At 34.4% G+C, this 144179-nt stretch overlaps 1 protein-coding gene across 2 annotated transcripts; it reads right to left on the reverse strand.

The window, feature by feature from the left end:
* Positions 1-40649: 40649 nt before the first annotated feature.
* Positions 40650-80843, reverse strand: LOC143231676 (uncharacterized). 2 transcript variants are annotated; one of them, XM_076466257.1, is made up of 8 exons: positions 80470-80842; positions 73460-73763; positions 61904-62055; positions 61602-61731; positions 61032-61201; positions 57238-57403; positions 44817-44900; positions 40650-41392 (listed from the first exon to the last, which is right to left on the reverse strand). In XM_076466257.1, the coding sequence occupies exons 1-8, from the start codon at positions 80683-80685 to the stop codon at positions 41082-41084; spliced, it is 1533 nt and encodes a 510-aa protein (XP_076322372.1). In that variant the 5' UTR covers positions 80686-80842; the 3' UTR covers positions 40650-41081. The 2 variants fall into 2 exon arrangements, with proteins under 2 accessions (XP_076322372.1, XP_076322373.1); XM_076466258.1 differs by lacking the exon at positions 44817-44900 and having other exon boundaries at positions 80470-80843.
* Between the last annotated feature and the right edge of the window lie 63336 nt (positions 80844-144179).

Raw genomic sequence — 144179 nt, forward strand, 5'->3', positions numbered from 1 at the left:
TTAGTTGTTTCCAGGTAGTGTAAACAATACAGTTAGTTGTTTCCAGGTAGTGTAAACTATACAGTTAGTTGTTTCCAGGTAGTGTAAACTATACAGTTAGTTGTTTCCAGGTAGTGTAAACTATACAGTTAGTTGTTTCCAGGTAGTGTAAACTATACAGTTAGTTGTTTCCAGGTAGTGTAAACTATACAGTTAGTTGTTTCCAGGTAGTGTAAACTATACAGTTAGTTGTTTCCAGGTAGTGTAAACTATACAGTTAGTTGTTTCCAGGTAGTGTAAACTATACAGTTAGTTGTTTCCAGGTAGTGTAAACTATACAGTTAGTTGTTTCCAGGTAGTGTAAACTATACAGTTAGTTGTTTCCAGGTAGTGTAAACTATACAGTTAGTTGTTTCCAGGTAGTGTAAACTATACAGTTAGTTGTTTCCAGGTAGTGTAAACTATACAGTTAGTTGTTTCCAGGTAGTGTAAACTATACAGTTAGTTGTTTCCAGGTAGTGTAAACTATACAGTTAGTTGTTTCCAGGTAGTGTAAACTATACAGTTAGTTGTTTCCAGGTAGTGTAAACTATACAGTTAGTTGTTTCCAGGTAGTGTAAACTACACAGTTAGTTGTTTCCAGGTAGTGTAAACTATACAGTTAGTTGTTTCCAGGTAGTGTAAACTATACAGTTAGTTGTTTCCAGGTAGTGTAAACTATACAGTTAGTTGTTTCCAGGTAGTGTAAACTATACAGTTAGTTGTTTCAGGTAGTGTAAACTATACAGTTAGTTGTTTCCAGGTAGTGTAAACTATACAGTTAGTTGTTTCCAGGTAGTGTAAACTATACAGTTAGTTGTTTCCAGGTGGTGTAAACTATACAGTTAGTTGTTTCCAGGTAGTGTAAACTATACAGTTAGTTGTTTCCAGGTAGTGTAAACTATACAGTTAGTTGTTTCCAGGTAGTGTAAACTATACAGTTAGTTGTTTCCAGGTAGTGTAAACTATACAGTTAGTTGTTTCCAGGTAGTGTAAACTATACAGTTAGTTGTTTCCAGGTAGTGTAAACTATACAGTTAGTTGTTTCCAGGTAGTGTAAACTATACAGTTAGTTGTTTCCAGGTAGTGTAAACTATACAGTTAGTTGTTTCCAGGTAGTGTAAACTATACAGTTAGTTGTTTCCAGGTAGTGTAAACTATACAGTTAGTTGTTTCCAGGTAGTGTAAACTATACAGTTAGTTGTTTCCAGGTAGTGTAAACTATACAGTTAGTTGTTTCCAGGTGGTGTAAACAACACAGTTAGTTGTTTCCAGGTAGTGTAAACTATACAGTTAGTTGTTTCCAGGTAGTGTAAACTATACAGTTAGTTGTTTCCAGGTAGTGTAAACTATACAGTTAGTTGTTTCCAGGTAGTGTAAACTATACAGTTAGTTGTTTCCAGGTAGTGTAAACTATACAGTTAGTTGTTTCCAGGTAGTGTAAACTATACAGTTAGTTGTTTCCAGGTAGTGTAAACTATACAGTTAGTTGTTTCCAGGTTGTGTAAACTATACAGTTAGTTGTTTCCAGGTAGTGTAAACTATACAGTTAGTTGTTTCCAGGTAGTGTAAACTATACAGTTAGTTGTTTCCAGGTAGTGTAAACTATACAGTTAGTTGTTTCCAGGTAGTGTGAACTATATAGTTAGTTGTTTCCAGGTAGTGTAAACTATACAGTTAGTTGTTTCCAGGTAGTGTAAACTATACAGTTAGTTGTTTCCAGGTAGTGTAAACTATACAGTTAGTTGTTTCCAGGTAGTGTAAACTATACAGTTAGTTGTTTCCAGGTAGTGTAAACTATACAGTTAGTTGTTTCCAGGTAGTGTAAACTATACAGTTAGTTGTTTCCAGGTAGTGTAAACTATACAGTTAGTTGTTTCCAGGTAGTGTAAACTATACAGTTAGTTGTTTCCAGGTAGTGTAAACTATACAGTTAGTTGTTTCCAGGTAGTGTAAACTATACAGTTAGTTGTTTCCAGGTAGTGTAAAAACAACTCATACAGTTAGTTGTTTCCAGGTAGTGTAAACAATACAGTTAGTTGTTTCCAGGTAGTGTAAACTATACAGTTAGTTGTTTCCAGGTAGTGTAAACTATATAGTTAGTTGTTTCCAGGTAGTGTAAACTATACAGTTAGTTGTTTCCAGGTAGTGTAAACTATACAGTTAGTTGTTTCCAGGTAGTGTAAACTATACAGTTAGTTGTTTCCAGGTAGTGTAAACTATACAGTTAGTTGTTTCCAGGTAGTGTAAACTATACAGTTAGTTGTTTCCAGGTAGTGTAAACTATACAGTTAGTTGTTTCCAGGTAGTGTAAACTATACAGTTAGTTGTTTCCAGGTAGTGTAAACTATACAGTTAGTTGTTTCCAGGTAGTGTAAACTATACACAGTTAGTTGTTTCCAGGTAGTGTAAACTATACAGTTAGTTGTTTCCAGGTAGTGTAAACTATACAGTTAGTTGTTTCCAGGTAGTGTAAACTATACAGTTAGTTGTTTCCAGGTAGTGTAAACTATACAGTTAGTTGTTTCCAGGTAGTGTAAACTATACAGTTAGTTGTTTCCAGGTAGTGTAAACTATACAGTTAGTTGTTTCCAGGTAGTGTAAACTATACAGTTAGTTGTTTCCAGGTAGTGTAAACTATACAGTTAGTTGTTTCCAGGTAGTGTAAACTATACAGTTAGTTGTTTCCAGGTAGTGTAAACTATACAGTTAGTTGTTTCCAGGTAGTGTAAACTATACAGTTAGTTGTTTCCAGGTAGTGTAAACTATACAGTTAGTTGTTTCCAGGTAGTGTAAACTATACAGTTAGTTGTTCCAGGTAGTGTAAACTATACAGTTAGTTGTTTCCAGGTAGTGTAAACTATACAGTTAGTTGTTTCCAGGTAGTGTAAACTATACAGTTAGTTGTTTCCAGGTAGTGTAAACTATACAGTTAGTTGTTTCCAGGTAGTGTAAACTATACAGTTAGTTGTTTCCAGGTAGTGTAATCTATACATTTTGTAGTTTCCAGGTAGTGTAATCTATACATTTTATAGTTTCCAGGTAGTGTAAACTACACAGTAAGTTGTTTCCACGTAGTGTAAACTATACAGTTTATTGTTTCCAGGTAGTGTAAACTATACAGTTAATTGTTTCCAGGTGGTGTAAACAACACAGTTAGTTGTTTCCAAGTGGTGTTAACTACACAGTTAGTTGTTTTGAAGTAGTGTTAACAACACAGTTAGTTGTTTCCAGGTAGTGTAAACTATGCACTTAGTTGTTACCTAGTAGTGTAAACCATACAGTTAGTTGTTCTCTGGTAGTGTGAACTATATGGATAGTAGTTTCCAGGTAGTGTAAACTATACAGTTACTTGATTTCAGGTAGTTTAAACTATACAGTTAGTTGTTTCCAAGTAGTGTAAAGAACACAATTAGTTGTTTCCAGGTGGTGTAAAATATACAGTTGGTTGTTTCCAGGTAGTGTGAGCTATATAGTTAGTGGTTTTGCAGGTAGTGTAAACTATACAGTTTGTTTTTACCATGTAGTGTGAGCTTTATATTTAGTTGTTTCCAGGTAGTGTAAACTATACAGTTAGTTGTTTCCAGGTAGTGTAAACTATACAGTTAGTTGTTTCCAGGTAGTGTAAACTATATAGTTAGTTGTTTCCAGGTAGTGTAAACTATACAGTTAGTTGTTTCCAGGTAGTGTAAACTATACAGTTAGTTGTTTCCAGGTGGTGTAAACAATACAGTTAGTTGTTTCCAGGTAGTGTAAACTATACAGTTAGTTGCTCCAGGTAGTGTAAACTATACAGTTAGTTGTTTCCAGGTAGTGTAAACTATACAGTTAGTTGTTTCCAGGTAGTGTAAACTATACAGTTAGTTGTTTCCAGGTAGTGTAAACTATACAGTTAGTTGTTTCCAGGTAGTGTAAACTATACAGTTAGTTGTTTCCAGGTAGTGTAAACTATACAGTTAGTTGTTTCCAGGTAGTGTAAACTATACAGTTAGTTGTTTCCAGGTAGTGTAAACTATACAGTTAGTTGTTTAGTAGTGTGTTTCCAGGTAGTGTAAACTATACAGTTAGTTGTTTCCAGGTAGTGTAAACTATACAGTTAGTTGTTTCCAGGTAGTGTAAACTATACAGTTAGTTGTTTCCAGGTAGTGTAAACCATACAGTTAGTTGTTTCCTGGTAGTGTAAACTATATAGTTAGTTGTTTCCAGGTAGTGTAAACTATACAGTTAGTTGTTTCCAGGTAGTGTAAACTATACAGTTAGTTGTTTCCAGGTAGTGTAAACTATACAGTTAGTTGTTTCCAGGTTGTGTAAACTATACAGTTAGTTGTTTCCAGGTAGTGTAAACTATACAGTTAGTTGTTTCCAGGTAGTGTAAACTATACAGTTAGTTGTTTCCAGGTAGTGTAAACTATACAGTTAGTTGTTTCCAGGTAGTGTAAACTATACAGTTAGTTGTTTCCAGGTAGTGTAAACTATACAGTTAGTTGTTTCCAGGTAGTGTAAACTATACAGTTAGTTGTTTCCAGGTAGTGTAAACTATACAGTTAGTTGTTTCCAGGTAGTGTAAACTATACAGTTAGTTGTTTCCAGGTAGTGTAAACTATACAGTTAGTTGTTTCCAGGTAGTGTAAACTATACAGTTAGTTGTTTCCAGGTAGTGTAAACTATACAGTTAGTTGTTTCCAGGTAGTGTAAACTATACAGTTAGTTGTTTCCAGGTAGTGTAAACTATACAGTTAGTTGTTTCCAGGTAGTGTAAACTATACAGTTAGTTGTTTCCAGGTAGTGTAAACTATACAGTTAGTTGTTTCCAGGTAGTGTAAACTATACAGTTAGTTGTTTCCAGGTAGTGTAAACTATACAGTTAGTTGTTTCCAGGTAGTGTAAACTATACAGTTAGTTGTTTCCAGGTAGTGTAAACTATACAGTTAGTTGTTTCAGGTGGTAGTGTAAACTATACAGTTAGTTGTTTCCAGGTAGTGTAAACTATACAGTTAGTTGTTTCCAGGTAGTGTAAACTATACAGTTAGTTGTTTCCAGGTAGTGTAAACTATACAGTTAGTTGTTTCCAGGTAGTGTAAACTATACAGTTAGTTGTTTCCAGGTAGTGTAAACTATACAGTTAGTTGTTTCCAGGTAGTGTAAACTATACAGTTAGTTGTTTCCAGGTAGTGTAAACTATACAGTTAGTTGTTTCCAGGTAGTGTAAACTATACAGTTAGTTGTTTCCAGGTAGTGTAAACTATACAGTTAGTTGTTTCCAGGTAGTGTAAACTATACAGTTAGTTGTTTCCAGGTGTGTGTAAACTATACAGTTAGTTGTTTCCAGGTAGTGTAAACCATACAGTTAGTTGTTTCCAGGTAGTGTAAACTATACAGTTAGTTGTTTCCAGGTAGTGTAAACTATACAGTTAGTTGTTTCCAGGTAGTGTAAACTATACAGTTAGTTGTTTCCAGGTAGTGTAAACTATACAGTTAGTTGTTTCCAGGTAGTGTAAACTATACAGTTAGTTGTTTCCAGGTAGTGTAAACTATACAGTTAGTTGTTTCCAGGTAGTGTAAACTATACAGTTAGTTGTTTCCAGGTAGTGTAAACTATACAGTTAGTTGTTTCCAGGTAGTGTAAACTATACAGTTAGTTGTTTCCAGGTAGTGTAAACTATACAGTTAGTTGTTTCCAGGTAGTGTAAACTATACAGTTAGTTGTTTCCAGGTAGTGTAAACTATACAGTTAGTTGTTTCCAGGTAGTGTAAACTATACAGTTAGTTGTTTCCAGGTAGTGTAAACTATACAGTTAGTTGTTTCCAGGTAGTGTAAACTATACAGTTAGTTGTTTCCAGGTAGTGTAAACCATACAGTTAGTTGTTTCCAGGTAGTGTAAACTATACAGTTAGTTGTTTCCAGGTAGTGTAAACTATACAGTTAGTTGTTTCCAGGTAGTGTAAACCATACAGTTAGTTGTTTCCAGGTAGTGTAAACTATACAGTTAGTTGTTTCCAGGTAGTGTAAACTATACAGTTAGTTGTTTCCAGGTAGTGTAAACTATACAGTTAGTTGTTTCCAGGTAGTGTAAACTATACAGTTAGTTGTTTCCAGGTAGTGTAAACTATACAGTTAGTTGTTTCCAGGTAGTGTAAACTATACAGTTAGTTGTTTCCAGGTAGTGTAAACTATACAGTTAGTTGTTTCCAGGTAGTGTAAACTATACAGTTAGTTGTTTCCAGGTTGTGTAAACTATACAGTTAGTTGTTTCCAGGTAGTGTAAACTATACAGTTAGTTGTTTCCAGGTAGTGTAAACCATACAGTTAGTTGTTGTTTCCAGGTAGTGTAAACTATACAGTTAGTTGTTTCCAGGTAGTGTAAACTATACAGTTAGTTGTTTCCAGGTAGTGTAAACTATACAGTTAGTTGTTTCCAGGTAGTGTAAACTATACAGTTAGTTGTTTCCAGGTAGTGTAAACTATACAGTTAGTTGTTTCCAGGTAGTGTAAACTATACAGTTAGTTGTTTCCAGGTAGTGTAAACTATACAGTTAGTTGTTTCCAGGTAGTGTAAACTATACAGTTAGTTGTTTCCAGGTAGTGTAAACTATACAGTTAGTTGTTTCCAGGTAGTGTAAACTATACAGTTAGTTGTTTCCAGGTAGTGTAAACTACACAGTTAGTTGTTTTCAGGTGGTGTAAACTATACAGTTAGTTGTTTCCAGGTAGTGTAAACTATATAGTTAGTTGTTTCCAGGTAGTGTAAACTATACAGTTAGTTGTTTCCAGGTAGTGTAAACTATACAGTTAGTTGTTTCCAGGTAGTGTAAACTATACAGTTAGTTGTTTCCAGGTAGTGTAAACTATACAGTTAGTTGTTTCCAGGTAGTGTAAACTATACAGTTAGTTGTTTCCAGGTAGTGTAAACTATACAGTTAGTTGTTTCCAGGTAGTGTAAACTATACAGTTAGTTGTTTTGCAGGTAGTGTAAACTATACAGTTAGTTGTTTCCAGGTAGTGTGAGCTATATAGTTAGTTGTTTCCAGGTAGTGTAAACTATACAGTTAGTTGTTTCCAGGTAGTGTAAACTATACAGTTAGTTGTTTCCAGGTAGTGTAAACTATACAGTTAGTTGTTTCCAGGTAGTGTAAACTATACAGTTAGTTGTTTCCAGGTAGTGTAAACTATACAGTTAGTTGTTTCCAGGTAGTGTAAACTATACAGTTAGTTGTTTCCAGGTAGTGTAAACTATACAGTTAGTTGTTTCCAGGTAGTGTAAACTATACAGTTAGTTGTTTTCCAGGTAGTGTAAACTATACAGTTAGTTGTTTCCAGGTAGTGTAAACTATACAGTTAGTTGTTTCCAGGTAGTGTAAACTATACAGTTAGTTGTTTCCAGGTAGTGTAAACTATACAGTTAGTTGTTTTCAGGTAGTGTAAACTATACAGTTAGTTGTTTCCAGGTAGTGTAAACTATACAGTTAGTTGTTTCCAGGTAGTGTAAACTATACAGTTAGTTGTTTCCAGGTAGTGTAAACTATACAGTTAGTTGTTTCCAGGTAGTGTAAACTATACAGTTAGTTGTTTCCAGGTAGTGTAAACTATACAGTTAGTTGTTTCCAGGTAGTGTAAACTATACAGTTAGTTGTTTCCAGGTAGTGTAAACTATACAGTTAGTTGTTTCCAGGTAGTGTAAACTATACAGTTAGTTGTTTCCAGGTAGTGTAAACTATACAGTTAGTTGTTTCCAGGTAGTGTAAACTATACAGTTAGTTGTTTCCAGGTAGTGTAAACTATACAGTTAGTTGTTTCCAGGTAGTGTAAACTATACAGTTAGTTGTTTCCAGGTAGTGTAAACTATACAGTTAGTTGTTTCCAGGTAGTGTAAACTATACAGTTAGTTGTTTCCAGGTAGTGTAAACTATACAGTTAGTTGTTTCCAGGTAGTGTAAACTATACAGTTAGTTGTTTCCAGGTAGTGTAAACTATACAGTTAGTTGTTTCCAGGTAGTGTAAACTATACAGTTAGTTGTTTCCAGGTAGTGTAAACTATACAGTTAGTTGTTTCCAGGTAGTGTAAACTATACAGTTAGTTGTTTCCAGGTAGTGTAAACTATACAGTTAGTTGTTTCCAGGTAGTGTAAACTATACAGTTAGTTGTTTCCAGGTAGTGTAAACTATACAGTTAGTTGTTTCCAGGTAGTGTAAACTATACAGTTAGTTGTTTCCAGGTAGTGTAAACTATACAGTTAGTTGTTTCCAGGTAGTGTAAACTATACAGTTAGTTGTTTCCAGGTAGTGTAAACTATACAGTTAGTTGTTTCCAGGTAGTGTAAACTATACAGTTAGTTGTTTCCAGGTAGTGTAAACTATACAGTTAGTTGTTTCCAGGTAGTGTAAACTATACAGTTAGTTGTTTCCAGGTAGTGTAAACTATACAGTTAGTTGTTTCCAGGTAGTGTAAACTATACAGTTAGTTGTTTCCAGGTAGTGTAAACTATACAGTTAGTTGTTTCCAGGTAGTGTAAACTATACAGTTAGTTGTTTCCAGGTAGTGTAAACTATACAGTTAGTTGTTTCCAGGTAGTGTAAACTATACAGTTAGTTGTTTCCAGGTAGTGTAAACTATACAGTTAGTTGTTTCCAGGTAGTGTAAACTATACAGTTAGTTGTTTCCAGGTAGTGTAAACTATACAGTTAGTTGTTTCCAGGTAGTGTAAACTATACAGTTAGTTGTTTCCAGGTGGTGTAAACTATACAGTTAGTTGTTGTTTCCAGGTAGTGTAAACTATACAGTTAGTTGTTTCCAGGTAGTGTAAACTATACAGTTAGTTGTTTCCAGGTAGTGTAAACTATACAGTTAGTTGTTTCCAGGTAGTGTAAACTATACAGTTAGTTGTTTCCAGGTAGTGTAAACTATACAGTTAGTTGTTTCCAGGTAGTGTAAACTATACAGTTAGTTGTTTCCAGGTAGTGTAAACTATACAGTTAGTTGTTTCCAGGTAGTGTAAACTATACAGTTAGTTGTTTCCAGGTAGTGTAAACTATACAGTTAGTTGTTTCCAGGTAGTGTAAACTATACAGTTAGTTGTTTCCAGGTAGTGTAAACTATACAGTTAGTTGTTTCCAGGTAGTGTAAACTATACAGTTAGTTGTTTCCAGGTAGTGTAAACCATACAGTTAGTTGTTTACTGGTAGTGTAAACTATACAGTTAGTTGTTTCCAGGTAGTGTAAACTATACAGTTAGTTGTTTCCAGGTAGTGTAAACTATACAGTTAGTTGTTTCCAGGTAGTGTAAACTATACAGTTAGTTGTTTCCAGGTAGTGTAAACTATACAGTTAGTTGTTTCCAGGTAGTGTAAACTATACAGTTAGTTGTTTCCAGGTAGTGTAAACAATACAGTTAGTTGTTTCCAGGTAGTGTAAACTATACAGTTAGTTGTTTCCAGGTAGTGTAAACTATACAGTTAGTTGTTTCCAGGTAGTGTAAACTATACAGTTAGTTGTTTCCAGGTAGTGTAAACTATACAGTTAGTTGTTTCCAGGTAGTGTAAACTATACAGTTAGTTGTTTCCAGGTAGTGTAAACTATACAGTTAGTTGTTTCCAGGTAGTGTAAACTATACAGTTAGTTGTTTCCAGGTAGTGTAAACTATACAGTTAGTTGTTTCCAGGTAGTGTAAACTATACAGTTAGTTGTTTCCAGGTAGTGTAAACTATACAGTTAGTTGTTTCCAGGTAGTGTAAACTATACAGTTAGTTGTTTCCAGGTAGTGTAAACTATACAGTTAGTTGTTTCCAGGTAGTGTAAACTATACAGTTAGTTGTTTCCAGGTAGTGTAAACTATACAGTTAGTTGTTTCCAGGTAGTGTAAACTATACAGTTAGTTGTTTCCAGGTAGTGTAAACTATACAGTTAGTTGTTTCCAGGTAGTGTAAACTATACAGTTAGTTGTTTCCAGGTGGTGTAAACTATACAGTTAGTTGTTTCCAGGTAGTGTAAACTATACAGTTAGTTGTTTCCAGGTAGTGTAAACTATACAGTTAGTTGTTTCCAGGTAGTGTAAACTATACAGTTAGTTGTTTCCAGGTAGTGTAAACTATACAGTTAGTTGTTTCCAGGTGTAAACTATACAGTTAGTTGTTTCAGGTAGTGTAAACTATACAGTTAGTTGTTTCCAGGTAGTGTAAACTATACAGTTAGTTGTTTCCAGGTAGTGTAAACTATACACAGTTAGTTGTTTCCAGGTAGTTGTGTAAACTATACAGTTAGTTGTTTCCAGGTAGTGTAAACTATACAGTTAGTTGTTTCCAGGTAGTGTAAACAATACAGTTAGTTGTTTCCAGGTAGTGTAAACTATACAGTTAGTTGTTTCCAGGTAGTGTAAACTATACAGTTAGTTGTTTCCAGGTAGTGTAAACTATACAGTTAGTTGTTTCCAGGTAGTGTAAACTATACAGTTAGTTGTTTCCAGGTAGTGTAAACTATACAGTTAGTTGTTTCCAGGTAGTGTAAACTATACAGTTAGTTGTTTCCAGGTAGTGTAAACTATATATACAGTTAGTTAGTTTCCAGGTAGTGTAAACTATACAGTTACTTGATTCCAGGTAGTGTAAACTATACAGTTAGTTGTTTCCAAGTAGTGTAAAGAACACAGTTAGTTGTTTCCAGGTAGTGTAAACTATACAGTTAGTTGTTTCCAGGTAGTGTAAACTATACAGTTAGTTGTTTCCAGGTAGTGTAAACTATACAGTTTGTTTTCCAGGTAGTGTAAACTATACAGTTAGTTGTTTCCAGGTAGTGTAAACTATACAGTTAGTTGTTTCCAGGTAGTGTGAACTATAAGTTAGTTTTTACAGGTAGTTGTTTCCAGGTAGTGTAAACTATACAGTTAGTTGTTTCCAGGTAGTGTAAACTATACAGTTAGTTGTTTTCCAGGTAGTGTTATACAGTTAGTGTAGTAAACTATACAGTTAGTTGTTTCCAGGTAGTGTAAACTATACAGTTAGTTGTTTCCAGGTAGTGTAAACTATACAGTTAGTTGTTTCCAGGTAGTGTAAACTATACAGTTAGTTGTTTCCAGGTAGTGTAAACTATACAGTTAGTTGTTTCCAGGTAGTGTGAACTATATAGTTAGTTGTTTCCAGGTAGTGTAAACTATACAGTTAGTTGTTTCCAGGTAGTGTAAACTATACAGTTAGTTGTTTCCAGGTAGTGTAAACTATACAGTTAGTTGTTTCCAGGTAGTGTGAACTATATAGTTAGTTGTTTCCAGGTAGTGTAAACTATACAGTTAGTTGTTTCCAGGTAGTGTAAACTATACAGTTAGTTGTTTCCAGGTAGTGTAAACTATACAGTTAGTTGTTTCCAGGTAGTGTAAACTATACAGTTAGTTGTTTCCAGGTAGTGTAAACTATACAGTTAGTTGTTTCCAGGTAGTGTAAACTATACAGTTAGTTGTAAACTATACAGTTAGTTGTTTCCAGGTAGTGTAAACTATACAGTTAGTTGTTTCCAGGTAGTGTAAACTATACAGTTAGTTGTTTCCAGGTAGTGTAAACTATACAGTTAGTTGTTTCCAGGTAGTGTAAACTATACAGTTAGTTGTTTCCAGGTAGTGTAAACTATACAGTTAGTTGTTTCCAGGTAGTGTAAACTATACAGTTAGTTGTTTCCAGGTAGTGTAAACTATACAGTTAGTTGTTTCCAGGTAGTGTAAACTATACAGTTAGTTGTTTCCAGGTAGTGTGTAAACTATACAGTTAGTTGTTTCCAGGTAGTGTAAACTATACAGTTAGTTGTTTCCAGGTAGTGTAAACTATATAGTTAGTTGTTTCCAGGTAGTGTAAACCATACATACAGTAGTTAGTTGTTTCCAGGTAGTGTAAACTATACAGTTAGTTGTTTCCAGGTAGTGTAAACTATACAGTTAGTTGTTTCCAGGTAGTGTAAACTATACAGTTAGTTGTTTCCAGGTAGTGTAAACTATACAGTTAGTTGTTTCCAGGTAGTGTAAACTATACAGTTAGTTGTTTCCAGGTAGTTTAAACTATACAGTTAGTTGTTTCCAGGTAGTGTAAACTATACAGTTAGTTGTTTTCCAGGTAGTGTAAACAACACAGTTAGTTGTTTTCAGGTAGTGTAAACTATACAGTTAGTTGTTTCCAGGTAGTGTAAACTATACAGTTAGTTGTTTCCAGGTAGTGTAAACTATACAGTTAGTTGTTTCCAGGTAGTGTAAACTACATAGTTAGTTGTTTCCAGGTAGTGTAAACTATACAGTTAGTTGTTTCCAGGTAGTGTAAACTATACAGTTAGTTGTTTCCAGGTAGTGTAAACTATACAGTTAGTTGTTTCCAGGTGGTAGTGTAAACTATACAGTTAGTTGTTTCCAGGTAGTGTAAACTATACAGTTAGTTGTTTCCAGGTAGTGTAAACTATACAGTTAGTTGTTTCCAGGTAGTGTAAACTATACAGTTAGTTGTTTCCAGGTAGTGTAAACTATACAGTTAGTTGTTTCCAGGTAGTGTAAACTATACAGTTAGTTGTTTCCAGGTAGTGTAAACTATACAGTTAGTTGTTTCCAGGTAGTGTAAACTATACAGTTAGTTGTTTCCAGGTAGTGTAAACTATACAGTTAGTTGTTTCCAGGTAGTGTAAACTATACAGTTAGTTGTTTCCAGGTGGTGTAAACTACACAGTTAGTTGTTTCCAGGTAGTGTAAACCATACAGTTAGTTGTTTCCTGGTAGTGTAAACTATACAGTTAGTTGTTTCCAGGTAGTGTAAACTATACAGTTAGTTGTTTCCAGGTAGTGTAAACTATACAGTTAGTTGTTTCCAGGTAGTGTAAACTATACAGTTAGTTGTTTCCAGGTAGTGTAAACTATACAGTTAGTTGTTTCCAGGTAGTGTAAACTATACAGTTAGTTGTTTCCAGGTAGTGTAAACTATACAGTTAGTTGTTTCCAGGTAGTGTAAACTATACAGTTAGTTGTTTCCAGGTAGTGTAAACTATATAGTTAGTTGTTTCCAGGTAGTGTAAACTATACAGTTAGTTGTTTCCAGGTAGTGTTAAACTACACAGTTAGTTGTTTCCAGGTAGTGTAAACAACACAGTTAGTTGTTTCCAGGTAGTGTAAACTATACAGTTAGTTGTTTCCAGGTGGTGTAAACTATACAGTTAGTTGTTTCCAGGTAGTGTAAACTATACAGTTAGTTGTTTCCAGGTAGTGTAAACTATACAGTTAGTTGTTTCCAGGTAGTGTAAACTACACAGTTAGTTGTTTCCAGGTAGTGTAAACTATACAGTTAGTTGTTTCCAGGTAGTGTAAACTATACAGTTAGTTGTTTCCAGGTAGTGTAAACTACACAGTTGTTTCCAGGTGGTGTTAACAACACAGTTAGTTGTTTCCAGGTAGTGTAAACTATACAGTTAGTTGTTTCCAGGTAGTGTAAACTATACAGTTAGTTGTTTCCAGGTAGTGTAAACTATACAGTTAGTTGTTTCCAGGTAGTGTAAACTATACAGTTAGTTGTTTCCTGGTAGTGTAAACTATATAGACAGTTTTTTCCAGGTAATGTTAAGCATACAGTTAGTTGTTTACTGGTAGTGTAAACTATATAGTTAGTTGTTTCCAGGTAGTGTAAACTATATAGTTAGTTGTTTCCAGGTGGTGTAAACAACACAGTTAGTTGTTTCCAAGAGGTGTAAACTACACAGGTAGTTGTTTCCATGAAGTGTTAACTATACAGGTAGTTGTTTCCGGTAGTGTGAACTATATAGTTAGTTGTTTCCAGGTTGTGTAAACTATACAGTTAGTTGTTTCCGGGTAGTAGTGTTAACTATATAGTTAGTTGTTTCCACGTAGTGTAAACAATACAGTTAGTTGTTTCCAGGTGGTGTAAAAGTATACAGTTAGTTGTTTCCAGGTAGTGTGAGCTATACAGTTAGTTGTTTCCAGGTGGTGTAAACTATACAGTTAGTTGTTTCCAGGTAGTGTAATCTATACAGTTAGTTGTTTCCAGGTAGTGTAAACTATACAGTTAGTTGTTTCCAGGTAGTGTAAACAATACAGTTAGTTGTTTCCAGGTAGTGTAAATAATACAGTTAGTTGTTTCCAGGTAGTGTAAGTGTAAACTATACAGTTAGTTGTTTCCAGGTAGTGTAAACTACACAGTTAGTTGTTTCCAGGTAGTGTGAACTATACAGTTAGTTGTTTCCAGGTAGTGTGAACTATACAGTTAGTTGTTTCCAGGTGGTGTAAACAATATAGTTAGTTGTTTCCAGGTAGTGTAAACAACACAGTTAGTTGTTTCCAAGAGGTGTAAACTACACAGGTAGTTGTTTCCATGAAGTGTTAACTATACAGGTAGTTGTTTCCGGGTAGTGTTAACTATATAGTTAGTTGTTTCCTGGTTGTGTAAACTATATAGTTAGTTGTTTCCTGGTAGTGTTAACTATATAGTTAGTTGTTTCCAGGTGGTGTAAACAACACAGTTAGTTGTTTCCAAGAGGTGTAAACTACACAGGTAGTTGTTTCCATGAAGTGTTAACTATACAGGTAGTTGTTTCCGGGTAGTGTGAGCTATATAGTTAGTTGTTTCCTGGTAGTGTGAACTATATAGTTAGTTGTTTCCTGGTAGTGTGATCTATATAGTTAGTTGTTACCTAGTAGTGTGAACTATATAGTTGTTTCCAGGTGGTGTAAACAACACAGTTAGTTGTTTCCAAGAGGTGTAAACTACACAGGTAGTTGTTTCCTAGTAGTGTAAACTATACAGTTAGTTGTTTCCAGGTAATGTAAACTATACAGTTAGTTGTTTCCTGGTAGTGTGAACTATATAGTTAGTTGTTTCCAGGTGGTGTAAACTATCATTTAGTTGTTTCCAGCTTGTGTAAACTATATAATTAGTTGTTTCCAGGTGTTGTAAACTATGCACTTAGTTGTTACCTATTAGTGTTAACTATATAGTTAGTTGTTTCCAGGTGGTGTAAACAACACAGTTAGTTGTTTCCAAGAGGTGTAAACTGCACAGGTAGTTGTTTCCATGAAGTGTTAACTATACAGGTAGTTGTTTCCGGGTAGTGTGAGAACTATACAGTTAGTTGTTTTCAGGTAATGTAAACTATACAGTTATTTGTTTCCTTGTAGTATGAACTATATAGTTAGTTGTTTCCCGGTGGTATAAACAACACAGTGATTTTTTTCCAGGTTGTGTAAACTTTACAGTTAGTTGTTTCCTGGTAGTGTGAACTATATAGTTAGTTGTTTCCAGGTGGTGTAAACTATAGAGTTAGTTGTTTCCAGCTTGTGTGAACTATATAATTAGTTGTTTCTAGGTTGTGTAAACTACACAGTTAGTTATTTTCAAGTAGTGTAAACTACACAGTTAGTTATTTTCAAGTAGTGTTTATAAACACAAGTTCAGACACATCAGTATAGAACAAATAAAGTTTTATTTTTATATTAACACGCTACCAATCACCTGCTATATTTTTTGATTAACGTTAGAGACTCAGAAAATTTATTCTTTTAAAACTGAAAGTGATTATTACATAATGTTATTTTAACATGTGTTATTTTTAACCTTCAAATATGATCAAAGCTTAGCTTCCCATACACTATATTAATTAAACTTGTTAGTTCACGAAAACATCAAACAGATTTCTTATAAATAAACAATACAGGGTTAATTTGACAATTATTATATTTATAGAACCTTTATTTACTGATCAAGTGTTTGTTCTAAAGACTATCAGATACATCGTGAAGTGTAGTTTGAAATATCATGGCATCTTTCATTTATACGTTTTAGATGAAGCATCAGTTAAATACAAATCATCAGTTAACAATCTATTTTTTTAATTTTTTTAATATTTTAATTTGTTTCTAACTTAGCACAAAACTAGACAATGAGTTATCAGTGCAATGCCTGCCACGAGTATGAAAACCAGGTACTAGTATTGTTATGATCTCAAACATATAACAGTGCAACTGTTTAGGTTCTATAATGAAACTCACTTCTTATCACAAGTCAACATTTTGTATTTATAAGTAAAATCTCAGATTTAATTATCACACATAATAAAACATTTGTCATTACACCTTCAAGATACAATAGCATGTTATTTACGATAGCATTTTGGTTTATTAGAAAGTGACTTACAGTTCAATATGATAATACTTCCAGTTTACATTTGTTGTAGAAGGTTATTACTTATGATAAATGAAACATAAAAGTATTTTTTTCAAAGCTATCGAAGTTTCTTTATTTTAGAAACTATTCAAACGTATAATGTACTTGGAATGTTTGTTCTGAACATTACATCTTGACCCTCACATTATTGCTACCCTACAGTTTAAAATTAACCTGTTTCAGCAGATGTTATCTTCAATATATGTAAATAAAGACTTGTAAAGTATTTCTCAAGAATAAATAGACAGTATCATACATTCTCAGACATTGGGGAATATTCAAGTATTTAACCATTTGACTTTATAAATACAACAAATTTCTATGGATAAAAATAAATAGGACACTATTTAAAGTTATTTGAGAACATTCACCGCAATGTATATACTCGTAATATGTGGCTGCAAATGTATTTATTTGTTATTTTTGTACACATATATAAACCAGTCTGAAGGAATTCTCTAACAATTGACGCTTAAGGGTCAAATATTGTGACCGTTACTTTCGCATTTGTTCGTTAGTTACATAACTATTGATTAAAAAAATACTTTTGTTGAATTTGTTTCTATCAGATGGCCAGACAAACCAGGTGTTTTTTTTTCATATCTTTCAATCTTCTTATCGTCAAAACAAAGAAAATATTCATCTTTTGTTTAATATTTTAGAAAACCACCATGTTTACTGGCTAATATTACAGAATACAATTTGCAAGCAAAACGAACTTTATGACCACTGTACATTACCGCTGACAACAAAAAAAGGGTTTTGTACGTCATTGAACTTAACAGTCAAGAAAACAAAATCATACATTCTTATGCTTCAAATAATATTACATAAGCCTAAATGTACATTCACTAAATTCAAGAACTGATAGTACAACAGAAAATTAATTTTTACTTCTAAGTTACTATGTTACTAAGTTCAAAGTTGCACCTCAATCTGCCATGAGTGCAGAGTGAAGTAACTGTATTAAGTTAATATAAGAAGTGTAATAAGAGTTCCGTTAGGGACAAAAATATGTTATGTATATATGATTAACCTCAAATATTTATCTACAGGATAACTGCTTTTTCTCTCTTATTAAATTATGAGTATTATTTTGCTACCAAAGTATCAATAAAGGGATAGAAAATCCCTACACGTGAGACTATTGTATTTGCTAATACAATATTTAAAGACCTTGTACTCAAACTTCCTAAGTCAAAATCATTACCATAGAAAACTTGCAGAACAGAATACTAAAAGGAATTATTTATCTATAACATTTGTTTGAACTGAATATTGGAAAATGTTGCACAATGGTTGCTAGACACAAGAATAACATAAAAAAAAACAGATAAATTAGGCCTACTAATAAAGCAACTTTTATGTGGCCTACAAATAAAGCAACTTCTATGTGATGTAATTTTTAATCAGCAGAATCTTTGATTTTTTTTTACTTACAATATTAATTAAGGTTCTTTAAAATTTCTATGAATATATAGTTTCTGAATATATGGAAATGTAAAGAATTTTCTTTTATTTTGTGTCAAAATTTTTTGCATAAAGCTATACAAACTGTTTTATGCTCACAATCAGCCCTATCTTTTAAATATTATGTTATAAAGTTTTTTTACTCTTAACAAGAAAAAAGTTTGTTAAAATGCTAATTAAATTTACTTACATATTTAATTAAATAAGTAGTTGTATTTAAACTTAAGAAAAATTCCTTTTATGTTGTTACAGGAAATTTTTAACAATTTGTTAACGTTATTACAACATAGTTATCTATTTCCATTGTAACATACGTTATTACTACATAGTTATCTATTACCATTGTGACATACGTCATTACCACATAGTTATCTATTTCCATTGTAACATACGTTATTACCACATAGTTATCTATTTCCATTGTAACATACGTCATTACCACATAGTTATCTATTTCCATTGTAACATACGTTATTACCCATAGTTATCTATTTCCATTGTAACATACGTTATTACCACATAGTTATCTATTTCCATTGTAACATACGTTATTACCCATAGTTATCTATTTCCATTGTAACATACGTTATTACCACATAGTTATCTATTTCCATTGTAACATACGTTATTACCACATAGTTATCTATTTCCATTGTAACATACGTTATTACCACATAGTTATCTATTTCCATTGTAACATACGTTATTACCCATAGTTATCTATTTCCATTGTAACATACGTTATTACCACATAGTTATCTATTTCCATTGTAACATACGTTATTACCCATAGTTATCTATTTCCATTGTAACATACGTTATTACCACATAGTTATCTATTTCCATTGTAACATACGTTATTACCACATAGTTATCTATTTCCATTGTAACATACGTCATTACCACATAGTTATCTATTACCATTGTAACATACGTTATTACCCATAGTTATCTATTTCCATTGTAACATACGTTATTACCCATAGTTATCTATTTCCATTGTAACATACGTTATTACCACATAGTTATCTATTTCCATTGTAACATACGTTATTACCCATAGTTATCTATTTCCATTGTAACATACGTTATTACCACATAGTTATCTATTTCCATTGTAACATACGTTATTACCCATAGTTATCTATTTCCATTGTAACATACGTTATTACCTCATAGTTATCTATTTCCATTGTAACATACGTTATATCCATATAGTTATCTATTTCCACTGTAACAGTAGTAAATAAAGTGTACAGCTTTTATCACTGATATGTTTAACGGTTTTGGAAACAATGTAAACGTAAAAAAACAAATTTCACCTTCAGAATTTAAGAAGATTTAGTTTAAATCTTATGACATATACATTGAAGCTAAAATAAGTCATCAAAAATGACAACTTGTGACAGCGAGGTGACAAATGACTCGTCGTCCTATCCAATGATGAACTCAGAGAAAATCTCTAAGGATGCGTACCTTAACATCTACCAAACAAGCCTCTCTGAGTACTTATACGAAATCTATACAATTTAGTACAGTCACTGTCTTCCAAATATGACACTGAGATTATAAACTGCACTCCTCTGAATGGCTCAGCTGTAAGTTTATAAGGACAAAAGTCGTATTTCGATATCCTTGCTGTGCAAGGTACATATTAACACATTATATAACTTTGTGCTTAACAGTAAGCAAAAATATCTAGATTATGAACGGCTCTTTAAACTGAATAATTATTATCTCGGTTCACGCTTGTTCGATATAGCAGTTATTGAGAACGACATGGTTTTTTGTTGTTGTTGTTTTTTAATTTCACGCAAAGCTACGTTAGCTGTCCCCAATTTTACAGTGTAAGTCTAGAGGTTAGGTAGCTAGCCATCACCGGCTATCATCAAATCTTTGGCTACTCTTTTACCAACAAATAATGGGATTGACAGTCACATTGTAACTCCCCCACGGCTGAAAGGGCAAGCATGTTTATTGTGACGGGTATTCGAACCCGCGACCCGCAGATTACGAGTCGAGTACTTTAACCACGTGGCCATTCTGGCCCCTGAGAGAGACCTCAGTTATCCATACTTTACTTCCACAAATACAAATATTAAATGTGACATTCCACAAACCATGATGACCAACTTACTGCACTCACATCAATACCTTATTATACATTATCTATTCATTAAGAAAACATTACAATAACATTTACCCAGAATTCCAAGGTATGGAATAAATGTGTTTTAATACGTTTGTTTTATATAGAATAAGAATTGTGTGTTTTTCTTTTAAATGAGGTATGCTTATCCGTATTTACCTGAATCCGTCCTTGTATTTAAACTAAAGGACACGAATCTTGCATTGTTCATTACCCAACATAAACTAAAGCAGATACCATAACATGTAATTAATAATTATTAATTTTCTTGACCTACATATAAAGATTAGTAATGTTTTGTACCAGTATTTTAAAGATATAATACGTTTAAAAACATATTATTTTTCACTTGTGATAAATATTACGATAGTTGCAAATCCTATTACTCTCACATAAAATTTGAAAAAAACAAAAACAACCAGTGACACGGCGTGACACATCGTGTAAATTTATTATAACTCAACTGGCTTTTAATTGGTCAACGAGCAATATTTGCACTCGTATGTCATCTTTCGAAAGAGTGCTTCACTTCAAACGCTATTGGATTGACAAAGTAAATAAAATGTTCACCGTAAAGTTGTGGCTTTTCAATGATAATTAAACCTCAGTTTCCCAACATTGATTTCACTTTTGAAAATTATGTATAACATAAAGAAATTTAATTAGTGGTGGCGCCAGGATATTTCCGTGGAGGGGTTTCCTAAAATGCCATCAATATGAAGTATAGATGGTAAATTGTAATAATGTAAATACCAAGGTACATTTCAGAAAGATATTAACATTGTTAAGTAACAATGACGATTGTGTTTTCCATATTTTATGAATACACGTGGGTAACTATATTGGGGGGCTGAGGGGGGCCTTGGCTCATTTGGGGGTTTCAAGCTCCCCCAAGCCACCCCCCGGGGCGCCGTCACTGAATTTAATTTACGAAATGAAACAGTGTGTTTTCATAACACTTTACTATAAAAATGAGTACATCCAGTTACCACTAGTTATAAGATTAGCTTCCATTTTATAATAGTGTATTGTAAAAAAGAACAGAACCTTCAACATTTCCTAACAAAACAATAAGGAAAAAAATGAAGAATACGAAACGTACATGGAATATTGTATTTATTCGTTTCAAAGATTTTCGAACACTATTTTAAGGGAACCATGCATACGCGTCCAGTGGATAAAAAGCCGTGGGTTTATATATTAGTATCAGCTTTTTGACGGTGTATACGAAGGCCAGATGGTGACAAGGGTTGCTAGAATGTTAAAAACTCTAACACAGGCTAACCAACTTCTTACACAACTGATGTTTCAGCTTTTTAGCTTCGCATGCTTCTATTAACAACGATATATTAGCGCTATTCGTTACTATCTAGATTTATAATTCTAATCTCTGTGCTGATTGCTTTATCATAATTTATTGATAATAACTTGTTGTGGGTTTTAGTTAAATAAATGTTTCTTTACTGGTCTAAAATCAATGTCGTGTTCTTATGGTAAGCAATCAAAACATCTGACGGTTATCTTTAAGAATCTAGTTTAACAACATTTAGATAAGATTAACTGGTTCCTCTTTCGTGACTCAGTATAATTATTTATCACTCTAGTCACTAACTTTAACAACAATATTTATTTCAATTCAGGAACCATGACAGTTATGTTTCTAAAATTTAGGTGGAAAGGAAGTGTGTGTAAGAAAGAATCCCTTGATAAGAAAAATGGTTGCTTTTGTTGGACAGTCTGGTCGGTATGAAGGGACTTATAATGTTTGCTGTTACTGATAGTAAGATAATACCAAGAACCTTATATATGTGGATCGTTCCGTATGAGAACTGAACAGTTGTACTGGATGATCAGAGACAACAGTTTATTTAAAACAATATTAAATTAAAAGCTTTTGTTCGTTTATTATTAAGTACAAAGCCAGAGAATAGGTTGTGCGTGCTGTATATGCCACGGGTATTGAACCCCGGTTTTCAGCGTTGTTAAGTTTACATATTTACTGCTTAGCCAATGGGAAGCGTGGAAACGTGAGATTATAAGTTCAGTGCTCCAGGACTGCTCCATCATCACGTGCAATGTTACTAGCCTTTTGTTGACGTTTTAAACTTCGACAACCCGTTCACTTAGAACAATGTTAAGCACGTGAAATCTATTTGGGATATTTCAAAGTAGCTTACAGTTACGAACAAGGAACATAACGCTCCACGTGAACAGTGCACAAGTTAGTCTTAATAGTAGAAAATACATCTAACGAAATGTATGGATATTCCAAAATGGTCTTGTAGTTCTGGTAATTTTAAAAGTATCGACTTTTATATGTTACTGAATTTCCATGGAAGACAAGTTGTAGTCCGTGTCCATGGAAACATTACTCATGTTCTGTGCTGTTTGTATGTTATAAGATAAGTTGTAGTCCGTGTCCATGGAAACATTACTCATGTTCTGTGCTGTTTGTATGTTATAAGATAAGTTGTAGTCCGTGTCCATGGAAACATTACTCATGTTCTGTGCTGTTTGTATGTTATAAGATAAGTTGTAGTCTGTGTCCATGGAAACATTACTCATGTTCTGTGCTGTTTGTATGTTATAAGATAAGTTGTAGTCCGTGTCCATGGAAACATTACTCATGTTCTGTGCTGTTTGTATGTTATAAGATAAGTTGTAGTCTGTGTCCATGGAAACATTACTCATGTTCTGTGCTGTTTGTATGTTATAAGATAAGTTGTAGTCCGTGTCCATGGAAACATTACTCATGTTCTGTGCTGTTTGTATGTTATATATATACATTTGTAAGATAAGTTGTAGTATGTGTCCATGGAAACATTACTCATGTTCTGTGCTGTTTGTATGTTATAAGATAAGTTGTAGTCCGTGTCCATGGAAACATTACTCATGTTCTGTGCTGTTTGTATGTTATATATATACATTTGTAAGAGTAGTAGACACCAACTAACATATTAAGTTGTAGTCCGTGTCCATGGAAACATTACTCATGTTCTGTGCTGTTTGTATGTTATATATATACATTTGTAAGATAAGTTGTAGTCCGTGTCCATGGAAACATTACTCATGTTCTGTGCTGTTTGTATGTTATATATATATATACAGTTGTAGTCCGTGTCCATGGAAACATTACTCATGTTCTGTGCTGTTTGTATGTTATATATATACATTTGTAAGATAAGTTGTAGTCCGTGTCCATGGAAACATTACTCATGTTCTGTGCTGTTTGTATGTTATATATATACGTTTGTAAGAGTAGTAGATACCAACTAACATATTAAGTTGTAGTCTGTGTCCATGGAAACATTACTCATGTTCTGTGCTGTTTGTATGTTATATATATACATTTGTAAGAGTAGTAGATACCAACTAACATATTAATATTTTTGTAATTTCTTAATTGGAATATAATAAACTTTATGATGTTTTATTTTCATCATCTTTTTAATAATGTCTGAATAATAACGTTTAACTAATTAAGTAGTTAAGTGTACAGCTATACACAGTTCACATCAACCCTGTAACAAGCAAGCCACTCAAATTAACGAAAGCACATCAGACATTATAGAAATCCTTTTATCAAAAAAAAAACAAAGATTGAACTCAATATTCGTCTACAGATGTCGCTTTCAAATATTTTATTGTCTTTGTTTGTTTTTGAATTTCGCACAAAGCTACTCGAGGGCTATCTGCGCTAGCCGTCCCTAATTTAGCAGTGTAAAACTAGAGGAAAGGCAGCTAGTCATCACCACCCACCGCCAACTCTTGGGCTACTCTTTTACTAACGAATAGTGGGATTGACCGTAACATTATAATGTCCCCACGGCTGAAAGGGGGAGCATGTTTGGCGCGACGGGGATGCGAACCCGCGACACCCAGATTACGAGTCGCACGCCTTAACCCACCTGGCTATGCCTGGTCCCCATTGTCTTGCCAAAAACATTCCTTCTCCGTTTATACCGACAGACATACGGACAAATTTTATTTTACAGAATGAATACGATTAACGTAACGTTGATGTAGTTTGTTTGATGTTAAGTACAAAGCTGCAGAGTTAAGTAATAAAATAGAATGAGTTAAGACAAAAGCATACATATGTGTATATAATACATGTGTATCGTTTGAGTGAAGACGATTTTGTCTTTATCAGTTGTAATTTTAAAGAAATTATATTTTAAATTCATGTTCATAAATATGTAAAACATTATTCTGATACTTTATGATTAAGTTGATTTAGATTAGACTTGAAATTAACCATCAACATAATTTCACAAAACAGAAAGCTAAAAAACAATCTTACGAAAAGAGACATTAATTTCATTAAAAACCTAAAACAAGACAAAAACATAAAAATTTTAAAAGCAGATAAAGGTAACGCTATAGTCATAATAAACACGAATGAATACATACAAAAAATGAAGAACATCCTATCAGACACGAAAAATTTAAACCAATACACACAAATCCAACATGAGACGCAACAAAACAAATTACTACTACAAATGAAAAAAGCCAACAGAATTTCACAAACACTTTATTCTTACCTACGTAAAACCGACTCACGCACACCGCAAATATACGGCATCCCCAAACCTCATAAACCAGATTGTCCATTACGACCAATAATGTCCACATATGAATCGTTTAATTACAATCTAGGTAAATACATAGCATGGGCATTCTCCAAATATGTAACATCAGCCAGCTTATTATTCTAATACGATAGATTGTATAAATTATGCAACTGACATCAAGATAGTATATACGGATCTTTACTGATTTATAAGACGTAACAGTTTATATTTAATTGAAATGGTACCAGGTCATTTTCTTCTTTTGTTCATAACTATCGATACTGTTATTATATTGTAACTTTTATAACTACTGATTTCTGAGTCTTGTTTCATTGTTTACATTAAATATTAGATACGTTTATAATAAATTTCGCTGAAGGAAAGACGTTACACATAATTAGAAATAGAAGAGTTTAAACAATCAATCAAAGGATTATTGCTAGGATTCTTTTTCTAAAAGGGATTCGAGACGAATCCCTTCTATTATGTCTCGTTTATTTAAACGTGATGTCGAGAAACCCATCTGTAGAGAAAAATATATCTGTAAAAATATATATGTAAAAACGGCTCTAAGTAAAAAATGTTCTCAACCCAAACAAGCCGTTTTACATATATAAGTATAATCATATACCTCAGATTTATTTTTTTCACTTATATTATAAATATCACTAAAAGGACCAACTATCTTCAAATAAAATAACAAAAACCAAGTTTCAATAACCACGTAACTTGGAGTATTCAATACATTTTAACACAATCTGGAGAGTAAACACAGGGAGATATGTTCACAGTTGTCTTCTGGCCTTGCTGGCCCTCGAGATTGGCTGCTGCTCCTTGATCACTGTCAATGTCATTTGGAGCGTGTTTATGAGCTATCTATGTTAGCCTTAACCCAATTTTTTTAGTCTAGCTAATTATTTTCCGTTTTCGACTCCGTAATTAGAATTTCTCGACAGTCGACCACGACGTTTCTGCTCTATCCAACGAAACCATATTTCTTTGCAGTTTATTCTAACTTTCTACCGAAACGCCGTAATTACAGTACAATGTTTATCCATCAAACCTCATGATCGTTCGGCAGCCACTTGCCTTAAATCTGTATACTAATTGAAAATATATAAATAGCTAAAGACAGCTTTAAATAATATCAGACACATATATAACACACGAAGAAGAATTTAATTATAAGGGATTGGTTTTGGTTTGTTTTGAATTTCGCGCAAAGCTACGACAGGGCTATCTGTGCTAGCCGTCCCTAATTTACCAGTGGAAGATTAGAGGGAAGGCAACTAGCCATCATCACCCACAGCCAACTTTTTGACTACTCTTTTACCAACGAATAGTGAGATTGAACGTCACATTATAACGCCCCCGCGGCTGAAAGGGCAAGCAACTTTGGTACGACCAAGATTCGAACCCGCGACCCTCAGATTACGAGCCGAGTGCCTTAACCACTATTTAAATCGAAGCCACCTTGTGCAGCCTTCTCTTTACTTTGTGTTTTAACAATTTTTTAAAATACTCATGTAAACCATAGATTTTTTTTCACATTACGCTTATAAATTGCAACATCTGTTTGCGTAAGACAAGTTTTCGAATCTTTCTCAACATTTAATGTGAGTCGTTACCACGCGTTATTCACTCATCGACTTCAAAGATTAAAAATATTTGAAACGCTTTCGAAACTAAAAACAAAGTATATGCAAATACTTCCTCAAGTGCAACTTGAATCACCAATGAAAAGCGAGCTATTTAAACACTCCAACAATTGTCGAATCACAACATTTTACTGAAATGAAGTGAATATCCCATTAGGAGTTTCTTTCTTTCTTTTTTTTATAAATTCAGAAACTCAGTTTTAGATTTCAAGCAAATAATAATAATGATATTACAGTACCCAACCTTTCAGATAACTGATTTATGGACACGGAAATTTTTTATGGCTCATAAAAGTGCAACTCATCCAGTCTAGGTTCTTCTCTTAAAATGGTGTTTATCGTGTTATGACTTCCATTCGCTGTTTACGATAGTTTCAATAAACTCTGCTACTAGACGTTCAAAGTTTATTTATTTCTTATTATTCTTGTATTTCATTGTTATATTGTATTGTACACCAACTTTTATATGTAATTTTCTTTATATAACTATTCAAAATTGCAACCTAAAGACTTCACCATTTCTTCTTGCTTAACCCCCACCATTTGTTTAATTCAAACATCTTTATACAATGAGCACGTGGATAATTTGTTTAAATAAAATATTTAAATCTGGCCGAGGCTCACTAACTTCTTTGCTTGTTTTACAATCAAGGCAGAGTTTCAGTTTATACGCGGACCAAACTTATTTATTTGTGGGCACAGCGTGAAATAACGACCAATAATATTTCAAAAAGATGAAGTTTACCATTGTTAGGTAATAGAAAAAAAACTATAAAAATCATGAGTTAAGATTAGAATATAGATGTTATTTTTTAATGTTGTCAAACAAGTGAATCAAGATATTTGACAAACAAGTAACGTTGGACTCGAGGTGGATTTAATATTTTGTTAACATGCCGATGTCAAGCTAAAAGACACTTCACCTGAAAATTAGTTTAAAAAAACCAAATTTTACTACACTTTCTTTCTTTTCTCCAAAGTTCTTACTGACTATTTGTTTTGTTTTTCTCTCTCTCTTTTGTTTGCTGGCCCGGCATGGCCAAGCGCTTTAAGGCGTGCGACTCGTAATCTGTGGGTCGTGGGTTCGAATCCCAGTCGTGCCAAACATGCTCGCCGTTTTTGCTGTGGGGGCGTTATAATGTGATGGTCAATCCCACTATTCGTTGGTAAAAGAGTAGCCCAAGAGTTGGCGGTGGGTGGTGATGACTAGCTGCCTTCCCTCTAGTCTTATACTGCTAAATTAGGGACGGCTAGCGCAGATAGCCATCGACTAGCTTTGCACGAAATTCACAAAACGAACAAACTCTTTACGTACATTGATTTTTCCAACTGCTGTAACTTGGTCAAATCTTATAACTGTTTCTGGTAGATTTATTAAAGTATTCTATAACTCACACCTAAATAGCTTTAAGAATAGAATTTTGTATTCTTATCCTTTTGACTGGAATACGATTACCTTAAAAATGTAAACATTAGGTAGAAAAACAAGTAAAAGATCTCGATATAAGATTTTAAAACGTTTTAATGTACTTAGAGGTTTCATTTAACTTTATTATCAATGTAGGTGTCGTAATAGGACATTCGTATTTGTATCTTGATCTCGAGGGGTAATAATTAAATATATTTTTTTATATTATGTTTAGTTAATAAACATAATACACAATTCGTAATATTTAGGTGTATACGGAAAACAATATTTATTTAATAATCTCGAGAATGAAGTTTATAAAAAAACAAATTAATCAACAGATTACTTGACAATGCATTATATGAATAGTGAGTGTTTTTATTTTCTTGCTATTACATAACACACATTAGCCGTATCGGCCATTTAATCCTGGTACGCGGTAAACTATTGTTATTTTTTTGTAATAGAGAATTGAGACTTTCAGACACCTGCCTTAATAATAGTTTATCTAATTTATTCTACTCAACAAATACTATTTAATACGTACAAATAAAACAATAATTGAGATATAAAACATTAAATGGAATATTTAAATCGGGTTAGTTTAGTAAATTTAACAAGCCTGATTTAACCTGCAGTTCTAAACGATAAAAGTTTACTCATGTTAAGGTGTTTTTGTTTGTTTGTTTTGAATTTCGCGTAAAACTACTCTAGAGCTATCTGCGCTAGTCGTCCCTAATTTAGCAGAGTAAGACTAGAGGAAAGGCAGTCATCACCACCCACCGCCAACTCTTGGGCTACTCTTTTACCAACGAATGGTGGGAGTGACCGTTACATTACAACGCCCCAACGGCTGAAAGGGCGAGCGTGTTTCGTGCGACGGGGATTTGAACCCGCGACCTTCAGATTACGAGTCGAACGCCGTAACACACTTGGCCATGCCGGGTCAAAGGTGTATTTAATCCAAGAAGAAACTTTTTTTTTTAATTCATACAAAACGTAACACTTGAAAAAAACTTAAGAAACTAGAACATTCTCGAAGCTATGAAAGAAAAATGCAAAATTAAAGAAAATACAGAAAATTCGAGAAATAGAGAAAGATACAAAAGTAAAGTATTTGCCCGCTTAATTCAAACGACGAAATCATTAGTGGTTGAGCTGTTTGAAACATGGTAAAGCATAACAGAGGTTGGTTAAAGTAATATGTATTATAACATCACCGCAGAGGAGTCTTCTCCTAACACACGCTAACTATGTTATCTATAACATAAAATATGGTACAAGAACGCTCTCTGGTGGTAGTAATTAAAAATGATGTTCATGTCAGTTACTTGAGGAGTTGTACAATAAATCAAAGTCTGCATATACCTTTCAGCAGTCATGATGCCATCACTTGTGTGTAGATGCGTGTCCTCAAACGTCCACAATACCATACCATATTTCACTGTAAATTTTTTTACGTTTCTTGGTGAAACTGTTGTTGACTGATGCAAAAAAATTAAACTTAGATTATTTTTCAAAGAACACCGACGTGTAGTTTTTCTCATTCCACTGTTTGTGCCAATTTCAACTTCCTGGTCGAGCTACCATCTATTAGCAATAGCTCAGTTACAGGCCACTTTGTGCTAGTAGGTTTTTTGTGGTAACAGTAGCACCAGTATTGATAGTAAGGCTGTAGGCAAGGTCTGTGGATTATATCACAAAGAACGTACATTAGACACGTAACATCAACTTTGGTGAGGAATCTATATCCTTGTACTATCTTGCTACAGTTCTTCGCATAAAACAATTTTTTTTTTCCCACACGATTTTCATGTCATATTCTAGTCCTGAGAGCAATTCATGGATTATCGCTTGTTGTATTGGGTGTCACATGATGTATCACATTGTAATTGGTTAAGTGAAAACCAATGAACTAGAATATAACCTATCAATGCTTGATTACACAATGTTGAATTTGATTTTCACGCATGGGTAGCAGATTTTCTTTGGGTATCATGTTATTACATTATTTAGAATGTTGTAATCGTATATAAATTACCTCATAAAACAGTTATAGAGAAACATCCTACATTTATCAGTGTAAGACTAGAAGTAAGGCAGCTAGTCATCATCACCCACCGCCAACTCTTGGGCAACTCTTTTACCAAGGAATAATGGGTAATAAATAGCGATTGACCATAACTTATAACGCCCCCACGACTGAAAGAGCGAACGTGTTTGGTGTGACAGGAATTCGAACCCGCGATCCTCAGATTACTAGTCGAGTACCTTAACCACCTGGCCATGCCAGGCCCAGTTCTAGTGCCAAAACCATTTTAGTTTCGACACGAACTGTCGAGATGCTGAAGTCATTAGATTCTAAAAATACATTTGTTGATTCAAAGCGATTTTGAGATAGTTTCTCCTCTAAGCCTATTTTGTATGGATGCATTATTTTCATTCGAATATCTTTTTGAATCCTATTTTGTAATAATATTACCCGAGTATTTGAATTTATTATACCACTTAAGTATCTCTGTGGTTCACATTTATGTGCACTTTACAACACTATTGACACGCAGTTGTTTAAATTAAACAGTTAAAAAATTAGGAAAAGGTCCTATAACTGTTTATGATATTTCAAACAAATGACACGCCTCGGCATGGCCAGGTGGGTTAAGGCGGTCGACTTGGTAATCTAAGGGTCGTGTGGTTCAAACCCCGATCGCACCAAACATGCTCACCTTTTCAACAGTGGGGGCGTTATAATGTTACGGTCAATTCCACTATTCGTTGGTGGTGATGACTAGCTTTCCTAGTTTTACACCGCATAATTAGGGACGGGCGGCTGGCAGAGATAGCCCTTGAGTAGCTTTGTGCGAAATTTAAAAACAAACAGACAAACAAATGACTTTCGCTGAACGTTTTTTTAAGGCTCAGGCGTGTTTCAAATGTGGGGTAACAGAAATCGAATAAACAAATTATTCCGTTCTCAAGTCTTGCACACTTAGCAGGCGAAATTGAAAAGATAGCGCGTTCGTTGTCCTTCATTTTCTACTGAACTCAACGAGTCTTGCGATATTCAAGGTTAATCTTTCATTGTACGGATATATTTTTTATATATATGTATAATATAAGTTATGACTGTCGGCCATTTGGCTTAACAATATACTGTTTCAAACATAGTTATTACCAAACTTATGGTTAGCTGTGTGCTCGCAAGAGAGCTTGGCACGGAGCCAACCTGCCTCGCGCTTTATTCGTAAAAACCTTGGTCGGTGAACGTTTATCTGGTCTTACAAAGCATTAATAAATACCTGAACCAAATCTAGCCTAACCGCTTCAACGTTGTCATTTTATACAGATGATACGGTGATACAATTGGAATAGGTGATTACTGTTTCCTATATATATCGTGAACCCTAACTACGTTGTATTTAAATGGAATAATCGCGAACATTTGAAAATTAAAGACGTTGAATAATTTATTTTTAAACTGTCACATAAAACCATGACAGAAACAGTTTGGTGTCAGACAAACAAGAAGTTAGGGTGTATATTACCTGTTGTTGTATAAAATATGCTTGATATTAAATTACTAAAAGGTAGCACAGGTTTTGTGTTTTACCAAAAATTATATGGAAATTACTAGTTTTCTACTGAGTTCACTTGATGTTAAATATACCACACATTAATGTGTTACAACAGAAAAAACAAACTATGCAGTAAGACCTGTGACAAGTGTGCGAAACAAATTCTATACTAAGTTAGACAGCTTCATCAGATTTATAATTTATTTTATTACCAGTGTTTATTGGGAAAGTCCTACACTTAGCGACATTACTTTATCAGATTTAACGTTATCTGATTATCACAGACTTTCTCAGAGAACTTCGATATTTAGATTGCTTCATCGGTTCTATAAATATCGACTTATCACGGACTTTATAAAACAAGTTCGATATGTGATCAGATTACTTCATCTGCTTTACAAATATTCCACTTATCACGGACTTTATTAGGAAAATCCTAAGCTCGACTGGATTACTCCATCAGATTTATCACGAACTTTATTGTGCTGTGTAATTATTTTCGAAATCTACGTGTTACTGTAAGATAAGACAGATAAGAAAGGAAATGCTTAGCATCACATAGAAATAACAGTACAGAGTGATTGTGAATTTGTTTGTGGTAGGGTTCAAAGTGTTCAAATCATTATTTCGTCTGCTTTTAACGAAAATACATTTTGTTTAAATAAAATAATTATGAGACACAAAATACATTCTCGAGGTTTCTTTTTCAAATTTACTTCTGGTCTAAATAATGGTCTAATGATTCTTACTCAAATGTTTAACTTACTTTTACCTTACATTCAATTCATTCTCTTACCTTTATTAGTAGATCGTTTACGATTATCATTCGAAATCAAAACACGTACAAATGACTTATCTAGCTTTCGTGATATAAAAAAGAATTATTAAAGTTAATAAAACAAAGAAAGTATCTTAGCTTAGACGTCCGTGCAATTTATTACGCAGAGAGAAAGTTAAATGTATCATTACGTTTAATCTCGAAGGCTCTAGACAACAGTGAAAACCCATTACAGATCTTGAAAATTCCTTTTATTTCGAGCTTTAAAATATTTTCACTCGGGTATTCATGGACAGAGAGTACAAAAATGTCCTAAAGGAATTCTGATATTATCGGTTTTAAGAAACAATACTCGTTTTGAGTTGAAATAATTTCAAATAGCGTTTGTTCACAAGATTATGACAAGTAATTTATGGTTAAAGACGTTGACATCAATACCCAGGACCGGATTTTTTATTAGGCACAGTGCCTTGGGCCTACGAAAACTATGGGCCCATGAAAAGTTTCCTTAAAAGTTAATATTTGGTTTAACTAATATTGCTGATAAGCCCTACGAACAGAAAGTGCCTAGGACGTACGGTGTTATGATCCGGCTCTGTTGATACCTATAGGGTTCAGAATCTTAAAAAAACAAAACAACACAAAATTATTAATGTGTTAGTTATGTAGACAGCTTAATACAACCAGTTTAAACTATAGAACTTTGAATACACTACATTATAAACATGTAAATAAGTAAAACTGCAACTCACGTGACGACCATAGCCGATATAACGTGGCAGTGGAACAGCATGTATCAAAATTATATTTTGACTTTGTTTGGGATCCGTAGACTGCGTGATGATGCTGGAAATACATTCACGAAAGAAGATATGAACCCATTAAGATAAAAAGTAATATTTCCATATGGAGGATTTAATATTGCGAAGTTAGAGACATCCTTTACGTGTCATGACGCTGGAAAGGAAAGGCAAATGGGTTATACTGGGGTACCATAACCATCCAGATAGAAACCTGCAACAAGTCGTACCCAACTAGTGTATTGTTGTGTGCGTCATGCAGATGATGTTTGCTACTGATCTTATGCTTACCTGTTACAAAATGTCATATTTTGGTTATTACTGCTTTGGTACATATCACTTCAATTTAATGTCTTAAGACAATTATAACTGCAATCACGCTTTGCTGATTTGTAAAAGGCGTAAACACCATAACAACTGTTGTTTTATTAATTGGCTCATATAAATAGAGTTGTTTGTTTGTTGTATCTCAGCCAATCTGCAGAGCTCTTGATTGTGTGAAAAGCGTCAGGACAACAGAGATGACGAATATATTGTTGTTAAAATGTTATCATTATACATTATTTGAAAATTCCTAAAGCAGTTGATAAATAATTTAGTTTTCAAAATACAATAGACCTTCAACTAATGTCTTAAAACAAGTACAGTTAACTTACACTCAATCATTTACTGCCTACCTCTAAGAGTTTTTACGCACGAGCATATGGACATATTCCACATAACAATTACATAATAATTAAAATTAATAATATTTTAACATGAAGTATTTGATGACCTTTCATATCATCTGTGAAGGTCATTCAGCCATTATTAATAATAAATGTCAATTTTATTAAGGACGCTTTAAATATTTTAACTCACTACATCTCGTGATAGTATAATCTTACCAACCTGTCACCAATATTGGATGTTTAATACGAAATCAATGACAGGTAGAGTCGACCACTCCTTTGAAATAGCTTTTCCCAGTATACCTTTAGTATCTCGATCCATCCAAACAGGATTTAAATTCGCCGAATGTGGAGACCGCTCCATCCGGTCAATCCGTTTAACTTATTAGTCGAACGTACTTCCATATTGCAGCATAAGAGCTTGGGGTGTGGTTCTATAACGTACTAAACCCATCAAAAACGACGAAACTTGTACTACAACCATCACCCCACAGTATGCCCTAATCTAACATTTCATCGCTAAATATAATCAATAAATATCGTGAAATCAAACTTGACGAATAAAGTGGCAGAAAAGTACACTATACGCAATATATGTTGGTAAATGTTGGTTGTGTGAACCAATCAAAATGAAATAAGCTCGTGGCGTATTCTGAAAATAATTATTGGAAAAAAAAAACAGTTAGATTAATAAATTCTAACCTACAGAAAAGCTAGTGTGTTTTGGTACCACCCTTTGAGACAGCGGTAAGTTTACCTGACTTACAATGCTATATTCGGTGATTCAATTTTTCCGATGAACTCAGGTGATAGCCCGATGTGGCTTTCTTGTAACACAAACACACACGTCTTTTGGTAACACTACGTATTAACAATGGCTTCTACGCAATGTTGCTTAGAAACAAAAGTAAAACCTAATATTGTTGATAGTCTATATACTGAAAATATAAAATCAAATGTATAAACCACAAAACCGGAAGGTCCGGCATGGTCAGGTGGGTTAAGGCGTTCAACTCGTAATCTGAGGGTCGAGGGTTCGAATCTCCATCTTACCCAAACATGCTTGCCCTTTTAGCCGTGGAGACGTTATAATGTTTCAGTCAATCCCACTATTAGTTAATAAAAGAGTAACTCAAGATTTGGGGGTGGGTGGCCTTCTCTCTAATATTATGCTGCTTAATTAGAGACAGCCAGCGCAGATAGCTCTTGAGTAGTTTTGCACGTAATTCAAAACAAACAAACAAAACCAGAAAATATATTTGTTCTTAATTTTGAGTCTCTGTTGACTAAAGAGGTTTGTTTTTTCTCAATAAAAACATTGTTGATGTCACAGAAAAGTGTTTAATTTGTAAATAATTAAGTTTAAAATTGAGACCATATTTTTACTTTCATTATCAATTTCATACACTTGTTTTTGACTAGGTGATCCCACACTAAATTTTTACTTTAGGCTTATGTTACCAACACTCTCTTCACTTATAAGGTTTCGCGGCATCCCTCTCAAAGTTCCTTCACATCCACGTCACTAAACTTGTAATGGATACACAGTAGTCGAACTATTCTTTCCGGATAAATACATTTTAGCTTTTATGACTCCTTCTATTTCGCGAAATCAAGAAAAATCAAGCTCGTGACGTGACGTAACACGCTCGCTTTTGTATAGGTTAAGGCAACATTAATCATAAAATTCCACTGGCCGGCTATAAAAGTCGATACTACCAGTGCTTACTATTGTTTCTACCGCACTAGAGTTACAACCAAATGTGTCAATTTCTCTAACAATGTATGGTTGGATCTATAATTATTCTTTCTATTAATTAATACACGTCTGTTATTTGGTGATAGCAGACGATGAAATGATAATTCAAATACTACTATTGTGAATGTGTTAACAGTCTGTTTGTGGCTAGTCTTCCAAAATTCTTTTCTTTTTGTTCATGACTAAGTTTTTGAAGTTGCTTACTGTTTATTAACAGCTGGTCTTGTGAAGCTGGTATCTGTATGTTCATGGCTAGTCTTCTGAAGTTCTTTCCTGCCTGTTCATGGCTAGTCTTACCAAGTTAATTTCTGTCTGTTCATGTCTAATTTTGACTATCTGGTTTCTGTCTGTTCGTGGCTAATTTTGTGAAACGGGTTTCTGTCTGTTCATAACTCGCCCAATGAAGACCGTTTCTCACTATTCATTTGAAGTTATTTTCTGTCTGTTCATGGATAGACAAGTCAAGTTATTCTCTGTCTATTCATGAACATCCATGTGAAGTTACTTTCTGTCTATTCATGTCAAGCTTGTTTTTGTCTGGTTATAGCTATTATTGTGAAGATAATTTCTGGCTGTACTTGGGTAAAGATGTGAAGTTATCTCTCTCATGACTATTCACATGAAGCTGGTTTCTCTCCAGTCATGACTAGTCAAGTAAAGTTATTTTATGTTCTGTTCCCTAACATGTCGTCAAATTTCATCTCCAAACATTTGATTCAGTTTTAGGGCAGCTAGAATCATCAGATAAAGGTAGCTTACCCGGCTATAGAAGGTCGTCCACGTTTTTCAGTTGTCTAGTCAAATCTATCTCTTTTTTGTTATTTGCTAGAAGCTGTTATTTAGCAGGTTAACTCTGCTCGATGGTTCTTTATAACAGTGAACTATCTAAATGTCTTCCTTGATTCTAGCCATATGTCATGAATAACTTGAAGTACTTAAAACTCAATTGTTCATTACGAAATGATAAATGATACAGGATTGCGTGAGCCAATATGTATATATATATTCGTATAATGTATTTGTTTATATATATGTACAGTTCATTACGTACAACTGATTATTTGCATTTTGTATCACATTAATAATTATTGGTTAATTCTTACATAGCGGTGAAGAAACGGGCTAATCTTTGGTATCTTATAACAATGGTTTTGACTTGTAATTATTATAATGTTACGACTTCCTATCCTATCATCCTTTCTTTTATAAAGTTTATGTTTGTTCTGATTGGTTTCTACATCACAGTTTTTGATGTTAAGATAAGCTGACAACGGCAGTTTTTGGTTTTAGAAACTTAGCCCACTGTATTCTTAACTTGTCAGATAATATAACGAGATACACCGACTCCATTACATCTGACGCGTCAATGGAAAACAGGCACATGCTTATTTGATAACTTGCGTTTTTCGTAATTGTGTTGACAAATTTCAGTAGTTGATTTTGATTTGACTTACGCTCGCCCCCCGCTAGTACAGCGGAATGTCTACGGATTTGCAACGCTAAAATCAGGGGTTCGATTCCCTTCGGTGGGCTCAGCAGATAGCCCAATGTGGCTTTGCTAGAAGAAAACACAAACACAAGACTTATGCTTAGTGTATTAATAAAACGTACAGCATTGTTTTATATAAATATTCATAACTAATTCATTAGTTCTACGTCAGTACTATTCTGCGTTACATAGCTCTATGGCAAACCTAAATATAAGACTTTACATTTATTTAATTTCTAAAAACAAAGATGACACTTTAATTAATTTTAATGGATTTAAGAGGAAAAGTGAAACACAAAGAAAATTATGTTGTGTTTTTTCTTTGATATCAAAGACAACTGTATACAAACACAACTTTACTTTATATAACGTGTCAACAGTTTCACTCTTTTATTATGTTCCAATTTTTGTGTTGATTAAACGAAAATAAAAATCATTAATTGTACCTGGAAGTAGAATTATTTCAGTTTCATAGACTTACTTAAACGGTCTGGATCAATCATAGGGTTAGGGAAATTCCATACAAATGTATGCATAAAATAATAATAACATTGTCATAAACTTGAATCAAAAAGTAGTTGTTGTGTTATACAAAAAGTAGTTGTTGTGTAATACAGAAAGTAGTTGTTATGTTGTACAGAAAGCAGTTGTTGTGTTATACAAATAGTAGTTGTTGTGTAATACAGAAAGTAGTTGTTGTGTTGTACAGAAAGTAGTTGTTGTGTTATACAAATAGTAGTTGTTGTGTAATACAGAAAGTAGTTGTTGTGTTATACAAATAGTAGTTGTTGTGTTGTACAGAAAGTAGTTGTTGTGTTATTCAAATAGTAGTTGTTGTGTAATACAGAAAGTAGTTGTTGTGTTATACAAATAGTAGTTGTTGTGTTATACAAATAGTAGTTGTTGTGTAATACAGAAAGTAGTTGTTGTGTTGTACAGAAAGTAGTTGTTGTGTTATACAAATAGTAGTTGTTGTGTAATACAGAAAGTAGTTGTTGTGTTATACAAATAGTAGTTGTTGTGTTGTACAGAAAGTAGTTGTTGTGTTATACAAATAGTAGTTGTTGTGTAATAGAGAAAGTAGTTGTTGTGTTATATAGAAAGTAGTTGTTGTGTTATATAGAAAGTAGTTGTTGTGTTATACAAATAGTAATTGTTGTGTAATACAGAAAGTAGTTGTTGTGTTATATAGAAAGTAGTTGTTGTGTTATACAAATAGTAGTTGTTGTGTTGTACAAATAGTAGTTGTTGTGTTATATAAATAGCAGTTGTTGTGTTATACAAATAGTAGTTGTCGTATTACACAAAAAGAAGTTATTGTGTTATACAAAAAGTAGTCGTGTTATAGAAAAAGTAGTTGTTGTGTTACACAAATAGTAGTTATTGTGTTATACAGAAATTAGTTGTTGTTATACAAATAGTAGTTGTTGTGTTATACAGAAAGTAGTTGTTGTTTTATACAGAAAGTAGTTGTTGTGTTATATAGAAAGCAGTTGTTGTGTTATATAGAAAGCAGTTGTTGTGTTATATAAATAGTGGTTGTTGTGTTATACAAATAGTAGTTGTCGTATTATACAAAAAGAAGTTATTGTGTTATACAAAAAAGTAGTTGTGTTATACAAAAAGTAGTTGTTGTGTTACACAAATAGTAGTTATTGTGTTATACAGAAATTAGTTGTTGTGTTATACAAATAGTAGTTGTTGTGTTATACAGAAAGTAGTTGTGTTATACAAAAAGTAGTTGTTGTGTTACACAAATAGTAGTTATTATGTTATACAAATAGTAGTTGTTGTGTTATATAAATAGTAGTTGTTGTGTTATACAAACTGTAGTTGTTGTGTTACACAAATAGTAGTTATTATGTTATACAAATAGTAGTTGTTGTGTTATATAAATAGTAGTTGTTGTGTTATACAAAAGTAGTTGTTGTGTTATACAAAAAGCAATCACATACATCATAGCAGTTTTTCTCTACAAACATTTTGACTTCTAGATGTGGTTTGTGTTAGTTCATATTGCGACGGATTTACTATTATATATTTATTTTAATATGTTTCATATAAATATATATATTTAAAAGTACGTGTAATTTATAGTGTTAATTGTGTATTGGCAAATTCCTGCCTATTCACTAAATCTATAGAAGATTCTCGGTCGTAAGAATCAAGAATCTGTGTTCTATAAAAGAACTAACGTATTAATATTTTATAGAATCTCGCCTGATTGTTATAAACCAACACGCTTCCCCAAAAGGTAGTATACATTGATGGTTTACTACAATTGGTACACTCTGAACCTCGGAAGCTAAAACTATGATTAACGCTTATTAATGAGGAAACTACAGATGTTATACCAGGAACATTTATAGATTTTAAGCATTTCAAAACGTTTAACTTCAACACATTAGCATTGGACTTTAGTATTTTTACGAAGATATTGTACAACTTTAAACGCGAAAAAACTCACTTGAGATAAGTGAAGAGGTAGCTAGTTCCCATTAGGTGAATTGTACCGATATCAACTCGAAATTAATTCTCTCATTGTGAATCCTCGATAGGATATCAAGGAAGTTTTGGATCAGATATAAGACTCAATACTGTTTATAAGTTTGTGAAAATGTTGTATATAAATCATTATTTGTAATAGCTATTTGCATTAATTGTTATTATAAATTCTGTTATGTGCGTATATTAAAATACATGTGTGTTAAGAAAGCAAACTTTATTTATCAATCTTATTGGTAAATATGACAAATTTGATACGTCTCTACATATAATTAACTCGTAAATTAAAATTACAATCTGAGGGTCGCGGGTTCGCATCCCCGTCGCGCCAAACATGCTCGCCCTTTCAGCCGTGGGGGCGTTATAAAGTTACGGTCAATCCCACTATTCGTTGGTAAAAAAGTAGCCCAAGAGCTGGCGGTGGGTGGTGATGACTGGCTGCTTTCCCTTTAGTCTTACACTGCTAAATTAGGTACGGCTAGCACAGATAGCCCTTGAGTAGCTTTGTACGAAATTCAAAAAAACAAACAAACAATTAAAATTACAATTTAAATCGTTTCAGGCTGTTTCAAATCATAATAGGTAACAGTATTTATAGAATAAAGGTTGTTGAATATTATTAATTTTGTGTGGACACGTTGAACCGTATTATCATTTCGATTTCGTATTTTAATTTGTTCTGATAAAAGACAACCTCACACATTTCCTGGAAAACGATTTATTTATCATACAAATTCATTATTTAATACAAAATGAAAAATCAGCTTTATGAAATGCATTGATAACCCCTGCCCTTTGTACAAAAGCTTTATTTTATGTATAACGTAGTTCTTGACTAGACTGATAACAAGGTTCATGAAATTGTTATTTTAACTTAATTAGTTTTTTAAAGTTTCGTGAAACAAGCTTATAACGTTCTTACCTAAACCTTTAGTCTGTTTCCCTGTTCAAACACACTGAGGAGCAACATGAATATTACTTGTGTATAAATCGAAACATGTGGTGAAAACAAACAAACATAGTTTCTTGTTTTATGAAATATTTGAAAATGGCTCCAGTAACAACCCACATATTTCCATTCTGTTATTATAATATACTAGAATGATCATTTTAGAATACCGTTTCTCTCTAAAGCTGGTTTTGATTTTTTTTTAGAGTTCACACTTTAGAATGTACTAATTTTCACAGATACGCTATCACTTCACAGAAGTAATACAAGTCACAACATATTTAACATTCGAGAGCTAGCGCAAACAAAGTACAGTTTCGTACAGAAATCACGAACAAACCGATCCAACAAAGGAACAAACAATTTGCGTCTTCTCAGCCCCAGTTATAGTTCCATTAATATCGAGTCTATGGTCGATTTGAGGAACTATTTAATTTTTATTAAGGACGGATATGATTGTCACAACAACTACTGCAACTTTCAGTTCGCAGAAGTTATCTTTTACAACAGCGGGGAATCTCAACTCCATATAACACAAATTTTGAGCAAATATTCTAATTTAAAACCGACGGTCTACTCTTATATAGAACCTTAAAGGGCGTGAAGTGGTGGCTGTCTACTCTTCTATAGAACCTTAAAGGGCGTGAAGTGGTGGCTGTCTACTCTTCTATAGAACCTTAAAGGGCGTGAAGTAGTGGTACTCTTCTATAAAACCTTAAAGGGCGTGAAGTGGTGGCCGTCTACTCTTCTATAGAACCTTAAAGGGCGTGAAGTGGTGGCTGTCTACTCTTCTATAAAACCTTAAAGGGCGTGAAGTGGTGGCTGTCTACTCTTCTATAAAACCTTAAAGGGCGTGAAGTGGTGGCTGTCTACTCTTCTATAAAACCTTAAAGGGCGTGAAGTGGTGGCTGTCTACTCTTCTATAAAACCTTAAAGGGCGTGAAGTGGTGGCTGTCTACTCTTCTATAAAACCTTAAAGGGCGTGAAGTGATGGCTGTCTACTCTTCTATAAAACCTTAAAGGGCGTGAAGTGGTGGCTGTCTACTCTTCATTAAAACCTTAAAGGGCGTGAAGTGGTGGCTATCTACTCTTCTATAAAACCTTAAAGGGCGTGAAGTGGTGGCTATTTGCTTTGCGGTATTGCTTCATCATCTGGTCCAAAATGCCATATAATAGTGGAGATCGAACATTTCTTGTCTCCACAACTGAACTGTAACCTTTAATGTCAGTTGGCGATGACAGTTTGTTTGAAACTGATTCTGTATTTCCTTCTCTTCTATTTTTTTTCATCATGTCAATCCCATTATATTTTTCGTAGCAGTTTTGACAAGATCCGTGATTGAGCATATTGGCAGAAACGGGGAATGTTTTAGCACACTGGGAGCATCGTTCCTGGATCTCACCTGAAACGAATAAATTTGATAAATTATCTGAAAATGAATTAAACATGCGATTCAGTGTAGGATATATGTTTATAATAATCTCAGTTACCGATAGTTGACCAACGGTCTTATTTTTTATCACGTATTTTTAACGTTCTGAATACGATGTTCGTTGAGCTGAGTGCGAAAATTAGTTACCCGAGTTTTTCATTATGATCCTGAAATTATGGTTCGAGTCCCGTTGTCTCTCAGAAAAGAGTTGGCAACACGTGATATGATAGTCTACTGATTCGAGATCATGGAAGACTACGTCCAGATGATTATTTGTACAGGTTTGCAGAATTAATGTATAAAACAAACAAACTACATTCATGGGTATTTCAAGGAGAATCTAGTTTGAGTTTTGTGTTCCGTGCACTAATGTAATATTATTGTGTTTAGGGTTGTGCAATCTCAGCACCATATTCGTATTCAAGGAAGCCAGGTCATTTTGTTTAACCGCGAATTCAATGACTTTTGTTTATTATATAACCTGATCTGCGGGCTAGTTGAATATATAGATCACTTAAAGTTTTTCATAATTTGTTTTTCTTTATCATCAGGTGTTATATACACCTTGTGAAAGGAAATTTTTGGAAAATACTTAGTATGAAACAAAACGGTTGGACTTTGCAAGAGAAGAGAAGCGCCATATTTATGAAGTGAAGAAAAGTTTCGTTAACTTTCTAGACGAGTTCAAGTGAGTACTTCCAGTTAGTGTTGCAGGTCGGTCAAAAAAAAGTAACATTACTATGCATTAGATTCATTTTAAAAAGAAATAAAATATAATACAAAACTTAAAAGGCCTTTTTTGGTCTAATAATGTAATGTTTTTCTTTGAAATTAGTCTTAACTGAATATTTTTTTTTCGTATTCCTGGTCTTTAACCTAATGTGTCTCATACACGGTGTGCTATTCAGACTCTAAATCTAGCGTTCTTGCATTAAAATGAGTCCAAGGTTGGGGTAGCTTGTCAGTTTCTAATTCTACAACACGTTAATAGTATATAAAAAATTAAATTTTCTTCCAGCTCCAGAGAAGCCACATGATGACATATCAACAAGCCATCTAATCTCAAAGAGGCCTCGAGTTGTGCCAGTCTGTGCAAGCTAACATGTCCTTGCTCCACTTTTCCTCGAGACTTTCGTTCCTCAAACACTTCCATCAGAATAGGCAGGCAGGATTTCAAATACACTTACCTTAATCTCACTAAAACCCAAAAAAAAAAAAAAAAAAAAAAATTGTTTTGTTTGTTTGTTTGTTTTTGAATTTCGCACAAAGCTACTCGAGGGCTATCTGTGCTAGCCGTCCCTAATTTAGCAGTGTAAGACTAGAGAGAAGGCAGCTAGTCATCACCACCCACCGCCAACTCTTGGGCAACTCTTTTACCAACGAATAGTGGGATTGACCGTCAAATTATAACGCCCCCACGGCTGAAAGGGCGAGCATGTTTGGCGCGACGGGGATGCGAACCGGAGACCCTCAGATTACGAGTCGCACGCCTTAACACTCTTGGCCATGCCGGACCCAAAAAAACATGGCGTCGTGTTAAGATAGCGTGGGTGGACTCATGAATAATTAAATACCAAAATTGATAGCACTAACTAGACAGCTAGAATAAGTTTTAAGTTTCCGAAATATTAGTAAGAAGCTGAGGTGTGAACGCTACCAGATAATTACTAACACTATTAAAATACCACATCATAAACGAGTATTCGCGCCCTTCCCTTCTCTCTAATAAGCATGCGCAAAACTTTTCTAATATCCCGCCAAACCATTATTTCTTGTTTGTTTTTTTAGTTTCGAGCAAAGCTACACAAGGGCTATATGCGCTAGCCGTCCCTAATTTAGTAGTGTAAGACCAGAGGGAAAGCAGTTAGTCATCACCACCCAATGTCAACTGTTACTCTTTAACCAACGAATAGTGGGATTAACCTTCACTTATAACGCCCCCACGGCTGAAAGAGCGAGCATGCTTGATGCGAGGGGGATTCTAACCCTCGACCCTCAGATTACGAGTCGAACACTTTAACCCACCTGGCCATGCTGGGCCTAGCCATTACTTAACTTGATAGAGTTTGCTGCACTCGTTGTAACGGATCTCAATAAATAATGTGAATACTAATGCTAATATACTTGTCCTATTATATCGTATGACTTAAAACTTAGGCTACACTGAAGCACACAGTATGTTTAGGTAGAATCTAATACTTTTATGCTGTGTCCACCGCAGGTATCCAAAGCCTTCAAAATACTTACCTATATTCAAAATTAATGAAAATAAAATATGAGAAAGAAAAAACAGAGGCCTGAATACGGAACAGGCCCGGTATGGCCAGGTGGTTAAGGTACGCGACTTGTAATCTTAGGGTCGCGGATTTGGATCTCCGTCACACCAAACATGCTCGCCCTTTTAGCCGTGGGGGCGTTATAATGTTACGGTCAATTCCACTATTCGTTGGGAAAAGAGTAGCCCAAGAGGTGCGGTGGGTGGTGCTGACTATCTGCTTTCCTTCTAGTCTTACACTGCTAAATTAGGGGCAGCTAGCTAGTTTTGCGCGAAATTCAAAACAAATAAACAATCAATCTGAGATAAACAGGACATGTACCTATAAGTTTAAACATGATATGCTTCACGCCTTAAGTGGAAAACTTAATAAAATTCAAGGAGGGCATCGCCATCTATCGTATTAATGGATATTTACTTTTGTGCCGTATTGGTTGTTTGTTTGTTTTTAACTTCGAGCAAATCTATATGAGGGCTACCTAACAGACATACCGCTGACTCATTGCACCCTCCAGTGACTCAGAAGTATGCCCGCGGACTTACAACGCTAAAAATCAGGTTTCTATACTTGTGGTAGGCAAAGTACAGACAACTCATCGTGTAAATTTGTACTTAATTCAAAAAAACAACGACCATCCATCGCGTGTGTGTTTTCTTATAGCAAAGCCACATGGGACTATCTGCTGAGCTGATCGAGGGGAATCGAAGCCCTGATTTTAGCGTTGTAAATCCGGAGACTTACCGCTGTACCAGCGGGGGTCACCATCCATCGCTTACTCTTTTATAATACCCTCATGGCTGAAAGGACGAGCATGTTTTAGTGTAACAGAGATTCGAAACCGCGCCCCTCACCTTGCGAATCGAGCACAGTAAACATCTGACCATGCCGAGTCGTTTATCTTATAAATTACACAAACAGGTATTTATGTTGAACTATTTTTATAAGCATTTTACAAAATTTCAACAGTAATTTCTATCTTTAATTACATAACTCCAACCATAGAGTTAGCTGGATTAGCGATAGTCCAGAGTTATTAAAGTTATAGGACGTATAATCCAATATAATAAAACGCGTTTTATCCTCTATTAGTTTAGACTTTTAAGTTTGATAATACGAACCTTCGTGTGTCTTAAGATGGGCTCTCAGGTTACAGGCTAGAGCAAATTTCTTTTGACAGTACTCGCATATATGAGGTTTATCTCCTGCAATCAAACAACCAGTCAATACATAGAAACACGAATACGGTAAAATTAGCATCATATGAAGCCTAAAAACACATTTTTTACACCTTGAAAAATCTAATCAGCCTTAACATAAATCCGCAATTTGAGGTCTGAACTATTAAAAGAAAAACAAATTATTTAGCTATGTTAACGTAGTGAATCAGAGAAAGTAGCTCTCAGTAGAGATACACCTTCGTCACGCAATGTTGATCACATTTCGTTCACAAAAAAAAAAAAAAATGTGTCCGTACATTGCCGTTATCAATGGACACGGATAGTTCTTGGCAGGACAGCGGAACGTAATATCCTACTTATATCCGCCAAGTTTCGTGAGAATTTTAACTGAGTTATAGAGGGAAAAAATAGTGTGCAAAAATCAGTCTCCATGTTAACAGGTAGGGATTTTTCATGACCTTGACCTTTGACCTTTAATGCCGAAAAATTAATCGCTTCTACTTTAGATCATAATACAAATATATAGTGAATTTCGTTCAAATTCATTTAACGATTTTTTTTTTCAAAGTTCTGCTTACCAACACGCACATGGAGTGAAAATATGTGTTGACTTCGACATAGACAATAAGCGGTGAAAATTTTACAAATATAACAGTATATTTTTATTACGGGTTTCACACTCTTTCTTCAACTAAAAAGGGAAGCAGTTATCCTGGGGTGTAGTTATGTTAGATATTTAAACAGAAACAGACAGTTAACTTTTCACACTGTGTAACAGGAGGTGATTATTCCTTGATGTACGTACTATATATAACATGTTGGTTCCTCAAATAGCTTTGTTATTAGTACAAATGTGTCACACGTCATCAAAATAAAATTCCACTGCATAAATTTTGTACAAGGACTAACACTAGAAAACACTAAATTATTTTAATTCTGTTGTTATGATCTGTTTGTTTGTTATGAATTCCACGCAAAGCCACACAAGAACTACCTGCGCGAGCCGTCCCTAATTTACTAGTGTAAGACTAGAAGGAAGGCGACTAGTCATTATCACCCACCGCCAACTCTTAGGCTACTCTCTTACCAATAAATAAGAGGATTAATCGTCATGATATGACGCCTCCATGGCTGAAGGGGCGAGCATGTTTGGTATGATGGGAATTTGAACCAGCGACCCTCAGATTACAAATGGAGCATCCTAACCACCTGGCTACATGCTGAGCTTGTTGTTGTGAAATAATGTTCTATTAAAGTAACAGCATAGGAAATACTTGTAAGACTTTATACAATAAGTATAACATACTGCCCACATCACAGAAGGAAATACATAACATTTCATTGTACAATACATTTTACATTATTGAGTACTTCAATAAGTTATAAAGCAAAACAATGGGTGAAAGAGGCCTAAAAGGTTCCGCATGATTTCATTGGAACGCATTTTTAATTACGTACCCTCGTCGGCAGTTTGCTTGAAGATGTGAGGACGATCACAATGGACTCTCATAGATTATCAGCTCCTTGTTACACAAAGGAAACACTACTTGTATTTAGTTAAAAGTAGACACTTGGCCTTTAGTGTTACGTTATAGGAGAAAGTGTTTTATGCTGTTAGACCGTCACTGACGCCTGTTATAATGAGGGTGAAATCACCCGGTATATGATGGAACTAACTTATATAATTGAAAACTACGTCTTTTATGATAGAACTCTAAATCGCAAGCCTGAAGGCATTAGTTAAAAGACAATAGACTAGAAATACCAGTTCTTATTGCCATGTGAGAATCCTTAAACGAGAACCATCTATGCCCAGGCTTTGCGACCTTGATTAAGGTCAAGGCGGCAAATCAAAGGTTTATTGTTATGAATTCAAAACTGTTCTAGGTTTCTTTCAGCTATGTTACGTAATTACTCTTCTCTTCGAGTATAATCTTTAGTTATTTACACTTTGACTCCTGTCCACAGAATAACATTTGAAATATATTACACAGAAATGCTTGGACATGAAAGAGGGACATATTTAACAGAGTCAAATTCTTACCTTACAACACTAAAGAAACAAAAGGCAGTTAAAACAACCAAAAATTCAATCCACGCCAAAAAATATATATTATTCATCTAAAGGCATACTAGCAAGATAATTAGGAACAATATCTGAATAAACATTATATCTACTATCTTTAATATTTAAACATATTTCGACGTTTTTAAAATTGCGTTTTAATATCCTATTTTTAGTAACAAAATTTAGCGCACAAAATTCAGAAAAAACATATTTTCTAATTTGATGTTGAATGAAAACGTTAATTATGTTCATTATTTTATTTTATATGTTGTTACAGAAAAATATACTGTGTAATTTTCTATATCAGGTGTAAAGTGCAGTACCTTTGTTAATATGGCACGTGTTTATTTCTACGGTTGAGCTAAATATGGCTCTCAAGCGATGATTACCAACTTTCTTAATGAATATCGAACTATATTTTGTTTGTGTATCCAGTAATAATGATAACAAAACTTGAAAGGACTAGATCGGTAAATTAGTGACAAGTAAATTACCTATAGTCTTAAAACATGTGTATTTATGGTAAATAGAATCTATATCACGATGACAAGGCTTATTATATTTATAACAGGAATATTGTAGTTTACACGTGATAAACGTCCAAAGTGTTTAAATACAAAGGAATGAAAAGTCGATACTTTCGAACAACCGAGGTCACATATTTATTCGTCAATGAACTGTAAATCCGAAGGTCTATGGTTCCGGTATCACTGCGAACAACTTTCGATTCTCACTTTAAGGCTTTTGGTGGATCATAAAAGTGATACTTAAATTCGCCTATTTGATTAGAATAACCCATTAATATAGGGAGTACAATAATTATAAATTACCGTTTCTCTAGTCTATTCATTTAAGATTAAGGCATGAAGCCCTTGTATGTATTTGTACGCATGCCCAAAACAAACAATTAATTCATATAAATGTCATTTACTGGATTATATTTTTTTCAATGTGAAAGTTCATAAATACCTTCAACACTCACCGTTCAGAACTTATAAATATATATATATTTAACTCAAAGTTATTTTAAACTAACATAATGGGGCCCGGTCTGGCCAGGTGGTCAGGGCGTGCGACTCCTAATCTGAGGGGCGCGGGTCTGAATCCCCGTCACACCACGAAATTTTAAAAAACAAAACAGACAGACTGGCATTATGTCTGTCAGAAACACTTCAAAATATTTTGAACACCAAATGGACATTATTTCCTGGTTTTCTGGTTGTTTGGGTTAACAAAATGGTTCAAAAGTAATGTAGTTACTGTTACTCTTCTAATAAGAACGAGGAAACCTAGTAATGTATGTTTTGTTCAGACTTTAAACCACTAATATCTATACTTAGGGACCATAACTCTCTTGTGAAATATTGAAATAACTTCGGTAAATTATGGCATTCTGTTGCTCCATGTGTTTCATTTTAGCTAGATGAAGCTTCACAAAAGATGTTTTATTGTCTGCTTTTTGTCTTACAAAGCGTAATTAATTGTTTTTTGTTTTACTTTCTTAATGCGCTGATTGCTGTTGCTAAACAACTTCCCCGTCACACCAAACATGCTTGCTCTTTCAGTCGCGGGGGCGTTATAATGTGCGGTCAATCCCACTAGTCGTTGGTAAAAGAGTAGCCCAAAAGTTGGAGGTGGGTAGTGATGACTAACTACCTTCCCTCTAGTCTTACACTGCTAAATTAGAGACGACTAGCGTAAACAGCCCTCGTGTAGCTTTGCGCGAAATTCAAAAACAAACAAACAAATTCAGCTGAACAACTAAGATAAGGAACTGCCATTGTCTTCTTTCATTTCACTCACACGTTGAGTTGGTTCGTGTAGTACGCTGGACCTGCCCTAATTGTTTAATCTTAACGAGAAACATAATACAGATAAATCGTACAGAGAGTTAAGGAAGTGACACAAGATGTTTTCAGTGTTATCAAGATGTTTTCAGTGTTATGATAACATTTTCTCCTTCGCTGTTTCACACCTGATGAAACGCTATATTTCTTCAGTAAAATTAATTGGAGGAATATGAGGAAGTTTTATAGAAATATAATCAATAAATATGTACTAGTTGCAGTAAGGTTTAAAGGGACTTGTCCGGCGTAATTCTTCATCTAAGGTTCACCCAAAGAAATGTATTGTTAAAACCTGCCGTTTTTAAAAAAAAAGAGAGCATATATTTATTGATATGTGTCAAGAATAATAACTGGACTTTTAATAAATACTCCATTGACTCAATTATAGGGCGATCTCGAATATAAGGCGAATTACATTTTCATAACCATAGAGAGACAAAAGAGAATGTTATAACGTCATTTTGAGGTACATAATATCAATACCACAATTGATTAAAATGACGTTATAATATAATTGAAACGCTCGAAATTCCATTAGTTGCAATGATTAGTGATGATTTTGAGTGAATCTTTGGCTCGCATACGTAGACGGATGCTATTTGGCCGTTCAAGAGTGCGAGAAGCTAGAATAGGGGTAGAACCCTACGACCGGTTGTAATTATAAGGTGACTATGAATTTTACAACCTAATTATTAATAACACAACAACACTTTATAATTGGTGAATACAGTAAATAATTTTCAAATGTTATTAAATATCGGTAATTTCGAATGTGATAGACACGTACGCTAAATGTGAAATTCCATTTTTGGGTACATGCACTACTTTTAATTTACTACTTACATGTTTGCCACCCATCCACCTACCCTCACTGTTAATGTTCAATAGTAAGCTTAGGGCCCGGGATGGCCAAGTGTGTTAAGACTCGTAATCCGAGGGTCGCGGGTTCGAATCCCAATCGCACCAAACATCTTGGTCCTTTTAGCCATGGAGGCGTTCTAATGTGACGGTCAATCCTACTATTCGTTAGTAAAAAAGTAGCTCAAGATTTGACGGTGGGTGGCTTTCCCTCTAGTATTTAACTGCTTAATTAGAGTACAGATACCACTCGCGTTGCTTTGCAAGAAAACGAATAAGCACAACCATTCTAGGCCCAATAAGAACTAGTTCTTATTGTGGTTCTGTAGTCTGTAGTTCATGCTCTGTTAGTGTTGAACGAACTATTTGCTAAAGTGAGTTAGGACCGAATGTGTATCTTAGCTACACAAAGAAAACTAGCAGCAAATAGCCATCCGCATCATGAGCTGAGAGACTAGACAGAAGAGAGATAGTCAACAGCTGTCAGTGCCAACTGTTGAGTTGCTACAATGTTACGGAATTGTAGGACTTCTCCTTAAGACATAAAATCGAACCCAGATTGTGATCTGCGTTTTCGAGCCATGGATCCCCAGGTTCACAGTTTGAACACGCTAACCTCACCTGGTTCGAATTCCAAATAAGCTAAACACGATAAACTGTGCGAGTGAGACTGAATAATGAATTAATTATTATAAGATTTTATTCCACAACAGTGTTAGACCGTCATCTTGAATAACTTATATTAGTTACTGGGCTAATTTTTAGCTGTAATCTGTACACGTAACGTATTTTGAAGAGCAGTTTTAGGGTCGCATTAACTTTACTTCTAAGCTTAGGTTGTGTTTGTGTGTCAGGGTGAATAAGAGATTTTATTACTTCAATATTTGTTGCCCTTTTTAATGTCTATTGTTTTTAAACTCAGGGGTAGGAGAGAACTTCTCATAAACTCCAGTAAAATCTAAATTAAATCTTCGTAATGTAGTTGATACTTGTAGTAATTCAGTATGAGAGAGTTAGTTTAAATCTATAGAATATAGGATGAACATATTTATCATATATATATATATATATACATGCGTGTAACTGGTCTGTTCGTTAAGTGCAAAGCTACTCAATGGAAAGTCTATGCTGTGTTCCCAACGGTATCAAAACTCGATTTTTAACGTTGTAAACCTTCAGAGAGAGAAGTTTTAGAGAAAGTTGTTAGGTAAGGTTTTCTTTATATATTTGTATTTCTATACTAATCTTTAGGAGAAACAAATCATGGTAAGAGTGAACAAAGCCTCACAAGATACTCAAACCACGCTAAACTGATTGATAAAAGTACTGATAAAACACCCACTCAACTGAATATTAAATAACATCTATAGTACGTCTGAAGCAAAAAGTGTTTTAATAACACTCCTGTGCCTTCCCCAGACCTCGCAAATGAAACCTAACTCTGTTTTTTTTTTTGTTTTTTTAACTGTAACTTTTGGTCTCTGGTGGTGCAAGATAGTTTGACGCGAAGTGTTCAAGGCTCAGCCCACAGGGTTGTATCTATCATAACCCAACAAAGGAGCCAATGTCAACCAGAGTAATTAAGAAACCTTCAACGCCATACGGGGGGAACGAATGTAATGAAAGTTCTATAAATACATATGGGGCAGGGAGATGCAATATTTAACTACGTATTTACTAAAATATACTCTTTATCTGCTGTAACTTTAACTAAGATATTGAAGAGACTTTGTGGGGAACTCAGCACGTCAAATCTGTGTACACGTGTGTGCAGACGAACTAGCAGGAGATTTAGAAATAATCTCTACACTTTTTCGTAATTTTAGCAGTAGTCACGTTAAATTCTATAAGACGTGTAATAAGGTAATTCAATGCTCATATAGACGGTAAGGAATTTATCGATTAAAATTCGTAGAAAAAATTAGATAATTGAGACAGATCCCTAGCTTGTGATCAACCTTGCTTGGTATTGAATATGTTTAAAATAAAACTATGTTTTCTTACAGTTGCTACGTTTTTATATGAAGAGTATGATGGTTATAGAAACCCACTTGTCATATGTTTTATAAGATGCATTAAACAAAATTAAAATGCTCTGCAACTTTCAGGAGTATTTCAAACAATTTGCAATTTGAGGTCATCAATTGGTCATACAAATGTGCTTACATTAACTACCAGGTATGTTTTCATTAACTACCAGGTGTGCTTTCATTAACTACCAGGTATGCTTTCATTAACTACCAGGTGTGCTTTCATTAACTACCAGGTGTGCTTTCATTAACTACCAGGTGTGCTTTCATTAACTACCAGGTGTGCTTTCATTAACTACCAGGTGTGCTTTCATTAACTACCAGGTGTGCTTTCATTTACTACCAGGTGTGCTTTCATTAACTACCAGGTGTGCTTTCATTAACTACCAGGTGTGCTTTCATTTACTACCAGGTATGTTTTCATTAACTACCAGGTGTGCTTTCATTAACTACCAGGTATGTTTTCATTAACTACCAGGTGTGCTTTCATTAACTACCAGGTATGTTTTCATTAACTACCAGGTGTGCTTTCATTTACTACCAGGTGTGCTTTCATTAACTACCAGGTGTGCTTTCATTAACTACCAGGTGTGCTTTCATTAACTACCAGGTATGCTTTCATTAACTACCAGGTGTGCTTTCATTAACTACCAGGTGTGCTTTCATTAACTACCAGGTGTGCTTTCATTTACTACCAGGTATGTTTTCATTAACTACCAGGTGTGCTTTCATTAACTACCAGGTATGTTTTCATTAACTACCAGGTGTGCTTTCATTAACTACCAGGTATGTTTTCATTAACTACCAGGTGTGCTTTCATTTACTACCAGGTGTGCTTTCATTAACTACCAGGTGTGCTTTCATTAACTACCAGGTGTGCTTTCATTAACTACCAGGTATGCTTTCATTAACTACCAGGTGTGCTTTCATTAACTACCAGGTGTGCTTTCATTAACTACCAGGTGTGCTTTCATTTACTACCAGGTATGTTTTCATTAACTACCAGGTGTGCTTTCATTAACTACCAGGTATGTTTTCATTAACTACCAGGTGTGCTTTCATTAACTACCAGGTATGTTTTCATTAACTACCAGGTGTGCTTTCATTAACTACCAGGTATGTTTTCATTAACTACCAGGTGTGCTTTCATTTACTACCAGGTATGTTTTCATTAACTACCAGGTGTGCTTTCATTAACTACCAGGTGTGCTTTCATTAACTACCAGGTGTGCTTTCATTAACTACCAGGTATGCTTTCATTAACTGCCAGGTGTGCTTTCATTAACTACCAGGTGTGCTTTCATTAACTACCAGGCACAAAGTGTAGGGTGTTTGCAGTAGAATAAATAGGTGGAAGCGAAACTTATTTTTGGACGTGTAGAGCTGGGACTTTCTCTGTAACCTGTGCTAAAACTCGTAATAAAACTTCGTATTCACTCACGTCCGTTGGATTGGTTTATGTTAGGAATTTTCTTTTTAAGTGAGGTTTCTGAAATTGATGTGAGGGTCATGTGTTTATTCTGATATCTTAACTACCGCAAAACGTGAAGTAAAATTCACGGAGATTTCGCTAAAGTGAAACATTCAAAACCTTTTGGGCCTATTTCTAGAATGTTTTAGAATGTTTATGACACTGTACACGCACGCACATATTCCAGCTATACCAGTCGTAGGAAAAGCACTAAATATATATTATAATAAAACGTAAATATTACAATAACCATATAACTGAAAAAAAGATGGAAACACCAGGAGTTGTTCACTAAAAATAATTGAATAATTAGTTTGATTGTATAGTTTGGTCTTCAATTGAATTTTTTTGTCTGTTTGTCGTGGGAAGTAGAATTGAAAACAACAAATAATTATATGTACAAATGTAGCATGCTTAAAAAAAAAAAAACCACTTTACTGGACAAGAGTTATGGGTTTGCCGAGATGTTATAAACCTTTGTCTTTTTCTGATTGCATACCCACGTGTGTGTTTTCTTATAGCAAAGCCACATCACATGAGCCCACGGGCGTGATTATACGTGTGTGTTTTCTTATAGCAAAGCCACATCGGGCTATATGCTGAGCCCACTAAGGGGAATCGAACCCCTGATTTTAACGTTGTAAATCCGTAGACTTACTGCTGTACTAGCGTGATGAACTATACATCAGCAACGCTTTTTTGATATAATTACTATACTATTTACTTTTAATAATTTCGATGACTGTGTTCCTGAGAAACTGGTGCTTTATTACAATTACTACTGATTTATGGCGCTCCCTAGATTTGCCATTTTAATCTGATGCTATACCTACTTTGTTTATTCATTTATGTCCAACCTATTAATAAAACAACAAACATAATATATGCTAAAAAAGAAAGAAACTGCATTGCATATATATATATATATAGGACAGGTAAGACTAGGCTACTAAGTATAGAATAAAAATGTTACAACTTGGGTCGTAGTAGAAGACTCGCTGTCTTCCATACTCTATTTATACGCCTCACAAATGAGATGAAAACATAATTGAAGCATTAGAAGTATATATGAGTGTCCTATTACACAAACATCTCGCTCATAAATTAAATAGTCATTTTGAAGCTGTACATAGAAAATTAATTGTTTTAAAATTTTACAGAAATAATGAAATAAAAAACAATTTATTAAAAACTTATATCCTGAAATAGGTATTCCAGCTCTCACAGTGATCACAGACTTGTATGAGTTGTGCGATTAAGCCTAAAAGCTTTAAAACTATTTCTAATTTAAACAGTGTAATACACGATCAAAACTTGTTTCTATCAGTACTATCTCCAAATTTACACTCTGTTTATTACCATTCTTAAGTGACCAGGTATATATAACTTTTTCAGAATATTTGAGGTCGTGGCGAGAGTCATAGCGGACATAACAAAAAACGAACATCTCTGTATAAGCATAACTAGATGTACTTCTAAATAATCCCTGAAAGTTACAAAAGTAAATAAAACTACAGTTAAGAGTAACAAACATTTTATTTCTTGGTTTTGAAGTTCATACGTCATGCTATGTTGCAGCCTAAATAACGCATAATTCTCCTCGTAATTCATGGCATGCGCACGTTTTACTGACGTTACGACAGTACAAATTGGAACGTTAAACATCCCTCACTTGACATCCTTTTATCGTCTACTGACTTACTGACAGACAACACGCCACTGTATACTGGTGCAAGTTCTTAAAGCAAATGACCGTTCAGGCGGGCCCGGCATGGCCAAGCGTGTTAAGGCGTGCGACTCGTAATCTGAGGGTCGCGGGTTCGCATCCCGGTCGCGCCAAACATGCTCGCCCTCCCAGCTGTGGGGGCATTATAATGTGACGGTCAATCCCACTATTCGTTAGTAAAAGAGTAGCCCAAGAGTTGACGGTGGGTGGTGATGACTAGCTGCCTTCCCTCTAGTCTTACACTGCTAAATTAGGGACGGCTAGCACAGATAGCCCTCGAGTAGCTTTGTGCGAAATTCCAAAACAAACAAACAAATAAACCGTTCAGGCGACCTTCGACTCTCTTTCGATGAAAAAAAGGTTTTTACAATTTTACATATATAAGGTTTTCTATTGTTATTGCTCTAGAATTTTATGAACATTTCACAGATTTTACTACTATTTTGTTTGTGTTAAAGCCAGTTGTAGTGGAAATCATAATGTTAAGTCTTTATAAGGCTAGAAATTTAAAAAAAAAACTCGAAAATATAATATACAGATGTTGGTGATAATTAATAGTATTTGTTCGTGATTTGAAATTCAAAACAACTTAATAATATAAAAGCTAAATCGATATTTGTTTTCGGTGTTCTTGTTTGAATAATGAACGAATAAGATGAATGTGATAGTGACCTTGACACGGGTGGTATTTGCATATTTCTCGACTACCACGTATTTCCACCCAAAATGTTGGGACCTCCCTCTTCGTTTTTTTGTTTCTCTCAGTTGTACACCTAAATTTTAATGAATGCTTCGGGTAAAAGAACGCGACATACGAGACAAAAATAAAGTAAACCGAACTTCAAATGGTGTCTGGTGTTGACATTTGACGTCCATTTATGATCACGGTGGCACAGCGTTAACACATACAAATAGAGGGAATCGAATGGATCGGGTGGATGAGTGGTGCACATACTGGTGGAAGGTTGTCACGTAATAATTTACATACCAGATGCTGTTGAACTGCGTTGAACATAGGGTATGTGGGAGCTCAAGGCTTATGGCAAGTTAAAAGTTTTCACATACAGAGGACAGCACTGAAACAGAGAACTATTTATGTAGCACACAAGCAAACATAATAAATGGCTTATTGTACTTTGTATATGTGCAATATAAGTAGATAATTAACTTACAACACTTTGAAGGATCTGTTCAACTGTTAAAAAAATCTAAGTAAAATAAACGTCACACCTAAACATTGGTTGTTTGAAGTCTAGCACAAAGATACGCAATGGGCTATCCGAGCTTTGCCCACCACGGGTATCTAAACCAGCTTTCTAGCATTATAAGTCCACGGGCGTGACACTGTGTTAGTAGGGCGCTTTTTGGGTGAAGACATCACTAAAAGTTTGAATTATAACAAAATACCATTTTATGTATCTAATATTATTTTTTACCTTTAGTTCAAGACAATCCTGTTAATCACTGTCCGAATGTTTGACGTAAGTACATGTTCTTATCCAATAATATCCAAATGTTTGACGTAAGTACATGTTCTTATCCAATAATATTCTTCAGTAGTTATATATTACTATAGCAACCAGCGAAAAACTAACTGTCCTGCTGGCTCTATGCGACAATCTCATTTCTTTTAACTTAATAAACAGGTGAGATTAGTCCTTGAGAAATTAACCTTTACTATATTCTAAAATATATTGATTGTTTTGTTTGTTTTTTGAATTTCGCGCAAAGCTACTCGAGGGCTATCTGTGCTAGCCGTCCCTAATTTAGCAGTGTAAGACTAGAGGGAAGGCAGCTAGTCATCACCACCCACCGCCAACTCTTGGGCTACTCTTTTACCAACGAATAGTGGGATTGACCGTCACATTATAATGCCCCCACGGCTGAAAGGGCGAGCATGTTTGGCGCGACGGGTATGCGAACCGGAGACCCTCAGATTACGAGTCGCACACCTTAACACGCTTGGCCATGCCGGGCCAAAATATATTGAAAATGAATTGGATTTAATGGGTAAAAACTCTATTTTGTGTGTGTGCGTTTTTAAAACAGCAATGTTAAAGTTAATTTTATCTAAACAATTTTTTTTATATATTTTTGTCTTTTTAATTAAAACTGAACTTATTCGATTGTAGCATTGATAACAATAAACAATAATGAGAAATATATAATATTTAAAAGTTTTCTGTACGGAATAATGTCCCCCGTTGGTACAGCGTTAAGTCTACGGATTTAGAACGCCAAAATCAGGAGTTCGATTCCGTACGATGTGACTTTGCTAAAAGAAAAACGCACACAGAATAATTGATTAAAACAAATACTACAATATCTATTCGTGATTTTTCAAACAATAGACTTACTTACCCGTGTGTAGAAATAGGTGGTTCTTTAAATTCGTTTGCTTGCTAAACCCACGGTTACAGATGTGACATTTGAAAGGCCACGAACCATTATGGACGTACATGTGACTCTTTAAATCTCCTGGTGTGGGAAACGATTTGTCACATAAGGAACACTTGTGTGGTTTTTCCTACGAAAAACAAAAATAAATTATTTAAAAAATATATTTAATCGAGAACAATGGAATATTGGGTAATATTGTTTTCTCTTCTGTTAATTCATTCTTTGGAGCAACAATAAAACCCTACCAACCAAGCAACGTAAGTATAACATAGTTACATATTTATGGTATGAATAGTCATATAACTATTTATGCATATACATTTCAGAATAGTATTAGTATAAGAATCTGTACCCAGTTTTGAGCAAAGGGTTCTGAAATCTTCCTGTGAACAAGCTGACCAAAAAAGTGCAAAATGTATTTTCGTATTTAATGAACTACACTTACATCACTCCTGAAACTATATTTCGTCTTACTTAACTCACGCTTTCCTCACCAATAAAAATGACACCTTATGGCGTTAAAAATTACTGTTCGATACCTCATCGTGGGCACATGTCAGTTAGCCTATTATTTAACTTTACGCTTAAAATTAATAAAACAGTAAAGATAACAGTTAACCCCATAGATATGAATATATGAGGTAGAAGGAACACGTACATTATTTCTATATTTTTAGTCTAGTGTTACCATAAAAATTAAACATCCTGTTGAATATTTCCCATATATAGAACATTCAAACTTTCTTATTTGTCAATAGGAAGTTAAATTTGTTTGCTTGTTTGAAGCTACAGAAAGGGCTATCTCTGCTCTGCTCACCACGGGTATAGAAATCCGGTTTCGTAGACATATCCGTGTGCCACTGGTGGCTAAACTCGAGAGATTTCATTACATACGTACGCGAAGGCCATTCTTATAACACCAAAGAATTCATTTTGTTTATTTGTTTTGAATTTCGCGCAAAGCTACTCGAGAGCTATCTGTGCTAGCCGTCCCTAATTTAGCAGTGTAAGATTAGAGGGAAGGCAGCTAGTCATCACCACCCACCGCCAACTCTTGGGCTACTCTTTTACCAACGAATAGTGGGATTGACCGTCACATTATAACGCCCTCACGGCTGGGAGGACGAGCATCTTTGGTGCGATCGGGATTCGAACCCTCGACCCTCGGATTACGAGTCGAACGTCTTAGCACGCTTGGCCATGCCGGGCCAACAAAGAATACATTAACATGTTTAGCTCAAGGCAGGTAAATGTACTGATTAGTCAGTTATTCATGTCAGACTCACTCGTCTTTCTGTTCGTGTCAGACTCACTATTCTTTTTTGTAAGCCTACTAGAAATATCAATGTGAAACATTTCGGTAAATATTCATGAGGCTTAGTAAGTACTCACAAGAAAAGCATTGAAAAATCTGTATCTGTATACGAGTGCATGTTAAAAGCTGTATTTTAGTGTTAAACGTACTGACATGTACATAGATTTGTTAAAAAAATCCATGTTATCTGCTGATCAAACAATATAAAAAAAAAAAACTTCGTATAGGCCAACAACTTCGCACGCAATTTACAAAGAATGCCATTAGAGCGAATCAATATTCCACAGTTCTAACTCCACCTGTCTTGAATATTCATAGTGCAACATCAGTTGGTCTCTAATATAACGACATCAATTTAAATGGATGCTGTCAGATGATAAACTTGTTTCAGGCTCGACAGGTGGGCCGAATTTTGAATAGAGCAGGGCGTAGACCTCGGCTTGAGAACTTATTGGACTTAAAAGTTTATTAAAACGATTATATATTTAGAATATAATTTACCATCTGTGCTTTGGCAAACTCTTTCAACACAAAGACTTATGTTCAGGATTATTCGATTTCTTATTATTAATTTTTAATATCAATACAACTGTTCGAATTTCATAATAAGTGCAATATTTTATTAGTTGTCTGTCCAGGTTTCTGTAGACGTTTCTGGTAATCGGTTTTAGAAGGTCATTTTGTTGTATATTTTTAACTATCATCTGATTTAAACTATCTCATGACATCAATACTCGTCAGATTTTCAACAGTGAATACCCTGTTGTAAGCAAAATGTTTCCATGAAAGATATATCGAATAGCTTCCAGAGTCTGTGACTAATATAAGTACATTTGTTTTCCTTTTTTTTTTTTCTTTTATAGAAGTGTATTTGCCAGTTGATTATTCTTTGGGTGGTCTGGTTATATACATGGCCTTGTGTTCAAGATAATCGACTCTCGCTCTGCGGATCGCGGGATCGAAACCATTGATTGAGCATGTTCACCCCTTTCAGTCGTGGATGTGTTCCAATGTTAACCTCACTTTTTCTTTGGTTTATTTTGAATTTCGCGCAAAGCTAGACGAGGGCTATCTTCGCTAGCCGTTCCTAATTTAGCAGTGTAAAACTAGAGGGAAGAAAACAAGTCATCAACACCCACCGCCAAAACTTGGTCTACTCTTTTACCAACGATTAGTGGGATTGAATGTAACATTATAACTCCCCCACGCCTGAAAGGGCAAGCATAGTTTGGTGAGGCGGAGATTCGATCCATATAACCCTCAAATTAGGAATCGACTGCTACAACTACCTGGCCATGCCGGGAATTTTCTTTTGCTAATGAGTAGCCAGAGAGTTGGCAGTTTGTAATAGTGACAAGCTGTTTTTTCTCTAGTCTATCAAAACGGTTAAATTATGGGGAGCTTGCGTTGATGACTTATAAGTAGCTTTGAACGAAATTCAACAAACAAGTAAACAAATTCCCTCAATACATACTCAGTTCTACTAATAATTCTTTTTCTATGTGATATCGCTTCAAAATGTAGAATATTAAAAACAACGTATGAGCTATTTTTCTAGTATCAGTTATCTCTCCTAATTGGTATTTGTCGTTAAAAGAATAATATTATATTTATTTGTGAGAACTTTGTCTCTTTTAAAGATTCCCATTCCATTAACAAATATTTACTTCTAGTTGATGCCATTAAATAATAGCTTGACATGGCCAAGCGGGTCGCGGGTTTGAATCCCGGTCGCACCAAACATGCTCGCTTTTTCAGCTGTGGGGTCGTTATAATGTAACGATCAATCCCACTATTCGTTGGTAAAAGAGTAGCCCAAGAGTTGGCGGTGGGTGGTGATGACTAACTGCCTTACCTCTAGTCTTACACTGCTAAATTATGGATGGCTGGAGCAGATAGTCCTCGAGTAGCTTTGTGCGAAATTCGAAAAACAGATAAACAAACAAACAGACATTAAATAAAACCTCGATGACACTGCCACCTATTTTCTTATTATTTTTTTTTAATAATTTTAAAAATAAAATGAGAGATTTGGTTGCAACGTATAGAATACGTCCGTTCTTCGCCGTATGTAAGGTGCTACGTATGTTTACACAAAATTGTTAACAACTTAGATATGGATCTAACGTAAAAGAAAAAAAATTAACCTCTTTGAAGTTTTTCGTGTAATTTTCTGGATTGTTTAAATTTTAAAAAGCCCGAGATTCATCTGAGTTATGTTTATTTATCCACTACACGAGTTTATTATTAATATTTCTAACATTTTAGAATGTTAAGATTCTATACTAAAACCATCAGTTCTGGTTGTGATATTTATCCTAAACCAAAATATGAAACATTTTTTTAGCGTTGTGAGTTTATCTTACAATTATTGTTAAAAATGGTTCTTTCTTGTATTTGTTTATATATGAAGCCTTGACAAAAGAAAATACTATTTTACCTTGCTGTGAGTCATCCTGTGGTAATAAAGGTTCGAACTCGCTGTAAACCGTTTTCCACAGATGTGGCACTGGTGAGGTTTCTCGCCGGAGTGGATTCTCCGGTGGGTGTTTAGAGAACTTGACGTACTGAACCCCTTTCCACAGACGTCGCAAACGTGGGGTTTCTCTCCTAATTTATCAAAACACATGTGTATTAGAGTGAAATATATATACAATGTACAGTGTGAAAATTACTCTATTGTCATTGTACTATATTAATTAATTTTTTAATTAATTAATTAATTATTTGGACTTGCTGCTTAGGCAGTAACTGATATAGTACGTATGATAGAAAAACGTAATCATATATCTTGTTTTATGTACTTAAAATTGAATTGTTTTTATTGAATATTCTAATAAACCCTGCAATGGTTTTCAAACTCGATTTCCACAAACAATGAAGCAGTAGTGTCAAAAACTGGTAATTTACAATCAATAATATTGTGTTTTCTTTCTTATCTAGGACTACTTTAGTATTCTGGACAATTTAAGGATAAGGGTAGTCGTTTTTCGTCTTGATCGTAACTTGCCTGTATGGGTGCGCATATGTCTTCTGAGTAGGGACGGACGGTCGAAGGCCTTACCACACACGTCACATGGAAGTAAGGTTCGCTCGCGAGATTTCTTCCCGGGAATCCGGTGCACCTCAGCTCCGGCAGACTGTTATGATAAGAGAGAAACAGACATATCAAGTTTAGGCAGCTTACATAATCCAAATACTTCGTTAAATTGTTTTAACACACACACATATATATATATATATATATATAAACTTTGGCTTAAATTATGTCTTAGTCAGCGACTGGTATACAGTGAAAAGTTTGTTAGTTACCTTAGTACTCGCAAAAAGGCAGTCAGTTGATAATAAACTACGATCTTTTGCGTGCAAATATGTAGTGACCATTGTCCTATGGTCAGCGCTATTGTGGGATATAATTGGCACTCTTGAAGACAATAAAGATCTCGAGAGGTCAAGTGGAGACTCTGAAACGAATAAAAAAGTTAGTTGATCGGATATATATTAATTTTATGATATATATACGTACCCTGCGAAAAATAAACCATTCGGTAATGTGAGTTACTGTTACTTATGTGACCTGTTTCAGATTACTCGTATCAAGTGTGTTTTTCACTAAGTCGTATTAGCAAAGAACTTTGAATTCCTGAGAAGGCCAAATGATGCTAAGTATTTATATAAATAATTTAAAAAAAAATCTTTAAAGACGTTTTCCGGCATAGTAAGCATGTAAGAGACAAGTGGAGAGTCGTAACCTCTGCTCATTCTGATGCGTCATTCACGCCCTCTGGCGTTGTAAGTACAGAATCATTCAAAGGTAACACTGGAGAAAACCCAGGTGATTTGGTGTAAGTTAGATGGTACTTGTTTCATTGTAATATCTCTGCACTTTACCAACTATGTGTGCAATAACATAGAGTGAAATTAGTGCAACATGTTTATGTTATGAAATTAAGTTTACTCGGACTGTTTATTGTCTGTTTGTTTGTGAATTTCGCGCACAGCTACACGAAGGCTATCTGCGTTAGCCGTCCCTAATTTAGCAGCGTAAGATTAGACGGAGGGCAGCTAGTCATCACCACCCACCGCCAAATCGTGGGCTACTCTTTTACTAACGAATAGTGGGATTGAAAGTTGCATTATAACGTCCACACGGCTGAAAGAGAAAGCATGTTTAGAGTAACGGACATTCAAACCCCCGGCCCTCGAATTACGAGTCGAGTGCCTTAACTACCTGGCCATGCTGGGCCTCAGAAAGTTTAATAGATAAAGTGTATACATTTTTGATAACTTCAAAGATTGACTGTACTATATTGGTGCCAAATATATTGTTCATATATTCCATGTGTTCTCACATTATTGCAGTGTATTACTCAAGTTTCCCTTTATTTCTACACCCTGGAATCACGAAACCCTCAAGTGCTTACTTTAATAGAGCATTCGAGTTATTCCTGGACTGAGCGTAAAAGAGGGGGAGTCAGACGCACCTCTCTCTCACCTCTCAGTCACTCAGTTGGTCACTTCGCCTCGCTTCGACTATAGTCAAAACAAAGTCTGATTTTTTCCTCGCATCATGCCTATGATATAATCAAATATTGCAAAACTTTGTGTTTTTCGATCAGATCTTTTAAACTCTAGTTCTATAAACATAAATTATTTTAAATTTAAAATAAAATTGAAATACTGTCTTCTTCCAGTTCAAGTAAAGCCCAACGGTACAAAAATCACCTAAACAGTTCTGTTTATGTATATGGACAAACATCACACACAATGTAAAGGTACCTTATTACCACTATATATTGGGAAAAACTGATGGCCAAATAAATATTGGGCTCTATATGTGTGTGGTACCTTATTACCACTACATATTGGGTAAAACTAATGACAAAATAAATATTGGGCTCTATATGTGTGTGGTACCTTATTACCACTACATATTGGGTAAAACTGATGACCAAATAAATATTGGGCTCTATATGTGTGTGGTACCTTATTGCCACTATATATTGGGAAAAACTGATGACCAAATAAATATTGGGCTCTATATGTGTGTGGTACCTTATTGCCACTATATATTGGGTAAAACTAATGATCAAATAATTATTGGGCTCTATATGTGTGTGGTGCCTTATTGCCACTATATATTGGGAAAAACTGATGACCAAATAAATATTGGGCTTTATGTGTGTGTGGTACCTTATTATTACTACATATTGGGAAAAACTGATGACCAAATAAATATTGGGCTCTATATATGTGTGGTACTTTATCACCACTATATATATTGGGAAAAATTGACGACCAAATAAATATTGGGCTCTATATGTGTGTGGTACCTTATTACCACTACATATTGGGTAAAATTGATGACCAGATAAATATTGGGCTCTATATTTGTGTGGTGCCTTATTACCACTACACATTGGGTAAAACTGATGACCAGATAAATATTGGGCTCTATATTTGTGTGGTTCCTTATTACCACCACATATTGGGTAAAGCTGATGACCAGATAAATATTGGGCTCTATATTTGTGTGGTGCCTTATTACCCCTACATATTGGGTAAAACTGATGACCAAATAAATATTGGGCTCTATATTTGTGTGGTGCCTTATTACCACTACACATTGGGTAAAACTGATGAACAATTAAATATTGGGCTCTATATGTGTGTGGTACCTTATTACCACTACATATTGGGTAAAATTGATGACCAGATAAATATTGGGCTCTATATTTGTGTGGTGCCTTATTACCACTACACATTGGGTAAAACTGATGACCAGATAAATATTGGGCTCTATATTTGTGTGGTTCCTTATTACCACCACATATTGGGTAAAGCTGATGACCAGATAAATATTGGGCTCTATATTTGTGTGGTGCCTTATTACCACTACATGTTGGGTAAACCTGATGACCAAATAAATATTGGGCTCTATATTTGTGTGGTGCCTTATTACCACTACACATTGGGTAAAACTGATGAACAATTAAATATTGGGCTCTATATGTGTGTGGTACCTTATAACCACTACATATTGGGTAAAACTGATGACCAAATAAATATTGGGCTCTATATGTGTGTGGTACCTTATTACCACTACATATTGGGTAAAACTGATGACCAGATAAATATTGGGCTCTATATTTGTGTGGTGCCTTATTACCACTACACATTGGGTAAAACTGATGAACAATTAAATATTGGGCTCTATATTTGTGTGGTGCCTTATTACCACTACATATTGAGTAAAATTGATGAACAATTAAATATTGGGCTCTATTTGTGTGTGGTACAGTTTACACATCTGGCTTCAGATAGTAGCTGAATGAGAAGAGAGATAGTATAGCATCTGCAGTTCCCATGATATGTCATGAGCCCAAATGTCATCTCAGTGCTATTTTTGTATGTCTACTGTTTCTGGATATTCATGTAAAAATAAACACTTCAATAAACATCCGGGTATTGCATCTGCAGTGAAACCATACGGATGATCTTCCTGTGCCATATCCATCAGCAAAGACAACGATTCGTCTTCATCCTCTTCATCTAGTAATTCTGTTCATGTGGCACTTCAACATCAATGGTCTCATCTGATCACATAAGAAGAGGTAAATGACCTGATTAACTTGTCTCTGTCACAACGGAACCTTCTTAACAATTGTTTATAGCAAGAGTTTAAATTTGCTGCTACCAAGTTCTTGTTTCTCGCTACATCATGCAAGATACTTTGTCTTTCTGTACAAATGTTGATGTACTAATGGAAGAATCAGGTACTGACAATCATCCTCAATTATGGAAACTTTTTATCAACTCATCTAAAGTTTGTCTGAAGTTCTCCATTGAGGGAAATTAAGTCATCGAATCCTGTTGTTCGTACTGTGAGCATTGAAGAAACTCGCCGAATCCTGTTGTTCGTACTGTGAGCATTAAAGAAATTCACCGAATCTTGTTGTTCGTACTGTGAGCATTAAAGAAACTCACCGAATCCTGTTGTTCGTACTGTGAACATTAAAGAACATCGAAGTATGCAAATTACGTACGAAACTATCAAATACAGTCACCATAGGTGACACGTATGTGGTGATGTAAAACATATTGTGTTCCTACTAGGCCTGTACACCAAACATTGTTACTTTTCGTTTGTCTGAAAGTATCTTTAGCATATCATACTCAATGCTTTGTTGAGCAGGTGTCGGTGTTAGCACTGTTTTTTAAATTATTTAATTACATTCTGAAATACAATTTCCAATAACTAAATCAAATTATTAAAGAAGTATATGTTATTTTTGATATATATATTTAAAGCTAAACGCGAGTAGTAATTTTCAGCATGATTTTTACAATCGACGTCGGCAAATTGCTCAGAAAGAATTGTTTTTCTAGTTGCACAGAAAAGAAAATTTTCTGTTGCCCGATGTAATTAGTGAAAAAAAAAAAATGCTTCAGATGAAAGTTCCAAAAGCTTCACGATAATGTAAAAAACTTCTCCAAACTCCAAAACTATTATTTATATAACAAATACCGCCCGGCATGGCCAGGTGGGTTAAAGCGTGCGACTAGTAATCTGAGAATCGCGGGTTCGCATCCCCTTCGCGCCAAACATGCTCGCCCTTTCAGCCGTGGGGGCGTTATAATGTGACGGTCAATCCCATTATTCGTTGGTAAAAGAGTACCAAAGAGTTGGCGGTGGGTGGTGATGACTAGCTGCCTTCCCTTTAGTCTTACACTGCAAAATTAGGGACGGCTGGCGCAGATATCCCTGGAGTAGCTTTGCGCGAAATTCACAAACAAATATAACATATAGTCTCCCGCTGGGACAACGGTAGGTCTACAGATTTACATTGCTAAAGTCAGAGGTTCGATTCACCTTCAGTGACGCAGCAAAGAGCCAAATGGGGCTCTGATATTACAAAATAAAATTATAAAACCATTCAAATCAAAACTTTCCAAACTAAATTAAAAACTAGATATTTATGTTTGTCTTTCGAAGGAACACACAACACAACACAATGACAAAGCTTCTTAATAAGAACAATGTAATACCATGTTACAATACGCTATTACCGTATTTCCTTCCAGTGGTACAGCTGTATGTCTACGAAAGTACAACGCTAGAAACCGGGAGTAAATATCTAGGATGGTAGAGCACAGATAGCCCTTTTTGTAACTTTATGATCAACTTCAAACTAATAAACATATTACTTTATTACTGTATTACAACATATTACTGTAAACCGATATTGTTGGTTTAAAATCAAAGCTACAGAAAAAGTCTCTGCTCTATGTTTTGTTAATTTCGTGCGAACCTACTTGAGAGCTACCAACACTAGCCAATCATTCCTAACTGTGAAGTGACAACCTAGAGTAAGCGGCTTGTCAACACCACCCATCCACTAGGAACTATTGGTCTATCTTTTTACTATAAAAAAAGTGTAACCGTCACATTAAAACACCCCTATCTAAGTCTTATTTTGTTTGTTCTTTTTTTATTTTTGGGCATGGCATAGCCAGGTTGTCAGGGCGCTCGACACATAACCTGAAGATTACAGGTTCGAATATCCATCACATGACACATGCTCGCCCTTTCAGGTGTGGGGGACTTATAGTGTACAGTCAATCCCACTATTCGTTGGTAAAAGAGTAGCCAAAGAGTTGGCGGTGGGAGGTGATGGCTAGCTGCCTTCCTTCTAGCCTTATACTGTTAACTTAGGGACGGCTAGCGAAGATAGCCCTCGTGTTGTTTTGCGCGAAATGCAAAGAAAAACAGAGCAAATTTTGTTTTTGTAGCAACGTGTAATTCATTCATCTATTTCGCTAACAACCATTTTTTTCTCATAACTTTTTTTTCACCCAACATTCAAATATTTTATTCTCTAGAAGTAGTTCTAAAACTGATGTCCACAATGCTCGTTTCTATTCTTTTATTGAAACACAAACAAACATTCATTCATCAATAGTCATTTATCTATAACATTATAACATGTTCAATATTCATATCAGTCATCACTCATCTGTGTTATGATAAAACCTTAAATTTTGATTTTGTTACAATAATTAAACAAAACTGTACCAAGACTGATTGATACCATACATATGTATTACCTGGTGATAGATTTAGAAGTTTGTATTTCTGGTAGATAAGAATTATCATTTTGAAAATGCTTTACATGAAACATAACAGTACATTACTGTATCCTATTATGGGTTAATTGTGAAATATGTAGATTGTACGTAATTGGAATTTGTCGTGCAATTATGGAACCTTAAATGCCACTTGGGAAGTTTAAATTCGATAATAACCAGCTTCAAACTAAATTACGAATAACTTTCAACGAAACTTAACAGAGAAGTCTGTATCACACAGTACAGTGCACCGTGGCGTAACTCAGACAACATCAATAAGCAGATAATTAAGAGTAACCTAGGGTAATAAATAAAATATATGTCTGCATTCAGGAAACCCCAAGTTTCTTACTGTGCTCGAAAATGCGCAGATTTTAAACATCTGTACAATAATTGTAATAACGCTTATATTGGTAATTGTAGCTGCAAATCACGTTGGTTAAAATAAGGTGAGCTTGGTTAGGTTTAGTTGTTTTTACATAAGAAAGAAACTGTTTGTTTGTTTGCTCAGATGAAAGCCACAATGTGGTATTTGCTATGTTCACCGTGGAGAAACGAACCCTGAATTCGTTGTAAGTCCTGGGGAGTAAGATTAAAAAAAGGGAAATAATTATTACACTGTGTAACAATGTGTTTATTATTTCTTGTTCCTGGACAGAAAGTGTTTTCTCCCAATTGCTTATGCCTAAAGTAAATGGTAAAGACCTACTCTTCTCTTCAAACTTTGTTTGCGTGACCTGGGAGCGTTTTACGAAAACATGATGGGAGATTATATTTGTGGGCTGATACGTGAAATTGATTTATATTACAGTCACAAATCTCGAAAAACTACTCACTTATAAATATTTTGTATAACCTTAGTATAAATACATGTAAATATTGATTCATATGTTGTTTTATTCAGACCTTATGTAAATGAAAATGTGCAAATTTGTCCGTTTTTACATAGAAAATAGGTTCATTTCTAAATTTCATTATCCAGGTCACAAAAGCAAAGTTTGAAGGGAATAATGGTCATTTTCTGTACTTTTACAACATAAGCAATTAAGAAATAACACATACTATCCAGGAACAAAATTTGTGTTACATAGTGCAATTTATTTGTTATTAAGCGCAAAGCTACACGTTGGGCAAAATATATCGTGCCCAACACGGTATCAGAACCCGGGTTTTAGAGTTAGAAACCTTCAGAGCTGAAAAGAAATGATGGATAATCATGCTGTTCCAAGTGTGTTTTTACTGCACATACAAAGACTGTTGGCAAGTCACAAAATAGCATTATGTTTAGAACTACTGATAGTATTATCATGTTAACATGCTTTATAATGATCAAGTTATGTGCAAGAAGGTATTTGTTGTACATTTACACTCGATAATACAAAGTGGCTTATCTTCCGAAGTCTCTGGACGTTTAAAATCTATTTTCAGACATATATTACTTACCTATCCTTCTTGCCTTACAGGTGTTTTGATTTAATGTAACGGATGTGAATTAAATAATCATGTAGGTTATTATTTCTTATTATTCAACCTAAAGGTCAAATATAACCATCAATAAAACCGTTTCATTCGTTATCAATATTTCATTCGTAATTCACGACAAGAAGCCAAATAAATAGCCAATGAATATTCAGATTAGGTTTGTTTTTGGTTTGAATTTTCGCGCAAAGCTACACTAGAGCTATCTGTGCTAGTCGTCCCTAATTTAGCAGTGTAAAACTAGACGGAAGGCGGCTAGTTATCACCACCCACCGCCAACTCTTGGACTACTCTTTTACCAACGAATATTGGGATTGATCATACATTATAATGCCCCTACGGTTGAAAGACCGAGCATGTTTGATGTTATGAAGAATTCAACCCGCGACTCTCAGATAAGGAATCTCAGAGTTTCTATCTTTGAAGTCTTTACGATGGCACACTTCGGTCACTCAACCGAAATATCTTGGGAGCCGCCTAGCCCCTGGGCAGGGAAAGCCCTAATAAGTTGCACCGTTGTCTGCCGCCCTGTGCCCGCAGCGTCGGTAGCAAAGTAGACTTTAATGGCTAAGCCTACTGATGATGAAAAGCCATCGTTATGAAGCAAGCGAAGGGTCATAATTATAAAATCCATGTCCAGGTACGTTGTTATGTTCACTATTTGATTAGACGATGTAATGGAGAGTCATCTAGTGCCACAGAACTGTCGGCGAGCTAAATTTTTAAGACCCAGGACTGCGTGTGTTGGTATTTCGTATCGTGATCCCTACAAGAACTACAAGTTTCTAAATCAACTTCAAAATTACTTTTTTAAAGTTATATGGCCTTGTCGTCACGTGCCATTTCGTTTGTGACGCTACTCTACCATCAGTGAGGAAAAGTGATATGTTTAGGCTTACAGCACAGAAAAATGTCGCTACACTCGTGTGCTCGGTATATTAATCGTAAATTCTTTTTGTTATTAATTTTATAGTCTTGAGTATACAACGACAACTCTAACATAAATCTACATGCTTCAAAGCGAATAGGACAAGATACCATTTTGTTAGGCTTACTTAACATAAATTACCTTCTTAAGTAGTTCAAGAAGACAATCGTTAAGAAAGAAAATTGTTTGTTTTTTAAATAAATATGTTGGGTGTTTTTTTCAGACATCCTGGTCTTTAGAATAAATGCCGAATAAATGATTCGCAAAATTTTGAACATATTCTTTCTATTTCCAGATACTTAGAATTCCTTCTATACCAGAAAAATCTAACATGCATCATCTGAAATAACTTTGTTGACCAAAACCTAGAGAGACAGAAAAACAAGAAGAAAACAGGATGTACCGTATGTGTAAATGACACTTGGAACATCATACATACAGTACCTTACAAAAGTAGTCACTCCCCCTGTAATGTTACTTTACAAAATTATTCACTCCCCTCCCCATGCAATGTTACTTTACAAAAGTAGTCACTCCCCCTGCAATGCTACTTTACAAAAGTAGTCACTCCCCATGTAATGTTACTTTACAAAATTAGTCACTCCCCCCTGTAATGTTACTTTACAAAAGTATTCACTCCCCATGCAATGTTACTTTACAAAAGTATTCACTCCTCCTGCAATGTTACTTTACAAAAGTAGTCACTCCCCATGTAATGTTACTTTACAAAAGTAGTCACTCCCCCCTGCAATGTTACTTTACAAAAGTATTCACTCTCCCTGTAATGTTACTTTACAAAAGTAGTCACTCCCCCTGTAATGTTGCTTTACAAAAGTAGTCACTCCCCATGTAATGTTACTTCACAAAAGTAGTCACTCCCCCCTGCAATGTTACTTTACAAAAGTATTCACTCCCCTCTGCAATGTTACTTTACAAAAGTAGTCACTCCCCATGTAATGTTACTTTACAAAAGTAGTCACTCCCCCCTGCAATGTTACTTTACAAAAGTAGTCACTCCCCTCTGCAATGTTACTTTACAAAAGTATTCACTCCCCCCTGCAATGTTTTCACATTTTATTCTTGTCTGAACTTGCGACCATAAAACCTTTAAATTGGACATTATATTTAGAATCTACTCTAAACTGAGGAAGCTGAAACACGTTGATATTATGCAAGTAAGTTAGAATTTCAAAGAAATTAGATTATTGACAATTGCATAAGTATTCAACCCCTTTGTTATTAGAGCCCCAAATCGGGTCGGGAACAAAATATTTAATTTTTAAGGTCACAAAAGAAGAATAACGTTTTCTGTGTGTGTTTAGCTTGATTTAAAAGCCATAACTCCAATTTTGGTGGAACACACCAGCCATAAAGGTCAAGGGGCTTTTCAGACAAGTCAGGGATAAGGCGGTAAAAAAGCAGAGATCAGAAGAAGGGTATAAGAAAATTTCAAAATCATTGGTTGTCCCTTAGAGTACAGTGAATTGTATCATTATAAAAGGAAATGCGTTTCATACCATCCAGTCAATACCCAGATCAAGCTATACTTCTAAACTAAGCAGTAAGAGTAGCAGGAAACTAGTTAGAGACGCTACTGTGAAACCAACAACGACTTTGACAGATTTTCAAAGTTCCATGTTTCATATGAGAGTGAGTGTTCGTACACCGACAATATCACTGGCCCTACAAATAAAGCTGGGAAAAAATGAAGCCACTACTGGAAAATAATTATTTCATATCATTTATGGAGATTGTGACAAAGTATGTAAATGATACTGCAAATATGTGACAGAAGATTTTTGTGGTCAGATGAAACAAACATTGGGCTTTTTGGTCTTGTAACATCTGGCACAAGCCAAATATATCATATCACCCAATGAACACCATCCAAACAGTCAAGCATGGTGGTATAAGTATCAGGTTATATGGGCACTTCTCGTCAGCAGAGACTAGGAAGATGGCTGATGTAAAGAAGAGGTGAATCCCAGAAGGAAACCTGTTTGTGTTAGTCAAGAAGGACAAGAACAGAGCCACACTGGAGTGATTGGTAAAGAAGAAAGTGAATCTTCTGGACTGGCCAAGTTAAAAACCTGACTTCAATTCAACGGAAAATATATGACAAGAATTGAAGATTGCAGTCCATCAATTAAGATTGCGGTCCATCAATGATCCACAACTGTCAAAAGTGAAGAAATTTTCTCAGAATAAATGGGCAGAATAGCATCATTCCATTGTGCAAACCTGGTAAGCATCAGTAATTGATGCCAAAGATGTGACTATCATGTACTGACTCGACTAGTTTTAATTTATATATTGTATTTGCAAGTTTTGCTGATATTAGAGTTTCGAATAGAAAACGGCATCCGAAAACATTTACATATATTTATATTAAAATGTGACTCATCGAGAATAAATTATAATACTTAACATTTGACCACCGCTGGTATCTAAACCCGGTTTCTAGCGTTGTAAGTCAGCAAACATGCCACTATGTCTCTTGTGGTGGAGAGGCGGTGGCATTTTGTTCATTTTGCCAACAGTTTATCAATGATATTCCAATGTCACTAAGCAGCGACGATTTATATCGATCGAGAAATTGCAGCCAGAAACAACCATTAAAGGTGAAGTGATTTCATTAGAAAAACAAATATATAATATTTTAAGTAAAAACTGTATTCAATATTTATGTACTGACTTATGGTAAGTTCTCAAGATAAACTTTGATATTTTATATTCTTAAAATTTTTCTTAAATTACTTTCCCCGTTGGAAATTAGTAACATAAACCTATAGAGATACTAACATTCAATAAAGTATTCAATTTTCTTTCCAGCGATTTTATTAAGTTTATTTTTTTTTCTCGTTTCGTTCATCGATTTTTTCTCAATATTTGGTTAGTTATTATTATGAGTGAAATGATGTATAGAAAAACATTCAAAATAATTGTTTTAATACAATATCCATAATTGTCACTTAAAAAACAACGCCCTCTAGTGGCTCAGCGGTATGTCTGCGGACTTACAACGCTATAAACCGGGTTTCGATACCCGTGGTGGGCAGAGCAGAGATAGCCCATTGCGAAACTTTGTGCTTAATTCAAAACAACAATATAAAACAACGAGTGCAACATAAAATATTTTAATTGTTTTTTTTCTGTTGATATAATAAATGATTGTTGAACTGTTTACTTTTTTGCAATTATTTCTGTTATTTATGAATATTATTATTTTTAAATACGAAATAGAAACCTGCATATAGAAATATAAACCGTCATAGATCGTTGGAATTAGTTTCAGAGCTTCAACGTATTTTGTAAAAAAAAAAAATCCATACCTTCTAGGACTAAGCCGATAGTTTGTCGATAGTGGGCTGCGGTTAGATGGCGAACAGCAAGTACAGAGAATGAATTTCTTCCGTATTCTTCATCGAACGTTTCGTAATACACCACCAGCTCCGCATTTGGTGAGATATTACTGACAACCTCGTAGATAGGCTCACCCTTGACTAGTGAGCCAATTAGATTGACCTCGGGGCAGAAAGTCGGAGAAACCCGTAGGAATCGCACCCAGTTGCAGTGACGCACACGGCGGGAGTCGATCTCTTGAACGTCGTCATAACAGCCAAACTGATGCCGTACCTGTGTCGTAAGCATAGGAAAACAACACATGAAGTTTAGGCTTACCTCTGAGTGGCTGATGGATAGAAAAAAATGGTGTTATTCACTACAGAATTTTTGTTTTCCTAGGTCAGCTGAGCCTGGCTTTTATGAACGGTTGCACCCTTTGAGGATTTTACTGAATTTATAAGATACTGTTCTTGAAAGAATGACTGTTCGGGTGACCAGTGTCAGCGGTCAAGAGTTATGACTGTTTACAGATTTTTCAGTTTGGTAAAGCCGTCTGTTAATCTGTTCTAGTAACTACTAAGACTATGAACAGAGAGTAAAAATTATGTTCTTGGCTAAGGGTATTCATAAAATAACATTGAAAATGCAATTTGGAAAGCCTGCTCTATAATACTTTAAACATGTCACCGAACCTTTACGAAGCGAAACATTTCGAGTCAGTATTTTTTACTCTGACAAGTTACCAAAGAAAAATACCCCTTTCGTGTTAAAACAAATAACACTATGTAACACAAATTTTGTTCCTGGATAGTATGTGTTATTTATTAATAACTTATGTTGTAAAAGTACAGAAAATGTCCATTATTCCCTTCAAACTTTGCTTTTGTGATCTGCATAATGAAATTTAGAAATTAACCTATTTTCTGTGTAAAAACAGGCAAATTTGTACATTTTCATTTACATAAGGTCTGAATAAAACAACATATGAATCAAGATTTACATGTATTTATACTAAAGTTATACAGAAATGTTTAGAAGTGAGTAGTTTTTCGAGATTTGCGACTGAAATGTAAATCACTTTCACGTAACAGCCACCAAATATAATCTCCCATCATGTTTTCGTGAAACGCTCCCAGGTCACAAAAGCAAAGTTTAAAGAGAATAATAGGTCTTTTCCATTTACTTCAGGCATAAGTAATTGGGAAATAACACTTTCTGTCCAGGAACAAGAAAAGATAAAAATTTTATTTCATAGTGTTATTTAAGTCTCATAAAAAAGTGGTATTAATTGTTTGTTTGGAATTGAGCACTTCTGGTATCAAAACCCGGTTTCTAACGGCGTGAGTCCGCAAACATAGAGCTGTGCACTGGGGGTTTGAATAAACAACATATCTATATTGGACCTAGGTTTCTGAAAAAAAACAACTTACTTTTTGGTAGACTCAGCGAATAGCCCGATGTGGTTTTACCTTTTTTTTTTTAATTTCGCGCAAAGCTACACGAGGGCTATCTGCGCTAGCCGTCCCTAATTTAGCAGGGTAAGACTAGAGGGAAGGCAGCTAGTCATCACTACCCACCGCCAACTCTTGGGCTACTCTTTTACCAACGAATAGTGGGATTGGCCATAACATTATAACGCCCGCACGGCTGAAAGGGCGAGCAAGTTTAGTGCGACGGATACTCGAATCCGCTATCCTCAGATTACGAGTTGAGCGCCTTAACCCACCTGGTCACGCCGGACCGTGGCTTTGCTATAAAAAAGCAACACACACAAACAGTTGCTTCAGTGCACGTGTATTTTTGGTTACGCATGCGTTTTATTAAAATATTTTTTTTATAAAAATTAACATTATATGACTAATTTGTAAAGAAATTTAGCCTTAATATGCATGCTACGTAATGGTTTTATAAGAATACTGATAAATATTGTGACAATACTTTATCAACGTTAAGTCCATATCCAGTAATAATTACAACCTTCCGTCAGTTAAACGCTAATGGTATAATACGTTGACACCTAAGCGTTAAGTTTTAGGACATTAAAGGGTTTGTTTTTACCTGGTAATAATGTTGATATAATTAATTACTTAATTTGTAATTATATTTGCTAGACCGAATTACTGAAAATACAATGTAATTTCAGTTTTAAACAGTTATATAAAGAAAACTACCTTCGTAAAAATACTTTAGAAAAGAAAATCCGTGATTCTATTGTATTATCCCTGCATTTACCCACGATTCTATTTTATTATCCATACATTTACCCATGATTCTATTGTATTATCCATATATTTACAAACAATGCTACTGTATTATTCATGTATTTACCCATAATTCTGTTCTATTATCCATACATTTACCCATGATTCTATTGTATTATCCATATATTTACCCAAGATTCTGATCTATTATTTATGTATTTACCCATCATTCTATTGTATTATTCATATATTTACCCATCATTCTATTGTATTATTCATATATTTACACACAATGCTACTGTATTATTCATGTATTTACCCATGATTCTGTTCTATTATTCATATATTTACCCACAATGCTACTGTCTTATTCACTTATTTACCCATGATTCTATTGTGTTATTCATATATTTATCAATGATGCTGGTGTATAGTTTTTGCTGATGGCTTGAGGATTTGAAATCAATAGAAACCATATAATAAAGTCCACTTAAAATAATATTGATGTTTGTATTAAATTATTATTTTCGGACAATATTGAATACAGTTATCTAATTATATGTTATCTGTGGTAGAGCTTCACAAAGAATTTTGTTTTTCACTTCATATTTTCATGCGACATTTGTTTCTCACATAGTAAACTGTTGTCACACAAGTATTATATTTAGTATTTTATAAAACACGTAATGGTAGTTTATTATGCACGTGCATTACGTGGGCTATTTGTGACGAGTAACAGCTCAGAGTAATCAAACTGTCAATTTGTTTCCGTAGTTTCGTTTTTCTCTCCGATGCCAAACGAGAATATAAAGATATATCAAGTTATTGTCTCCCATTATGACCTCTTTAGACAAAAACACATTTAACCTTCTATATCCATACCCTTTTCACAGGTTATTTGTTAATGTCTGTAATGTCAAATAATGTATAACGAAAGAAAATCTGCTTCTATGAATTAGAACTTTTAAAAATATAGAAAAAACGAAACAAGATAACAGCAGAGCATATTGTTTGTACATTTGTGGTAGAATTCATATCTTAGTTTTGTGCAATTTAATATAAAATATTTTGATCAGGTGATAATAGAAAAATTTAAAGAACACCACACTTTTTTCATTAATATTTTTTTAGGCCCGGCATGGCCAGGTGTGTTAAGGGGAGCGATTCATAATTACGAACGCTTTTTCAAATTAAAATTTGAATAATCAAATCGATATAAAATACGTAAAATTATCTTGACATTAGAGGCTTGTTTTGTTTGGAATTTCGCGCAAAGCAACACGAGGGCTATTTGTGTCCTGTCTCTACCTTAGCAGCGATAGGGAAGACAGTAAGTCAACACCACCCACGGGTCCGGCATGGCCAGGTGGGTTAAAGCATGCGACTCGTAATCCGAGGGTCGCAGGTTCGCATTTCCGTCGCGCCATACATGCACGGCCTTTCAGCCGTGGGGCGTTATAATGTGACGGTCAATCCCACTATTCGTTGGTAAAAGAATAGCCCAAGAGTTGAGATGGGTGGCGATAACTAGCTGCCTTCCCTCTAGTCTTACACTGCTAAATTAAGGACGGCTAGCACAGATAGCCCTCGAGTAGCTTTGCGCGAAATTAAAAAACAAACAAACATTGATTTTTAGTTTTAGAAAGGAACGTAATTATTCCAATAACTGACCTCCACTTCGTATGTTTGATATACATACATACATAGATATGAACCAACGAAGAAGTAATAACGAATGCTACAAGAAAGAAACTTATGAGATTTAGTTATATTGAAAAGTTCTTTTCGTTTTTTTTTTTTCCTTAAGTGATGGCGGACGTATTTTCCGTGTTGATTTTATTTTAGATATCAAATTTACCGTACGTTCCATAAAAGTACTTTATATGCGTGGCTATACTTAGATACAATATATGTTAGTTGATGTTGTCCCATGCGAAATGAATTTGGTTTATCTACCAGCAGGATCTATGTAAATGTTCAATCAGAAAAAGAAATATATATTTATATATACAGATACTGGTTTGTAGCCACAACTACAACCTTACGTGAGAAGTCTCCGTCTGATGCATCACTTCCTTCAGATCAATGAATATTTTTGATAGTTTGGTAAAACTGTGCGCTGGTCTTTTCCTTATATCTGTAGCAAATGAGAGACAGAGGGCGTTGTGAAGATAAACTAAATTGAATCACATAATCGCTATCGCAAACGTTTTTTTCTCGATGAGGATCCACATTAGTAAACACGAGTTAAATTGATTGTTTGAAGCTTTGGATGTAGCTACTTACGTAAATAATGTAAATCTTTATTGGTCAGAAATGTTGAATTTTATGATGATATATATATATAATGTTATTATCTCTCAGACTGTTCTCGCTGCTGCCTTACGAACTACATAGCAGTTTGTTCAAAATTTGATTAATGTTACAGTATGAAATAAATTTATGAAAAATTACTCGAATCTTCATTATTAATAAAACTAAATATCAACATGTTGTTTGTAATATATGTGTAAAAACAGCTCGTTTGTGTTGAGAAAACATTAACGTAGAGGAGCGAAAACGTTTCGACCTTCTTCGCTCATCGTCAGGTTCACAATGAAAGAAAGAGGTAACTGACCGGAAGCTGATCACATGTTTGAAAGGGGTTGTGTAACTGAGTGTCGGAATGTAGAGGGCGTGCTTAGATGTTTGAATATATAATTTTATATTATTTATTTTATTATTATAATTTATTATATTATTTTTTAATATAGGTATAAAGGTGTTCCTTTGTATTGGTTTATTTTAGGCTTGAGTTGTTGTGTAAGTAAGGCTTCTTTAATTTTGCGTTTGTTTATGTTTGTTTCTTTATTTAGTATTTGAGTGTTTTCTGTGGTTATGTTGTGTTTATTTGACTTGCAGTGTTCGAAAACGTGTAAAGGTGACCTTTTTATGTTCTTTGAATCTGGTTTCAATTTTTCTACTTGTTTCTCCAATATAGAAGTCGTGGCAGTTATCACATTGTATTTTATAAATAATGTTGGTGTGGTGTTTGTCAGTGTAGTTTTTACACAGTATAGACCTTAGTTTTGTGCCTGGTTTTTGGATAAATTTGGTATTAACTGGAGTGTCATATTTTGTTTCTAGTTTTTGCCAAATGTTGGTTATTTTTCTGCTGATGTCGGGAATATATGGTATGCAGCAGTATATGGTTTCGTGATTTTTTGATTCGTGAGATACATTTGCTTTTATTGGAAGCTGACCAAACATGTGGTCTGCTTCCGGTCAGTTACCTCTTTCATTCTTTGTGAACCTGACGATGACCGAAGAAGGTCGAAACGTTGTTCGTTCTTCTATGCAAAATATTTTCTCAACCCAAACGAGCAGTTTTTACATATATATTTTTTCTACAAGTGGGTTTTCTCGACATCAATGATTAGAATAATTTATCATATAAAAATTGAAATCGAAACATTTGTGGTGTGACTTATTTTCCCATAATTATTTTACTTTGAGTCACTTAAAATAAACAACAACAACAAAACACAAGTTACTATTAGCTATGAACTTCAATAATTACGAAAAATAATTCTAAGAAATCTTAACAGCATGAAGTTTACATCATTTGTTAAAAGGAAAAAAAACCTAAGTGGAAAAATAAGAGACTGCAAGTGCTCTAAATATCTTCTTCATTTGACCTTAATCTTTTCTAGTTTTATGGTTTGCCGCTAGGGTATTTTGTACTAGTCAACAACAACTCCGAACAACAAGAAGGTTAGATAAGGAGAAATCGAACCAGCGTCCCTCTAATTGCGAGTCGAGTGCCGTAATCACCAGGCCAAAAATGTCCGAAAACTACACCTTAACAGTTCTGAGACGTAGTTGGTCAAGAGTTGCACAGCGGAAGTTACAAACGAACGCTCAAACCCAAGGTCATCAGGTATTGACACACATGACGTGCGGCTGTCAATTACACATTAAAGTCACTTTAACATGACTAGAGACACAGCTCGCTTCTGGTACAATTCATATAGTAGCAAGTAATCTCTGTTCTTGCATGTGTGACCAGTGACGCGAACAACGTTCAACACCGATCTTTTGCTTTAAAACAAAGAAAAGTTAGGTGATCCAGGCCAGTATTACCGTCTGTGTGCTGTGTTACATAGAACACTTTACACACATTTACTTGTACGGCTTTATGTTTGAAAGTAATTCATTTTTATCAAAATGTCAAACAAGTAAACTACGATTTACAGCATTTTACATTTTCTTTATATAAATATGGATACGATTTTGCCCGCATAGGTTTCATGATAACCCTTTCTATGCAACATTGAACTTAAGTGTTCTATATTTCGAAAAATAAAATTGGACATTTCGATAGAGACACTCATACAAGATAGTTGTTAAAATGTTATTGAAAATGTGGTTTATTTTCTAAATATTCGTCGAAAAAGAAAAGTATATTCTCGTGTTTGTGTTATTGAATTAAAAACTGAAACCAAAACCTTTCAGCGTTCTATTTGAAAAAAAAAATAATATAGAATTGAAAAACAAAGTAATAATGTGCTTGCGAAACCCTTGACTTCATCTATATTCTGTAACACCATGTCTTATCTAAATTAAAGAAATAAAACATTCTGCTCTGTCAAATTTTCATGTTATTCATGTCCATTAAGAAGCGATATAAGGTCAGTAATGTTAAGCATACGAAGGTTTTACAAATAAGAAATTACAATGCAAAATATTCCTCTGCTAGTCAATGATTGGCTATTTGAAATAATGTAACAAGACGATAATAAAATCTGTGTTCTTACGTCACTCTCATCCAAATAACTATAAACCTCCAGTTTGTCCAATCTCAGAGTTCCTTGGAAAGGTAAAAATCTTCTTCCACGAGAGATTTTCTGGTTGCTCCAGACACAAACTCCCATCTCGCAGGTGTGGCTGACTCTTGTGTTTAGAGGCGATATGAGGACCAGACTAAATTCAGGTGGAATCAAAACACATGTTTCCATGGCGGTGGCTTTCATGAGGAGACGAACTTATTCTAAATTAAATACGAATATAGATGGTCATCGCCGCTTAAAGCAAAGTTAAGAAAAAGTTAAGATGTTTCACTGAGTAGGAGAAACGGCCAACACGTGTAGTCCCTTCCTTCATAACCGCAGATCTGATGGTATGTCACAGTTCATCTGGGTAAGCAACAGGTGTCAGTACCTGGCCGGTAGATGGCGTACTCTTCCAAATGAGGGAGTGTCTTCTCTGATCTTCCCAAGTGGGTGTGGCCGTGACCCTGTTAGTTCAACTTACAGCACCAGGCGGAGTGCCAGGGAAAGCGACTGGCCAGAAGGCATACTGCTCGAGATTTGTAGCAGCCTTGACAAACTAGGACAGTGTTTAGCAACACGCGCTCCAAATATTCTTCGTTTGTGCGATTCATCATAGTCACGTGATCAACATTTTTATATTCCATTTTTTAATCCTTTTTTTACGTTTTCTGATCTTTTTTTCTTTCATTCAAGGCTTTTAAACCAGGTTCTTACACTTATCCAAGTAGGCCGTTAGAGGGCGGGGCATTTTTGATTTGTTGTTATTTAACGTTGAGAAAGCTAAAAAAATGACCAACACCAATTGTTTGTCTTCTGTAAACGTGTAGAACTTAACTTTTATATTTGTGCCTCGCGAGTGAGCTTATCCAATCAACGATCTTATCTCGACTTTCGTTATCAAACAAAAGTTTTGTCCCAAGCTCATGGACTATTAATTTTTAAAATTTTGATTCGCAATTTGAGGATCATTGGTTCGAATCCTCGTCACCAAAGATGCGTGCTCTTTCAGCCGTGTGGATGTTATAATCTCACGGCCGATCCGACTGTTTGTTGGTAAAACAGTAACTTAAGAATTAGCGGTGGGTGGTGTTTGTTTTGAATTTCGCGCAAAGCTACTCGAGGGCTATCTGCACTAGCCGTCCCTAATTTCGCAGTGTAAGATTAGATGGAAGGCAGCTAGTCATCACCACCCACCGCCAACGCTTAAGCTACTCTTGTACCAACAAATAGTGGAATTGACAGTAATATTTTAACATACCCACGGCTAGTTGGTGCAACTGGGATTCGAACCTGCGCCCCTCAGATTACGAGTCGAACGCCTTAAAGCGCTTGGCCATGCCGGGCCAAGACATTAACAACCACTTTTTAAAAATTAAGATACACTTAGATTTCTTAAGGTAAAAATCTAAAATGCAAAACTTTTCTTTTATTCTGTCAAGCTACTTACATGACTCGCATAGAGTCATAGTTTCTGGATTATCTTATTTTAAAATTAAACAATTAAATATTCCTCCTTATTAAATAGATATATTGTCTTCCATCTGTTTGTAGTTTATTTTCTATTAGTGGTTATTATGTTTGCGTGAGGGTTCGTTCAACTGATTTAGACTTTCCGTTTTGTCTAACTTTATTAAATTCCTTTACGTATTTAGACTTAGACATACACTGTTGTTGATTTGTGTATCTACGATTTTGTTCCCTGTCAAATGTGTTATTTCAAAGATGATTGGTAGCTACAGACAAACATGTGACGTTTGTTTATCCTCAGATAAAAAGATTATATGGAACTAGCACCTTACAAGATATAAACACAAACAATTATATATCGTTGCTTGCTGTGATACTTCCTGTGTTGGTAACTAACAATTGTATATGTATTTATAATGGTGTATTTTGATGTCATTTTTTCTTTCATTCGTAGAACTGTCAGTGATTAATACTGTGACATTTATTAACAGGTGAAACATGTTTAGATTTCCTCGTCTCAATGACATGTCTGTAATGAAGTATGTTTATGTTACTTAACATTTTCTTAGTATTGCTACGTGTATCAAACATAACAAGAAAAGAGACGAGTTTCGACCTGATAACGAAACCCTGCTAATACATATTTAAATCGTAAAGTAGAAACTTTTAATACGTTCAGAATATCCTTACTTTTACAGATACGAACGCGAATTACGTCGTGATAGACTGCGAAGTGGAACAGCAGGCCTTAAGAACATATCAATAACATAATTCATATTTCAAACGAGTTCGCCACTCTATACTGAATATTTGTATATTGATTAGGCACGCATATTCGTAACGTTTGTTACATTAAATTAAAAACACAGGACTGAATTACATTTTTTGTTGTTGTATAAACATTCCCAGTTACAACTTAGTTTATTATCAATTATTTATAAACTAAACTGAAAAAAAATACGCATAAACAGTTTAATGAACGTCATCTATTATTTTAACAATATTATTTTAGATCATATATTTATATTTATCTTTATTGATTTTTTTTAGAAAATTAAGTTTATTTTATAATTTTACAGATGGCTCTGCACTTTAAATATGCTATGGATTCTGATTACGATTTAAAAATGTATTATTACTTATCGTTTTGTTTTGTGGCAATAAATTTATTTATGTGTTAGTTCATCTAATAGCTGAGCACACCTTAGAATATTAAAATTGTGTTAAGCCTAATTTAACCATTCGAGTTATAAATAGGTCACGTAAAGAGAACCGTGTAAAAATTAAAATATGGCAGAAAACATTAACTTGTATTTAGCATTTACTGATTCCTAACAAATGTTACATTCTAATGGAAGTCATTTATTTATTGTACTGTAGACAATATTTTGAGCTGATAAAGATTAAAGAAAACTATGAACAGCTGTATTGTCTTTGCTGCAATATTAAGAAGGCCATGAATATAACGTTTTTCATACAAAATATGGTAGTTCATATAGATTAGCACTTAGATAATAATAAAAGCATACGTTTTGTTATACCTGTATCGAGTAGTGTAATTACTCATTATTATAATTGTAATTAATATAATTTATTTTCATCCTTTTCAATTATGTTACTTATTTTACGTTTCCTTCTTCTGTCTAATATAAGGTGTAGACTGAAAATGGAGGAACTTTTCATGTGCTGTATCCAGAGCTTTCCGAAGGGCGAGTTACTGTATGTAGGTTCTATGGTAGCTTTTCTAAGGGCAAATCCATGATATTTAATGTTATCTATGACTCCCCATCACCTTGTATCCGTTGTATTGTTGTACTGTCCATCGTTCTGGCGGTTTATTCCGAGACATCCTAGTGTTTGTTTGTTTGTTTTCAATTTCGCGCAAAGCTACACGAGAGCTATCTGCGCTCGCCGTCCCTAATTTAATAGTGTAAAACCAGAGTGAAGGCAAATAGTTATCACCACCCACCGCTAATTCTTTGAATGCTCTTTTACTAACAAGTAATGGGATTGACCATCGCAATATAATGTCCTCACAGCTGAAAGGACGAACATATTTGGTGTGACTGGGATTCGAACCCGCGACCCTCAGATTACGAGTAGGGCGCTCTAGTCACCTGGTTATGACAGGTTTTGCTTTTGTGATCTAAACCTTTAGAATTTTCGCTGCTCCACTGGATAGTAACGGATGATCGTGTGGTATGATTTGTCAACGTTTTGAAACTGAGTTGTTCATTGGTCAGTAAATAATCTGTAAGCTAAACTTACAAAGAGTAATACAAACATCCTGATGATTTCAATTTACATTTTCTAACTTTTGGGCTAATCTTTTATCAACGATTAGTGGAATTAACCATAACATTATAACGCTCCCACAGCTGAAAGAGCGAGCATGTTTGGTATTGTGGGGATTAGAACCCGCGACCCTCAAATTACGAGTCAAACGCCTTAACCTCCTGGCCATGCCAGGTCTTTACTCTCGTAAGATAACCACTTTATTTTCTGGTTTTTGATATCTTCTAGGACTGGTCTTACTTTCAGTTATACTACGATATTATTGTTCCTCATTCTATCTCGCTAAGATAACCGGAGGCAATAATCATCACATATAAACTTTAACATGTGTTTTTGTTATAATAACACAGTTTTTAGCTGTACTTTTTACAAACCGTTTCTTCATACGCAGTGTTTACTCGTTTCTCCTGGTCTTTAACATAGTTAATTTACAATGATCTCTCTGAATTAGAAACAAAATTCAGGTGAGTGTTTAAAATACGTTCTATATGTATAACATTTTTAGCGTCCGATTTTTTTTTTATTGTTATTATTAACAACATCGGCTGTTCGCAGTCTGGAAGAATATTTTTATATGATATGTGTTCCATTTGGCAAGTTCGAATACAGACACGTTTTGGTTTGTGTTTGTAAAAACTAATAACAACATATCACTGTTAATATAAACCCGGCATGGCCAGGTGGTTAAGGCACTCGACACGTAATCCGACAATTACGGGTTCGAATCCACGTCACACCAAACATGCTCGGTTTTTCAGCGGTGGTGACGTTATAATGTGACGGTTAATCCATCTATTCGTTGGTTAAAGAGTAGCCCAAGAATTGGCGGTGGGTGGTGATGACCATCTGCCTTCCCTCTGGTCTTACACTGCTAAATTAGGGACGGCTAGCGCAGATAACCCTCGTGTAGCTTTACGCCAAATTCAAAACAAAACCAAACCACTGTTAATATGAATTACAAATATTGATCGAAAGAAAGAACGTATTAACTAGTGAGACACCACGTAACATGACTCTAAGCTTGCATGTTCATACGTTATAGATTATGTTTTTTGATTACATAGTTTGTTATCAAGATATTTAACCGCAGCCATTAGTTTGATATCTGTTTTACAAATAGTGTCTAAACAAAATCCAGGGACAATCCTTTAATTACGTAATATTTACTAAACAGCCAATTATTTGGTTAAATCTACGTAAAGGACGAAAGAGGTTTACAATATAAAACATGTGAAAACGATAAAGGGAATACAACCTGAGATCATAAAATTTCCCTACACCAAAACTGAGTGAGTGATTACAATAAACAACCGTTATAAGTACCGGTTTTACTAGCTTTATTGCAGCTTTAACTTTAATTCCGTTACACATATTCTGTTTTAGACAGTGTGTGTGTGCGTTTTCTTATAGCAAAGAGACACATCGCGCCATTTGCTCATTCAACCGAGGGGAATCGAACCTCTAATTTTAGTATTGTAACTTTGGAGACGGACGTTTCTGTGAGTAACGTACAATAAATTTGTTTCGAAGGAGTTCGTTCATAACGAAGTTTTATTGATTAAGTCTACATATCTGGAGATTTATTTTAAACCAATAGAAAATAATACCCACATTTTAAATTCTCCCGCCTCTCAGTGTATATAACCTCCACATATAATATAAATAAGTGAGTAAAAAACACAATGATAATTTTGTCAGCAGTTTTAACATTTGACAGGAGAAAAATTATTAGAATGTCCTAAATAATCAGTTTTGTTTCTTTTCTAATATCACTATTTTCAGAAAAATATTGTTAAAAATATTGTTATTGTAAACATTGTTATGATAAATATTGTTCGGATCATTCTCAGTATTCAGGTGGAAATTATATCAACCGTCATTGTTCAACGATTTCACAACGAAAGTTAAATAAAGAAAAGCCATTCTCGTGTCGTCATGTATATTGTGAAAGAAAATAGAAATAATATAATTAATAACGATAAGAGATACCTCAATACTATGACTGAGAGTTCATGTTAGTACAAACAAACAAGTTGGATGAACTAGTGAAAGGGTCGATGGAGTTTTAAAACAGCTATCTCTGAGTTAATATTATATGTTTAACCTGTTGACTGCCAAGTAGTTCAGCTGCTACAATACAACTCTAATGCTTCTTCATTGTGTAACTTTTTTCGTGACGCCATTTTGGATCGAAAGTGAAACAATTTGTAAGTAGGTGAAATGCGTGTATGGTGCTGACATCTAGCGTTAAAGTTAGGTATTATTGAGAACGAATTAACTTGTCCGTGGCACTGTGTCACCGATCGGCTTGAACGAGTTATCTCGTCTACGGCACTGAACAGGTTAAAACTGCTCTCTCTGAGTTAATATTATTTGTTTAAAACTGCTCTCTCTGAGTTAATATTATTTGTTTAAAACAGCTCTTTCTTGGTTAATATTATATGTTTCTCTTCTCTCGGTAATTGCTGAAGATTGTCAATTTGTTTCAATTACACTATGATACACACATTTTTGTCCTGGATAGTATGTGTTGTTTCTTAATTGCTTACGTTGTAAAAAGTACAGAAAATGGCCATTATTCCCTTCAAACTTTGCTTTTGTGGTCTGGATAATGAAATTTAGAAATTAACCAATTTTTTATGTAAAAACGGGCAAATTTGTACATTTTCATTTACATAAGGTCTGAATAAAACAACATATGAATCAAGATTGACATGTATTTATACTAAAGTTATACAAAAATGAACAAAAACGTTTAGAAGTGAGTAGTTTATTGAGATTTGCAACTGGATGTAAATCACTTTCACGTATCAGCCCCAAAGTATAGTCCCCCATCATGTTTTTGTTATACGCTCCTTGGCAGCGGCGTTCGAAGTCCAGTATATCTTGGTGAAAGCGTTCACCTTGCTCCTCTGAATATGCTTCCATGTTATTCTTGAATTTATCAAAATGATCGTGAAGAATATGGACTTTTAGAGACATCCTACAGCCCATGTTGCCGTAATTCTTTATCAGAGCCTCAACCAGTTCCACATAATTTTCGGTCAAGATGCCACTGCAACAAAGCTGCCCCAAGATTTTTCCCTTCCTACTGAGCTTCTTGGGGAATTCTGTGCACTCCAGGATTTTTTTATTTGTTGTCCAACGAAGACACCAGCTTTGACCTTTTCCTCCGACAGCTTAGGGAAGAAGTCTCGTAAGTACTTGAAGGCTGCAGACTCCTTATCAAGAACTGTGAAAAATTGTTTCATAAGACCCAATTTTATGTGCAATGATGGGAACTACACCTTCTGGAGGTCCACTAGTGGACCATAGAGAACTCAATCTGTTGTGGCTAGTTCTTCCTGTTGTAGCGCACTGCGGTGTCTCTGCTGTCTCAAAGGTAAAGATAACAAAGAAACTAGGTAAAACCTCCTTGGAGACTCATCAGGAATGTCACCATTTTGAAGTCTCTGATAACCTCCCAGCCATACTTGTAAGTTCGAGAAAATTCTCTGTTAGCTAATCAGCACTAAATCTACCTGAAATGTTCTGGAAAATGGGTAAGTTTGAAAATTTCATTACCCAGGTTACAAAAGCAAAGTTTGAGGAGAAAAATAGGTCTTTTCCATTTATTTTAGGCATAAGCAATTGGGAAATAACACTTTCTGCCTAGGAACAAGGAAAAGTAAAAATTTTGTTACCTAGTGTTATTCATGAAAACTTACACAAGGGATATTTGCACTAGCTGTCTCTAGCTTTAAACTGATAGACTCGGGGGAAGGCAGCTAAGTAACAGCACCCACCGTGATCTCTTGGGCTACTCTAATCTAATAGTAGGATTAGTCAGTTTCTCATTTTACGTATCCACGTCCCAAAGTGTAGAGCACGATTGTACACCAACGAAACAAGAACTACGAACACCGAGATTCAAAACCTAGCACCACAGCAAATCAGGCCACGCCTAACAACTAACAACAGGAAAACAATTGTGATGCTGAGAAGGTAAAAACAAGTATTCTAATCAGCCTTTGCTGAAAGTGTACGTGTTACCGATTATCCAGAGTATATAAAGTGACATATGTACTGACTGAAAGGTTCTCAGATACTAACTGAATGACCCTCAGATACTGACTGAATGATCCTCAGATACTAACTGAATGACCCTCAGATACTGACTGAATGATCCTCAGATACTAACTGAATGATCCTCAGATACTGACTGAAAGGTCCTCTCCAAATCCCTCCAATATTTCAAAAAAAAAATGTTTTCGGTACTCTTAGAGACGTTTTTTGGAGATCTAATATTGAATGGTTTTCCACATCTGACGACCATATATCTATTCGTTGTACAGCAAAGTATACTTTTCTATAACAGCTTGAACGTTTCCCTTTACCTATCTATTATTTAATGATATGGTTTTATGTACTCTAATACTGGGTATAACATCAAAGAATGTTTTATTCTAAGTCATAAGTATTATTTTAAGTAGTAGCCTGTAAGATTAATAGTTTGTCACAATTTCCAAGAACATTTTATCTAATCTCATACAATCTCGAAAATGAGGTTGAAAATAAATGTACAATAGATTTTTTTCATAAAAAATAAAGTAAAATAAGTTCCCCAAATCTCGAAAATCAGCTCAGATTTTTCTATCCTTGACACAGTTCTTGTTTTTGTGTTTTTCCTTCTATTAATCATGTCTTTTCATCATTTAAAGACGAGCTTGTTATGGGGCTTATCGTATCGGGTGTGCCACGAATTAATTAAAACACAGGTAGGTTTAATTAAGAACAGCTCACAGTGGTTTAAACCTTACTAGTTTATTGTCATATAAATCTAGAATCAAACGTCTTGAATAAAATTATCTTACCAAATGAGAATAAAACAACAGAAAACAAAGCGGGCATTAAAACAACTTTTACCTGGTGTTAAAATATATAATTTATGTAAATATCAACACAGATTTAGAGTAAATATAACTTTAACCAGTAGAAACCGCTATGAATTTCCTCCCGCTAGTACAGCGGTAAGTCTACGGGTTTACAACGCTAAAATCATGGGTTCGATTCCCCTCGGTAGACTCAGCAGATAGCCCGATGTGGCTTTGCTATAAGAAAACACAAACAAACACATTTCGACGCCCGGCATGGCTAAGTGGATTAAGGTGCGCAACTCGTAATCCGAGAGTTACCGGTTCGAATCCCGGTCGAACCAAACATGCTCGCCCTTTCAGCCGTGGGGGAGATATAATGTGACGGTCAATCTCACTATTCGTTAGTAAAAAAGTAGCCCAAGAGTTGGCGGTAGGTGGTGATGACTCTAGTCTTATACTGCTAAATTAGGGATGGCTAGCAAAGATAGCCCTCGAGTAGCTTTGTGCGAAATTAAAAAAACAACAAACAAACAAACAAGCAATGAATTTCTCATGTTAAAACAGAAATTTAAAATATGTCATAACCGATTTGTTTAGTGTCACAAAATAAAACTGATTTAGAAAATGCATATTTGATTAGTTAGTTTAAAATACCCAGGCTTCTCTGCGAAACCATAACGTATCCTCATAATCCACAGAGACCCCAGTGTCACGATCAAGCTCCTTCATTATCCCCAATTATTTTTATAGCCACCCCAATGAGGGGCCGTAACCATAAAACACGGGAACTTGCGGTCCCGACAAACTGTAAGTGACGGTGTGAACTCCGTTTCAAAACGGCACCCCCAGAGTTTCGAGGCAAAAATGCAAATTGAAATGCTATTTCGTTCTCAACGACAATAAAAAACATATTATGAGATCCTCATTATTCATGGGTGACTTTAAGAGGACGTTTTTAGCCTTTCTGAGGGGGTGGAGTGCAGTTACTCCATATAGTTTCGCTTATCCTGAATGCCCCTGCCAGGATTAGTTTTGTAAGCTTTAAAATTCTGGAAGGAGTTAAACGGAGAAAGGAAACAAACATAAAATAAAAACAACTTGAGTTGATTTCAAAACAAAATAGAAAAGAAATCCTCTAATGGCAAACCAGTAACTCAGGTTTCGATACTAGGAACAGACAGCCAACCAACTCCTGTCTAACCGTAAGCGCTTAATTACAAACCAGTAACTGAAACAGAAGAGATAATGTTTGGTCTTAAAACGCCATCTGTGGAGAATTAATGAAATATATATATTTAATAGCGTTCTAATGAACTTATTTACGTAAACCGAAACGTTTCGTAACATATTTAAGTAAAGGAAACTATTTTGTTGCTGAGGTAAGTATATAACGTTTAATGTTAGGTTATGTCATAATTACGTGATTTAAAGAAGCTTTTATGTAAATTATTGAACTATTCAAAGGTATTTCTTAAATATCATTGTTTGATTTCAACATATAACAGGTCGTTTATTTGTTGTTAAACACAAATCCACTACTGATATCAAACCTTGTCCTTTAATGTTATAAGTCTTCCTACAATTAATCTTAAATAAACCATACACAGTTGTCAGTCCTACCAAATATATTTGATGTTGTTTATTATTCTGGGTAAATGTTTTCTTATAGTAAAACCACATGGTGCTAGCAGGTGTGTCAACCGAGAAGAGTCGAATCTCTAATTTTACCGTTATTATTCCGAACACTTACCGCTGTTCCATCGGAGGACTATTATCCTGGAATATTATATTTGTGGATTATAAATGTTGTTGTTTTTTTATCTCTTGCTCTATTGGCCCCCTGCTAGTACAGCTGTAAGTCTACGGATTTACAACGCTAAAATCAGGGGTTCGATTCCCCTCGGTGGGCTCAGCAAACAGCCCGGTGTGGCTTTGCTATAAGAAAACATACACAAACACTTTCTCTGCTGTTAAGAGCAAAGCTACGGCTGTCTGTTCTCTGTCCACAGCAGTTATCGAAACCTATATTTTAGCGCTATAAGTTCTCAGATCCGTCGCTGAGACACGGAGGGGTGCAAATTAATTATAAATAAAAAGACAGAAGTTCATAGCATCTACCGACATGATAAATTAAACAAATTAAGTTCTTGCTAATGACGTATCATGTAATATTCAATTGTTTCAACAGTTTTTGTCGCACTGTAGTGAGCTATGTTTGTGATTTGGTCATTTATAATACAAGTCAGTAATTACATGAGTACTTAATCAGTTTATCATTGATTGTTCTATGCTGAATAGACTCTCTTTTTCTTTAATAATATCAGTTTCAACCTTTTAACCTTCCATAGGCTTAACAAAGGTTTCTTGGTTTTTGAATTTCGCGCAAAACTCCTCGAGGGCTATCTGCGCCAGCCATCCTTAATTTAGCACTATAAGACTAGAGGGAAGGCAGCTAGTCATCGCCACCCACCGCCAACTCCTGGGCTACTCTTTTACCAACGAATAGTGGGATTGACCGTTACATTATAACGCCCCCACGGCTGAAAGGGTGGGCATGTTTGGTGCGAGCGACATTCGAACCCGCGACCCTCGGATTACGAGTCGAACGCCTTAACAAAGTTAGAGATTTAAATGTTTACATCTTTCTTATCTTCATTTGGTTTTGTAGTTGCTATATTTTCTATTATTTGATTTATGTTTCAAGATGCTAGCCAGACATACTGTATCGTATTCTACTGTTGTACGTGGTTTTCGTGAAGAATGTATTTCTGTTTGTTTTGCATCAAAATTGCTAGTTGGTTTACATATATCGTGTTTTTTTATTTCAAGTTTAAAAACGACTGTACTTTTACTAATGCCACCTAGCTATCCATGGTAAGTAACATTCCAGCTTTCTAATTTTGTTTTACCTTTAGTCGTATAAATTCGTGTTGGTTATGAAAATCCAAACTGTAAACTACTAAGCTACTGAGGTGTGAAAACAGCCGTTAAGTTACTCACGCAAATGAGGTTCTTAAGCCTCACGCTCTGTAACTTACATAAGTTCCTTTAACAATAATAAATTTCGAAACCAGCACAACTTTATTACACTTTTATAACAGTTCCAAATTCTCTCCAGTTTCTGTTAAAGCATCTTTCGCTTTATTGAAGAAGAATATAGTTAAATCATTTTCACAGACCACTTGAAAAAATAAACAAATTCACTCATTGGTTTACCATCTATAGTCTGTTGACAGTAATCAAACAATCAATGTCAAAATAAATATCCTCCAGGATCACAAGATCAATATACAATAATGTTTAACTCGCATTGTAAAGCGACGAGAAAATTATGAACGGTCTTCCCGGTTTTCCTCGATCTTTTTGTTGTTGTTTTTAATGGTCATTATGCGCTGCGTTTAGCTTTTCATATAAAACTACCTAGTGGTGCTAGTGAACCGTATCACATTCCTATCTTTCGTTAAGTATCTCTTACAGCTTCGTTCGTGTTATATCGATCGGGATTTTAAAACCCATAACAACATCAACAAAGATACGTCCACACCTGTTATAGCCTGCGAACCATGTTCTCGCAGTTTTGTCACGATGTTCCACCATTTTACCATGTCAAACACAATGATCTAACAGTTCATTTAAACTTCATGCATATTAAATCAGATATTTTTTATTTCTTTGAGAAATAATTTAAATAATATTTATTTGTTAAATAACTCCTTGTACAAACCCCCCGCTAGTACAGTGGTAAGTCTACGGATTTAGAACGCTAAAATCAGGGGTTCGATTACCCTCGGTGAGCTCAGCAGATAGTCTGATGAGGCTTTGCTATGAGAAACACACACACCTTATATAATAACAAACATCTCCCTACATCTCTTAAGCAACATACATCTTACCATTAGAACGTACATTCTCTTTTCCGAAAACAGGTCGTAGCATTCTCAGGTGAACCCTTGACGAAACTGAAATTAAACATAATTTATTGTAATCATAAATTTTTTCCACCCATGATGCAATGCGTTATTTATTGACAACGGAAATAGAGAAGTTAAAATTTATTATTTTGAAAGTGACGATATTAGGTACTGTTTGTTCGTTTGGAATTTCGAGCAAAAGCTACACGAGGGCTGTCTGCGCTAACCGTTCCTAATTTAGCAGTGTAACACTAGAGGGAAGGCAGCTAGTCATAGCCTTCTTTGCTATAAGAAAAACACACACATGTTTAAATGAAATGGTAGAGAAAGCCGAAATAACCTGCGGCTTACGTAGAAAGGCGCTTTGTCACTTTTCATCAACAGCTACGAATTTGTCTTTCTTTCCTCCATGAAAAGGCTTTTATTTCGAAACATTCATTTTATTACTATATCATGATAACGTGTTGACTAAAGGTATATTTCTTCAAATAAGAATTGGTTTGATGTTGCTGTTGTTTTGAATTAAGCACAAAGCTGCACAATGTGCTATCCGTGTTCTTCTCGCTACAGGTATCGAAATCCGGTTTTTAGCGTTTTAAGTCCGAAGATATAACCTCTTTGCTACTGGGGGGAGAAATGGTTGGAATACGTTTGTGTTTTTCTTATAGCAAAGCCACATCGGGCTATCTGCTGAGCCCACAGAGGGGAATTGAACCCCTGATTTTAGCGTTGTAAATCCGGAGACATACCGCTGTACTCGCGAGGGGGCAAATTGGTTGGAATAAAAACAATGTGAAATATAAGATTAAACTGTTTACTCTAATACATAGTCTTGACTTAATAATATGGTAGCATAAATAACTCACGTCAACCCATTCAACTTGAGCTCTTTAAGCAATATAAAATACCATTTTTGTAATTACTTATATTTTTGCACTGACCAGGAACCTCAAGAATAGAATTATAATAGTCTAACATAATTCAAACTGAGATGTTTATAGCAAATTAAAAGCATAACCACTGTACAATTAACACAAGCATTTTTAAAACATAATTATACATATTCTAATTAAACATTAATAAAAATATATACAAAAATGTAGTAAAAATCTTCATCTTTAATAACACTTCGTAGCTTCAGAGACAGAGCTCATGTGTTCATTAGTTAAATGCAACATTTAATGTATCAACAGCCTACGAGAGAAAAACGTTTCATATTACCAAAACATATAATTTTGTATTGTTATTTTTATAACGACTACAGAAACTAAAATAACACATCATCAATTCAGCGTTAGAAGTTATATTCATCACTTATTTTTACAGAGACTAAAGAAACTTAGATATTGCCTGTTAAAGTATATTATACATTGTGTTCTATTGCTTTATCAAAAAATTTACACGTTTTAGATGAAACTAAAAGTGAGTTTATGATAAAAAACATTATAGGATGAAATCGAATTAGTGTATTTTAGTTTTTAATCTAAAAGTCACTTACGATTTTATAAACCTTAGTTACTACTATATATTTTCGTTAGGGAAATATGTCTTTTATTAAAGTGTAAAAGTTTCAAAGATTTAAAAGTTAATTTTTATGTCTTAAAAATACTTGTTTATATTTGTGTATTAATATACATATCGTTCGTTTAATATGCCAGGCGAATTTTATATTTATAAAACCAGAAATTTCATCGAAATGAAAACGTTCAATCTTGTAAGGAACGCTTATATCTAACTGAAAGTGTTTAACCATGAACTTTCAAGTGTCATCATAAAAACAAAATTATGTATTTATTGTTGTTGTTTTTTTCTAGTGCTTACATGTAAAAGTGTGTAGCATTCTGAAACATTATGTTTGGCTTGGTTTCTATTGAATTTCGCGCAAAGCTACAGGAGAGCTAACCATCCCTAATTCAGCAGTGTAAGACTAGAGAGAAGGTAACTAGTCATCACAACCCACCGTCAACTCTTGGGTTATTATTTTACCAACGAATAGTGGGATTAACCGTCACATTATAATGCCCCCACGGCTGAAAGGGCGAGCATGTTTGGTGCGACCGGGATTCGAACCCGCGACCATCTGATTACGAGTCGAATGGTTTAACCATCTGGGCGTGCCTTAAAACGTTAAGTAGAAACCTGTAACAGCCTGAAACTTCACTGCACACGAAAATGTTTTACTAAACATTGGTTTGTTTCAGGAAGATGTACTTATTTTCTCTTTACTTTTTACCTTCAACAGCTGTATTGAAGTATATATATATATATATTTCTAATATAGTTCGTTTATATATATATGTAACTCGAAATCTGCATTGACCAATAAATTTGGCTAAGTAAGTTAAATACGAGAAAAAATAACCTTAAACATAACAAACTTAAATATCTGTAAAACAAACGTCTGATCTCACTCCCTTTGTTTTATATATGAGCTGTATTTTGTTTTTTTTTATGTTGTTGTTTTTCAACCGGGTCTTTGTTGCTCCTAAGAATAGGTTCGATGGTCTAGTTAGTAATGCGACTACAAATTCCAAAATGCCATCTTTAATCAGATAGAATCTCTCAGCAGGGATTACATCCGTCTTCCAGCACAGACGTAGAGCACATATGTACTCTAGACATCAATAAAACTTACATCAATCGATTTATTCCTTACAATACGATTTCTAAATCCTCAATCATCAACTTTTCTTTTCAACACATCTTATAACGTGTCACAAGTTGACCAGGTTTTGAAGAGTTTGTTTTTTTAATTTTAGAAATTTAAATTAACTTAAAAAAAACTTATTTTAAAGGATCATAATTTAAAAAGTCTTTTATGGTGTTTTCTCTTGCTGCATTTCGATCGAGTGTGGTAAGAAAATGTGTCAGATTTGAATTTATGAACAACAAATATAGTTTTTACCTGTAGGCAGTGTAACGAAACTAAACATAGTTTTCATTTTGTAGATTTGTGTATTTTATCTTCATTTTTACAAAAAAATAGCTGACGATTTAGATTATTAAATAACATTTTGCTAAAATATTTCATTTTTTTTTTGGCAATACGCCACCTTTCTTAATTAACATATTTTTTGAGCGCCATCTTTTGTTTAAAATAATAAAGAACTATATAGTAAAAACCAACCATCAGGCGTACAAAAATGTGCCATAGTGTTGCATTATACTGGAACTTGCGCAGCTATATTTTAGTTCTCTCACTTATATCGATTCTGATGAGCGAGCTGTATTGAAGGCAAACAACGAATTCCTTTTTATTTCAGGTACTGTAAGAAAATATCTTTGAAAGGTGGGTTAAGGAACAGGAATTTTGTTTAACGTAGCGATTTACTCTTTGGACCTTAATGTCTACAACTTATAATCAAGAAAATGTTCAAAGCTTCAATTATGTTATTATTTTTAATATAATATAAATGTCTAAAATATTATAATACTTTATAGAAAATAAAACCTAGAAAAAATCAAAGAAAAATGCATGTAACCAAAAAAAATATATTATACATTTTCTATTTGTTATTATTGCTGAGTCCTTAAATTAAACGAACAATAAAAATACTAATTGTAATATTTTATTTGTATCTACTTTTATAATTAAATCGTAACTTTTAAATAAGATTTAAGCTACAAATTTTGCCGAGTTAGATTTAAAATTATTCAATTTCTCGAGTTAGGTTTAAGAGCAGTCAGTTTGCAGTCACATTAAACTTAAGAAAACAATATTACCATATACTCAATAATTAGATAACTCCGAATGTTGCGCCAAACCTTTGTAATATTTTATAGTAGTAATGTTTTGAAAAAGTTTATGAAGTTTGAGGAAATTCTGTTTTAGATTTTCGCACCCATACTTTCTAAACCGCTGTATCATTGTGGGACTAGCACAGAGATTTTTTTTTGCGTTGTTAGCTTAGTATATGGACTTAGGACTAACTTAAAATTTTATTTTAGAATCTTTTTAGTCCTTACTGAAGGATAGAAACCGTTTGTAGTGAAAACGATAAAAAACTTCAGATAAATGTAAGTGATGTTGTTTGTTGTATTCATTACAAATACTAGCCTGAACCTTCTAAACTGACTGAACACTAGAAGACATTATTGGGTTTACGGCCGAAAATATAGTTAACAACTTGGAAAACAATAGAAGAGTTTAGGTTAAAGACAATAAACTGTGACAGCCATTTGAAGCATGAACTGTCATAAATTTTCTTCAGATTTTTCAGAATTAAAACAATCCAGTTTTTAGTAGGCCTTAAAATTTCCAGTTTGTCAGCGCTCTAACGTCTCGTTCGTTTATGACTTTTATTGAGTCTCGCAGTATTAATGTTTGCACTTTCCTAAAAATCGCAAGACAACTATGCAATAATATAAGTCGAATATTTCTTAACTTTTACCCGTTATATATATATACACACAAGTAATGTTATTTTTTATCATTATATTATATATAAAGAATTGCACATTTGAAACATACAATGTATAAAATATAGAGGAAAATATTTCCTTAACCGTCTTAATGTATGTCGTTCTCTGACACAAACACACAAAAATGTATATATATACTGCAGAAGTGCGATATATCTTGCGATAAAACCGCGTTTATATCGCAGTGAATAGGAGAAAAAAGACGCGGATATTTTTGTTACTTCGAAAATGTGGTTTACAGCACTGATTTATCACATAATATGTATTGTTGTCCAACCACGATAAAAGTAGTCTTAGATGCTGTGTAAGGTACTTTTGTTTCTCACAAAATATGGGGAGAAAAGTATATTTTTACATTAAATGAAAATGATTCTCAAGCGATAATATAAACATTCAAACAACGATCACATTGAATTCTATGGTTATTTCATGATCTATTTGAACAGTATACGTGACCTAAATTGACCAATGGTTTCAGAGACGTGGTAGTTCCTTAAACAATGTTCTTTATTTGAACAGTATCACTCAGTATTGGTTTACAGCATAACCAAAATGTGTTACCTGGAGGGGATCCAACCCTGGACTTTAACGTCTTAAGTTTGTAAACTTACTGCTGTCCCACATAAGTGTATTTTGTGAAATTATAACCAATACGATATTTCATATAATTGATGGATAAAATGATATAAAACACAGCAACACTGTTGTTTGTTTTGAATTTCGCGCAAAGCTGCCCGAGGGCTATCTGCGCTAGCCGTTCCTAATTTAGCAATGTAAGGCTAAAGAAAAGGCAGCTAACATCACCACCCACCGCCAACACTTGGGCTATCTTTTACCAACGAGTAGTGGGAATTACCTTAATATTATAACGCTCCGACGGCTGAAAGGGCGAGCATGTTTGATATGACGGAGATTCGAGCCTGCGACCCTAAGATTACGAATTAAGCGCCCTAATCACCTGGCCATTCCGGGCGAGCAATACTGTCACAATTTTCTTTTGTATAATAGAATACAATGAACTTTAGTGAATTTTATAATTTACCATTGCAAACTGTTCAGTAACATGAAACTAGATACGCAAACTATAAGAAACTTTCAAAGGAAAGTGTAAGATGAATTCTTCTGGAGTCAAAGACGCTGATGGTAGTCATTGTTGAAAAACAATTTAAACAAACATAATAAGAAGTTATTGGCAGGAAATATTTGGAAAATAGGAACACTATTTAACTATTTGTTAAATAAATGTAAGATTTTGGCCGGGTACGGCCAGCTGGTTTAAGACGTTCGATTTGTAATCCAAGGGTCGCAGGTTTGAATCCCCGTCCCCCCAAACATGCTCGCTCTTTCAGCCGTGGAGTGTTATAATGTGACGATCAATCCCACAATTCGTTGGTAAAAGAGTGACCAAAAAAGTGTCGGTGGGTGGTGACGACTAGTTGCCTTCTCTCTAGTCTTACACTGCTAAATTAGTGACGGCTAGCGCAGATAGCCCTCGTGTAGCTTTGCGCGAAATTAAAAAAGAAACAAACAAATTTAATAAGAAATAAATATTTAATTTAAAACAAAGGTATATTAGCTGAAATATGTAAGTTACAGAATTTTAAAATTACAGAAAAGCAACAGAAAAGTTTGTTTGTTTTGAATTTCGCGCAAAGCTACTCAAAGGCTATCTGCGCTAACCGTCCCTAATTTAATAGTGTAAGACTAGAGGGAAGGCAGCTAGTCATCACCACCCACCGCTAACTCTTGGGCTACTCTTTTACCAACGAATAGTAGGATTGACCGTAACATTATAACGCCCCCCACGGCTGAAAGGGCGGGCATGTTTGGTGTGACAAGGATTCGAACCCGCGACCCTCAGATTACGAGTCAAATACCTTGATCCACCTGGCTATGCCGGGCCTACAACTCGAAGAGACAACTGCTTTCAAACGAATTAAAAAATTATGATTTAAACACATAATCGCACGTCATTTCGGCATTAGGCCTATATCAAATGATGTATATGAAACGGAATGAATTTAAAATATCAATACAGCTGTAATAATAAATCTTATTTATTTGTGAATTTTACTCTACTTTTCCAAAACATGTAATTTCGGTAAATAAAAGAAAGTATATCTGTGACTAACATGTCAGCGTGATCTATTATTCGATTCGTTAATCCATTTGCAGTAGAATAGTTTCTCCGAATTCGTGGATCATTTGTACTTAATGGAAAAGTGAAACAAATAAATATTTTATGTTGTAACGGAATAAGTTGTTTATTTGTTTGTCGAATTTTGCGGAAAGCTACACGAGGGATATCTGCGCTGGAGTAACTAATTTAGTAGTGTAAAACTAGAGAGGGAGTTAGGTATCACCATCTACCGACACTTCTTTGGCCACTCTTTTTCCAAAGAACAGTGGAACTGACCGTCATCTTATCAGGATCCCACAGCTGAAAGGGTGAGCTTATTCGGAGTAAGTTAATGATATGGATTATGTTGTAAAATCATCTGGTTGTTGAAACGCCACCTAGCTGTGCCATGTTAAAACTCCACCACATCATTGATTCATCTGAAAATATTTTACGGTGGGTGTGTTTTTTTTTTAAGCGATTACACTTGATTGTCTTACGAATTATCCAATTCCTACCAACAACCAAAGTTTGATGAGATGTTTATTACTGATTATTACTGATGTTCTGTAAAAAAAAAAAGTATTCACATCTCTGTACCATCAACAAACGTATTAAAGAAAAATCAGAAGGTCAAGTGGTTTGAAACATACCAATCTGCTTTTGAAAGGGTCAAATATTTATTGTCCACTCACTCTGTGTCGATGGCACCTGACTTTGATGAGCACTTGTCATTAGCTATTAATGTCAGTGATTGTGGTGCTGTTTTTGTACAGTCAAACCACAAAGGAATTGAACATCCTGTTTGCTGGTTCCTAAAAAGCTACCAAAACGATTATTTCAACGTGATAAAAAGAAACTTTGGTTTTAGTGTTAACTATATTATTCTGAATCACAAAAAATCGAGTTTATCATTACAAGGACATGATTTGAAAATAATCCATGTCAAAGGGTTGTTAACATCTGTGCTGATGCATTTCACGTGCTGTGTAATATTGCGGTCATAAGGTTATTTTTAATGATTGTTTTACGTACTGTCGTGGTTATCGAAGTCGTAAACGTATTTGATAATGAATTATATTTAATGTGCTGTTGTCGACGTACTATATGATGCCTCAGTTAAAAGTGGTCCAACACTAACAGCACGTGTGATGTCTGCTTACATTTACTCTACCTGCAAAGGTCATGTTGGCGCATAAATACATTAAGACGTGAACAATTGTATTTGATATTTCTTTTAATTAGGTGGCAGTTCATATTTTTCTGTTCAGGAAATGAACAATTTGCCGAAAACAGCTAACAGTTTCATAAAAACGATCGTATTATAAACGTGTTGTGAAGTGAGTATTTCTAATACATAGCATCTCTATTATTTCCTAAATTTCCATGAAAATGTTATCAAAACAAAATATTCCGCTACGTGGCAGTTTGGATGTTCAAAACCCTGCTGGTAACTTAGTAACTAAATTAAATACAAAGGTCTGCCTTTCGTTTTACTTAATCAAATGAGACCTTGGTTTACAAGTCAGCTAGAGAACCTTAGTCAAAGGTATCTGAAGCACTTTCTTAATATACATTATCCAATCAAAAACATCTTAGGTTTGAATGAAAGTTGCAGCCAAAATATGAACTGAGCGCGCGACTTAAAACAATAAAATCAAAAATGGCGGCGGGAGTGCTAGCCACTGATTAGACTTTTACAGCAAATATTAATTCATTATTTAGCTACGTATCATATTTTACTTCACCCACCATCATGCTCCAGCTGGAACAAAAACAATTTCTTGTAAATCTTCTATTAAGCATGTTAGACTAACTACCGGTTTGGCTGCCAATTTTGATTTCATTATTTTAAGTTGTATGTTTAATATTTGTTGCTGTTGTTTCATGCCACACCTATTTTTACCACCTAAGGTGTTATTGATTAGATAAACATAGCTGGTTCGTGATGATTTACTATAGCTATTGACTTTTTAGTTGCATTAATTCGAGATGTATTTTTTTAAGCTGCAGCTGGACATTGTCATGGAAACTTGTTCAAGAATTGTTTTATCTTGAGAAAAAGAATATTTATAGAACTACTACATGTGGTAGCTAATTTTATACATTGTAGTGGTAATAAACATAGCTAGCTTTTATCTGATACGGTTCATGATGATTTACTATAACTATTGACCATTTGATTGCATTATGAAACTTTGTGAAGGACGACGTTTCGAAAGTCTTCTGCCGTTCGTTTTCAGATCTCATCAGTTTGAGATTAAAATATTAAACTGTAGATACAGATTTGTTTGTAAATATTGTTAGAGTTTATAGTTTCAGAGCAACTAGTTTTTCTCGATATAATAGGGAAATATATTTCTAGACTAAACGTACAACTTTCACTGAGTGCGAAAAATAATTACAGTAGAAAGTCACACTTTTCGAATAAGATACATACGTCTAAAACATTACTTTAAAACTTCGTATGCTTTAAAGCAATTATTCTAGAAAACGTGTCTTACATACACACGACTTTCATTTTAAGTTTAATACGAGAGTGTTATTTAAATTATATAACGTAAGTTATTTTCAGCGATAACCTGTCTCCGGTCCTTAATATCAAAATATAATTTGATTTGACTGTTTCTGTGTGTATATATATATAAGACAATATTTAACAAATAAAAGAAGACGAAAATATTATAGTTGCCTTCAACTGTCACAAGACAAACTACACTCTCAAAACTATATTTTTGTACTTTTATCCTAAGACGTTTTATCATTGACATAAGCACATGATAATCTCAGGTGATTTAGTAAGATAATTTTCAAACAGCCACAAGTATGGCTACTGTAAGTCATCGTACACGAACTTTAAACTTTATGAACTGTTTTGAAGCTTGAATATTGTTACCCATATCTTACTTCTGTTTAGAGCTGTTGATTTATAATATGTGAAATGGTGTAAGACAATTCATCTTCCTGCTCTGTGATGGAATGAAATCGGTAGATGACGTTAATGAAAATACAAGTAGGCTAAAGGAACTATAATTAATGTATCGTATTCAACCTACATAAAGGCCAGTATGTGTCACGTCACGCTTGATTTCTCGAAATAAAAACCAAAATGCGTTTATCTAGACAGTGTAGTTAGATTAATCGCGGTCCATTAAGAAATTAATAACGGGTATGCAAAGGGGCCGTGAGGGATGTACCGTGAAACCTTGTAAGTGCAATGAGTGTTGGTATAATAAACCTAAAGTAAATACATAGTGTTGGATCACCTAGACTTGAGCCAATGGCATAAACTTTATCATGAAATTAAAAATATCGATTCGATTTTAAACTGACCTAAGTTATTTTCTGTTATATCGCAATCGTTTTCACTAAAAATCAGCGAAGATACTAAATTAAAAATTCAACAAATATTTTTGTCTCTTTTATACTTTCAGTATTTAGAATAACAACAATATCAGGTTATACTCTTGTCGCTAAGCAACCTGACCTAAAAGCCATTGTTGGAACGTAGTATTACCAAAACACACTAGTTTTTCTATATATTATAAGTTGTTAAACTAACTGATTTTTACCAATAATTATTCTATGAATACGCTTAGAATTCATTTCATGAATTATATTAGTTTTGATTGGCTCGTAAAAATAATTTGACTGCATTTTTCTGCCTCTTTGTTGGTCAAACTCGATTTCGCAAAATTAATTTCAGTTAGTTATGAAATGTAAAATTAGGGTAAACCATGAGGTGTGAATGGTATTACTTCCCCGTAATTTTTGAAGAGTTACTAACATAATAAACATTGATTTCTGTTAAGATAAATATATTCCTTATTTTCTTAACTTTTATTAATTCTTACATACATTTGAAACGAAATATAACTATTGACACTTCATAAACTACTTGAATTATGACGCCACCTACAAGCGTTGACACCACAGCTATGCTGTTTGGATATAAGTTAAGATATAAGTTTCCTCACATCACCATTTTACACCGTAAAGTGTCAACCACAATTGTCTCTTTCATATCTGAATATTGTCCTATTTTATTTTTTTATTTCAATTTGAATCTGACTAAACAAACTACGCATGATTATTTACTGCATATCTAAATAGACTTCCATCAGCCCATTCATCAAATCAGTCCACCAGTAAGTAATCTATTTTTTCATATACTCATTTTCTTAACTGTACTCTATTCATTATTTGAAAGTTTTCAATTATTCACTTATAATATTATTCATTTCTACGTTCACGTTGTCCAAGCCACGCCTTCTCCCTGTCCTATGAAACTAACTTTAACGAACTTCTATTAAGAATGATTTATATACACTATTCAACTAGAAACAGACGGTGCAACAGTAATGTGGTTTACAGTTTCTTTATATTAGCCGAAACATAAATTTAGAACTTAACAACCATGTATTTTCCAAATAATATAAACGTATAGGAGTCCTTTATTATTAACACTCCTACGAAAGGACGTTTCTAGTCCTGATTTCTCCAAGCCCGTTTACCTGGCTGTGGTTTCGCTAGATAGTAGATAGGGACAGTGGGAATCTCGTTAATCCATTCATTAATGGATTTAAATGGCAATTTCATTTAAATACAAAATTATTAGCCTAATATTAATAACCTTTCAGGTTGCTCTGGGGCCTATTAGGCCCCACTTTTCGTAGGAGTGTTAAAATAAATTGTATAACCATTATTTGCTTGATTTTGATAAATAGCTCGCGTTTATAATGTTAACAGTGCCTTTGTTAACAAATTCCTTTTTATCACCTTGACAATAGGTAGGGCATATAATTTCATATACCATAAGAAAAACATTAATACTGGTTTATTGTGTTCAAAAATCTATTATAAATATATAAAAAAAAAAATTAGTTACACTTTAAATACAGTTGGACAACAAATATCGGTTACGTTAACGTTTACTCTATCTGTCACATTGGAAAATACCTAAAGACAGTCAGTTAAAAGAATTTCTAATTAACTTTAAATAAAGGTGATACAAGAGGCTGTTTGCATTTTTTTTTAGCAAAATAAGTTTTAACAGCAGGCGATAGAAATAGAATAACTTAATTACATTTAAGGAAATTGGAAACGGTTTCTAATCCATGTGTATCCTGACCAGGCGGGAAAACGTAATGCTTTTATCAGCTGTAATGTAAGCGGTAGGTCAGATTGAAACATAAAGGTCTCTTTGATTCAGAATTAAAGTGCTCTTAATTTTACGCTGAATTAATGTAAAATTACTTCCACAAATCGTAGGACACATTAAGGTTTTGAAACCCGAAAAAGAAAACTTTCTTAATTATAATATTTTTCGTCGGTACTTAATATACACCATTTCATTTATATAGAACTTACATGTGCAAAATTTAAACATTATTTCGACCATGGAATATTATTTTATTACTTTTGTCATGTTCGTAACCTATTAGGCAAGAGATATATCAGATTAATAAAGGCCTGGAATGGCCAGGTGGATTAACTCGTAATCTGTTCTAATCCCTGTCGCACCAAACATGATCGTCCTTTCAGACATGAGGGTGCTATATTGTGACAGTCAATCCCACTATTTGTTGGCGATGGATGGTGGTGGCTAGCTGCCTTCCCTCTAGACTTTTACTTCTAAATTAGGGACGGCTAGCGTACATAAACATCCTGTAGTTTTGCGTGAAATTCAAAATAAATAAATCGAAACCATTATTTTTACAAGATCAAACAATTTTAAGGATCCACTCCTCATATCACAACCCTCATCCCAGGTACCATTTTAGTAACCCTCCTCAAAACGGTTTCCAACAAGTCCATGTGTTTCATAAGACTACACACAATACTCCAAATGTGGCCTAACCAGTGACCTGTACAATGAAATTATAACATTTTCATTATATCGAATATCAAAAAGCTTTCTAGAATCAAATGCAAAAGTTTTTTCACCATTTTATTTATTGCTGCTTAATACAAGATTTTAAATGTTTTTAACAATGGTACACATGTAGCACCATTGTATTTCAGTTAATAATAACTCCTGTCAACTCGTGTCCAAGGCGTCACTAACATAATCTTATCACACATGTAGCGCCATTGTATTTCAGTTAATAATAACTCCTGTCAACTCGTGTCCAAGGTGTCACTAATATAATCTTATCACACATGTAGCACCATTGTATTTCAGTTAATAATAACTCCTGTCAACTCGTGTCCAAGGCGTCACTAACATAATCTTATCACACATGTAGCACCATTGTATTTCAGTTAATAATAACTCCTGTCAACTCGTGTCCAAGGCGTCACTAACATAATCTTATCACACATGTAGCACCATTGTATTTCAGTTAATAAAACTCCTGTCAACTCGTGTCCAAGGCGTCACTAACATAATCTTATCACACATGTAGCACCATTGTATTTCAGTTAATAATAACTCCTGTCAACTCGTGTCCAAGGCGTCACTAACATAATCTTATCACACATGTAGCACCATTGTATTTCAGTTAATAAAAACTCCTGTCAACTCGTGTCCAAGGCGTCACTAACATAATCTTATCACACATGTAGCACCATTGTATTTCAGTTAATAATAACTCCTGGCAACACGTGTCCAAGGTGTCACTAACATAATCTTATCACACATGTAGCACCATTGTATTTCAGTTAATAATAACTCCTGGCAACACGTGTCCAAGGTGTCACTGACATTTTGACTCGTAACGTTCCAGAATAACTTGTTGAAATATACCTGATATCTCTACTTCATGCAGTTGTCTTATACAAGTGGTTCAGTATTAACTAGAATATTTCGCAAATCCCTTGATGTTTTACATATAACAAGGTATCCCACTTACGTCATTCAACCGAAAATGAACAGTTTAACTACCGAAAGAAGAGAAAGCATCCAACAGCAGTAGGCCTAAGGTATATGACAAAAATTCTAGGACAAAGTTTAAGCCTAAACATTAATCAAAAGCAGTATTATTTGTTAAGACTAATGACAATACGGTTTTTTTTTTAAAGAAACAAAAACAAAGTCCTATCTAAAATAATAGTAATAAAACTGGCAAACTTACGAATTACAATCACTAACCTCTAAATTAGATATTTTTAAAACTCGCCAAGAACTTATCAAGTTAAGTGCATGCGCAACGTAAATCGACCTAATTAAAGTGGAATTCCAGCCAGCCCTGGTGAACGTTCGAAGTACTACAAACAAACTTAAGACATCAATATCAGTTTGTAGTTTTGTTGCTAAGCGACAGAGAGGAGAGTGCTGTTACCAAAAGACATCTGATTTGTGTAGATTTCAAAGGAGAATCATCTAACTAAGGCAGTTGATTATGGGTTAAAAAATCATCTTATATTAAAACTTTTCCAAAATTATCACGTCTAGATCTAAATTCATTAACTAATTAGCACAGAACTATCTTAGCATATCGACAACTGTTCTATTTATTTTGTTATTTCCTGTAAAAAATGGAACCGGTCAACGTTATTCACGTTGGAGAGCATTAGCACAGTTGTTATTTCCTATAAATAATGGAACCGGTCAACGTTATTCATATTGGAGAGCATTAGTACAGTTGTTTATGTGATTTCATTAACTGCCACATTTTTCCTGTTACAAATAACTACTCTGTATTAGTGTTATCTATATCATATCTTATTATCTCTTGTACTTAATAACGTTTATCGATGTTGTTATTTCCAGCTGCGTGATCGACAAACAGGCCGTGTGTGGGTAGAGGTTAATTAAAATCGGATTATTTGTGATGGACATTTATCAGTCGTATGTTCGGTCATTTTAATGATTGATACATTTAACTTTCTTAGCTTGATTAGGCCCGGCATGGCCAGATGGGTTAAGGCGTTTGACTAGTATTGTGAGGATCGCGGGTTCAAATACCCGTCGCACCAAACATGCTCGTCCTTTCAGCTGTGGGGGGCATTATAATGTGACGGTCAATCCCACTATTTGTTGGTAAAAGAGTAGCTCAAGAGTTAACGCTAGTTGCTTATGACTAGTTGGCCTCTAGTCTTACATTGCTAAATTAGGTACGTTTAGCGCAGATTATTCTTGAGTAGCTTTGTGCGAAATTCTAAACAAACAAACAAATTAACGTGATTATAGCATTAATATTTATACTAATTAATAAATATTTTTGTTATTAAATTATTTACATTATCTTTTTGTTTGTAATTAAACACAAAGCTACACCCGGGGCTAACTCTACTTTGCGCACCACGGGTATCTAAACTCGGTTTCTAGCGTTGTAAGTCCGTAGACATCCCGTATGGCACTTGGGGGGCTCTTGTCGTCTTCATAAGCACTACTTTCTTCTTCGTTTTACTATCTGTATGGGAACTCGACTCATAGTGTGAGGGTTGCGGGTTCGATTTCTCGTCACACCAAACATACTTGCTCTCTCAGCCGTGGGGGCGTTATAATGTTATGGTCAATCACATTATTCCTTAGTAAAAGAGTAGTCCAAGAGTTAGCGGTAGGAGGTGATGACTAGCTGCTTTCCCTCTAGCCTTACACTGTTAAATTAGGGACGGTTAGCGCAGGTAGCCCTCGTGTAGCTTTGCGCAAATTAAAACAAAACAAGCTATCTGTGCAAACCTGTCACCCGATTTTATCGTTAAACAGTTACGTTTGTAGTAGTAATTTATTTTAGTTGATAAGCACGCTAAACTTATGCCGTTGAAGTCGTTTAATGGGCTCACGTTACAAGCACCACGTGTACTTTTTAATACATTAGTGGCACGCTTCTCAAGGGACGTGGATTAGTGAAATTGTATAAAACAGATAACGAATTTTTAGGTATTCTCCAACTAAGTTCTATTTTTTTTTCTTTAATGTTTATTTCACGAAATATAATCTCTTTTAATTACATTATTTATTGTGATTCTTGGGCCGACCTTGACCCAATTATTAGTGTCCAAGATCATAAAATTTAATCACCAAAATAACACAAAAGCATACTTTGTACTTTATGGTCGCGGATGCGTTATAAGTGTGACAGTTAAATCTCATTATTCGGTCCGAAAAGATTATTCCAAGAATTGGTGAGTTATGTTATTGACCAGTTACTCTCGTTCTTGACTGTTAGCTCAAAGTTAAGGTTGGCACAGTTTGTCCTTGTAAAGCTTTCGGTTAAGTTTGATAAACCTAAAATACCTAACTGATTAAATTTCGTGAAGGATTATTCGGAATACACCCGAAAATATCGCTAAAAGCGTAGGTATGAATTTTTGCATTAATGCGTTCTATTCACTATAGCTTCTTCGTTTATCGCTTTGCATACCAGTTGAAACCAGTATATTAAAATAGCTATATTGATTACGAGATTAAATTTTAGGTCTAATCTATTTCAGCAACTTATTACGAGGATAATTATCATTTAAATACGAAATCATTCGACTTTTTTGTTCTTTTAAACTGTAACTCATATTAAAATCTAACCGTATTAATTTAAACAGTGTTAAGGTACCAGAATTTTAATTTGTCTTTAAAAGTAATTTGATATTTTCTTTGTTTTGATTAAATAGTGACTTGACTATCAGAAATGATAACTTCGTGTATTATAGATAAAATCTCTTTGAAAGAAGAAACAATCTAATTGGATGAATTTTGTAAAATCACACATACATATTTAATCAGAGATAATGTTACATTATAAACGACTTTCTTATCAAAGACAAATTTGCAACTGAGCCATTGTAGAAAGATCGATTTGTTCTTAATAAAGAGAAAAAAACTGATTGGTGCAACATTAGTTTAATATGTTTAATTCATTGTTAAACATGTCAGAGTGAAATATGTAGTCGTGATACTGATTGAATGCAGAAAGGTATTACACGTTTTTTGTTGTTTTCTTTAGTATGAAGTTAATTTAAATAATTTTCTTTATCGAACTGATTAAAATATATCCTACCTTCCACAACGCTGTTATGACAATAGTTTAGATGTTTTGGTATAGTACGTCTGAAGATATTTGGTTTCAAACAAAGGGTCTCATCTGTAGTGTTTGATTTTTGTTGTTTTTACTAATTTCACGCAAAGCTACACGAGGGCTAGCCGTCCCTAATTTATCAGTGTAAAACTAGAGGGAAGGCAGCTAGTCATCACCACCCATCGCCAACTCTTAGGCTACTCTTCTAGCAACAGATAGTGGGATTGACCATCACGTTATAACATCCTCACGGCTTGTTTTCGGATATTCCTCTAAAGCTACATAAGGCTATCTTTAACGTAATGATGATATGCTAACCTTTTACACACACACACACACACACACATATATATATATATATCCATTTAACATATTTCCTATACATCTAAATGTTCCCTTGATTTTAAAGTAAACCTGAGTTGCAATGGTTTATAGAACATGGAATATATAACGTTTATATACAAAATATACTTTTAATATAATTTATGAAAGGTTGATAATGATTAAGGGTTACTTCAAATGTCAATACCCACAAATAATTGATTGTTGAAAAACCATCGAATTTAAAAATGCGCGAACTTATTAACGAGGGCGTTTATTAAACTCTTCATCGTGTTTAAATCCAAACATGGCGTTAGTTATACAGTTTTCTCTTATATACTTTAAGGCAATCACGGTGTGTACAAGCTCTGTATATAAGAGCTTAAACATATCATGATTGTGTTAATGTATTTTAATAAGAAAGTTTCTTAGGGGTGTTTGTATACGGCGTGGTTAGGGCGCTCAAGTTGTAGTCTGAGAGTCGAGGGTTCGAATCTCCGTCACACCAAAGATGTTCAACTTTTTGTTCGTGTGAGCGTTATAATGTGATGGTCAATCCTGTTATTCGTTGGTAAAAGAATAAACCAAGAGTTAGCGGTGAGTGGCGATGACTTGTTGCCTTTCTTCTAGTCTTAGACTGCTAAATGAGAGACCACCAGCAAAGATAGCCTTCAAAACAAACTTATTGGCATTTCATAGCTGGTTTTACCTTCGTATTTTTTTCACCATTTTTTTTTCTAAAGCACGTCGACATAAAATTTCAATGTTGTAGCAGTTTAATGTGGCGTAAAAAAAATATTTAGTTTTGAACAACAGTCACGATCCTGTAAGACAGAAAAAAATCAGGTTGTGAGATAAACAGATCAATAAATGTCCAAATAAAATCAGGAAAATACACCTTAATAATGAAGCACAAATGTTACCAGTTAATATCTCTTCATGGAGACGATGTTTGCTATTACTATTATTATTTATTTAATGTAAAAAGTCCGATAAAAGATCATGGAAACCAGACTCATTATAATAAGTTGTACGTAAGAAAATGAAGACGTAAAATTAGAAAAGACTTATCTTCTACACGTGTATGAAAGTACAGTAGAATCAAACTGAACAGTTACTCATAATTTTACTTTAAGGAGCTCTGTTAAAACATTCACATGTTAATGGAAGAAGGTATATGATCAGGTTCAAATTGATAAATAAAAACATTAAAATACGGACAATTAATTGTACAGGAATAAAGATATTAAAATACGGATAATTAATTGTACAGGAATAAAGATATTAAAATACAGATAAGTAATTGTACAGGAATAAATATATTAAAATACAGATAGTTAATTGTACAAGAATAAAGATATTAAAATACGGATAATTAATTGTATAGGAATACATACATTAAAATACGGATAATCAATTGTACAGGAATAAAGACATTAAAATACGGATATTTAATTGTATAGGAATAAAGACATTAAATACGGATAATTAATTGTATAGGAATACATACATTTAAATACGGATAATTAATTGTATAGGAATAAAGACATTAAAATACGAATAATTAATTGTACAGGAATAAAGACTCTAAAATACGGATCATTATTATGCAGCTTTGACATAGACTTAGGTAATAAACTTCAAGTTTTAGTTCATATGATGTGATAAAATATTGATATATTTGTCGTTTCATATACGTCAGACCGGATTGAGAAGACGGGGACCTAACTTATATATTTCATTGTTATCGTCTTAAAGTTTACAACTGTTTCTACAGCAACTTTGTTTGCTTCTAGGCTGTTAAGTACAACAATCTCTACCATAAGGACAACGTCTTCCTATATAGCTTTATAAGTCGTATATTCCTTAGTTGTAATAAATAAGAAAGAAAACCTCAGAGAACTTTATCTCATAGTAAATTATGCTTTAATTATGAGACACCTCATTAACTCTTACTTCATCTTTACTTAAACCCTAACCCTAAAGTGAGGTTTAATCTAATCTAATTTTGCGAATGGATTTTTCATACTTACTCGTATGTAGTATTTTAGATATGACTAATAAGTGTTTAATGTTTTGAAAAGAATATATTATTGCATTCTAAATGTTTAAACAATAAGTTAGTTGTTTTGTTTTTTCCTGTTTCAGATTAGGGCATTATGTTCCATGGTTCCACAGATCGCTGTATGGAAGTTCTGAGGTTCTACGGTATTTTTGTTAAGGGCGAATCCATGCTGTTTAATGTTATTTATGACTCCCCCTCAGTTTGTATTGTTCTTCGCCGTGGCAATTTATTCCGAGGAATTCTAGTATTTGTTTGTTTTTTATTTATCGCAAAGCTACACGAGGACTGTCTACGCTAGCCGTCCCTAATTTAGCAGTGCAAGACCAGAGGGAAGACAACCAGGCGAATTTTATATTTATAAAACCAGAGTTTTCATCGAAATGAAAACGTTCAATCTTGTAAGGAACGCTTATATCTAACTGAAAGTGTTTAACCATGAACTTTCAAGTGTCGTCATAAAAACAAAATTATGTATTTATTGTTGTTTTAGTTTTCAGTGCTTACATGTAAAAGTGTGTAGCAGTCTAAAACATTATGTTTGGCTTGGTTTCTTTTGAATTTCGCGCAAAGCTACACGAGGGCTAACCATCCCTAATTCAGCAGTGTAAGACTAGAGAGAAGGTAACTAGTCATCATAATCCACCGCCAACTCTTTGGATACTCTTTTACCAACGAATAGTGGAATTGATCGTCATTTTATAATGCCCCCATGGCTGAAAGAGCGAGCATGTTTGGTGTGACGGAGATTCGAACCCCCGACCCTCAGATTACGAATCGAGTGCCCTAACCACCTGGCCATGCCGGGGCCTGTTTGTTTGTAGGAGGGATTAACTGAGAGTAAAACTAACAAACGAATAAACCAGTTTACAATTTTTTTTTTATTTCAGTAAAATTTGTAACACGTTTTATAATTTTAAAATATACAAAATATAAAATAATCAGCTCTAGCAGCTAATCCGAATAAAATTTAAAAATTTTTATTTCAGTTTTATTGACTGTATTTGTTTGTTTAGAATTATACACAAAGCCACAAAATGGGCTTTTGTGTTCTGTCCACCTTTAGCATCGAAACCCGGTTTCTAGCTGTGGGAGTCCGTATACATTCCGCTGTGCCACTGGGAGATATCCAGTTATCGTTTTCTGTTATCTGGCATATTGCAGTATAAAATTTTGCACGATTCCGTCTTTGAGAATGTAGGTTTCAATTTCTAGTTAAAATTCGTTGATGGGAAAGTTTGCAGTTTTAATGCAACCAAGTTTATATATTCCACTAAGAAAATTCCGCAGGCTAATGGAAAGATAAATCCACAATCTCTGTTACAGTCACTTGGCATTCAATTAGTGTCTTAGTTTGATTTGTTCCGTTGCTCAACCTCGAAGTAAGATGTCTGGAGCTTTTGTACTTTTGTATTGCAGAAGTGTCCAACAACTACGTAGTTCTAACATAAGGTCAACAACATTCAAAGTTCACAGTTCCTTCACTAGTTCTGTAGATCCAGAATCTCCTTGTGGATAACCTGAAATTATTTTTCTATTTTTTAAAGATTCATGTCATTCTTCTATTAAAAATGTATGAGAAAAGAAAGATAATCCATCAGTCGCTGACGTCATGTGTATTCAGCGACCTCTATTGTTTAAAGGGATCGTAAAGAGAAGCATAATCATCTCCACTTACATCGTGACAAACGATTCTGGTTGAGTTTGAAACTTGAAGAAACTAACGTGAAAGTGTATGAGTCAAACATTTCAAATCGTTTCGCTCAACATGTTCAAATTACAAAGTTTTGTGTCTGAGTTTAACACTAACTCAAGTTTTCACTTGAGCGTTTCACTCAACATGTTCAAATGACAAAGTTTTGTGTCTGAGTTTAACACTAACTCAGGAGTTTTCACTTGAGCGTTTCACTCAACATTTGTTTAGACAACAAATGTCGTCATTTTTAAGTACATTTTGAACACCTTACTTTGACTGTGCAAAGACTGAGATGTCAAGTGGTTTGACTGTGCTCGTGTTATTACTCTGTAATACAGTTGTTTTTGTTTATGTTGCCTTGGTATTTTCAGCACGTATTCTAAATTATTGAAATTGGAGGCCCGGCATGGCGAGGTGGGTTAAGGTGTAATCCGAGGGTCGCGGGTTCGAATCCCTGTCTCACCAAACAAGCTTGCCCTTTCAGCCGTGGGGGCGTTATAACGTGACGGTTAATCCTACTATTCGTTGGTAAAAGAGTAGCCCAAGAGTTGGCGGTGGGTGGTGATGACTAGTTGCCTTCCCTCTAGTCTTACACTGCTAAATTAGGGACGGCTAGCGCAGATAGCCCTTGAGTAGCTTTGCACAAAATTCAAAATAACATAACATGACTAAAATTGGAATAAAATATCTGGTTTGTAATTGATACTCAGGAACTGAGAAAGATACAGAAGTCATATCACTTGGTTTGAAGAGTCTATTTCTGATACCTCTGTCATAGAACTGTCATTCCATTGCTTAATTTGGATTTTTGTTTAAAGTTAAGTACAAACTACACAATGTGCTATTTGTTTTCTGTCCACCACGTTTATTGAAACCCGGTTTCTAGCTTTATAAATCAACAGAGATACAGATGTGCCACTGAGGCGGGGTAATCTTGGTTTGACTGTTCTTGAGACTTCCTCTCAGTTTCACAGGGTGTTGTAACTATATCCACAAATACAACCCAAGATACACAAACTATACAATGTGCTATTTGTTTTCTGTTCACCACGTTTATTGAAACCCGGTTTCTAGCTTTATAAATCAACAGATATACAGATGTGCCACTGAGGCGGGGTAATCTTGGTTTGACTGTTCTTGAGATTCCCTCTCAGTTTCACAGGTTGTTGTAACTATATCCACAAATACAACCCAAGATATTCATATCAATGTTCTCTCACAACCACTTTTCATTTAGCACCTTTAATGCTCATGCATTGAATAACCAAACGCCAATCACTACTGAACACCTTGTGTGGTAGAGAACAATAGCAATATTACACAACCATGGTTTTCATAATCTTGATGGAAGCAGTCAAGGGTCCGATGGATCTCTGGGTGATAACTGTTAAATCTCTACTGCCTAATCCCTAATTATTTCATTACATATCTGAAATAAGGTTGATATAAAATTATATTCCTGAGTTGACAGAATTGATCCGTAAGAAATCAAGAGTTAAATAAAAAATTTAACTTCTTACTTTTGGTTGAAGAGGGAAATGCATCAGGAAAGCAAAGAAGTGAAAGCACAAATATGTCCAGAAACTGCTGAGTTCCTGACTTAGCATCAGAGACGTACAACTACCAGTATGTTTAGTACCAGTTCACCAGGTTTAGGGCCCTTCAGATGAATATCTGCAGAACTAGTATTGATGAAAGAAACTGTGTTTGGGTTTCAAGCGTCAACTTGCTTTCTCTGTCCAGAAGATGGCCTCACGTCGTGACCTCTTTTTTTTTTTTCTACTGGCAATATTGACCAGCTATCAGTAGTAGTTAACATTACAGGTAGACAAACAGAAGACATTAGAGTTTGAACCTGTTTTAACCCAGACTGAAAATACTATAAAATACCCCTTTTCGCAACAGACGTTATCTGAAAAAAAGAATTCAAGTGGCTAGAACAAAACAATAATAAACACCATAAACCACATGCTGCCACCATGATAGTTCGGAGACCAGACACTTACTAGGTTGGAATAATTTGATATTAGTGAAGAAGGGAAAACCATATGTCCACATATCACATCAACAATACCAGGAAAAATATTTAAAGTTTGTTGCTCACCAAAGTCTTCCATGACACATGAATCAGTAGACACAACTGAGTTCATAACAACCATGTTATCAATTAAGTGACACATGAATCAGTAGACACAATTGGGTTCATAACAACCATGTTATCAATTAAGTGACACATGAATCAGTAGACACAACTGGGTTCATAACAACCACGTTATCAATTAAGTGACACATGAATCAGTAGACACAACTGGGTTCATAACAACCATGCTATCAATTAAGTCATACCTTAACAACAGCAACAGACCTTATACAGGTGTGTCTAACACCTATAGTCGGGTTCCTAAACTAGGTCTAACTTAAGATTCACAACATGGAGGGACACACCAATAAAACCCTATTATTATTCCCTATGTCAACCAATTAGTATCAGTCTTGTAAAACAAAGGTTAAATACCATCTAACAACATACTGGGGAGCACCAATGTTGCGTAAAATTCTAATAGTCTCCATCAGTAACACAAATCTCTCAGACATAAAAGTCTGATGCTCCTCTGAAAGACATTCAGTCTTGGATCTTTTAACGTTATCTTTAGGTTTATCTACACTAAGAAATTTAACAGGGCATTTTACAATAGTACATACATTGCAATGTCATGTATTTTTGTTTCGTTTTTTACCCTGAAAAATATAACATTCTGATGTACGTGCTCTTTACTTACAGTAGGAACACAGAGGCAGAGATCACGTGTCATCCCATTTCCTTGCTCAGGGGAATTACGTCTTGAAGTTTTTTACTTACCTGAAAGGTTTGAGTTTATTTTTCTATCAGATAGTCTGCAATGATGTGTCGACCTAACGTTAACCTGCTATGAATACAGTACTTTTATTAGCCCAAACAAAAGTGTTTGTGATGTAAGCTTCTACCGTAATAAGTGCCTGACCCAGATTTTCCATATTATATTCACCTTCGTGAGATGTAACGTGTAATTAGATAAACTTTTTAAGCCCTTCGATTATAATTAGTTACCGATGTTTATCAACAATTTTGTCATTCTTCTTAGGTGTGAACCATCTATGAACTAATCGTTTGTATATTTAATAAATTCAACACGAGTTTGTGCGTCAAGTTTCTTTGTTTCCTAAATTGTTTGTTTGTTTGTTTGTTTTAATTTCGCACAAAGCTACTCAAGGGTTATCTGTGCTAGCCGTCCCTAGTTTAGCAGTGTAAGACTAGAGGGAAGGCAGCTAGTCATCACCACCCACCGCCAACTCTTGGGCTACTCTTTTACCAACGAATGATGGGATTGACCGTCACATTATAACACCCCCACGGCTGAAAGGGCGAGCATGTTTGGCGCGACGGTTGTTTTCTAAACGTTTATTTATGAGCCTCTGACTTAAACTCGCAAGGCATTCCTTGGCATCACTTTCGACACAAAACTAACATGGAAAAAAACATCTTAACAATATACACTCATCAATTAGAAAACGGATTTCACACCTAATGACTCTAACCATTAGACAATCGAAATGTTCACCAAACACAATTATCCAAATATGCAAGGCTTACATCCGTCCACTAATAGAGTATGGATGTCAAGTAACATACAATATGTCAAACAACACACTCCAGAAAATCCAAGTTCAACAGAACAGAATACTAAGATCTGCATTCAGTTTACCGTCATTCACGCCAGTAAAGTATATACATCAAATCAGTAACTTACCAACACTAAGAAATAGACTAACGGAAATATCACACAAATATTATCTAAAAGCAGAAAACGGAAACAAACTAACGGCATCACTATACAAATTAACTCGTGCACCAACAAAATACATTTCACCTTGCAACATATTTCAAGAACCACAAATTACACAACAAAGTATCTAAAGAATTAAACTCATGTTAATAATATGTATTCTCTTTTTCAGATACCGGGCACAGGACAGGCAAAACTTTCGGCGCCTGTCCTGTGAAAGTGGGTTTTCTCGGGGCACTCCCGTTTCCCCCCACAGCAAAAATTTAAAAACTTAGGCATTGGATTTTTAGATCCCAGCACAGGCAACTTTATTGCCAGACCCTGAGTCGGGTCGTTTGAGTTCATGTTCATATTTACTTTGACTTCTGCCTTTCGGGACGGGACCTGGCCATTCTCTCCGGTGCTGCCTTTGCCTCGGTCTAGGATAACATTAAGAATGACCTCCTTCACCCAAAAATAGAGTCAAAAATTATTTAATAAATAAATAAAACTAAACCTAATAACCTTTCACGAAAGGGGACGTAGAGGAACCACAACGTTCCTGAACACCCCAGTTGGAGAGAGAATTCTTACGATTTCTCTCTCTCTAAACTAAACCCCTGCCACGTTAGTTTGAGTTTGAGTTTGCAAGGATTCAAAATTGCTTACTTAATATCTCTGCATTTCTCAAGACGTCTTCTATGGGTATTAAAACTTTAATTACAATAAAGTACAGAACAACGTTTCGACCTTCCTGGGTCATCTTCAGGTTAACAAAGAGAGAGTTTGCTGGGCACATGTAGCGATCAGTTGCCTTGATAACACACCTTTCACGTGGGTTTGTCGTCATCACTAATCTTTTCAATTATAATTTTGTATTACAACCATTAAAGAATAAATTTCTCAATATTACCCAATAAAAACAACTTGCATCAATAAAAATCTAAGCATCTTGAAAATTTTTGTAACATGTAAAACATTAATTTTTCATCTTATCTCTCAAAGCTGTTATTACCAGAGGTTAACTGTATGGTGGAGCTTAACTTGCTTGATACTTCCGTTTATTTCAATATAATCTGTTTTACATCATACTTTGTCTTACTTCCCATACTTTCTCCTGCATTTTTAACCCTTTTTAAATTTAAATGATGTTGGAACCATTCTTGATGACGAGAAACTCAATTTCAGAACGTCTGGTAGAGTTATTAAAACTTTTATTGATAACGTGAGAACAACGTTTTGACCTTCCGAAATCATCTTCAGGTTAACCTGAAAAAATGTTAATACCTACCCTATAGTAGCATTCTGATATAGGATGCTGAGACTAGTTATTTCAATGTCAAAACATTTAATACCTTTACTTTAAACAATCACATCTGATACAGCTCTTTAAAAATATTTTTATCAGTCAAATATTTAACTATCACGTTCTTAATATAATTATCTTTATTATCTTAATCTTTAATTATCTTAATTTAATTATCTTAATTTAACTATCACGTTCTTAATTTCTTGCTTTTTTCACAAACAATTCACTAACAATTGTAGTTAAATGAGAAACATCATTTTGCAATTTTCATAATTTTAATCACGTTTTGAAATACGTAATATATACAAACTTTATACATAAGAAACGATCGAGCAGCATGAGTTAGTCAAAGTCTAGAACAAAATCTACATTGTTTAGTTTTAGTTTTGACCACACCGATATTCTATTATTTCTAATCTCGAATAATGTGGTTCAAACCAGCACGATTCTGTCTTTGAGACATTTGACTTTGTTCAGTGTATGAAAGAATGTTGAAGTTGAAACAGGAGCTGTAAGATTTTCTTCATAAGACTAATCAACAATGAGGAATTGTATCTATTGAGAAACTTAGCAATCATGCGTAAATTCTTAAAAGGGAAAATAACAAGAAAGTATGCGTGAGCAATATCTTTCTCAAACAAGATTTTACAGAAGTGTAAGCTTTGCTTGAGCAAGAACAACCCTCTGTAATGTGAAGTTCCAAGAAGAAATTTCAAGAGAAACTTTGTTATTTAGGGCTACTGCACTTTAATTTTGTGACGCTCTGTACTTGTTTATGTTTACTTATTAAACTGGGTTAAATATACGACAAACATTTAACGCATTCTTTAACGTTCCACCTGAACAGTAGAAGTCTCTGAATGCTCTTGGATTTATGTGTGTGTGTGTTTTGTTATAGCAAAGACACATCAGGCTGTCATAAATGATCAGTGGTAGAATTGTCTGAACCTTTTAAAATAGGAGATATCAGATACACAGAACTTGTTTATCAAATATTAGAAAAGAACTTTCAGGAACTGTGAACTTTGACCTTACGTTAGAATTATTCATTTGTTGTAAGATTCCCAAACGACAAAAAAATATAAAAGCTTAAAATCTCTCACTTCTAGGCAGAGTAACCGTAAAAAAATCAAACTACGGATCCAATTGAATGACTACTGACGAAACCAGAGATTATGGATTTATCTTGTCACCAACCTGAGGACTTTATAACTTAGTTAAATGTATAAGCTTGGTTGAACTAAAATGGTGAATTCTTCCAAGAACGAACTTTAAACACAAATTGAAGCCTACGTTTTCAAACACAGAACTGTTCCGAATTTTGAGCCGTGATATTCGAGAAAAAAAAAATGTATTTTCGTTCGACAAAACTAATCAACATGGATTTTGTTTTAGACTTCTACTGAATTAAACCGTTAGATCTGTTATTATCTATAAATTTTGTAAATATTTTGAATTTCAAAATGTATTCAAATTTATTTCAAACTATGAAAATTGTAAAATCGCTAATGTATTACTTGATGTCAAACTCATGTCCTTTCTAGTTTAGGAACGATTGGGTGCTAAGTTGGGACAGATTGAACTCTGAAGATTTAATAATTTACAATTTGTAAAACATTAAACAAATTTATGTTTCTGAAAGTGAATCAACAAAAGACAAATACGGTTTTTGAAGTTCGCGCAAAGATAAACGAGGGCTATCTACGCTAGCCGTCCCTTATTAGTAGTGTAAGACTAGAGGGAAGGCAGCTAGCCATCACCACCCACCGCCAACTCTTGGGATACTTTTTTAAAAACGAATAGTGGGATTGACCTCACATTATAATGTCCTTACGGCTGAAAGAACGAGCATGTTTGGTGCAACGGGGTTCAACCACGCGCCCCTCAGATTACGCCTTAATCCACCTAACCATGCCGGGCCTTGAAGTAAAGAAATTTGTGGTTAAATCTATTCTGGAAAAGACTAGTAATGCAAAGAAAACTAAAATAAATATACGAGGGCTGTTCAAAAAATACGCGGACTGTTTGAATTGCGCGGCTCCAATTGGTTCCAGAGGAATCCGCTTGGTGTCGCTAGGTTTGCAAGATCAGCTGATTATGACGCCATTTCCCGATTGCAGATATCTTCATTTGTGTATTAGCTACGCGGTTTTAAGTGAAGTGCGATTTTTTCATTTGGAGGATTTCAGAATGATTGACCAGAAGGAGCAACGACTTGCTGTGAAATTTTGTGTTAAACTTGGCAAATTCGGTGACTGAAACTTTTGCTATGCTTAACACGGCTTACGGTGATGTTGCTGTGAATCGTACGGCATGTTTCAAGTGGCATGAACGTTTTAAGGATGGTCGACAGTCCATTGAAGATGATGAGCGTTCTGGACGTCCTTCCACGTCAACTGACGACCCACACGTCGACAAAATCAACACCCTGGTGCGGGCAAATCGACGTCTGACTGTCAGGAAGCTTGCTGAAGAGTGTGGGATATCAGTTGGATCTTGTTACGAGATTTTGATCGAAAAATTGAAGATGCACCGCGTTGCTGCGAAATTCTGCCCTCAGAACTCGCTAGTTTTTGGCCAAACACTCGATCACTGTTCTTCCCCACCCCCCTACTCACCTGACCTTGGTCCTTGCGATTTTTTCTTGTTCCCCAAACTCAAAAGACCCTTGAAAGGAAGAAGATTTGAGACGATTCCCCAGATTAAAGCAAATGCGACGAAGGAGCTGGAGGACATTACAAAAGAAGCGTACCAGGACTGTTTCAACAAGTGGAAACACCGTTGGGATAAGTGTGTGCGTTGGGGAGGAGAGTACTTTGAAGGGGTCTCAGACCTGTAACTTCTAAATAAAGTACATTTTGTTTTATGACGTCAGTCCGCGTATTTTTTGAACAAACCTCGTATATTTATAATAATCTATAACACTCATGATTAGATCATCTAAACATTATGACCCTAAATTTATTACAGTTTTGTGATTATAAATCTTAAATCTAACAGTTTTAGTTCATCACAAACATACTGTGTTTAAGTTATAAAATGTAAAAAAGTATGTTTGTATTTAGTACCACAATAAAGTTCAAATATACGTTACAAGTTGTTTCAGTGATGCATGTTACCTGTCTTTAAGTTTTTTGGTGTTTTTTTTTTACTAAAAACTGGTTGAATTTATTCAAATAAATAAAACACATTCTGTAGTTTCTTTATAGTTTAAAATAATAGAAAAATGATCATTTCTTCACGAAGTCGAAAGTTAGGAAAACTAAAGTGTTTTTACCTACACTTTTAAAACAGAATAGAGAAAGTTATATAAACATGTTCTTAGAAATAAAAATGGTGTTTATTTTGGAAAAGCCACAGGGGGTTATCTGCTGACTCCACTGAAGGAAATCGAAGCCTTGACTACAGTATTGTAAATCCGTAGACTTACCGCTGTACCAGTGGGAGACTGAGGAATGCTTATTAAACAACATTGTGGTACTTTCTTTACTTAATGGATACCTTCAAGTGAATATAATCGTTACAGTACTTATGTCTAACAAGTCTCATTTTGTGATATGAAACCAATGCTGTCAGTTAATGATTATTTCTCGCTGTCGTTGGGAAAGTAAAGTCCTATGGTGAAACGATTTTTTTTAAACTGACTTTAATACGTAAGATTTTTCTCTTCTTTTATAACAAATACACAGTAGTGATTTCTGTTTTTACTTGTCAGTTTTTGTGTAACTGGTGTTTTAGTATCACTAATATGTAGCAAAAAGTTTTGAATAATATAGATGGTTACTGTTAATAGTTTAAATGTTGCTGTCTTTTCCATTCTGTAACTATTCAGTATTTGAAATAATAAAAATAGCCCCCAGTGGCTCAGCGGTATGTCTGCGGACTTACAACGCTGAAAACCGGGTTTCGATACCCGTGGTGGGCAGAACACAGATAGCCCATCGTGTAGCTTTTTGGTTAATTCAAAACAATAAGAACAATGAAATAATAAAATCGTCACAAAGGAGATCGAGCTAAAGATAATGAACATTAGATTTTGTTTCTTCTAGTTTTGTGTAAAACATTCTCTAAAACTATGTAAGGAAACTAGAAATCGTAACAGGTTTATTCACCCAAAACTGATATATATGTGTGAGTGTCCTTACACATTTGTCAGTTATGACTTATTTTTATCATCACCTCCAATTAATCGGGCTTTAACCCATCAATTACGTATAAGTGACACACGAGATTCATTGGCATAGGAGAACAAATAAGTCTCGATAGTACGGTTGCCACAGTACAAACAACTGAGAGGTTTGTGCTTTACAATAAATACGGATAGCCGTATTTCTCTGTAAAACCACTTTACTTCAACGGAGTCTCAAAAAGTAAATAAAACCAAAATTAAGAATAACAAATATGTTCTTGTCATGCTGTATTGTAGCCTACAGAGTGCATAATGTTTCTCGTGATTCATGGCATGCGCACGTTTTCCTGACGTCATGACAGGATATTTTTTTTAACATTAGTGTACCTTGTAACGTCATTTTAGTTACTACTAACTAAATGACAGACAAACACGAGTGGTTAAAACAAGAAAGTTTTCTAGATGGCTTTCAGTCACAATTCGAGGGAGTAATTATATATGTATACGTAAAAACATTATTTTAACTTTTGAGCAAATGTTACAATCAAGAGGAAGGATTGTGTTATGAAACACAAGAGACATTTGTGACTCAAAGCATTTAAGCTGCCGAATTGAGCTTAACAATCACACACACATGCACAAAACTTTACAAAAATTAAAACTACCACAAGCGTTATAGACTGGTGATCTGACGTCTTACATTGTAATCTGTGACCTGATGTTTTTTTCTAATTTATGCAACATTTTATGTGTGTGTGATTGTTAAGGTTTATTTAAATAATTAATGTATATATATATGTATAAATGTATGTATTAATTTTGAGATCCAACAGCATACAAATGTCAAAGTTTTATTTCTATGGTAAAATGAATTTATTTTTCGAATGCAAGTTACAACAGATGTTTTATTTGTTCTTCTGGTATTCGGCGAATTGTTGTTGTTTTTTTAATATGAAAAATAAACCCCTCGCCAAGGCTTTTTGGAGAAGCTTGAACACCTATTTATGCAAAATAAAAAAATTAAATTAAAACAAAATGTTTTGTGTGTATAATAAAAAATTACTCTGGAGCGTTATATCATATAAATACCTTTAGGGTGGTTTTCTTTAAGGTAGAGTTTTCATGGTTCAAGGGGCAAGATGTATGGAGTTAAATACGTAGATGGTCTAAACGTTCTTTCTGCATGTTTCTTACAGTGTTGCTAACCTACCGATGGAGTTGTTACCATGCAACCAAAGTAATCTTCCCAGTTAGTTAGCTTTATCAAAACCAGGGGTGTTCAAAGATATTGGTTCTCTGCTGACCATAATGGTGGTTAAGGTAAAGTTGAGCAAAATGAAAAAAAAAAAAAAAACACAAGGAAAAATTGTCTATAACAGTATAAAAATGATTATTTTATGTGTTTTCCTGACACTAGGGTGTATCTGATGCGGCCAGAATCTGCCTCGAGAAGTCTGGGAAAGCCAAGGTTGTTATGGTGACTCAGTGATACTATTCGACATGGTTATGACTGCGGTTCGTTTTATTCATTTCTACATTTAAACAAAATCTCGTAAAGCACGAGACATTGGAATGAAAACTTGTTAGGAGATAGTTTGAGAAATTTTACTCGTTGTGACAAACAATGGAGGTGTCTAATGACAGTATTCTATCCTTCTCTTCAGTTTAGAAGTTTGGTTTTCAAGAATTCATTTGGCACAATTGTTTTACGTTTTAGAGATAAATTTCCCGACTGTTTTATAGAGTTTGTTTTACTGTTTTGTATAAATAAATCACTGACATCACGACATGTCTAGGCATCTCAGTAATTCATTAGAAAATAAACACTGTTGCTCTTTAGAATAGTGTAATATACTAAACCAGCTTACATTGTTTTCTGACTAGAACAATATGAGTCTCGTGTTGGCCGAGTAATATACTTACAGAATGGGAAAGATACCAGCATTTAAACTATTAAAAGTAACGATCTATATTATTCAAAACTTTTTGCTACATATTAGTGATACTAAAACATCAGTTTACACAAAAACTGACAAGTAAAAACAGAAATCACTACTGTGTATTTCTTATAAAAGAAGAGAAAAATCTTACGTATTAAAGTCAGTTTAAAAAAAATCGTTTCACCATAGGACTTTACTTTCCCAACGACAGCGAGAAATAATCATTAACTGACAGCATTGGTTTCATATCACGAAATGAGACTTGTTAGACATTAGTACTGGAAACAATTATATTCACTTGAAGGTATCCATTAAGTAAAGAGAGTACCACAGTGTTGTTTAATAAGTATTCCTCAGTCTCCCACTGGTACAGCGGTAAGTCTACAGATTTACAATACTATAATCCAGGGTTTGATTCCCTTCAATGGACTCAGTAGGTAACCCTCTGTGGCTTTTCCAAAATAAACACCATTTCTTCTTCTTAGAACATGTTTATATAACTTTCTCTATTCTGTTTTAAAAGTGTAGGTAAAAACACTTTAGTTTTCCTAACTTTCGACTTCGTAAAGAAATGATCATTTTTCTATTATTTTATACTATAAAGAAACTACAGAATGTGTTTTATTTATTTGAATAAACTCAACCAGTTTTTTAGTAAAAAAAACACCAAAAAACTTAAAGACAGGTAACATGCATCCCTGAAACAACTTGTAACGTATATCTGAACTTTATTGTGGTACTAAATACAAACATACTTTTTTACATTTTATAACTTAAACACAGTATGTTTGTGATGAACTAAAACTATTAGTTTTCAGATTTATAATCACAACACTGCTTAAACGACCTTATATAGTTTGCATGATAGCTATTTATATGTAATAAATTCAGGGTCATAATGTTTAGATAGTTACATGAGTGTTTCATGAGTGTTACAGATTATTATAAATATATATTTATTTTAGTCATCTATTTTTAAAAGAAATTGCGCAAAAGAAGTTTTGAAACTAAATATAACAAGCAATTATTGGTTGATTTCAAAATATTCTGAATAACCTAAAAAAAACACACACACAACCATAGCTTTATGAACATAATTACTTATGTTTTCATTTTATTAGTATTTGTCTTTTTACGTTAGACCGAGTAACAAGGTAACTTAAGTTATAGTATGTGAGTAATACTTCTAGTAGGTGTTCTTCAATATCGCTAGTACAGCGGTAAGTCTATGGATTTACAACGCTAAAATCAGGCGTTCGATTCCTCTCGGTGGGCTCAGTAGATAGCTCACTGTGGCTTTGCTATAAGAAAACACAAGCAAACACAATCAATATCGTTGGACTCCCCCGCTAGTACAGCGGTAAGTCTACGGATGTACAACGCTAAAATCAGGCGTTCGATTCCTCTCGGTGGGCTCAGCAGATAGCTCACTGTGGCTTTGCTATAAGAAAACAAACACAATCAATATCGTTGGATGCCACAAGTTCGAAGCAAGTCTAGTGTAGCTAAAATATAAAATAATTAAATATTATAGTTTATTGAAACTAGTTTGGAAAAAAATAAAAGTTTATTTTATCTATTAATGCACAATTTTCGTAAACTTCAAATAAATAAAATATGCTTTCAGTTTTGTTTGAATGATAAAACTATTACAACATGTATATTTTATACGATTATTATTTTTTTTTATTTACAGGGAATTCGGAAAGTCACTGTGCACTTATATATTTATTAACAGATATGTTTCAATATAGAATACAGGAGGTAAATATGAATGACAATTATAAACAATGTTGAAAGTGACCCTCCGTTGGCATCAATACAGGTTTGGATCCTTCTTATTTTGTTTCTAAAAACCGCTATCAGTTGCTGGCTTGAAATAGACTTAATAGACATGTGATTACAAAATTTCACAGTGACTTTCCGAACACCCTGTATAATTTTTGAACAAAACATAATTTACAAACGGTTGTCTAATTTCATGTTGTCATTAATAGTATAATGTAAGAGTATATTATAGCTTACACAAATCTAGTCGTCTTACAGCGGTTAAGCAATTTTGTATTCTCACAAACTTGAAACCCGGGTTTTGAGTTTCTGCTATTTAAAAGCGATGATATCCGATTTTGTAATAACTAGTATTAACATCAAACTTATTAAGAATGTTGACTAGTTGTCTATGGTTTGATAAATTTCATTTTGGGAACATATGTATAGAAAATCATTTAAAGTTGGTTGTGTTCATATTACTGTGGTTAAAGGTTGGTTGACGTGTGAAAAAATAATTGAGAAATATTACTTCAAACAATTTTAAAATTAACATATATTCTCATGTCACAAATAATAAGTGACAAAATTGAGAATTATCATAAAATTCCCAAATATTATGGTAATAAAGAAGCATAGATAGTCTTCCTCTCAGCCACCAAGGTAGCTATTCATAGTATATTTGAATATTACTTAATGAAACGTTTAAATATATCATCAGTTTAAAATGCATTCTACCCAATGTTTTGATTGTTATTTTCTTACAATAATGCTTTACCTTTGTTTTATCAGCACCAAGAAAGTGTTTCAAAATAACATTTAATGTCAAGGTAATTTTGGTCATAACCCACTCTTTACAAATATTCTTTAGTAAATAGCAGAAAATATATTACAGAAGGCACGATTTATATTCAATAAAGAAATAAACATCTCTTTATCGAATAAAGACTGTACTAAATAAAACTGTTTGTAATTATAATTCTCTTGTGTTATACTAGAGATCCCGTACTTAAGGCCCGGAATGGGCGTTCGACTCGTAATCTGAGAGTCGCGGATTCGAATCCCCGTCGCACCAAACATGCTTGCCCTTTCAGCTGTGGGGACATTATTATGTGACGGTCAATCCCATTATTCGTTGGTAAAAAGTAACCCAAAAGTTAACGGTAGGTGGTGATGACTAGCTGCCTTCCCTCTAGTCTTACACTGCTATATTAGGGACGGCTAGCACAGATAGCCCTCGTGTAGCTTTGCGCGAAATTCAAAACTTCAACTTCCCGTACGTAAAGCAGTACTATTGCAGTAAATATACAAACCTGACCAAAAATATTTCTTTACGAGTCTCTGCTGGTCTAGTAGTAACACGCTTATAAACAGCGAAGGACCAATTTGAAGATGACATTGTATAGTTTTATTCTTTCTTTTTTGTCAAAGAAACATCAAGTTTTTCACTGTTGTATAATAGATATTTTTTTTAACGTATAACATGTTCAAGGGGGCGTGTTGTTGAATCCGGAATATGACTTCTAGCTGACTGGTTCATGGTACTAATAAGTTCAAACTGGTCTGTCAAAAGAGAAATAACGCCGGCCAGTTCACCCGAATAATGATTTTCCTTAGCACGACCAACAAATAGTCATTTTCGATAACGATCCATCTGATTCGTCAATAGATCTTCAGACACGAACCAATGGTAGAGCCACGAACCTTCTACTCTTCTTTGAAAATGTTAATGGCCAATCACCTAGTTATCAGTAACAGTAACCATCAACTATAAAACTCTTGAAAATGTAATAACATTTAATAAGATTGAAACAGCGATTCCGAACAGTGATGTTGTGTACAGAACAATAATTTTATGTCATTAAATGAGTGTATAAAATGTTTGTGTGTTTTATTATTGTCAAGTCACATCGGGCTATCTGCGGAGTCGGCCGAAGGGAATCGAACCTCTGATTTTAGTGTTGTAAATCCGTAGACTTACCGCTGTGCCAGCGAAGGACAAGTATAAAAATAATACTAATAGATGTATATTTATTTAAATTTTAAATAATAACATAGAATTATAATAAAAATAATTATTTGAAATTTCAAAGAATTAGCTGTTTTATTAAAAGGGGATTTAGATTAATTTTATTCTAATACAATAAGTGGTCAAAGTGCTTAAAATATACACATACATACATATATATATATATATATATATTGATAATTAAAGGTTCCATATTATTATACAAAATATATTAATCATTTTCCTTTTTGATCAACAGTTACGAAGTTTGCCGAAGTTTAAATAGGTTCTAGTCAATGTTTATATTGACATTAAAGATGGCGTAACATTATCCACCGTATGAGATATGAAGATAGAACAAACTACACATTGCAACAATACCCTTTCCGAATTCGTTTATTTATATTATTGCTTTGTTTACATATCTGATTGAAATTAAATATGAATTTCGTTTGCTTGTCTTTAAATTTCGCGCAAAGCTTCACGTGGGCAACCTGCGCTAGCCGTTCCTAATTTAACAATCTACTGTTGGAGAGAAAGCAACTAGTCATCACCACCCATCGCCAACTCTTGGGCTACTCTTTTACTAAGGAATAGTGGAACTGACCGTTAAATTATAGCACCACATGACTGATAGGGTGAGCACGTTTGGTGTGCCAGGTATTCGAACCCGCAACCTTCGGATTACGAGTCGAGTGCCTTAACCACTTGGCCATGCTACACAAAAGCTATCTGAGCTAGCCGTTCCTAATTTAGCATTGTAGAACTAGAGGGAATGATACAAGTCATCACCACCCATCGCCAATTCTTGGGCTACTCTTTTATTGACCGTCAATTTATAACACCCACACAGCTGAAAGGGCGAGTATATTTCGTGTGGAGGGGTTCAAACCCTCGGCCCTCAGTTTACGAGTCGAACACCTTAACCACCAAGCCATGCAGGGTTATGAATTTAGTTACTAATAAAACTTAACGTATATCAGGTTGAGCCAACCTGGGGATCTTGAAAAAAAATTAGAGTAGTTTTGTTTTAAGTTGTCTCTAAAATAAAAGTATTCAACTAATTAGAAATGTCCAATCTCACTGTCGTCTTTGTGTTAGCTCAGAGAAGTATAACAAATATGCACAATTTGTATGATATTATATCTAACGTGTGATTATAAATATTGATTTAGTAAATGTCTTAATATTATACTTCCTAAACATCAAATTTCTCATCTTGACATAATTTTGTTTTTCTGTCAACCAAAAACACATACTGAGATAGAATGGTTTGGATCAGTGTTTCTTTTTTGTGTTATCTGCTTGTCTTTTATCCACCCAAGGGAGACAGAACTGAAAAATCAAATTCAAACGTTCTTTTAACTTACATCATCTAAGGAAAGTCAAAAAACTTACAGCTTTATCTTGATAACTTTAACTTTAGAGGCCAAACATTCGTAGGTTGATAGAGGGCGAAAATTCTAGAAGTTATTTGGCATTGTTAAGTTCAAAAGTTAAGATACTGTCAAGTGTGTGACAGATGAGCTTTAGGATCTGATAAGAAAAATTTCATTAAAAATTTTGATTTAACAGGGTTATTTCCAAGAGGCTCGGCATGGCCAGGTGGTTAAAGCTCTAGACTCGTAATCTGAGAGTGACTGGTTTGAATCCCCCGTCACACCAAACATGCTCATCCTTTCAGTCTTGGGGGCGTTATAATGAGGCGGTCAATCCCATTATTCTTTAGTAAAAGAGTAGCCCAAGAGTTGACGGTGGGTGGTGATGACTAGCTATCCTACTTCTAGTCTTACACTGATAAATTAGGAACGGCTAGCGCAGATAACCCTCGTGTAGCCTTGCGCGAAATTAAAAAACAAACAAAATAAACCAGAAAACAGAAAAGAAAAAACAACATTTCTATATGTGTTCAGTTTTTGTAAATTTCAATGTCAATACTTTGTACTTTTTAAAAATTTTATAAATATATAAATATTTTATATTTAAATTTTCGGATCATATAGAAATCATACAAATAAAAATTTAATTCAAATATTTCTTTTTATTTCGACTTAACCCTAATTTGTACTTTCTCCCCTGAAATAGTCATACCAAATATTCCTTTAAACCAATTACTCAGTCCATCGTGTTGAGTTTATCTACATTTGTCCAAATATCCTCAGCATTCGTTCTCGTCTGCCTGGTAAGAATCGAATAAATAAAGATTTTTATTCTGTAACAGTCAAATATATTGTTTCTGGTGTTCAAAACTACAATACCAGGTTAACCAACTTGAAATACAAAACTACAACACCAGGTTAACCAACATGTAATACAAAACTACAACACCAGGTTAACCAACATGTTACTCAAAACTACAACACCAGGTTAACCAACATGTAATACAAAACTACAACACCAGGTTAACCAACATGTAATACAAAACTACAACACCAGGTTACCCAACATGTAATACAAAAATACAAAACCAGGTTACCCAACATGTAATACAAAAATACAAAACCAGGTTACCCAATGTAATACAAAACTACAACACCAGGCTAACCAACATGTAATACAAAACTACAACACCAGTTTAACCAACATGTAAGACAAAACTACAACAGATTAATCAAAATTTGATATAAAACTTCAATACTAGTTTTACCGACATGTAGTAAAATCTCGTGGTCATATTCGTGAATATAAGGCATTATTGTGACGAACTAAAATTTGAACAAACCCAAAATACAAAGAAACACTGACACACAACATAATCCACCTAATGTGCAGTAATCCGTGGACTTACAAGAAATGTTGCCATAGAGTGAGGAATAATCCACGCAAACATTTATATAAAAGTAACAACTTGGTCGTGATAAATAATGTATTTGTAAAACACTAACTTGTCTTGTTTTTCTTAAATCCTGTAGTTAATGCGTTTCACAAAGTACCGATAGTTTCAAGTATCAATTATATCAAAGTAACAAGTGAGTCGAGGTGCCTAACACTAAACCAGCTTCATCTGGATGTTCAATGATACGTAACTTGGCGCTTAATGTAATGTAGTGTAAGAACTTTTCTAACGTCATTGACAATATCTGTGTAGATTGCAGTTTTAGCAACCGACATCATTTATAATTCAATATAATAAAAATGTGGATACTGAGTTTCTCGGTAAATTTTCGTTATTTTAACTAAGTATTCATTTGAAATGTCTGCACTTCTTTATTTCCTAGTCATTAAAGGCACAGTGATATATCTGCGGATTTATACAACTAGAAATCGAATATAAATGAAAACACAACACCCAAACTTGGATTACACAGATCAACAAGTTATTCTAACGTTTGTAAAAATATGAATTATATAAGATATAATTATTGTTACATTTGTTATTAAGTTCTGAACTTCATTTTCTCGTCTTGAAACAGACAGTGAGTAAAATGTTAAGTGGTATTTGTGCCCTAATTAATAATGCTAATGACTGTTCCCTGTAGTTGATTAAGTTCGCTAGTCGAATAGATTAAGATGATAGAATAATATACAATAATAATTACAACCAGGTCGATTTTTTCTTTCAGTTGTCTTTCACATTCAAACTTAGCTATTCAAAAGAATAGGAAAAGCTAAGTTAGTTTCGTCCAAGCCATAGGAGAAGCTATGTCGACGAAAGTAAACGATAGGAGTGCTATTGTTTAGACAACAGTCATACGTTTCTCCAAATACGGTGCAACTGACAAATTTTTCTCGTCAAACCTATAACTAAGTTTTTTTTTTTTTATGGAACTAATATAAGCGCAACCCGTTTTGTTTACTAAAATGTGCTTTTGATGACTCAACTTACAGCTGAGTAATATAGAGCTTTGCTATCCATTGTACTTAACAGTAACTCAAATTGAAACAAGGTCCAACATGGTCAGGCGATTTTAGGGTGCTCCACTCGTAATATGAGAGTCGCAGGCTCGAATCCCCGTCACACCAAACAAGCTCGCTCTTTCAGTAGTGCAGACGTGGTAGTGCAACGGTCAATCCCACTATTCGTTGGTAAACGAGTAGCCCAAGAGTTGGCTGTGGGTGTTGATAACTAGCTGTTTTCCCTAAGTAGAGACGGCTAGCATAGATAGCCCTCCTGCAGCTTTGCGCTAAATCCAAAACAAACAAAGCGAAACGATGAACGAAATAAACGCATGATAAGTAAAAACATATTAATTTTCAGTAATACATTTTTTAACATGAGTAAAGAAACGTTTTATAGATACGAAAACAACAAAACCTATTAAACTGATGACGCTAAAGACAAATTACTTTCAAGTTTATACTGCTCTCTTTTTGTTGTTGAACCTAATTTTTTCTACTCTCGTCTGACAAACAAACTCATTAAATACTAAGCCAAGTTCAGAGACTGTTAATTTGTCTGGTTTTGTAACACTTTTTGTATTGGTCTAGATCTTGCTTGTTGTTAAGCCTGAAGCTGTAAAATTGGCTTTCTGCCGTATTTCCATCTCTTTGTTAGCTTGAAGTTTACCGCTGAGTCACAAATGGTGTTTTTTTTTTTTTATTCGGAAGCTTACACTATATGCGTAGTAACCTCTTCTGTCACCTAATCCTCTGTAAAAGATTTTATTCGCAATTTTTAAATTTTTTTCCCACTGGAATTCTTCTTGACTTATTTCACGTATAGAAAGTGAAATCAGTAAGAACTTGATCGAATAACAAAATTTTAGTAATCTACATTTTGTAATCTGGAAAGTTTTTGCCCTACAGTTTTTTTTTCCTGTATTCCATGTATTTTATTTAAAAACAGATATAGTACATAAAGACAATACTTTTAACATGTGTATAAACCAAAGTTATTTAACTATTGAATAAAAATACAGAAAAAATACATTCTAAGATATCTGTCAGAAAAGATTAAATTCCGTACTCGAATGATGATTGTCTTACATGGCCAACGTTCTATACCATATATATATATATATGTATAGATTATATACGTAACACCATTTTAACGGGTGTAACTGTTTGATTGTATTTCTTTGGTCTGTTAACCCAAGCTTTGCTGAAGACCTTTCAATAGGCAAATACCACAATTACATCAGCATGTACAATAAACATGGGAATGCAATAAGCCTGTATGTCGTAGATTGTCAATTTCACCTAAGATGAATATGAAATAAGTGTTTAATATATATATTAAACCATTTACCAGTTTGTCCGTTATTTAATGTCGAACAATAAAGTTATTCGCACACTTACATTAACTTAGAATACTATATGGTAAAGTAAAATAAAAATACTCAACAAACATGAAAACCTTGTTTATTTCCTTGCTCACGCGTGGAGTTACAAGTACTATATGCATTTTACTTGATAAATTTGCATTTTTATTCAAATTTCTATCACTAGGAGGCAAAGATTAAGAAACGTGAAAGGACTTTGATATCATAACTTCATAATTTAGTTAAAATATAAATATATAACCACGAATCATTTATCATTAAATATATTTATTGGAACTCGAGAGTAAATAATTTGAACGTGACCATTACCCTAACTTCCTATCATTGCTACTTCATAATATTTCAATGTCATATTGAAAGCGACTTCATGTTTAAGACAAAATGCTTTAGTTGTCATTAATTTAATATAAATAACAGGATTATCTTTGGCCTTTTTGTGTTTAATTATAATTGACGAAGACAAACTTTCGGTTATAATATTATCTTGTGTTTGTTTTGTTTTTCAAAAGTAGCATATTGGACAAACTGCAATTAGTTTACCGCTGGTTTGATGTCTTCAATTTAGAGTTATACGCTTTTAGGTTTAACATGATCCACTTACAGGTAATTTCATATTTTGAACTAAATTATATTTAATTTGAAGAAATGCAAAGAGTGGGATTGAAAAGTCTAGCCCGTTGTTATTTCATAAGATATCTCAAATAAAAAACACACACTTTTATAAACAGAGATGTTGAAGCACATATATGAGCGAAAATAATAAAATTGCTATTTATCACATTAGTTGTTATCTAATTCAAACGTTAAATCCTGTGACAACGTGTTTCTTCTGATTTTTAAGAACAACAACTATAGATCAGGAACGAAGGTTAAGTCAGAATCAGGTTAATAGTTTAGCGGTTCTCTGTTTCATATGTTATCGGGTTAGCAACATTAAATTAAACGAACACGGCCAGGAACCTAAAGAATTTAAACTACATTAATTATTTAAAAGTAAGTGAAAGCAAAATACACCGAAAGCACCTCTAATTAAAAAAAATCAAATCAAATAGAAAACAGCAACAGTGTTTATGTATTTGTTAGGCCCTGCATGGGCAAGCGTGTTAAGGCGTGCGAATCGTAATCTGAGGGTCGCGAGTTCGCATCCCCGTCGCGCTAAACATGCTCGCTCTTTCAGCCGTGGGGGCGTTATAATGTTACGATCAATCCCACTATTCGTTGGTAAAAGAGTAGCCCAAGAGTTGGCGGTGGGTGGTGATGACTAGCTGCCTTCCCTCTAGTCTTACACTGCTAAATTAGGGAGGGCTAGCACAGATAGCCCTCGAGTAGCTTTGTGCGAAATTAAAAAACAAACAAACAAACAAACAATGTATTTGTTTTAGAGCAAAACCGTATTGGGTTATCTACTGTGTCAAATACAGGAAGTCGAATGCCGGATTTTATCGTTATAAATCCGTAAACTTACGGTTGTTTCATCAGTATGATCTTTGTGCACTATTTGTAAAATGAAACTGCACACAAGAACAACCTAATGAAATCATGAAATGTTAAGATTTATTTGTGTTTACTGTGCGTGAACATTCACCAGTTTTTAAATGTATTCAAGTAAACAAATAGTAAAAAACAAACAGAATTTTCGTGTTGAGAACAGACCAGTTAGGGAACAAGTAACCGATAGAACTTTTAGGAAGTTGCAGAAGTGAAAACTGCAAAATAAAAAAAACACCTGAGTAGCACGTGAGAAGTTTGAAAAATATTGTTTTCAGTAAAACTTAGTGTTTGTCAATTTCACGAATCTAAATAATATGTACAATAACATGAATCTGAAACCAAGTATTTTCTATCAGAAAAACCAGCAGTCTTTAGTTTTCAAGTGAAGTCTATTAGTATTCATTTCACATGTTACTTTGTTCAACAACTTCGGCAGAGAAGTAAAATAAACACGTGCCGTTATTTGTTTATCCTATATTTTAGATAAATGTGCACATAAACAAATTGAAGCAACAACCTATTAAATGTTTAAATTGTACGTATATAAACTACAGTAATATTTTATCAAGAATAAACTTAAAGCTGTAACTGTTAAATACCTAAAACACTTTTGTATACCTGGCACCGTCAACCGAATGAGTAACATTAAAGCGCTTTGATAATATTAGAATATGCATTCTGTTGATGTCGGTTAATGTACTAAACCCCTCAAAGGTTGACTTATTGAACAATACTACCAGTATATATTTTTAAAGAATTCTTCTTTTTTAACCTGTTGACCACCAAGTATTTCAGCTGCTACAATACAACTCTAATGCTTCTACATTTTGTAACTTTTTTTCGTGACGCCATTTTGGATCGAAAGTGAAACAATTTGTAAGTAGGTGAAATGCAGGTATGGTGCTGACATCTAGCGTTGAAGTTAGGTATTATTGAGAACCAATTAACTCATCCGTGGCACTGTGTTATCGATCGGCTTGGACGAATTATCTCGTCTACGGCACTGAACAGGTTAATATCTTTAAATAAAGAGCATCTTTCACAAGGACTAATTTTTTGAATCTATATTTCGCTGTTTCGCGAATCTAGATTAAGATTATAAACATTTCTAAGTTATTAAAAAATTAAATAAATTTCATGTAGTTAAACACAAAAGTTAGTTTCAAATAAATCAAGGGCCGGCATGTTCAAATGTGTCAAGGCGCTCGACTCGTAATCTGAGGGTCGCGGTTTCGAATCTCCGTCACACCAAATATGCTCACCATTTCAACGTGAAGGCGTTATAATGTAAGGGGCAATTCCACTATTTGTTGTGAAAATAGTAGTCCAAGAGTTGACGATGGGTGATGATGATTAACTGCTTTCCCTCTAGTTTTACACTGCTGAATTAGAAACGGCTAGCGCAGATAGCCCTCGTGTAGCTTTGCGCGAAATTTCAAAAACAAATTTCAAGAAACAAAATAGATGGTAATGAAATTAACGTCCTTATCAAATTACATCAGATATTACCCATCATATAATACACAGGGGGGTGTCAATCAAGAAAAGAAACCATTCAACCCCCAAACTATAAAAAATAAGACTAACCTACTGGAAAAGGTAGTAAACTAAAACTCTAGAATACATAAGTAACATTAAACTACCGTTTTACATGTAACATTAAGTAAAGTATAATTTTACAAGTAACATTTAATTTCAATTTACATAATTAAGTAAATGAGAAAACTGTTCCTCTAATAATAATAACAGAATAAGAAAAAGATAACATTACTCTTTGTTGAATAATCATAAGAAATTAATATGAAGTATCAGATTTTTCTTTATGTTTAACGGTTTTACTGTTGTACGTTTATTTTGGTGCATACGCTTGTTTATGTGTAATTTTATTTTTTAACCATTACATCTATTTCTAACAGTGTATTGCGCTAGTCTCACCTATCAAAATTCGTAGAGCGTTCTTGATTGTAAAAAAAAACAATACTCGTTTGGCGAAAACGCGCGTGAACATTATCGAAATTTATATAAACTCCCGTATTTCTATAAAAAGCGGCTATCCGAGAGACGGAAGAGAATATTGTTGGTCAGCTGCAGTCACTGTGCTATAGGCCTAGGAAGCTATAATTGCGATTAGCTTTCATTAATTGGAAAACTACATAATTTGAACAGGAACGTTATAGATTTCGAACGTTACAAACCGTTCTGTACCAGTGAATTACATCGGACGTTATTATTTCTGCAAGGACATTAAATATCTTTGCTGGTAGGAGTAAAATTTTTACCAATGTGAGGCTAGTTAAAATATAGACAACATTAGCTTAGGCGAGGCATAAAAATATTAACTTAGAATTAATTTCCTCGTCCTGTACCTGGAGCAGATATAAAATATTAAGTTCTAGAGCAGATATAAAACTCAGTATTGTTTGTAAATCTGTAAACTCTTGTATATAAGCCATCATTTGTAACAATTATTAGTAATAGTCGTTATGATAAACTGTAATGTTTTTATGTTTGTAAATTTGTATTAAAAGAGAAAATTGTGTGTATCAGTCTTGTTGACAAATAACGTAAAGTTAATACCCATTTACATTTAATAAACTATTAAGCTCAAGTTAAAATTCTGGTCAGCTGAAATAGTAAAACGTAGTAAACGTAACATAATAAATTTTCAATAGTCCGAAATAAATTATAATAGTACGTAACAAATTAAAGTGGGGATCGTGTCCGAGGTCTGAAGTGGAGACAAAATTCAAAATAAATTACAATTTAACTCGTAATCGATTTATATTTATCAGTGTCAACAATATTTGATCATGCCTGGTTATCAGAATTTTTTTTAATTGCTTGAAATTGCCTATTTAAAAAAAAATAGACGTTAAAATAAATGAGAGAAAATGAACTAGAATTGTATTATTAATCAATAATGATTTGTTGTTTGTTTTTCAATTTCGCTAGCCGTTCCTAATTTAGCAGTGTAAGACTAGTCATCACCATCAACCGCCAACTCTTTGGCTACTCTTACCAATGAATAGTGAGATTGACAAGAACATTATAACGCCCACACGGTTGAAAGGGCGAGCATGTTTGATGCGACAGGGATTCGAACCCGACCCTCGGATTACGAGTCGAACGCTTTAACCCAACTGGCCATGTCGGGTCGATGATTTGTTGTCTGAGTTATCGCTGGGAGAATATTCTAGTGTCTCCACTAGCCAGTCAGTGATAAGTGATGAAGATACGTTAGAACTACAGTTAAAACTTAAAGAAATCGGGATTGAACAAGCCCATATTCAAGAAAGAGCAACCTCCATCGAAACCCCAAAAGATGAAGTCGTTATCGAAGCCGATTAAGAGCAAGCCCATATTGAAGCCGAAAAGGAAATTAGGCTTAACTCTGATTGATCAAGGCAAAAATGACAACTTTAATTGATATATTAAAACACCACCATGCAACGAAAGTGGAATTGATAAATATTTCCAAAACTTTGGACAATTTGCCCAAACCATGAAATGGTCCACCAAAAAATATTCCATTACCATTCTTATTACGGAGTGTTTTAGTGGTTAAATACAAAAAGCTTTTAGAAGATTGCACCCATTATGATAACGTTAAAGCAGTTAGTACTGAAGGCTTATCCCACAAAGTTGCGAGGTTATTTCAAACAAGTAAACCAAATTTATATATGATTCGTCCACAAAAAAAAAGTTCATTTTGATCGGTGGTGTAACTCGAATATGTATATTCGCAACATTTTAGACAAATTAAGACAATTATATCTAAATGAGGAATTCAAATGTTGTGCAAATGATGACCTAAAAACTTACTTAGATTTTTAAAAAGTTGAAACAATACATGAAACAGCTGCTCTTTTAGATAATTACATTTTAACACATAAAACTACTTTTCATAAGAAAAAAGTATTGTCATCTCAGCAAAAGCCAAAACTTCTATGTTTGAAATTATCAGACGGTCATGACAAAACTTTGTCAAAACGATTACAGCCTGTCTGTTATCTTTATAAAAAGCCTGGCCATGTTATGTCTGATTATTGGAGCAACACCCAGAACGTTTGTGTCCATGTATGGACGTAGTTTCACTAGATCACTCGATGTAGTTGATTTGGGAAGGAATTTAGATCTTTTTGTGTCTGTTGCATCTGTGTCTTTGACAAATGCACCGCTAATCCCTGTTAGAAGATATATAAATTCCAGTTCTGCACTGACGAATCTATTATGGCTCAGGGTATTGAGGGTAATTTTATTGATTTCCCTCTCAGTAACATTTATTTGTTATAAGACCTAGTTTCTGGAACAGTTGTAGTTAGAATAAACCTAAAGCTTACTCTGCCAGTTAAGCTTGTATCGTGTATCGTTATTGTTGGGAAACGATTTGGCTGAGGAAAAAGTTGTTGCCGTACCCAAAATGGTTAGTGAGCCGATCTTTGTTTAATTTTAGGATAATTTTGTTTAGAAGAATTCAAAAGTGTTTCTCTCAAGTGCTGTGACTCAGGCTCAGGCTAAGAAATTAAGCCAATATACCAACTGACAAACACTGTCCAGAGGATAGTATTATAGAGTGTCAATGATGAACATTACGTACAGCTTGTGAAGTGCTGTTTCTAGAAGTTAACTAATCTCTGAGCAAGAAATTGATCCACAGATCTCTTCACTATTTAAATATTTCATCTTCCCAGAAGATGAACTGGAGAAAGTTTTAAGTGTTTATTTCTTCAAAATTGGAGTGCTCATGAACAAAACGGAGACCACCGAATATACCAGCTTTAAAGATTGGGCAAATTGTTGTTCCAAGGGCGTATCGTTTTGATATATTGAAAGTAGCCCATAGGAAGGAAGTCATTCAACAAAACTTGTGGCAAAATTATGAGACAAATTTTGGGGGCCAAAATTAGGGAAGTGTTTTGTGGGCTTGTAAAACTTTCCTCACCAGTCAACTGATTGGAAAAACTAACCAGAAAATTGTCGATGCTCCTTTAAAACTTATCCTAGCTTCCGATAAACAGATATGTAGTACGATTATTCAGTGTGTCTGTGTTCTTATAGCAAAGCCACATGGGGCTATCTGCTGAGTCCACCGAATGATCGAACCACTGATTTTAGCGTTGTAAATCCGTAGACTTACCGCTGTATAAGAGGGACTATTGAGTATTTTAGGTCATAAAGATAACATCTGTGTTTAAACATTTTCATGCGCTGTGTGACTCGGCATAGCCAGGTGGGTTAAGGTACTCAACACGTAATCTGAAGGTCGCGGGTTCGAATCCCCGTCGCACCAAACATGCTCGCCCTTTCAGCTGTGTGGGCGTTATAATGTGATGGTCAATCTCATTATTCGTTGGTAAAAGAGTAGTCCAAGAGTTGGCGGCGAATAGTGATGATTAGCTGCCTTTCCTTTAGTCTTACACTGCTAAATTGCCCGGCATGGCCAGGTGGGTTAGGGCGTTCGATTCGTAATCTGAGGGTCACGGGTTCGAATCCCGATCGCAACAAACATGCTCATTCTCTCAGCTGTGTGGGCGTTATAATGTGATGGTCAATCTCATTATTCGTTGGTAAAAGAGTAGTCCAAAAGTTGGCGGCGAATAGTGATGATTAGCTGCCTTTCCTTTAGTCTTACACTGCTAAATTGCCCGGCATGGCCAGGTGGGTTAGGGCGTTCGATTCGTAATCTGAGGGTCACGGGTTCGAATCCCGATCGCAACAAACATGCTCATTCTCTCAGCTGTGTGGGCGTTATAATGTTATGGTCAATCCCATTATTCGTTGGTAAAAGAATAGCCCAAAAGTTGGCGGTGGGTGGTGATGACTATCTATCTTCCCTCTAGTCTTACATTGCTAAATTAGAGACAGCTAGCGCAGATAGCTTTCGTGTAGCTTTGCGCGAAATTGAGAAACAAACCAAACATGTGCTGTGTAATTTTATATCATAGTATCGTTTGTATTCATTGTGTTATATATATTTTTATTATTTTTGAAATTGTATAATTCTATGACAGTATATTGTATTTGATATGCTTTCAAAGTGTGTGTATATATATATATATATATATAGCTGTGCGTGTGTTTGTAATACATCACGTCAAGTTTTTATTCTCTATGCTGGATTTACCGTTGTACATTTATTTTGGTGCGCATGCTTGTTTGTGTATAATTTTTTTTTTTTTTTGTCTGTGGGTCTATTCTTGACAGCGTATTGTGCAAGTCCCACATATCTATGAAATTCGTAGAACGTGCTTAATTGTAAAAATCAATAATACTTGTTTCACGAAAGCGCGAAAGAATATTGTTGAAATTTCTGAAAATTCACGTGATTCCTGTAGAAAGCGGCAAGCCGAGAAAAGGAAGATAACATTATTAGTGTACTATAAGCTTAGAAAGCTATAACTGTCATTGACGTCTGTTAAACGGAAAACTACAGAATTTCACCAGGAACGTTTATAGATTTCGAAAATTACAATTATTTCGAACGTCATTATTACTAAGAGGACATTAAATATATTTGTTGGAAGGTTTGTTTCATTTTGAATTCCGTTCAAAGCTACACGAGGGCTATCTGTACTAGCCGTCCGTAATTTACCAGTGTAAGACTAAAGGGAAGGCAGATAGTCATCACCACCCACCGCCAACTCTTGGTATACTCTTCTACCAATGAACAGTGGGATTGATCGTCACATTATAACGCCCTCACGATTCAAAGGGCGATTACGCGTCGAACACCCTAACCACCTGGCCATGCGACGCCATGAACTGGAAGGTTTGTTTTATTTTGAATTCCGTTCAAAGCTACACGAGGGCTATCTGCACTAGCCGTCCGTAATTTAGCAGTGTAAGACTAGAAAGAAGGCAGCTAGTCAACACCACCCACCGCCAACTCTTGGTATACTCTTTTACCAATGAACAGTGGGATTGATCGTCACATTATAACTCCCCCACGATTCAAAGGGCGATTACGCGTCGAACACCCTAACCACCTGGCCATGCGACGCCATGAACTGGAAGTGTCGTGAAAATCCAGTTCTAAATTATATGTTCAATTCTGTATATTTCTAGTGCAGTTCTATTCCTATATTTACATAAAATGTAACTACACCTATGTAAACATCTATGTACTAAAACGTAGTGACCTTCTTACGAATCTCGTTTTACAAGCATGCAATCAATTTAAGCTCTAAGAGCTACAAACTAGAATATAAGAGTGAGAACACTTTTTCTGATAAGTTAAGCTGAGCAAGGAACAGTGAAACACATAGGTGATTTAATAAAGCAGTTCTTGATAACGGTCTTTCTATAATAGATTTCTACATCTTTCTGGAGAACACTTAACAAAACTTATTACAGAAACAAATTCAAGAATAGATTTTCTTTTTATTTCTCGTTCAAGCATTTATTTGTTTTCGACTAATGGGTGTGTCAATAACATTGACTCGAGACTAAAACTAACACATTGTCCAGAAAATAAAAGAAATACTTTCTATTTGTTAGTGTATAAGAAATTTTTTGTGGTCCTAAAACAAAGTGGAATGTCTTCCGTTCTTGCAAAGATTTGTGATTCTAACATTGAAAAGCTTTGATGAAGGAAAAAGTTGTGATGGCAGTCCGATACTGTGTTGAAAACTACAATCAAAACATTTCTTTTTTTGGTTTTATAATACTAAAGAAGCACATTAAAGCACTTTATAAAAACATAAAACATCGACCTTAAAGCACAAATGTGTAACAAAATCGATTTTCACATTTCTAATACAGAATCAAAATTAACATTTAAAACAGGTTTCAAGTTGGACGAGCTTCTTCCAAATTAAGTTTTCTTTTATACTTCAAATTCTAATTAATTAAACCATCAAGAACTTCAAAACTTTTAACCGTGGTGTTATGTTTTACTAAATTTTACACTGCACTACAAAAACATTTAATAAGAACTGATGATTAATTGACCATAATAAAGTTTACACATCTGAACTTTAATTATTTTATAAGGACTGAGATACAAAACATAAACGCGATCATAACAGTACTTGTTGCTATGTTTTCCAATTTCTCTATAATATTTCTGTACAAGCAAGGCATTTACGTAGCTGTTTCAACACGTGTGAAACGTGTGTTAACTTAATGAAGTTAGTAATGGAAAGCTAGTTTCAGACAGCTGTTTCAATATCAACAGATACTTAAATTGGAATTACTCGATTCGAATCAAGCTGGTTCTGTATTTAGGAATTCGATTCTCGTATTTAGTCACTTACAACAATCCCAGCGATGTACTAGTGAGGTACAAAATTTAATCTCATGGTCCACAGGCATCTGTTGTTGTTGTTTTGGAATTTCGCACAAAGCTACACGAGGGCTATCTGTGCTAGCCGTCCCTAATTTAGCAGTGTAAGACTAGAGGGAAGGCAGCTAGTCATCACCACCCACCGCCAACTCTTGGGCTACTCTTTTACCAACGAATAGTGGGATTGACCGTCACATTATAACGCCCCACGGCTGGGAGGGCGAGCATGTTTAGCGCGACACGGGCGCGAACCTGCGACCCTCGGATTACGAGTCGCACGTCTTACGCGCTCGGCCATGCCAGGCCCCACAGGCATCTAAGCGGGAAATCTCAAAGTTTAATTTTGGCATAAGTCACATGGAACATAGGGCGAAGGAGGTTTCGTTGATGACAGATCCGTTTTTTTTGTTTTCAGGCAACATATGAAGACCAAGGTGTAGATTTATATCATTTGGTATGTCAGCCTTCATGTTTTATAGTCATGGGCAATCAGAATTATAAAGAGAAATGACGTCAGTAATTGCTTTAATATTTTGAGAGTATATAGCACGATATCGAAGCCTATCATGAGATACGATTATATATATATATATATATAAACATATATGACCTAGTAGTTTAGGCGAACAACTCG

The sequence above is a fragment of the Tachypleus tridentatus genome, chromosome 11 (assembly GCF_004210375.1).
Source record: "Tachypleus tridentatus isolate NWPU-2018 chromosome 11, ASM421037v1, whole genome shotgun sequence".
NCBI lineage: Eukaryota > Metazoa > Arthropoda > Merostomata > Xiphosura > Limulidae > Tachypleus > Tachypleus tridentatus.

Bases quoted from the DNA above. Each gene is read 5' to 3' on its own strand.
- LOC143231676 (XM_076466257.1), bottom strand. From the start codon at position 80,685: ATGAAAGCCACCGCCATGGAAACATGTGTTTTGATTCCACCTGAATTT. The intron at 44,901-57,237 runs GTAAGTAAGTCT...GTTTGATTGCAG, and splicing joins CCACCTATTTCTACACACGG to GAGATAAACCTCATATATGC. The intron at 41,393-44,816 runs GTTCGTATTATC...TATTCGTTTCAG, and splicing joins CCATCTTAAGACACACGAAG to GTGAGATCCAGGAACGATGC.